Below are 144,179 nucleotides of genomic sequence, written 5' to 3'. Positions count from 1 at the left end.
ATTAGGGAGTCGGCTGTCTAAAATCCAGTCAGAGACTCCTGATGTCCACTCACAGTCCTCCTCCCCAGGTTGCAGGTCTCTGCCATTTAGATCAGCTTCATTACCTACTGTCACCACTAGAGAGAGCCCGGATGGAGAACTCACGACTCCTCTGTCAACACAGCCAGCTCCACCACCCCCACCAAAAGCCAGAGGTAAACCAGAAAATGAGTTCACAACAGGAGATATTGGTTGGAGGGAGCTAGACATCAAGTTGTGGTCCTCACCGACCACAAGAATTTGATTTATCTTGAATCAGCCAAACTCTTGACTCCTAGACAGGCTAGGTGGTCCTTGTTTTTCACGCTTTTTAATTTTGTGGTCTCTTTTCTTCCGAGCACTAAGAATGTTAAAGTGGACCCCCTTTCTAGGAGTTTCTTTGCAGATTCTCTTGATGTGACCGAGCCTACTACCATTCTAAATGAGGGTGTAGTTCTTTCCGCTATTTCACCTGATTTGAGACGTGCCCTGAGGAATTTCAGGAGGACAAACCTGAACGTTGCCCTATGGGAAAATTGTATGTCCCTGACCAGTGGAGGAATAATGTCTGAAATTCATTGCTCCGTGTTGGCTGGTCATCCAGGTATTTTTGGTACCAGAGATTTGATGAGTCGGTCTTTTTGGTGGTCTGCCTTATCTCGTGATGTCAGGAATTTTGTGCAGTCCTGTGGGACTTGTTCTCGATCCAAGCCCTGTTCTCGCTCTAGTGGGTTGTTGATGCCCCTGCCGGTGCCCAGGAGGCCATGGAACCATATCTCAATGGATTTTATTTCCGATCTTCCTGTCTCTCAGAGAATGACTGTTATCTGGGTGATTTGTGACAGATTTTCTAAGATGGTCCATCTTGTACCACTCCCAAAGTTGCCATCTTCTTCTGAGCTGGTGCCCTTGTTTTTACAACAGGTGGTTCAGTTGCACGGGATTCCTGAGAACATTGTGTCGGACAGAGGAGTCCAGTTTGTTTCCAGATTTTGGAGAGCTTTATGTTCCAAACTGGGAATTCAGTTATCTTTCTCCTCTGCATTTCATTCTCAGACCAATGGGCAGACTGAGAGAACAAACCAGACTTTGGAGTCCTATTTGAGATGTTTCATATCTGCTGATCAGGATGATTGGGTCTCATTTTTGCCCTTGGCCGAATTTGCGCTAAACAATAGAGTTAGTTCTGCCACTCTGATGTCGCCCTTTTTCTGTAACTTTGGTTTTCATCCTCGATTTTCTTCAGGGAAAGTGGAATCTCTGGCCTGCCCAAGTGTGGACTCTGTGGTAGAGAAATGCAGCAGATTTGGGACCAAGTGGTGGATAAGTTGTCCCACTCTCAGGAAAAAGCCCAACGGTTTTCCAACCGGCATAGGACCTTTGGTTTAAAGTGGGTGATATGGTTTGGGTGTCTTCACAGAATATTCCTATGAAGGTTGCGTCTCCAAATTTCAAGTCAAGATTCATTGGACCTTATAAGATTTTGAAGATCCTTAATCCCGTTTCTTTCCGATTGGCTCTTACGTTTAAGATCCATAACGGGTTTCATAAATCTTTGTTGAAGAGGTTTGTAGAGCCAGTAGTTCCTATGACGGCGCCTCCTAACCCTGTATTGGTTAAAGGCAATTAGGAGTATGAGGTAGAGAAAATATTGGATTCTCGTTTGGCTAGACGGAGACTCCAGTACTTGGTCAAATGGAAGGGTTATGGCCAGGAGGATAATTCTTGGGTCTCTGCTTCTGACAGTCATGCCGAATGATTGGTTCGTGCTTTTCACTGGGCCCATCCTGATCGGCCTGGTGGCGTGGATGAGGGTTCGATGACCCCTCCTCAAGGGAGGATAGTGTTGTGAATTCACTTTCTGGCCTCCCTCTGTTTATTACTGAAGGTAGTGGAGCTGGTCAGATTGACAGAGGGGTTGCGAGTTCTCTTTCTGGGCTCCCTCTGGTAGTTACTGGAGGTAATGGAGCTGATCTGATTGACAGAGGATTGCCACCTGATAATGATGATGACGATTGGAGATCTGGGGTTTCAGATTGAGATTTAAGACAGCAGACTCCTCTATCCCTGCTGGTGATTTTCTTCCTGTTCCTCCTAAGGTCTGATTTCTCCAGCTCTGTCCCTGCATGTTCAGGGATTTATTTGCTATTCTGTTTGCATTTGATCTGGTTTTGTCTATCTCTTCTTGGTGCGGGTCAGCCAGCTTCCGCTGGGGCTGTGCTGAATCACCACCCATATGTTACTGCTTGTGCCAGTTTGTTTTATCCCCTGTTATATTGGTCTCTTTTTGCTCTGCTTTCAGAATATACCAGAGTACTGATACAGTGGGGGGCGAAGTCGTGTGACTTCAGTGTTTTTTGCATCAGACATGTTGGGCTTTTTGCAGGGTTTTTTGCGTGATTGTGTCTTTCCTTTCCTGTCCTGTCTAGTCAGTGTGGGCCCCATCATTTGCTCAGTCTATTTTCCTGCCTGTGTTTGTGTTTTCATCTTGTCTCACCAACAATATATGTTTGGGGGCTATCTATTCCTTTGGGGTCTGCTCTGGGGCAGTTTAGATTTCCCTTTTCTTGCTTTAGGCTTAGTTAGCTCTCCGGCTGTGCCGAGGCATCTATGATCATCGTAGGTACACTCTATGGCTACTGCTAGTTGTGTGGATAGGATCAGGGGTCTGCAATCCGCTTAGGTACCAACCTCTCTGGTTTTCTGTGGCTTAGCCTGGACCTGCTCCCCTCCTCGGTGACCCATTCATAACAGGCCGATCTTGATGGAGAGAAGAGTTGGAGTCAGACCAGGGTTGCCAACTTGACTCTTTATTTTTTTTGAACAGCTTATCAAAAAATCATGGACAAACAAGTGTTTTTACGGAACCATTAGTAAAAGATAATTAATTATTATGGTTGTAAGTGATACATGTCAACAACTATACTGTAATTCTGATCTATAGACATTAGCTGTATTCACTATATACTGTAAAACGATGATAATTGCAGTCAAAATAATTTGCCTAAGTTTCTTCCTCCTCAAGAAAATCTCACACACCTTACATTTCTTTAAGGAAAAAAGTGCTTTATTTTTATGTACAGTCCTGTAATTTCTGAACGGTTGGGAACTCTACATCACATGCTTCTCATTCATTAAGAACATGCCTTTTAATGAATCAGGAGCATCTGACAAGTGGCGTGCTACTCCATGAGCCTTGCCACTAATTTTACTCCAGTTACGGACAAAAGTTGCAAAATGTTCACGCAACTCAGCGTTGGCAAAAAAATTGTTACGTCTCAAAGCAATTTATTCCAGAATTGTGGCATAATTGTTTTGATGAATGGGGCCTTAGTCTATACATTCAAGATGGGGAGTTATTCACCATAGAACTGCACCAATCCATGCAAAGGGAGGTAATGTAAGCGTGACTGACTGCTTGCCACTGTGATGCCATAAAGGCAATGCCTGGTCTAAGAAAAAAAATGCGGTAATATTTCTTATATACAGTTTATATTCTTTCCTACTGCACACAGGTTTTATATCCTGAAAAATCCAATAACAATTACTTCTATGATATATTGTGTGACGATGAAAAAAATTCTGTTGCTGTGTTTTGACATGTCTACACGAGATTTCCATCAATTTTTTTAGCCTAAGTTCTCTGTTTTCATGGGGGCGTATTTTAGATTTCTCGTAAATCCTTACATTTGGAATCCAACAGTAGAGAATGGGCAATCTGCAATTAAACCAACTATGTGTTCTTATAGTCAAGGTCAGGCCATGTTGTACTTCATATATCTACAGTAGCTGTAAAATCACAGGCTTCGATAATTCTTCCCATGTTTACCTTCTACGGTTTCTAATTTGCTGTTAATTTGCCTATATCCTCAGCAGACAACGGATACATGATTGTTTCCAAACATGAAATCATTTGAAAGGTTTGCTTCGTTTTATGACTCCAATGTAATTAGACAGCAAGTGACTGTACGCCATATGCATTTATTGCTCTTCATAGCATGTGTTACTTTGATGTACTAGGTTAGAAACCAAACTCTTTTCTTGTGTAGCCTTCCTCCTGGGTCTTTATACTGCTTAGCAGCTGAGTCCAGACTTTGAAACACAGCCTAATTTGGAGGCAGATGCTGCAGCTGCTACTGTCATTTCAGCTGAATTTTTCACTTTGATGTTGCCTTGAAATCCTGCAAGCTGCATTAGAGAAGCAACCTGTACTATTGGATAGCTCCAAGCTCGTCATTTTATACATTTAATGATAGGTCCCATTCTGTGTAGTGTAATCATGAAATGAGCTATAATCATGTGATTTACATCTTTTAATACAAATAAAGTCAATAAAAATGAAAAGCTTTGACTTCTACTGTTTCTGATATTGACGGACTAATTAGAGGACCAGACAAGGCAGATAAATAATGCAAAATACATTTTCAATTAAGAACAATGCTTGTCTTTATAGTTGTATTTCATGCACTGCATTTTAAGTCTTCAACGGATTCCCACAGAACATCAATGAGTTTTTAATTTGTATTACATTGTCTTTCCCTCCCTGGTTTCTTCCTTTATGTCAAAATATTTATTTATTTTTTCTTCTGTATCTTTTACTCTCTCCCATTTTTTCTTTCCAAGTGAAAGTTCTGGCAATATTTCACCAAATTCATCTATGCGTATGCCAGATATATTAAATGGAGTTTATTAGCAGAAACTCATACCTTTATTGGCGATCAAGCTTAATTTCTGATGTACAGTAGAAACTGAAGTTAATTTAAAGGTTAAATTAGGTTTCTTGGTGCACTCTTGGCATGGCCAAGAGTCTCGGTGCACCGCTCTGCCCACAGAGTTGGCAAGGCATCTCATAATGATAAATGAGAGCTTGTTTTTAGAGAGGAAAAGGGGGTTAGATATGTTGTCTTTCTTGCTTCCCTTCCTCAGATTGTCCCTCCTATGCTATTGTGTATTTTATCCTAAGTCATAATGTTTATGATTAACATCTGTGGTACTGCTACATAGAAATATGTATTATCGCTAGTCTCTAATGGTATTGCCACATGTATGTGTTACCATTGTGTAGAAAGTTGTAACATATTGACTTGTCTTTTTATATCATTGCATAATATAATGTGCCTGTTGTCATGTACAGTTAGGGTAAGTCAGTGCATCATTTTGGGGACATTAGAGAAGGGCACTTAAGTATATAATTTACATAGTCATGGGTAAGTGTAGTTCTGTCACGGGCCACTAGATTGGGACATACTAGTGGGCTCTATAGGTATAGTTGATAGGATGTTAATAGAGGGTTAAGTGTAAAAGTGGCTGCCGGGTAGTAAGCAGGGACCTCGTAGGAAGTTATCTCAGACGGGGCCTGCGCGCCCTAGAGTCCACATGGGCTATAAGCTCAGACAGCTTGGCAGCCACGCAATGTTCAAGTGCTGCAGCCCACATTATCAACGGCCACTGTGTGTCATGGCAGTTGGCCAGTACAGAAACAGAAGGATGTGACAACTTGTTGCCTGGGCCATTGCTTTTAGGACAGGAGTCGGCTTGACAGATGAAGTTAAAGAAGCTGGGACTTCGATGAGTACAGACGGGTCGGTTGCTTTACCAGATGCAACCGAACCTGGTGCCTGATGACTTCAAGTCTGGGCGAAACAGGCAGAAGGAATTCTCATCATGGCAAGGTTAGGCCAGGAAGGAAGTAGGGAGAAGTCTAGCACAGTTCCATCCGGGCATGTACTGCACATAAGTAACAGCCAGGAATGGAAAGATGAGAAAACAAGCAAATGTCACTATGTACCAGCTGTGGATGTAACGTGTGAGATACTCAGTAAAGAAAGTGTTAAAGTTGACTCAACTGTGTCTCCATTGCTGAGGGTCACCTGGAAGAGGGACTGTTATTGCCTGGGAAGTGCCCAGAGGAAGCTGATCCTGAAGATGAAGGTATGCAGAAGAGAACAGTATATTTTTCTGTAGGGGAAGGACTGGACATGAATATAGCAATTGTTCAGGTTACAACTACAGTCCAGTACCTCCCTTACATTTAGCGTAGTCAGCAGGATACGACTACCTCATAATGCGGAGAACCTGCAGAATGAAGTGATGAAGAAGATGTATGTGCGACTGCTGTGCCTCTTGAAGATGACCAGGAGAAAGAGTCAGAATCTGTTATCATTGAAGAAGAAATTGAACAAGAAACCTTGGATTTGCCAAACACCAATTTTGTGACAACACCGGACTTGACTACTGGATTGAACTTGACTGATTGGAGAAGAATAACCCACACCTCTACTGTGACCAAGATGATGGTGGTAGAAATGGAGGGAGATGGTGAAGAAAACAACAATGAGAACCGTGTACTTCGCTGGTGTGGCTGTCACATTTTGGCGTCAAAACCCTGCTGTCAGTATGCCATGGTCCGCCCTTGGTGGGTGCGGATGAAGAGGAGAAGATCTCGCCCTCTGCCATCAGATAACAAGGGAGGGGAGGAGTCACTGGAGGCAGACCCACTGGGTGAAGGGCGCGGCTCAGAAGAGAATTCCAGAAGCGACTGCGCAGTGCCATCTTGTACCCATGAACCGGCCACGATGCAGCACTCGTGTACACGTAGCTGCCAAGGCTTGGGCTGCATTCAGTGGCAGTGGCAGCAGGAAAGAGCGAGCACCCAGCCTCCAGCAGTCAGCGAAGAGCCAGCGGAGGCCCCCCTGTCCAACTTTAAAGTTGCCTCAATCACGGAGCATCCACCTGGCAAAGATACCATCTTTCCAGAGGCGGGAAACTGGTGGTGCAGAACCTGCGGTGCAGGCTCGGGCCCGAGGATCGGGTTAACGGGAGTCCCCGCTGTTAACTCAGTGAGAGCCGGAGCCAAAAGTTGCTCAGAAGGAACCATGACTGGAAGTTGCACCTGAACCGGTATGCCAATCGACTGTACGTGCGGGCATTCCCACTGAAGGAACTAGTTTCCTGGGGGCCGCGACTGCTTCAGTACCAATGGAATGGGTGAGTGTGCCCTTGCCACCAACCCCGGAAGGAAGGCCCTCCCCACACACATCCGTCCCTGAGGCCATCCTCCACCCCCCTGTATCTATGGGAGAATTAACCCTTTTATCCCAGCCGTCGGAGGTTCAGCCAATTTCCTATTCAGCCACAGCTCTGGGGGCTACCTATTCCTACCTGGCCACAGAGGGCCCATTTCCCATGCCCAGGCAGGCCACCTGAGTAGAGGGGGTGATCCATGACAAAAAACAGAGGGAGCGGTAGGTCTGGATAGAGCTGCGACAGCCTGGCGGGGGTGCCCTGGCGGGACAGCGCACCAGCGGCTGACTGATGTATACTGATACCGAACGGGGCTATGGCTTTTTTCAGGAGGAAGGGACAGACACCAAGGTATATGTAAATGTGACATCTGTCAAATTTGGGAGACTGTTGAATAAGGGAGACTGCGTCTCCTTCTTTAAGGAAGATTGTCCACATGGGTATTATGCAGTAGCAGTTACCCACTATGATGAGGACGATATGGGCCTCTTTCCAGTGTCCATACAGGCCCCATCATCAGCTGATACCCGGAGATCTGACAGTGCTGCTATAGCATCATCCACATCCTCTGCGACTGCAAAGATGACATCTGAGAGAGCAATACGCAGTGCATGCCATTGAAGTTTACGGATCATCATGTGTTATGCCTGTTGCATTTTGTTTCACACGACGGGACTGTTCCGTGTCCCTGTGGGCACTGTGGCCCTAGAAGAAGGTTTTTCCCTGCTAACTGTGAGCGGAAGTATTTCAGTTTTTGGTGGTGCTGAAGATGAGTGTTGCCTGTGGTATATGTTTATGGCCTAGAGGACTGCGAGCTGGCGAGCTGGGCAAAAGATATGGAGCCTATGGACTTTTTTTTGCTTTGTTGCGTATGTTGCGCCCATTCTGCTGGAAACAGGAGAGACAGTCTCCTTGACCAGAGACCTCTGGAAAGACTGTACTCCCCTCAAGAGAAGGGGGAGCATTTCTCTTAAGATGGCTCATCGTTAAAACCTGGAGGACTGGGAGCCAGGACTGTTCCTGTATGTCTTGAACTGTGGTGCGTACTGGATGCGGCTTATGTTAAGCCAAGTGACTTGTGGGTTTTTATAGTTAAAAAAAGAGTTTTGAAATTGTTTATGTATCATGCCTTGGTCGAGGACGACCAAGTTCAAGGAAAGGAGAGTGTAAGGGGGTAAGATATTTTGTCTTTCTTGCTTCCCGTCTTCAGATTGTCCCTCCTATGCTATTGTGTTTATATTGCTAAGTTATAATGTTTATGATTAACGTCTGCGGTACTGCTACATAGATATATGTATTATCGCTAGTCTCTAATGGTATTGCCACATGTATGTGCTACCATTGTGTAGAAAGTTGTAACATATCATCTTGTTTTTTTATATTATTGCATAATATAATGTGCCTGTTGTCATGTACAGTTAGGGTAAGTCAGTGCATCCTTTTGGGGACATTAGAGGAGAGCACTTTAGTATATAGTTTACATAGTCATGGGTAAGTGTAGTTCTGTCGTGAGCCACTAAATGGGGCATACTAGTGGGTTCTATAGGTATAGTTGATAAGATTTTAATAGAGGGTTAAGTGTAGGAAGGGCTGGCGGGTAGTAAGCAGGGACCTCGTAGGAAGTTAGGTCAGACGGGGCCTGGGCGCCCTAGAGTCCACATGGGCTATAGGCCCGGACAGCTCAATGTTCAAGCACTGCAGCTCACGCTACCCATGGCCACTGTGTGTCACGGCAGTGGACCAGTACAGAAACGGAAGGATGTGGTGACTTGTTGCCTGGACCGATGCTTTTAGGGCAGGAGTTAGCTTGACAGATGAAGTGAAGGAATCTGGGACTTCGGTGAGATCGGTACTGAAGGGTCGGATGTTTTACCAGAGGCAATCGAACCTGGTGACTGACGATTTCAAGTCTGGGGAGAAACAGGCAGAAGGAATTGTCATCATGGCAAGGTTAGGTCGGGAAGAAACTGGGGAGCAGTCTAGGACAGGTCGGTCCAGGCTAGTACTGCACAGAAGTAACAGCCAGGAAGGGAAACATGAAGAAACAAGCAAATGTCACTATGTACCAGCTGTGGATGTAACGTTTGAGATACTCAGTAAAGAAAGTGTTAAAGTTGACTCGACTGTGTCTCCATTGTTGGGCATCACCAGGAAGAGGGATCGTTATTGCCTGGGGAGAGCCCAGAGGAAGCTGATCCTGGAGATGCAGGTTGCAGAAGAGAACAGTACATTTTTCTGTAGGGGAAGGACTGGACATGAATATAGCAATTGTTCAGGTCACGACCACAGTCCAGTACCTCCCTTACAAGAGCACTGTCTACAGAGAAAGTACAGGCAAGATGGTCCAGTAAATACCCATTAAGAGAGACAGGGGCATAAAAACCTGTGGTAGAACATTGTGCCATACCTCTTGGCCACACCAATGGTGCTTCTTAATTAACCAATTTGATTAAACACCAATTTCTCCAAAATGGAGGCAGTGATTAGAAGATGGAATGAACTATATTTACAGCTATTATATTCCAAACAAGGCTATGTGGTTAGTTTATACTGTTAGTTTCGGCTGACGATTGCCTTTAAAGTCTTGCCCATGATAATGGCCCAGATGTGCACCACCTCTAAACTGTCCCAATTGTGCACCACTATTACCATTACAGAGCAACAAATATATAAGTGTAAGGAGAGAAATGTCTTTACCATGTATTGACCTTTTCAACTAGACACTAAAGTGTCTTGTCCCCTGCTGACGCCAGACACTCAGGTGTGTTTGTAGCAGTTAAGAGCAATGAAATTGCAGAATGCTAATAGGTTGTAATTCTAAATAAAAGTCATCAGGTCTGACATCTTAATACTCTTAAAAAGCCCAACTTTTACCTTTTCACTATTACCTTTTCATTGTCTCTGTGTCCCCCAGTGATGTTGTAACATTGTTCATGTCACATGATTGCTGCAGCCTATCTGCAGGTACCGATTGGCTGCAGCCTCGGCAGTTCCATCAAGGGGGATATTTGCTCTGACAGAATAGATAAGCCTGCCATTGGCTATAGCCTATCATTGCAGAAACCTAAGACGCCATACTGTAGCCCAATTGGTGGGGGGGCAATATCATCTTCAAAGCATGTGGAAATGTGTATTATGATAAAATGTCGGACTGCAAAAGGCCTATATATTCTTCTTGCACAGGAGACCTCTTCTGTCTATTTCTACCCCTGGTTATAGCAATCAAGGGAAATAAACAAGGTAATGAGTAATGACAAGATCTCTGGAGGTCACAGCACTCAGAGAAAAGGTCCTGAGAAGAAATGTTTTTATCTTATTTTATTCAGCACCTTGGTGAAAATGAAAGCATTTATCTTGTAGTGTCCCTTCAGTTACTGTACAGCAATATATTGTACATGCAAATTAACAATGGTATGTTCAGAATCTTAATGGTTCACATTAATTAGCCAATTTGTGTGCTAGGTTCCCTTATTTCATAAATATATTGTCTATAGCAGCAATGCAGTCCAAATTTCAGATATTCAATGTGCGCATGCATTTTTGTGCTTACAGTGTGCTGCAGTATTCTTTTCTTTGTATATTATGCCATCATAGCAGCTTGTGGGTCGCCCTCCCAGGGCTTTGGGGTACTCGGTACTGGGCCGGTCTCTCAGAGGGGAATGTCACAGCAGCGGTGACCCGGTCCGTAGCCCTGGGCGCCCATGTAAAAGGGATTAAGTGATGGAATAAAGTTTATGAGTGAATGATTCGTGACGCCACCTGTGGAGATGTTAAGCCGACGCTGCAAGCAGATCCTCTGGGACAGATGGTGCAGTGCAGCAATGATGGTGTGGTCCTCCACAGGTAGGGCTGTAGTCCCAGGGCAGAGTAGATGAAGTGACGGCGAGGGGAGAGACGTGGATGGTGCAGTGTTGGGCACAAATATGTAGCAGTGCTGAGTGCAGGAATAAGCGGAGGACACCAGGGCATGTAGTTCCAAAGCTTTACTCACAGTCTGTTGTGCATACAGGTGTCCGCATCCATGCTGTGTCCTCCAGGTTTGGAGCCCAGCCAACTTCCATGCAAGATGAAGTACTCCCTTCCAACACTCCGCCAACATATGTGCCTTTTCTGAACGTCTCCCTTTTGCGCCTATAGTGAAGTACTCTCAGTACTGAATTACACTGGAGTTCCTCCTGTGAGATGTTCCTATCAACTCTACTTGTACGGCAGACAGCTGTAGCCTACTTCGGGGACTCCTTGCTATTAAGTCCCGGCTCACTCTCATTGCTGTTGTGCCCCCAAGTCTGGTGTGGGAATAAAGTGGTGACAACTTCTATTCCTCCGGTGTCTGCTGCAGGACAATTAGTATCCATACAACCTCGGGGACCGGACCCCGGCCTTGCGCTGTGAACTTGGGAAGGGTTCTGCTCTAACCCTAATCCTTAGTCCTCCTCTCCTTACGTTCCGTACTAATCCTTCCTTCTTATGGAGAGAGTCAGGCTTTCCATCAATGTTCCTCTCCTGTGCCAGCGGACGCAGGTCACTGAGGTCGGCTGCATCACTTCCCTCATCCATCCCACTCAGGGGATCTTCACTTTTCTACTGACTCTGTCAGACTGACTAAATCCTAAACTCTTCCCGCTCTTTTGGTGCCAACTAAACTCCACCCGCCTCCCAGCACACTTCGTGTTTCAAGCAGGGAGCCACCAAAGGGTGCTTTGCTACACTACTGGGTTGTGTGGGATGCAGGTGTTGGAGTGTGGTTAGGTATCTCCACCTTACCTGAATGGTGGGGTACCACACCTCAGGAGGAGGTGCAGTACCTCTGTGGCAACTGAACCCTCAGGGGCACCACACTTGCACCGTTTCACACTGTTTTTATTCTGTACAGAGGAGCTGGTCAGTTTTTTGATCACTGCAGAATATCAGTGGCTGCAGCCTTAGCAGTTCTACCAGGGCAGATTTAAACTGCGACAGAACAGTAAAAGCTGCAGTAATCATATGACATAAACAATTTTACTTTACTCATCATCTTGGGGACATTCAAAAGTGGTTGTCTAGAAGTGGACAGCCTCTTCAAATAAAGAAACCACCTGAGCACTAATCAAAGAGGGACATGAGTTTGGGAGGGGTGGAACTTTAACTCCTGCAGCTTTGTTTGAACAGCACTGTAGACTTTAAAGGGAATCTGTCACCTCATTTTTGCACTATGAAATGTGGCCACCACCATCAGGGGCTTATCTACAGCATTCTGTTATGCTGTAGATAAGCACCCGATGTAACCAGAAAGATAAGAAAAAACGAGTTAGATTATACTCACCCGGGCGACCAGTCTGGTCCGATGGGTGTCGCGGTCCGTTCCAGCGCCTTCCATCTTCTAGCGATGATGTCCTCCTTCTTACTTCTGGCGTAGCTCCTGCGCAGGCGTACTATATCTGCCCTGTTGAGGGCAGAGAACTGCAGTGCGCAGGCATCGGGAAAGGTCAGAGAGGTCCGCACCCGCGCACTGCAGTACTTTACTCTGCCCTCAACAGGGCAGATAAAGTACGCTTGTGCAGGAGCCGCGGCAGAAGTAAGAAGGAGGATGTCATCGCTAGAAGATGACTTCTACACCTATCGGACCGGACCAGACGCCCGGGTGAGTATAATCTAACTCGTTTTTCTTATCTTTCAGGTTACATCAGGGGATTATCTACAGCATTGCAGAATGCTGTAGATAAGCCCCTGATGGCGGTGGCCGCATCTCATAGGCCAAAAATGAGGTGACAGATTCCCTTTAAGCAAGAGTGATGCTGTTTTAAGAGGAAGGCGCACAGTATGTCTTGCTTGGTGTGTAACTGTGAGGGCTTATATAGAGGAGGTAACTCTGTCTCTCTCCCTCTTTTTCTCCCCAGATGACAAGGGGAAACAAAATCCATTATTTATTGGATTCTTGGATCAAAATTTGTTTTACAAGTTTTTGGTTTGTTAAAATCACACATAGCACAATGATGGCATCCATGTGTGTTGTGAGTTCATTTTCCCCTTCGTCACTGAGGTCTGGTGAACTCCCTATTCTGGTAAAGGAAGGTAATGAGCCTGATTATCAGGCACCTGAGCCTAATGAGTGTGACTGGCTGAGTGGAGTCACGGACTGGATATAAGGCTGCCGACGCCATTCTGCCCTGCGGGTGATTTCTCTGTGGACTTCTAGGACACCAGTCTGATTCCTGCTCCTCTAAAGCTAAGTTTTCTGCTTTGCCTGTTAGCATTTGTGTTTTGTTTTTGTTTTCCTTGCTTTTCCTGATTCTGCCATTCCCTGCTGGGGTGAGCTGAATCTCCTTTTGCCGGTTGCTCTGTCTTCAGAATATTCCTGAGTACTGACATAGCTTTTTTGAAGCCTAGCGTCTTCAGGGCCTTTTTCACTGTCAGTCTGTTGGCTCTTATTTTCATAGGGTTTTTCACGGATTGCAGACAGCAGCCTTCCTGTCCTTTCCTATCTAGTTAGCTTGGGCCCCGTCTTTGCTCAGTCTATCTTTCTGTCTGTTAGTGTTTTCATCTTGCTTCACCGTCATTATATGTTGGGGGCTGCCTATTGCTTTGGGGTCTGCTCTGGGGCAGTTTAGATTTCCCCTTTCTTTCTTTAGGCCTATTTAATTCTCCGGCTGTGATCGAGGGGTCTAGGGCATCGTAGGAACCCCCCACGGCTACTGTTAGTTGTTGTGGATAGGATCAGGGGTCTGCAATCTGATAGCTGCCAACCTCTCTGGCTTTCTGGACTTAGCTAGCATTTCTGTTTTTGCCTCCTACGGTGACTCAATCATAACAGAATCACCCGCCATACCGCAGATCCTAGGGTACTCAATAGCAGGAAAGAATTGTGTTTAAAAAAAAAAAAAAAAAGTGTGTGTATATTCTTTCCTCTATATCTCTGAGGCCGTAGGGGGAATTTTTTTTTCTCTCAATGGAGATAAAGCAATTGTCTGATCGTGTGGAGCAGCTCGCTGCGGAAGTGCGGGGAATTTCCGCCTACTTTGCTCGTTCGCATACTGTTGAACCAAAGATCCCTACACCTGATGTATTTTTTGGGGATCGATCTAAATTTTTGAGTTTCAAAAATAATTGTAAATTATTTTTTGCCTTGAAGCCTAACTCGTCAGGGAGCTCCGCGCAGCAGGTTAAAATTGTCATCTCTTTGCTGCGTGGCGATCCCCAGGATTGGGCGTTTTCTTTGAAACCAGATGATCCTATTCTGACTAATGTGAATGCATTCTTTCAAGCTTTGGGGTTGTTGTATGACGAACCTAATGCTATTGATCAGGCTGAAAATACCCTGTTGGCATTGAACCAGGGTCGAGATTCTGCAGAGTTGTACAGTCAAAAGTTCTGAAAGTGGGCGGTCCTTACTACCTGGAATGATAATGCCTTGGCTGCTCTCTTTCGGAAGGGTTTGTCAGAAGCCGTAAAAGATACTATGGTGGGATTTCCTGTTCCCTCTGGTCTGGACGATTCTATGTCATTAGCCATTCAGGTTGATCGGCGTTTACGTGAACGCAGGATTGCACGAGAGGTGTTGCCACCGGTTGAACAGACGTCTGAACCTATGCAATGTGATAGAGTTTTGTCTAAGGCGCAACGTCAGGAGTTCAGAAGGCGTAATAAGCTGTGTTTTTTCTGTGGAGATGCCTCGCATATTATTTCTGTTTGTCCTAAACGAGAGAAACGCTTTGCACACATGTTTTCTGTTGGTGGTGTTCAACCTAAGTTTCTTCTGGCAATTACTCTGATCTGCTCCCTGTTCACATTTTCCGCCAAGGCTTTTGTGGATTCGGGAGCAGCGCTAAACCTAATGGACTTGGATTTTGCTAAACGTTGTGGATTTCCGATGACACCTCTGCAGACGCCTATCCCTTTGAGGGGGATTGATGCTACTCCTTTGGCTAAAAATAAACCTCAGTTTTGGACCCAGGTGGTCATGCGGGTCGCCACAGACCATCAAGAAAATTGCAGATTTTTGGTGTTGCATGGTCTGCATGATGCCGTTGTTCTGGGGTTTCCCTGGTTGCAAATTCATAATCCAGCTTTGGATTGGAAATCTGTGTCTGTGGTGAGTTGGGGTTGTCGGTGTTCCTTTAGTGAGGCTCCGGTTTTTTCCACCTCTCCTCAGTCACATGATGTTCCTGACTATTTGGCGGACTTTTATGATGTATTTAGTGAGAATGAGTCTGCGTCCTTGCCTCCTCATAGGAGTTATGACTGTGCAATCGAACTAAGCCCGTGGTGTAAATTTCCCAAGGGTCGGCTCTTCAATTTATCTGTGCCCGAGCACGAGGCTATGCGGTCCTATATTAAGGAGGCATTGGAGAAGGGTCATATTAGACCATCCTCTTCACCCTTAGGTGATGGGTTTTTTTTGTGGCCAAAAAGGATGGTTATTTAAGGCCTTGTATTGATTATCGTGCCCTCAATAAAATTACTATTAAATATCAGTATCCGTTACCCCTGATTTTGGATCTATTCTCTAGAGTTAGAGGTGCTTGCTGGTTTACCAAGCTTGACCTCAGGGGGGCGTATAATCTTATCCGCATTAAGCAGGGGGATGAATGGAAGACGGCGTTTAATACTCCGGAGGGACATATTGAGTACCTGGTGATGCCTTTTGGGCTCACTAATGCCCCTTCTGTCTTCCAGTGCTTCATGAACGATATTTTCCGAGACTTTGTCGATACATTTTTGATTATCTATCTGGATGATATTTTGATCTTCTCCAAGGATTGGGATTCTCATGTGGAACATATTCGGACTGTGTTCCGGATCTTGAGGGAGAATTCCCTGTATGTCAAAGGATCGAAATGCCTTTTTGGAGTACAGAGGATTTCATTTTTGGGATTTATTTTGTCTCCGTCATCTATTGAAATGGACCCAGCCAAGGTACAGGCCATTTATGATTGGGTTCAGCCCACTTCTTTGAAGGCCCTCCAGAAGTTTTTGGGTTTTGCTAATTTTTATCGGAAATTTATAGCAAAATTTTCTAGTATTGCCAAGCCATTGACTGATCTGACTAAGAAGGGTGCTGATGCGTTGAGTTGGTCTCCGGAGGCTGTTGCTTCCTTTCAGGAGCTGAAGCGAAGATTTACCTCCGCCCCGGTTTTGCGGCAACCTGATGTCTCACTCCCGTTCCAGGTAGAGGTTGATGCTTCTGAGATTGGTGCAGGAGCTGTTTTGTCCCAAAAGGATCCTGTAACATCTAAAATGAATCCCTGTGCTTTCTTTTCCCGAAAGTTCTCTCCATCTGAACGTAACTATGATGTGGGGAATCGGGAACTGTTGGCCATGAAATGGGCATTTGAGGAGTGGAGACATTGGTTGGAGGGAGCTAAACATCAAGTTGTGGTCCTCACTGACCACAAGAATTTGATTTACCTAGAGTCGGCTAAACGCTTGAACCCTAGACAGGCTAGGTGGGCCTTGTTTTTTACACGTTTTGATTTTGTGGTCTCTTTTCTTCCTGGAACTAAGAATGTCAAGGCAGACGCCCTCTCTAGGAGTTTCTTTGCTGAGTCTCCTGTGGTGACCAAGCCTGCTACCATCTTAGGCGAAGGGGTAGTTCTTTCTGCCATCTCGCCCGATTTGAGACTTGCTCTGCAAGAGTTCCAGGAGGACAAACCTGAGCGTTGTCCCAGTGGAAAGTTGTATGTTCCTGACCAGCGGAAGAAGAGAGTGATGTCTGAAGTTCATTGCTCTGCATTGGCTGGTCATCCAGGTATTTTTGGTACTAGAGATCTGGTGAGTCACTCTTTTTGGTGGCCCACCTTGTCTCATGATGTCAGGAATTTTGTGCAGTCCTGTGGGACTTGCTCCCGGTCTAAATCTTGTTCTCGCTCTAGTGGGTTGTTGATGCCTTTGCCGGTCCCCAGGAGGCCATGGACCCATATTTCAATGGATTTCATCTCTGATATGCCGGTCTCTCAAAGAATGACTGTTATTTGGGTGATTTGTGATAGGTTCTCTAAGATGGTTCATCTTGTACCACTCCCTAAGTTGCCATCTTCCTCTGAGTTGGTGCCCCTGTTTTTGCAACAGGTGGTTCGCTTACACGGGATTCCTGAGAACATTGTATCTGACAGAGGAGTTCAGTTTGTGTCTAGATTTTGGAGGACTTTCTGTTCCAAGCTGGGAATTCAGTTGTCCTTCTCCTCTGCTTTTCACCCTCAGACCAATGGGCAGACAGAGAGAACAAACCAGACCTTGGAGTCGTATTTGAGATGTTTTATTTCCTCTGATCAGGATGATTGGGTTTCATTTTTGCCCTTGGCCGAATTTGCTTTAAATAATAGAGCTAGTTCTGCCACTTTGATGTCACCTTTTTTTGTAACTTTGGGTTTCATCCTCGATTTTCTTCAGGGCAGGTGGAGCCTTCTGCATGCCAAGGTGTTGACACTGTGGTGGAGAGAATGCACCAGATCTGGGACCAAGTGGTGGATAAGTTATCTCTCTCCCAGGAAAAGGCCCAGTGGCTTTCCAATCAACATAGGACCATTGGTCCCCAGTTTAAGATTGGTGATATGGTGTGGTTATCATCAAAAAATATTGCTATGAAGGTGGCTTCTCCTAAGTTTAAGCCTAGATTTATTGGACCTTACAAGATTTTGGAGATTATTAATCCGGTCTCTTTTCGTTTGGCTCTTCCTGTCACATTTAAAATCCATAATGTGTTCCATAAGTCCTTGTTGTAGAGGTTTGTTGAACCAGTTGTTCCTGGGGTGGCACCTCCAGACCCTGTATTGGTTGAAGGTAACATGGAATATGAGGCAGAGAAAATACTGGATTCCCGTTTGGCTAGACAGAGACTCCAGTATTTGGTTAAGTGGAAGGGTTATGGTCAGTAGGATAATTCCTCGGTCTCTGCCTCTGATATTCATGCCAAAAGATTGGTGCGTGCCTTTCATTGGGCTCACCCTGGTCGCCCTGGTGGGTGGTTGAGGGTTCGGTGACCCCTCCTCAAGGGGGAGGTACTGTTGTGAGTTCATTTTCCCCTTCGTCACTGAGGTCTGGTGAACTCCCTATTCTGGTAAAGGAAGGTAATGAGCCTGATTATCAGGCACCTGAGCCTAATGAGGATGACTGGCTGAGTGGAGTCACGGACTGGATATAAGGCTGCCGACGCCCTTCTGCCCTGCGGGTGATTTCTCTGTGGACTTCTAGGACACCAGTCTGATTCCTGCTCCTCTAAAGCTAAGTTTTCTGCTTTGCCTGTTAGCATTTGTGTTTTGTTTTTGTTTTCCTTGCTTTTCCTGATTCTGCCATTCCCTGCTGGGGTGAGCTGAATCTCTTTTTGCCGGTTGCTCTGTCTTCAGAATATTTCTGAGTACTGACATAGCTTTTTTGAAGCCTAGCGTCTTCAGGGCCTTTTTCACTGTCAGTCTGTTGGCTCTTATTTTCATAGAGTTTTTCACGGATTGCAGACAGCAGCCTTCCTGTCCTTTCCTATCTAGTTAGCTTGGGCCCCGTCTTTGCTCAGTCTATCTTTCTGTCTGTGTTAGTGTTTTCATCTTGCTTCACTGTCATTATATGTTGGGGGCTGCCTATTGCTTTGGGGTCTGCTCTGGGGCAGTTTAGATTTCCCCTTTCTTTCTTTAGGCCTATTTAATTCTCCGGCTGTGATCGAGGGGTCTAGTGCATCGTAGGAACCCCCCACGGCTACTGTTAGTTGTTGTGGATAGGATCAGGGATCTGCAATCCGATAGCTGCCAACCTCTCTGGTTTTCTGGACTTAGCTAGCATTTCTGTTTTTGCCTCCTACGGTGACTCAATCATAACACATGTGTACTTTCTGGGAAAGTTTAGTGAGCATTGCAATGAATCGGAGAAGCTTTGCAATTTTAGTTTTTCATATGTGAAAATCACTGATGAAACACTGATGGTAAAAACTGACACAAGAAGCAAGCACAGATGAAACTTAAATACAAAACAATGGTGACTCCCAGACCATCATAATATCATGGAAATCAAAACGAGCCCTTAGTTATTTTGGCACTCTCCCACTGGCAGTGGTAGGTTACTGCTGCAACCCAGCGATTGTCTACAGAAATCACATGTACCTATGTTGAGATCTCATCATAGCAGCCTAAAATGAAGAACAAGGGATAGTGTCTGAAAGGGACCTATTTGGGATCAATACATTGAATTTTGCTTTACTTTTAGCAACCCATTTTCAGGGTTTTTGGAAAAAATATCTCTCCCACACAATCATTTTAAGGTTAGGGTCTAATTGAATGAACTTTAGTTGCTCTCCTTGAATACATAGGTTAAAAAGTGTAACTATGGTCATATAGTAAATGTAACATATAAGTGAGTGTACTGCAGAGACATACTGACTCAAACTTAGGTCATACATACGTTAACAAGACTAAACTTACTGCATAGATCCAATTAGTGATATAATAATGTAATTTTTCCAGTCTGCACCATTCCAGAGTGACAGCGTAATAGGGAGAGCGTGTGTACACATGGACTGTATGATCAATGGTTCTTTTGGCAAGGTCACTGACTAACCAGATGCTTTGCAGACTGGCAGTCCTGTAATGGCACTGTGGATAGTAATGTGTGGGCTTAATTTAAGTACTATTTGGAAGTACTATGTGGGCACAGTGTGAACTATTACATTGTCATCACCACAATTACTGTATCAGGTTATTATGTTAGCACTATTTTTGGTACCATTGTTCAGAGGCTATTATTACATGATTCTAGTTGCTTTGTGCTCATTACCGTGTTCATAATTGCTCCAAATATGCAGGTATGATTTCTGTGTAACATACTGAACACTTTGCCCACACATTTAGCAACTAAAAGCTAAGTGGTTATAAGTAAACTCATAATGAATAGAGTAACCTATCCAGCAGTAATGTGATGAGCCCTGGTGGTTTGGGAAGAATTTAGGGCCTAAACTGTTCTCCAAACCTTGGCCCCACTCTCGCACCAGTGGTCAATGGCGAAATGAGAAAATGGATATATATCCTTGTCAATATAGCAATTTATCACTTTCCTGGTAAAATATTTTTAATGTGTTAACTGAAATACTGTAATGCCTCTCTAGTTACTTATTTTTAAATAAGTAAATTAAGCATAAGTGTGTTGATTATAAAATAGTTACATTCATTTATAATTTCCCAAAGTCATGGATTATAGCAAATCTGAATTTTTTGGGTACAATTGGCACAAATCCAACAAAATGGAAGCCTGTTGGTTGCGATTTTGTTGGATTGATGTTAGCTAGGAAGGAGTTAAAAACAATGAAATACACTGGCGAGCAAAAGGGTAACAATGCTTTGAACTTTTGACTTTCAGGCTCCATAGCTAACCATCCACTACTGCTTCAAATGTGAGTCTACCATCATTTTATAGACAATCATCTTGGCTATGTCATACATAAATTTGACTTGCAACAATTTAGCATATGATTAGTTATGCAGATTCTTGTCATGTCACTGTTTTATTCCTAAAAATCTAAATTTAAAATTTTATTATTTTGTTAGTATTTTGTAAATCCACCTTTGGCTTTCAATCCTTATGGGCATGTTCTCGATCAGATTCAAGCATATCTTGACAGAAATGTCTGATCCCAGGTCTCACGTTCCCAAAGTTGATACATACTGGTCGACCCACTTGGGTATGTATTCAGCTTTTCCTTCAACTCTACTCATAAGTGTTCAATTTGGTTGAGGTCTGGGGACTGTGGGGGCCAATCGAGCACCTCTACTACATTGTCATTGAACCATTTCTTTGCAAATCTTGACATATGCTTCGGGTCGTTGTTCTGCTGGAATACTATGACATCCTTTTAAACCCAATATTACTCGAGTGCACAAAACAACTCATCTTGTAGGATACTCGCATATAGCTCAACATTGAGACCACTATCGATCCTGGTCAAGTATCCATTGCCTTTGGCTCTGAAATAAGGCCATCAAACTTTCTGGCCGACTTGTTGACTCTGATATTTTGCCTGGACATCCACCTCTTTTGAATGAATGGATGGACTTAATTTCATATTCATCCAAATGTCATGGCACTAACATGATGCAATAGAGGAACAAAGGGGTACTCACTGACTCTTGAGGGTGTTGGTGCTCATAAGAAAATAGCATCAGAAGAAAAATAGAGAACTTCGGCACTCAACTGAAAGTTTATTGTCTTATGTGACTCCAGAGGCAAAAATTAAACATATGGAAAAACAAACAGGGAAAAATGACCCTGGTGATCTCATATTTTTTCAGCAACGTTTCGTCTTAGCTAAACCTTTTTCAAGCACAATCTTAGGGATATGGAATCACTGCCTGATGGGTTCAGCCTGCGCCTGGTGCCTGACGGGTTCAGCCTGCGCCTCACATAATGCAGTTTGGCAATTTTCTTGGCCAAGAGACTGCTATTGATTAGCTGGATGATGTTGCTTCTCTTTACTTGGGAAATCATCTTCATGGCTGCTCCTCGCTACGAATCAGTGACCTTTCACATGGGAATCAACTTAATGACACACTGATCTATTAGGGAATGTGAGAACAGGTTGTATTTTGTAGTATACAGGAAGAAAAAGATTTCTCCACCAGTTGGAGCAAAACCGCAACAATGCTGTGACATGACAAGAATCTGCATAGCTAATCACCTGCTAAATAGTTACAAGTCAAATTTATATATGAGATAGCCAAGATGATTTCCTATAAAATAATGGTAGTCTCATATTTGAAGTAGTGGATGGTGAGATATGGAGACAGAAAGTAAAAAGTTCAAAACATTGTAACCATTTTGCTTGTCTGTGTATCACATTCACTTTGCCTTTTACCTGTCCCTGCAACCGCAGCTCCTTGACATTTGTCTGCTCACTCCCTAAGCTCTGGCTCTGGTCTTCTTTTCAGTCTTTGCCAATGCTTTTTTCACTGACTAGGCCTCAATATAAGTTATAATGACATGGCTTAGGTGAAGGCAGCTATGCTCCTGCTCTCATCTCTTCCTGGTGTAGCCTGTCTCAAGGGACAAGATCCAGATTGTTCCTTCTTTCCAAGTGAGACGGCAATCATGATCCATTCAAGTTAAAACACCATAGAAATGTGTATATATATGAAAAGATATGCAATAAATGTACAAATATGACAATATTGTAAAGAGGTGGCCTGTCCCCTCAGGCACACTCTCTCCTCCTTGCTGTGTGGTTCCCCTAATGCAGGGTTCTCCAACTCCAGTCCTCAAGGCCCACCAACAGGTCAAGTTTTCAGGATTTCCTTTGTATTGCACATGTGATACAATTATCACCTGAGCAATACTAAGGAAATCCTGAAAACATGATCTGTTGAAGGGTCTTGAGGACTGGAGTTGGGGAGCCCTGCCCTAATGCACTGTCTATGTCCCTATGTTATATCCTTGCAATGTATTATATGTGTTTTCTGCGTTGTGATGTAATATAATGCAAATGCTGTATCTGTATTACAATGTGTTATGTAGCTATCTGTCTGCTGTACTAATGTGGTGTGCTCCTTAAATGTTCTAAGAATTAGGGACAGTAATAGTTAACATGGGGCTGGGTCAGCAGCAGCAGCTGTTTCCCTCCAGAACTGCCCGGATCATTGAACAGGGCTGACATATGTGACCAGGGCACTTCCAGGACTCCAGACAGGAGAGAGCTGTTGTCCTGGATTTTGAGGGTCTACAAAATAATGACTGAAGGACTGCACCACGGGTCTCCAGGACTTCTGGAGGGCCCCATGCTGAAGGGGTCTTAGGCGCCCAAATTCCAGCGTGTGGATTTCTGTGATCTCCTACTTCTGCAGCTGTTGTGGGTATGGAGGTAGCCAGTATCAAGGAGAGATCAGGACTCCAGTGATGTATTTTTGTCGCTTTATTCTTTATAACCTGTTACATTAAACAAGTTGTTTTCCTCATTGGACAATGGTTGTCTCTTCTGCCTCTGTTTTGCCCGGACTACTGCGGCTGGAGCAAGGACAAGGAAGGTTGTATTGGTTCCAACTGTCTACGTGCAAGGGACCAGGGGAGTGCTCGCTGACAGTTCGTTCAGTGGACTCTATTCAAGTACTGTGACTTTAAGAACCCGGCTCTGACTACCCTCCCCTGGTCGCTCTTGTTACACTTGGCGTAGTGGCGGCACGATAGACCCACGCAGCCAAAAGACTTATGAATCTGAAATGGGCGATGTGCTGCCTGAATTGGAAGAAATGGAGCTGTCGGCTGACAGTGATACTGAATTTCATGACTGTGAATTTGGGACTTGTGCTTTATTGCCCACCATTGCAGTATTGCAGGCAGATGATAGAGACTTTGAGCAGTGGACATGGCAAAAGTACAGATGGCAGATGTGGCTGATTTACAGATGGTGCTGACCGATATGGAGAAGATGGCGGTGTTTGGCGTGAAAAATGGGGAAGTTGCTGCCTTTGGGGAGCCAAAGCATAGAATTTGGCACCAGGACAAAATAGGCCACACCCCATTCCCGTTTTGAAGGATGCCCACCCTAACTGGGTGCGGGCGATGATAGAGCTCCCGCCCCCACAGTTGAACTTAGAGAAATGAGTGGAGCCACAGGACGTGACCCTACCCATGAATGGGTGGGACCTAGGAAAGACAGACTACTGGACGTTGGAAGAGGTGCCATTAACTGCTGACAGAGAGAGATTCAACATGTCACACAGTGGTGGTATGGCCACAGGACTGGAGACGATCCAAGGTCCGGGTGGAAGTGGGTCTGCAGTACGAGGCCTAGTGGACAGAAGACCTAGAGGAGCGGCCTTCATCTCGACGACCACCTTTGCTACCTGCAGAGGCCGAGGACTATGAGGAGGAAGGACCAGCAGTGACCCGACGGAAGCCTACAGGTGAACTGGAAATGCTGGAGGCAGTCCTGCGAGGCATCGTGTTGGCAGCAATTGCTTGACCCAGTGGCTATGCTAGCTGGCTAATTTTGGGCACAGCGTTGAGTAAAAACTCCCCATCGGACTGTCCTGTTGTCTCGTCTGCCGGTTACCTGCTTCCAGTTGCCCCGCCGTCCTCACCGGAGCTGTCCCATGGGTCTTTGTCATTGGGTTCGGCAGCACAGGTCCCAGCACTTCCTCAGGCTGTGCCTGCTCCAGCTGACACCCGTGGCAAAGGTGTGGAAGAACCCTGTGCAGCTGCAGAGGAGCCCTATGTGCCTATAGAAGCAGAGTGGAACCACAAAATGATCCAGGAGAAAAAGCGGAGGGAACTCTGCATCTGCAAGGAACTACAGCATCTGAGCGGAGGCACAGCAGCAGGCCGGATGACCAATGGCCTTGTCAGGAACCTTGATCTGCGTAGAGGCTACGGCTTCCTGCAGGAGTTTAACACTGGGGCCAAGGTCTGTTTGAATACCAGGTCCCTCATGTTCTGCAGTCTCTCCGGCAGGGGAACTATGCAGATTTCATCAAAGAACAAGGGTCCTGCGGGCCTTACGCTGTGGCCATAAGAATGGACTCTGACTTGGAAACCAGCCTGCCACAGGTGGAACAGCCGGCTGGTGCGGCGGCTGTTGTCCCGGCTGCACAGGAACAAGCGGTGCCTCAGAGCAGTGAGGCGGCCGCAGAGGTGTTTACAGAGCCAGAGGCTCAAACAGCTGCAGGTTCACTACTGGATGGAATGCTGAGCTGGAGGAATAGTGGGGACTCCTCCTCCACCAGTGGGTCCTCATCCAATGTGTACATGGTAGTGCAAGGCCCCCATGCGGCCCACTATGCAACACAGTGGACATGTCTGGACTGATGCGGTCCCTTTAAGGAAGTGATTATAATAGGTGTCGGTTGCACCCCAGCTGTTCTAAGGGACTGTTCTGCATCCCCAAGAGAGCAGTTAGCCCTGCATGGTGCATGAAGGACAATGGCGCCTGATGTGGCCTCTTGTTATTGGCCACAATTGTTTGTTTCTCCCTCCTCCCAGTTTTGTTTGCACCCGTTGGTGCCTCCCTTACTGGATCATGGGACCATGACCCCATGGGGGTTAATGACGGTGGATTCCGGATGTGGCTGTTGAACTGCATGTTCCTGAACTTTGTCTCCAATCTTACCCCTGGACTGGCCCCATGTTTAAACACAGCCCACCAATGTCAAAAAGGGCCCGTGGTCCACCAAAAGGAGGGAGGGGGAGACTGTCCCCAGAAGGACCAGAGTCACATTGACCCCTACACAAAGAAGTACTGTTGGGTCTAAATGATGCCCACTACAAAGACTGTGGCCACCCAAGTTAAAAGGATTACTGGCCATTATAAGACTACATGCATTTTCTGTACTATTTTTCTTATGTATGTGTTCTTCACAAGGTTGCCGTGGCTGAGGACAGCTATGTTTAAGGAAGGGAGGAGTGTAAGGAGGTGGTCGGTCCTCTCAGGTGCACTCTCTCCTCCTTGCTGTGTGGTTCCCCTAATGCACTGTCTATGTCCCTATGTTATATCCTTGCAATGTATTATATGTGCTTTCTGCATTGTGATGTAACATAAAAAATACGCTGTATCTGTATTACAATGTGTTATGTGGCCAATCTGTCTGCTGTAACAATGTGGTGTGCTTCTTAAATGTACTAAGAGTTAGGTACAGTAATAGTTAACAGGGGACTGGGCCAGCAACAGCAGAAGCAGTGAGGCCGCAGGAAACTGCTGTTTCCCTCCAGAACTGTCCGTATCATTGAACAGGGCAGATGTATGTGACCAGGGTACTTACTGTTGCCCTGGATTCTGAGGGACTCCAAAATAAGGACTAAAGGACTGCACCACAGGTCTTCATGACTTCGGGAGGGCACCTTGCTGGAGGGGTCTCAGGTGTCCAGATTCAAGCGTGTGGATTTCTGTGATCTCCAACTTCTGCAGCCATTGTGGATATGGAGGTAGCCAGCATCAGGGAGAGATCAGGACTCCATTGATGTATTTTTTGGCTTTATTTTTTAAAACCTGTTACATTAAAAAGTTGTTTTCCCCGTTGGACAATAGTTACCTCTTCTGCCTCAGTTTTGCCCAGACTACTGCGGCTGGAGCAAGGACAAGGTACATCGTGAGGAAGGTTGTATTGGTTCCAACTGTCTATGTGCAAGGGACCTGAGGAGTGCTCGCTGACAGTCAGTTCAGTGGACTCTATTCAAGTACTGTGACTTTAAGAACCCAGCTCTGACTACCCTCCCCTGGTCACCCTTGTTACAATATCATAACTTGTAGTTTGGCCTATTCATGGCAGGAAGAGAAGAACAAGGGATTAGGGAGTAAGCAAAGGACCAGCAAAGAACTGAGGAATTCTGTATGCTGCATGATGTGCATGTGAGGAGTCAGCAGCTGACAGAGAAGACATTTACTGCATATATAATAAATATAGATAGCCATTAATGGTAGTAAACTTTATTACTAATGCAGGTGAGAAAAGCTACATTCCTGCTCTCCTGTTTTCTTAGAGTAATACTTACAAGCAGCGCAACCACGATATCTCATAACTCCTTTCTAGCAAACCTAATTCATGCTCTGAAAATGTTACATAAAAAACTGTTACAAAAATCACCCCAAAATATATACTCATTGTATCATCTGTCTATGTTTCGATACATGTGCATATTTTTGAGGTGTTTAAACATTTTTCAGAAAACAGATTCTTTTGGCATGTGATGGCAATTACCACTGAGGTGGCCTGTTCAAGTGATACTGCTGCAGCAAGAGTAGGGACATGAGGGAGATGAGATTACAGCTCAAGTCTCCATTTCAGGCTATGTTCGCACGTTGCATTTTTCTGGCGTTTTTTAATGCTTTTTTTAATGCAAATTTTCCTCTGTGTTTTACAGTACCAGCAAAGTCTAAGAGATTTCTGATATTTCATGTACACAGCTTGTTTTTTTTGCCAAATGCAACATGTCACTTTCAGCTTTTTTTCAGCATTTTTCACCCATTAAAGCAATGGTTGGTGCAAAAAATGCTGAAAACCCCCCAGAAAAAATGCAGGTATAAGGTATTACTGCTTTTTTGGTGTCAAAACCTGATGAAGTAGAATCAGATTTTTTCATGCACTAAATGTTGTCAGCAGGTTCAAGAGAGAAATGTACCCTGACTAACGCAGCAAAAAATGCTGCAAAAATACAACAAAAACTAAGCAAAACCTGCTGTTCTGAGGCAAGCTTCGTTCTGCTAAGAGAGCAGGTTTTGCGTTCGGAAATAAAAGGCAGGAAAAATGAGACGTGTGAGCATAGCTTTAAGAAAGCCAATTACTTCATATGTGACAGAGATATGAGGTTAGCCTTAAGAAAATTTTCTTGGATCTTTAGATAGTTGTGGACTGTAAAGATGCTTTTCTGTGTGTACTGGTACTTGGAATCTTCCTGAGCTACAAGAAATATGCCATACTTGCAGAAGAACAGTCATTTTGTTCTGAGTCCTTCATCTTGATCCCATTGTGGCCATAATGTCATTGTGGATTAATGTATATGCCCTCATACTCAGGGACTATGACCATATGCATCTGAACTTATTAAATTCATTTATCCATGCAAACTTTATTCTTCATGTGTGTGTGTTTTGTAACTCTTGGTGTTCTTCTGCTATGCTTTCATCCAATCCCACACCTGCACTTTGGTCTAATTCCGCAAGGCAACATCTTTATGGAGATTGTCTGACATAGTATATATATATATATATATATATATATATATATATATATACACTCACTGGCCACTTTATTAGGTACACCTGTCCAACTGTGTGTTAAGACTTAATTTCTAATCAGCCAATCACATGGCGGCAACTCAGTGCATTTAGGCATGTAGACATGGTCAAGACAATCTCCTGCAGTTCAAACCGAGCATCAGTATGGGGAAGAAAGGTGATTTGAGTGCCTTTGAACGTGGCATGATTGTTGGTGCCAGAAGGGCTGGTCTGAGTATTTCAGAAACTGCTGATCTACTGGGATTTTCACGCACAACCATCTCTAGGGTTTACAGAGAATGGTCCGAAAAAGAAAAAAAATCCAGTGAGCGGCAGTTCTGTGGCCGGAAATGCCTTGTTGATGCCAGAGGTCAGAGGAGAATGGGCAGACTGGTTCGAGCTGATAGAAAGGCAACAGTGACTCAAATTGCCACCCGTTACAACCAAGGTAGGCAGAAGAGCATCTCTGAACGCACAGTGCGTCGAACTTTGAGGCAGATGGGCTACAGCAGCAGAAGACCACACCGGGTACCACTCCTCTCAGCTAAGAACAGGAAACTGAGGCTACAATTTGCACAAGCTCATCGAAATTGGACAGTAGAAGATTGGAAAAACGTTGCCTGGTCTGATGAGTCTCGATTTCTGCTGCGACATTCGGATGGTAGGGTCAGAATTTGGCGTAAACAACATGAAAGCATGGATCCATCCTGCCTTGTATCAACGGTTCAGGCTGGTGGTGGTGGTGTCATGGTGTGGGGAATTTTTTCTTGGCACTCTTTGGGCCCCTTGGTACCAATTGAGCATCGTTGCAACGCCACAGCCTACCTGAGTATTGTTGCTGACCATGTCCATCCCTTTATGACCACAATGTACCCAACATCTGATGGCTACTTTCAGCAGGATAATGCGCCATGTCATAAAGCTCGAATCATCTCAGATTGGTTTCTTGAACATGACAATGAGTTCACTGTACTCAAATGGCCTCCTCAGTCACCAGATCTCAATCCAATAGAGCATCTTTGGGATGTGGTGGAACGGGAGATTCGCATCAGGGATGTGCAGCCGACAAATCTGCGCCAACTGTGTGATGCCATCATGTCAATATGGTCCAAAATCTCTGAGGAATGCTTCCAGCACCTTGTTGAATCTCTGCCACGAAGAATTGAGGCAGTTCTGAAGGCAAAAGGGGGTCCAACCCGTTACTAGCATGGTGTACCTAATAAAGTGGCCAGTGAGTGTATATATATATAGGAATAAGAGAGAATTGGGATCCAGCAAAAAGATGAAAATTCACCAAAATTATAAAATCTTCTTCTTTATTTATCCATTAAATCATATAAAAAATATAATATGTATATATATATATATATATGAGTTTCCTCCATGCGTTCCCACTTTTTCACATTCCAAAAACATATTGACAAATTATTTGGCCACCTATTAGGCCATGTGCACACAATGCAGATTTGCAGCGGTTCCGCAGCGGATTTTACCACGCAGAAACGTTGCATATCCGCATTGTGATGTACAGTAGCCTTAAAATCAATGTAAAAAAAACCTGCTGTGCAGACGCTGCGGATTTTTCCGCGCGGTTTTCCTGCGGTACAAAATCCGCAGCATGTTACTTGTTTTGTGCGGTTTTCCATCTCCCCTGTCACCAAATCCGCAGGAGGAATACCGCAGTGGAAAACCGCACAAAAACCGTAGGAAAACCGCATGAAAAATGGAAGAAATCCGCAGGAAAAATGCAGGTCATTTGACCTGCTGTTTTCTTCCATTCTGCACGGAAAAATCTGGAGGGCCAAAAAGTACGTCTGCACTCAGCCTTATATTACTCCTAGAAAGGGGAAACTGATTGTATAAATAAAGAAAAAAAAATAAATAGGGATTCAAAGGAATTCTATAGCATTCAAAATTATGATGATTACTGTTAGTTTGCAAACATATCTGGGTGCGCAAGCCGCCGAACTCTGGCTCCCAATTCTTCAATCATAAGCAATACTTTTCTGTTGTATTGTTGGCTCTGGCTGACCCTCAATACAAGTTTATAATTGTTGACACTTGGGCCTATGGAAGGATGGGAGACACTCGAGTCTTCAATACTTCCATTATGGGTCGGCGGCTACGCACCAAACAGTTGGATCTACCCCCGACACGCCAGCTACCAGGCTCCACTCAAGAATCAGTCCCTTATGTCCTTTTGGCAGATGAGGCGTTTCAGTTAACGCGCAATGTCATGAGGCCATATCCTCGGCGCAACCTGGACCACGGGCGCAGAATTTTTATCTTGCGCCTATCACGTGCTCGGCAACTGGTGGAGTGTTCCTTTGTCATTCTTTGGGCCAAATGGCGGATCCTCCAGTCTGCCATTCAGCTGAGTGAACAAAATGTAAATGAAGTAATTAAAGCATGTGGAGTTCTTCATAACTTCACCAGGATACATGATTGTTCCTCCTCTGCTGGTGTTGTGCATGGGTCAGACAATGTACGTAGGGCGAGACCACCTATCAACCCTCAACATAGACCCCTCTCTGGGCTCAAAGTGCATGATATTTTCACAAATTACGTTATGTCACCTGAGGGGGAAACTTCTTTTCTGTTTCTAAATCACTGTTTAAGTATATGGCAGCATGTCGTGATGTAAGTGCATCATTGATAAAGACAACAACAATTGAAAGTTAAAACTTTTTATGTATCCTTTTTTTCAAGGCCTTGTGAAACCATATTCAAGCCATATGGTATTTAGCAAAATGGCCATAATTGGCCTTAGAACAAAAAAAAATGTTAAAATGTTACAATACAGCATGAACCCAAAAAACCACACAAACTTATAAATTGTAGTATGTAGGGGGGAGAAAGCGGCAGCTCAGCCTGTGTTGCCTGATGGCTAGTTTGGCCAACTTGACCCTCGGCCTGTGTGGGGGCATACTCTTGCCCATGATGGAGGCAGTGGGCCGGCTCATGGGCTTGAGGTGGATACTGGGCACTATGATATTGGAGACGACTCCCCTGTTGGGGCTGGTAGGGCCGTGAGTCTAAACCACCAAAATGGCCATGTCGTCCCCAACCAGATTGGGACCAGCTTCCAACATTGGCTGGGAACAAGTGGCCATATTGGTTTGCTGGGTTATACTCTGACATTTGGGAATGAAGCTGACAATGTTGGGTAGGGGGGAAGGGGGTCCACGTGTAGGAGGATCCTTAGACCCTGATTGAGCAAGCACTTGGGGGTGTGGGTTAAGATGCATGAGATTCCTGGGTGGCAGCTGCCACCTCTCCAGAAACTCAAACACCTCATAAGGGGTATTGGGGTATGTGCTTGCATTAATTAGGATCTGAATGGATCCTCACACACGTAGCCGCACCTCACGAGGAAGGGAACGAAGATAATGGGCAAGGCTGCGTGAGTACGCCTCCTCCCCATCATCAGTGGCAACTCTGGTAACATAATTTTGGTCCCCTGTATCCACATTGGACCTGGTATCAGTGGCAGGAAAATGGCGCCTTCATCTACCTCGCCGGGATGGCACAGCAGGCTGGGGGGAGCCCTCTAGCCGAACAGTTGGGCTGCTGCTGTTGCCCTGTTCATCCTGGATGTCGGGTGGTGCTGCTGCTGACGGTCCTTGTAGTGGCTCTGTTCATGGTGGGGGTGTTTCTGGTGGTGGGCCAGGTTCTAGAGCAGGCTCAGGTCGAGCAGTAGAAGTCACTTGGGACTGGCTCCTTGGAAGGTCACAAGATGGGCCAGACACCTCAACCCCTCCACCTACAGGATCGAGGATGGCCTCTGAATCAGACCCTGTCTCCCTTTCCTTTCAGTGAGGTTAGACTGAGTTCTGTGATTAAATAGAAAATGTAGAAAAAGGAAAATTTGGATCGGGCCCTATAAAGCATTAGTGTCATGTGGTGTTTTTGGTATACTTACGGTCTGAGATCCATAATTGGAGCGAGAAGCGAGAGGCAGTCGAAATAAACATATTTCTGCTTTGTGGGGGCCGCAGAACCACTTCTTGCCTGCTGCTGGCCCTCACGGCGATACTAGTCACGGATGCTGCAGCAGTGTCTCACCACATCTTCGACTGCAATGTGACATAAAAGAATGAAAAATTACAATTTTCCTAAAACAAGTTTTTGAACTAGTATCAAAGTCATGTGGCCTACTAGGGTGTGAGTTCTACCCAGGGTGGCATATAGCATTGGTGCAACCAGGCCAGATGCACAGGGTCACAGTAGCTCATGTGGCAAGTAGCAACTCTTTAAACTGTTTTTGCTAGGCATTATGAGGAGCTTGGGGACAGGGTAAAATTCTCTCAGGGTCAAACAGTGGGTCCAAAAATAATAACAAGCCACAAGAGCCCAATATCAGACGCACAGGTTGTGGGGGGCCTACTTGTAAAATAATTTTTTGATGGCAGGTAATTTCACATACAAAATTTATGGGTGCTTACTTATGTGCTGCTGCTCCTCACGTGGCCGATCATCAAAATCAGGGAACATTTGGCATTTGACATATGCGCCTCCATGCAGAATCCTTTCTTGCCCGGTCAGCATAATGTGCATCCCGTTGGTCCCATAATTCCAGGCGATCCTGCACAAGAACAACTAGCATCTCCACACTCAGATTCAGGTAGGGTGCCATGATGCTGTACTCCGTGGAGACGTACTTCCTGGATGTCTGGAGCGCTTTTTGAGCTAATTAGCATGTCTAAGCTTCCTGTCACCAGGAGAAGTCCTGCGTATTTCTCGCAAGTTACACGTGTGTAATGCGTATTTTTTGCGCACCCATAGACTTGCATCGGCGTACTACGGTCGTAGTACACTGACAATCGCAGCATGCTGCGATTGGCATGGACCGTATAAAATAAGCGACAAAAATATGGCTGATGGGAGCTACCCCATAGAGAATCATTGGTCCGTGTGCAATGCGTTTTTTTAACGCCTCTCACTCGTCCGTATTCCTCTCTAGTGTGACGCCAGCCTTATAGTCCGACTGCGTTAAATATTTCTGCGGTTTCCAAACATTTTAAGTATATACATAATGGAGATACTAGGTGTCTTAAATTCAAAGGTATCGAGAGGGTGTTCAGACCCAAGAGAGGAGGAGATCATAAAGGAAAAATCCTCAATCGGGAATCTTATTGGATCTTCAAACTAAACACTAGGGTCCCATTGGGTATGAATTCTAGACAAGATCTGATATTGCAATATTAATATATGTTTTTTCAGTGTCCTGTTTTTAATTATTTTTCCTGTTTGTTATACGTATGTTTATATAATTTTTTTCTATTTTTTTTTTACCTGTCTATTTTCCTTCTTTACCAGGAAGGGTTAATTTCTTGATGTGTTACTTCAAATTAACCTTCCACCTGATGCACTCTATGGTAGAGTATATAACTTAGATGACTTCGTGTATGTGTATACCATGATTAAGGCTTAATTGCTGAAACGCTTTGGTCATATTTCTGTCTCTTGTGTTACCCACATTGTTTTTTCATGTTTTTAAAAAGCAAATAAAATATTGTTTTAATACATCAGTGGATTGTTTCATCACTGGAGCAAATCTCTTCTTTTTTTCTACTCCTGGTTCTGATCCCTGGCTGGTTCTTCAAACTTTGGTCACCATTTATCAAGACTGGTTTTAAGAACTCCAGTTTTGATGAAGATGAGGGGGCATGCTGTCACCAACTCCAGCGCCACCAATTTTGATGTAGCTGGGCAAATCTGTGTGAAAACACTAAAGGAGCAACATTTTTTGCATAACCTTGAGTAGCACAAACATTTTTTTGATTTATCAAAGTGTTTTACATCAGATCTTTGGGAAAAATACTTTGATGACTTAGGACCTATGTCTTTTTCTTTTCCCCTTCTCAACATTCTCTTGGTGACTTTTTTTGTGAAGTTGGAAAGTCTCTAACTTAATTCTGCTCACCTGCCACAGATTAATTCTTTTGGAGACCGCAAACTGACTGGGAATGTTCATAAATAGAGATGAGCGAAAATGAGCAAAAATGTTCGCCAATCTCAAATTTGACATGAACGTAACACATTTGGATTCATGTTCGGTTTCACAAGCATTTTTACTCAATGTCGACAAAATTCGGTCAAAGTTTGGTGAATCATTGTGTTTCCACTAATGCTTTTGTTATGACTCTGGCTAGGATAGTTGTGCTGTGTGATGAGCTGAGGGGACAAGGAAATGTGTTTGATGAATGAAGGGAGGTGTTTGTTCTAATAGTGTGCTCCAGAAAGCAGAGGACATTTCAGCATCTAATAAATTTTTGCTCGTATTTTTGCTCCAATAATGAGTCCATATGTGAAAATCCAAATAGTTAGTTCTAATACCGTGCTCCAGAAATCAGGGGACATTTCAGTTTGTAATTATTTTTTGCTCATATTTTTGCTTTGTCCACATTTGATAATCTAAATTGTTTATGCTAATACCTTGGTCCTGAAACAAGGTCACATTTGTGCCGAAAAATATTTTGGGCTGGTAATATTTAGGGGTAGGCAGGAATTCACATTTGTACCAAATATGACATAACCATTGAGGACCATAATCCATAAGGGAAGCTACCAACACAATGGGGACAATGTCAGAGGACAGATAGGAGCATATGTACCCCCCAAAAAGTATAAAACTTACTTCTTAAAAAAATATATACATTTTATTGAACATATTTAAAAATTGTAATAATCACGTAAAGATAACTTGAAAAAGACAGTAACCAGAATCAGGAGAATGGTGAACGCACAAAATATGTGACAATAAAAACAGGCAGTTAGCACTATATGATAGTACAGAAAATGCATATATATTTTTACATGCCACAACAGGCCAATATAAATCAGAATTGATTGCAGAAAGCTAATTCTTGGGGGGGATGAGCTATCAGAAACACTGTAAATTCATCATATGTGCAGTCCAAGGCATCTGAGTATATATTTTGGTGGTAAAAAGTTTAATGTACAATTGTACCTGAATCTAAAAATAGATTCCAAGAAGATTCACATATTTAAGATGAAAGTAGGCACATGAGTCACAGCACCATACCCTGGACAGATGCAGCTAAGGGAACCCATAGTGGCAGTACAATTACATGCATTATTGCTCACCCAAAAAGTGGAATAGTTACCTGTATGCACTGGTGAAAATAGGAATTCTTTTTGCTAATACCATGGTCCTGAAACAAGGCAAAATTTCAGTATACAGTATAAATATTTAGTGCTAATATTTTTTTCTCCAGCCAGGAGTCCACATTTCGGAATCTAAATTGTTTGTACTAATAGCGTGCTACAGAAAGCAGGCTACCTTTTAGTAAAAGAGATTCTTTGTGCTAATTGTGTGGTATAGCCAGCAGGCCACATTTTAGCTTGGGACAGGGCTTGGAAAAGCATTTTTAGCTTAGACATTGATCAGTAACAGTTGGATGAGTCACAGGTGTAGGCCTGGTGATCTGAGAGCCCTACCAAATTGAGGTAAGAATCATGAAGGAGACCAAACTTTGAGTTCAAACATTTCCAAAAATTAGAGGCAAACACCACAAAAGTGGTAGCAATTTATTTTATTTATTTTTACTCACTTATATAGCGCCATTAATTCCACACAGTGCAGTACAGACATTATCAATGTCCCCATAGTAGAAATAGAATAATGGGGCTCTGACATCCCTTCCACAACAGGCAGACAAACGAATGGAGATCCAACTAGCAGTCTCCAGATTTCATAAAATAAGCAACATCAGCAGCAGTAGCAAAAGCAAGCACAGAAGCCACAACAAAGGTGTGACAAACTGCAATAATGCGAGATCAATGCAGCACACTAATAAAAACAACACCATCACCTAGCCTGCCCAATCTGTGACTGAGGTGTAAAAGTTATTGGAGATCCATGACTTTTTGATCTTGATGAAAGTTAGGTGGTCTACACTTGCAGGAGACAGCCATCAGGACACCACCAGCAGTACTGAAGGCAGTTTCTGAGAGGGAGCTGGCTGCTGGGCATGACAAAATCTCCATGACGTGAAAGGCGAGCTCAGGCCACTCCTCCATTTTGAATTTTTGAAGACCAAAATGCAAAAGGGTCCTGTTAGGCGTCTGGTTTCTGCATCTGCTCTGCAGGAAAACAGAGCCTCACATTCTGTGGTCTCCTGCTGCCCATCTACTGCAGAGAAGATTACTTTGCAGCAGACCGCTCCAGAGACTAAGTTCCTCTGTGCTCCTTCTGGGCATGCTCACGAGATGATCTCCCATTGGAGATCGGGAGTCATGTGCCCAGGTCCTGTTCTAGATCTCATTGGTCCATCCCGGAGATCTGGAAGGTCCCGCACGGCTATAAAAAGCGCGCATGGCCGTTCCGCCATGTGCTAGTATAGACTATACTTGCTATGTGTGAATGGTGATGGATGCATGATTCTGGTGACTGACTCATTTGAAACCCCTTCCCTCTGATAATACGCATGTGGATAGGGAATTAGTTTAGGAGTCAGCGCCAGTCAGTGGCAAGCCTTAAGCCACTGTGCTCACCGCACCGCTACGCTAGCGTCCAACATCGCGCTTGCTTTCTGGCTTTGTCGTCGAAAGGCAGTGTCCTGCGCTGCAGTTGCAGCCCTCTTTGGCATCCGCAGAAGCGACGCCGTACACACGGTATGTCTAGAGGGACGCAGCTCCTCTGTCTTGGGTCCTGCTCCTGTGACCAGCTACCATGTGTGCATCTTCCTGAAGCCTGTGTCACTAACAGGTTCAGCGTTTTGTATGTTTTTTGTTGCGGCACCTCTGTGTGTGAACAGAGGCCACTTTGCGCACTCCGGGTGAAGTTTAACCCGTGTGCATCATACCGCCATATTGCTTGTCTGCCACCACCTGGCAGCAGTTATACCACCTACTGCACGGTGGACCCCGAGCGGCGAACGCACTTTATTATTATTTTATTTAGTGCGTTCCGCTGTTCCTAACATTATACTAGCGCCAGGGTCTGGTTAGTGATGGCAAATCAGCAGCAACTCCTTCAGTGCATTCGCCAGCTAGAGGGCCAGTTGGCTACTCTTGAGAGTGTCATCGCAGCGGCAAAGTCTTCGGAGGCTGCTGTACAGGCGATCGCCGAGGCGGTTTACCGTATGTCCACGTCCTCCCACACGCCGACAGTTACCCGCCTCCCGTTGCCTGATAAATTTTCTGGCGATGGCGCCTCCTGTAGGGGTTTCATCAGCCAGTGCTCTATCCAGCTGGAGTTACTGGCTGTGCGATTCCCTACGGAACGGGCCAAGGTGGGGTTTATTGTTTCCCTTCTGTCGGGCAAGGTGTTGGAGTGGGCTACGCCATTATGGGAGCGTGGTTATCCAGAAGTTCGGACCGCTGCTCACTTTCTAACAGCTATTAAGCAGGTCTTCCTGGGACCGCGGGTCACACATGACACCTCTCTGCAGCTACTTGCTTTGACTCAGGGATCCCTCTCGGTTAGTCAGTATGCCGTTCGTTTCCAGACACTGGCTTATGGTAAGGATGCTCTCTCTACCAGAGAGGTTCCTGCAAGTTTGGAAAAGCTGATTGTTATTTCCACCCGCATTGATCTCCGTTTTTCGGAGCGCAGCCTGGAGCGTGCTCGATCCAAACGGAAGGTTACCTCGGCTCCCAACTTTTTTGAGCCTCTGGAGCCACCCCAGCCAGAGACTTCACTCCCAGAGCCCATGGAGGTGTCTCGTGCCGTTCTCGAGGCGCGTCCGGCACAAAACTCCATCTGCGGTTGTCATTGTCAACACTCTGTCCCTCAGGATAACGGGGTCCCGCAATGGCCAAACTCTGCCACCGGGCAAGACCTTTGGCCCCCTCACCTTCGGCCGAAGGCTCTCGCGTGGGCGCACGCGTCCAGGGCGGGTGGTCACTGTGGCTACATGCAGACCACAAAACTCCTGGCAGGGTCGTATTGGTGGCCGCACAGGGCTCGGGACATTAAAAAATATATTCGGGCATGCGCCTCATGTGCTCGGGATAGCCTCCTTAAACAGAGAGTGGAAACATCCGCCGATACACCGCGGCGTTCCACTTCAACCTATGCTCCGGGTGGTTTTGCCGCTCCCGTTGTCTTCCACCTGTCCCTTCTTAAACCTGGTGATCTTGCCACCTCTGATACCTTCCACGTGTCCCGGTTTTCTGTGTCATCTACCGGGACATCAGACTTGCCTTCTGAGATCTATGCCTCTGATGGGCACAGTGTGGTGGATTGGAAGGCTCAGAAGAGAGGGGGCCCTAGGAGGGGGGGTAATGTTAGGCGTCTGGTTTCTGAATCTGCTCTGCAGGAAACCAGAACCTCACATTCTGCGGTCTCCTGCTGCCCATCTACTGCAGAGAAGATTACTTTGCAGCAGACCGCTCCAGAGACTAAGTTCCTCTGTGCTCCTTCTGGGCATGCTCACGAGGTGATCTCCCATTGGAGATCGGGAGTCATGTGCCCAGGTCCTGTTCTAGATCTCATTGGTCCATCCCGGAGATCTGGAAGGTCCTGCATGGCTATAAAAAGCGCGCATGGCCGTTCCGCCATGCACTAGTATAGACTATACTTGCTATGTGTGAAGGGTGACGGATGCATGATTCTGGTGACTCACTCATTTGAAACCCCTTCCCTCTGATAATACTCATGTGGATAGGGAATTAGTTTAGGAGTCAGCGCCAGTCAGTGGCAAGCCTTAAGCCACTGTGCTCACCGCACCGCTACGCTAGCGTCTGACATCGCGCTTGATTTCTGGCTTTGTCGTCGAGCGGCAGTGTCCTGCGCCGCGTTGCAGTTGCAGCCCTCCTTGGCGTCCGCAGAAGCGACGCCACACACATGATAGGTCTAGAGGGATGCAGCTCCTCTGTCTTGGGTCCTGCTCCTGTGACCAGCTACCGTGTGTGCATCTACCTGAAGCCTGTGTCACTAACAGGTTCAGTGTTTTGTATGTTTTTTGTTGCCGCACCTCTGTGTGTGAACAGAGGCCGCTCTGCACACTCCGGGTGAAGTTTAACCCGTGTGCATCATACCGCCATATTGCTTGTCTGCCACCACTTAGCAGCAGTTATACCACCTACTGCACGGTGGACCCCGAGCGGCGAACGCACTTTATTATTATTTTATTTAGTGCGTTCCGCCATTCCTAACAGGTCCAAACCCCTGATGGCATTGACATTGAGCTTGAGATATTCTTGCACCATCTTCTGCAATAGTTCTCTACGTCTCAGACTTGTACTCTATTCTGGTGTTGCACAAAAAATATGTTGGTCGAAAAAATATGTGAAACCACTCACAAAAATGGCTTATGCCACTTACAATGCTGCTGCTAATGTGTTTGTGTTGATGACTCGACGTTCCCAGGATTGGAAGTCTATAACTTTGATGCACACTGTGTGCCTCACTGTGGTCTTGGGGTAAACCACTCTTAAGATAATCTACAAGCATGTTTTGATATTCCACCATGCACATGTCCCTTTCCAGGGGTGGAAGCATCTAGAAAAATTTACTCTTGTGCCGTAGATATAACATGGTGGCAACCCAGTAGTCAGCACTATTTCTAACCCTAAAACTACAGGCAACATGTTGAGGATAGTGCAGCACGATGGCGCTCATGTGATGTGCGCTTCCATTAGGTCAAAGTCTGTGGTGTGTTGGTTACTTTCTCCATTCCCTCCTGCCAAGCACAGACAGAGAGGGGATCATTATACTCTTCATCTACTGACTGTTGTGTGTTCATATAGTCTTTCTCCTCACTCTCCTCGATTTGTTCCTCGGCTCCTGTACTTTCACTATCAGTTTGTCTGGTTCCATGAGCCCCCTTGGTCACTGTAATCCACCCTCCCATTGCACCAGACTATGCGATGACAGTCTGGAGCTTAGAAATATTGATATCCCTTCCACATCCTCCACTGCGTCTTCCTCTTCTTCAAAGTGTGCTCCAGCATATAGATGAGCAGAATATTGATGCTGATTATGACATTATCAGTCCTAACTATCTTAGTAGCCATTTTGAAACTGTGGAGAAGGGTGCAGAGGTCCTTAAACTGTGACCACTTTACAAGCATGACTTGCACCACGTCCATACAGGGTTGGCCCAGGCTATGCAAAAGGACCTACTGCACCAGGGCTCATTGATACTGCAACAGTCACTGTAACATATGTAGAGTGTAAGTCCAATGTGTCGGAAAATCGCAAATCAGAGGGTTAACCGGAAGGCTTAAAAACCCTTGTTGCAATGGAAGTCGATTACCTACTGGGTGCGATCATCAGAGGTGAGCAGCAGCACATCCAGACTGGTATAGTGGTGTAGAAATTGCTGTACCACCAGGTTGAAGGCATGAGCAATGTAATATTGTGTGTGAGGTTGCCCTGGCATGGGGCGGCCACCAGGTTTGCATTGTTATCACACTCAGCCTTCCCTGCCTCCAGGTTCAGTGGAGACAGCCATTGCTCTAACCCAGCTTAAATAGCAGTCCACAACTTTTGAGCTGTGTGACTGAGATCTCCAAGGTATATTAATTTTAATACTGCCTGTTTGTGGTGAGCTGTGGCTGTGCAGTATGGAGTTGGGAGGGATTCTCTCTGCAGTATTTGAATGTGTGTCTGTTTAAGCGAGGGGGAAACAGATGCTAAGTCTAGAGAAAAAAATCAAAAGACACTAGGTACAAAACCCTGTTGATTTCACAGAGAAGTATAGTACATAGGTTGAGCTTGCTCTGTAACTCAACTGTGTTAAGCACACACATGAAGGGAACAGATGCTACGTCAAGTGGACAAAAGACCCTAAAAACCTCTAACTAAAAAGTAGTCAATGGGAGACTACAGCACTGGGTAATGCCTGGGATCTATCTCATGCAGAGGGAGAATCCTGGGGCCTAACAGACACTTTCCTCCTGTTCACTCTATGAGTCTTTGGAGTATACCCCTAAACCATGGAATAGAATGTGCAAACAGCTCTGCAGCCTCATCTGTTTGTGATTCCCCACAGTCAGTTATGCGGTTGTAGAGTTGTGGCGTGGGGGTAAAGAAGGGTAACTTGAGTGTCACCTCTGAAGACTGTACTGTGTGTGATGTTGAGGAAGGGGCGAGAGGCCACTTGATGCAGAGCTTGCCATGCACTGGAGCACATGCTTTTCCTGACCCTCCACTACAAGGTGTACCGCTGTGCGGCTGCCAAAGAAAGGGAGTCGATCAGCCCGTCCAGTAACAGATGTGTTCAAATACTCACTGCAGCAAACAAACTTACTTTTCATCACTCATATCATCTCTGTCTCACAAGCATAAACAGCTATTCAGTACTTTCAATATACTTCTCTGTCCCCTCTCCATTTATCTTAACTTTATCTAATTCTTCAAGCAGAAGATTCACATCATAAGACAAAGCTTTTGTCTTAGCTCCCCATAAATACTGAACTCTCCTCCTCCAAAAACAACTTCTCCACCATCACGGAAGATCACTTTTCCTCTTTAATCTCCAAATCACGTCTCACCTCCTGTAAACTTGACCAAATCCCATCCCACCTCATACCAAATCTTAACACAGTCTTCAAGCATACTTCATATATATAAAGTGCTCTCAGTGAGAAACAAAATAGGAATCTTGTGGGTATGATACCTTTTAATGGCTAACAAATAATAGTAATGATAATGATGTTACAAAGCAAGCTTTGTTACAAAGCAAGTTTAAAGCACATGTTTTGTTATATCAGCCTGATGAAGGGACGTAAGCAGTTTTGTTATATCAGCCTGATGAAGGGACGTAAGCAGTCCCGAAAGCTTGCTTTGTAACATAATTTAATATTATTTGTTAGCCATTAAAAGGTATCATACCTACAAGATTCCTATTCATTTGCTTTAAACTGTATATAAATAAGGTTAGAATCATAGAATCATAGAATCGTAGAGTTGGAAGGGACCTCCTGGGCCATCTGGTCCAACCCCCTGCTCAAAGCAGGATTCGTTAAATCATCCCAGTTAGATGTCTGTCCAGCCTCTGTTTGAAGACTTCCATTGAAGGAGAACTCACCACTTCTCGTGGCAGCCTGTTCCACTCATTGATCACTCTAACTGTCAAAAAGTTTTTTCTAATATCTTCAAATATTTTGTTATATCAGCCTGATGAAGGGACGTAAGCAGTCCCAAAAGCTTGCTTTGTAACATCATTTACTATTAATTGTTAGCCATTAAAAGGTATCATACCCACAAGATTCCTATTTTGCTTCTCTCACTGAGAGCACTTTATATATATTTTTTCTACTGGCTAACACGATACCAAACCACTTTTTTCGTTTAACATACTTCAATCACACCCATCATCAAAAAGCCCTCTGTTGACTCATCCTTTGTGTATAGCTATCGCCCCATATCACTTCTCCCCTGTACCTCCAAAGTACTGGAACAACACGTCCATTTTGAGCTGTCCTCCCACCTCTACTTTTGCCCCCTCTTTAATCGCAATCTATCTTTCGAAAGCACCATTATGCTGAAACTGCCCTGACTAAAGTCACCAACAACCTACTAATCGACAATATTTTGTCTTCCTCCTGGAGGACCTGACATCTGGCTTCGATACATTGGACCATTCCCTCTTACTACAGACTCTCTCATCTCTTGGCATCACAGACTTGGCCCTATCTTGGATCTCCTAATTCGTAACAGGTAATTTGGTGTCTCCCACTCACGCACCACCTCCACATCTTGCTCCCTATATGTTATTGTCCTCCCAAGGTTTAGTTTTGAGACTCTAGCTCTTCTCCATCTGCACCTTCGGCGTGGGACAGCTAATGGAGTCTCACGACTTTCAGTACCACCTCTATGCTGATGACACACAGATCTACCTCTCTGGACCTGATACTACCTCCTTACTAACCAGAATCCCACAATGTCTGTCCGCTATTTCATCTTTTACCTTTGCTAGATTTATTAAATTTACCATGGATAAAAATAATCATTCCGCCATTTGATTTAAACATCCCAACTGACCTATTCATCAAAGTATATGTGTACCCACTTTCCCCAGTCCCTGATGTTTTCTCCTCAAGGGATGGGGGAGTTATTTGATCGAAACTTGTCATGAAGACAGTTCTTTTTGTTTTTATATATTTACTTGTTTTGGCCTGGAGGACTTAAAGCTAGGTATTATATCGGGAGCCTGTGGACTCTTATTGTTTTTGTTGTACCTGTTGCGCCCATTCTGCTGGAAAAGCAGAGACTGTCTTCTCAGCTGGAGACTAACAAAAGAAAGACAGTACTTCCATCAAGGAAAGGGGGAGCTTACCCCCAGGACTGCTGTCCCATGCGTAGGACACGAACTTCGGTGCATAGCGAATGTGACTACCTCATATGATCTCCCTGCGCAGAGTATGCTTGTAACTAATAAAGTTTGAGAAATGATTGGTTGGGGACAAACAAATTTAAGGAAAAGGGTAGTGTAAGAGGGTGGAATGATACTATTTCCTTGCTCTGCCTCCTTTAGTGTTCTTATGTTTTTGAAATAATCCTGTGGTACTGCTACATGTTGTCATGTATTAGCACCCAGAATCAATGGTATTGCCACACTATTATATGTGTTACCATTTGCTGTAAATCTGTTGTGTTTCATTGTATAATGCTATGTTTTAGATAGGGAAAGTGTAGTGCACCCTTTGGACAGTAGAGGGGGGCACTTTAGTATATAGAGCTCTTAGTAGGATAGGGTTAAGTGTAGGAGGGGCTGCCTGGAGTTAATTCTAGGTTAGAAGGAAGTTAGGTCAGACGGGGCCAGGGTGCCTGAAGTGTCCACACGGGCTATAGGCCCAGGATGGATCAGGAGCCACACAACATTAGGTAGTGAAAGTACAAGTTATCCATGGCTATTGGACATCAGTACAGTGAGCCAGAACAGTAGAGAAGATGTGACGGCTCTTAGCCTGAGCGGACGCTCTTAGGGCGGGAGTTGGACAGAGTGAGGAACAGAAGGATGCTGAAGCTTCACAGGCAGCAGTACAGATGGGTCAGATGCTTTTACAGAGGCAATTAAGCCAGGTGGCGGATGATTTCAAGTCTGGGGCAGAACAGGCAGAAGGAATTGACATCTAGGCAAGGTTAGGCCAGGAAGAAGCTGGGAAGCAGTCTAAGACTGTCCGCTCTGGGTACGTGCCGTATAGATGTGTCAGCAAAGTAGGGAAAGCTGAGGAGGCAAGTAAAGACGAATGTGTTATCAATGATGTGCCAAATGTGGATATATTGTGTGAAGTTGTCAGTAAAGAAACCATTCAAGTTACTATGGAATGTGTCTCAGTTACAGGTAGTCGCCTCAGAGAGAGGCCATTCCCGCTTGGGAAGTGCCCAGGGGGACCCGTACCTTAAGACACAGGTATGCCGAACAATGGATTGTATTTTTCTGTGTGGGAAGGCCTGGACACTGATGCTTTAGTGTCTCTGGCCACAACTATAGTCCTGGCTGACCCTTACAATACCGCTGCACAAGCAGCTCTACCCTCATCTATTGCATCCTTACCCATCCCTTTTACACTGTGAGCCCTCACAGGCAGGGCCTCTCTCCTCCAGTACCAGTCAGTGACTTACATTGTTGAAGATTATTGTCTTTGTTTTTGTGATGTACACCCCTTTTCATATGATAATAATACCGCTGTGCGGCTGCCGAAGAAAGGGAGTTAAGTAGACCATAGAGTTACAGACGTTTTAAAAAAAGATGAGGAATTATACTATTTCTTCTCTGGTGAAGTTGAAGAAACTTTAGTGGTGTGTGAGAATAATTTTGGGAAATATTTGTACTCCAAGTTGGGTCTATTTCATGTGTGTTGCCTGAATTTGGCAGGGCTCCCAACACAGCAGGCCTACACCTGTCCTACAACTACCTCTTTATTTCAACCAAATTTAAAAGCTGTAAATGCTTGTCCAAACCTTGATACCTCATGCATGGCCCATGGCTGACTGCTTCTCTGCCATTATAAAATGTTATACTGTTGGTCAATTAATCAGTTAACTACCTGTGTTACTATCCATATATTTTTCTACCAATAGTAATCTATGAAACTGATGTTTGTGCCAACTGACTGTGGCTGTGAAAAAATAATTGAACTGTTGCATGAGGTATCAGGGCTCACAGTGAAGATGGCTTATATCACTCCCTTACCCATTATGTCGTAATTTAAACTTCAATTAAAATGGTGAAATGCTGTCCCAGTTGTTGATACCTCATGCATGGCCCATGGCTGACTGCTTCTGTGTTATTATAAAATGTTCTATTGTGGGTCAAATGATCAGTCAACTACCTGTGTTACTGTGCTTACATTTTTCTACCAATAGTAGTCAATGAAACCGATGTTTGTGAAACCTGAGTGTGGATGAGCAAAAAAGCAGTTTGAGCTATTGCATGAGGTATCAGGGCTCCTAGCATGTTTACATTGGTCCCTCACCCACCTCATCTTAATTTAAACTTTAATTAAAAGCTTGAAATGCTAGCCCAGACCCTGTTACCTCATGCATAGCCATTAGCTGACTGCTGCTGTGCCATTATTAAATTTCCACTGTGGGTCAATTGATGACACTTTTCCTGATGTCTGCCCCTAATTTGAGTTGTTAGGGCAGCTTTTTGCCACCTCCTCCAAAGGTGTTGGTTATGTGTTTATTTTTCCTCCCACTGAATTTAATGGGGTTCAGGTACGTTCATCGAACCGTTTGGCGAACATGTTCGACAAACGGCTAAACATTTGGTTAATCGAACCGAACTTTGAATGGTTCACTCAACTCTATTCATAACTACATACATGGCTAAGGGCAAAAAATAGCGAGATTTCTTTCATTTTGCACCTTTATGTAACCAGTACCAAAGCAAGTAGCTTATAGCTTGGAGGATTCATATGTTAATTGTGGAGAAAGTTACTGTCAGGAATATTATCTTAAATTCAAATATACTGTAGTTTGTGTGGTAGTTCAAAAATATAGATTTATAGATTTCAAGTCTACAGCTAAAGGAGAGTAAAGTAAGGTGAAAGTAATGTTCTTAAAACTTTTATTTTGTAAAGTAAAATATATTTTTTAAATGAGTAATCTACTAATGCACTAATCAGTCAATATAACTAGTATAGTAAGCAATGTCATCCATTATTTTACAAAACAGTTTTCTTGAATTTTCCATATTGAAACATAAATCATAACTTACAGGTAACAACTAAACAGAAAACAGTCACATCAAAGTTGTGGTCCAATGTTCAGGGTTTCTCTATCAGGAGGCATAAAATACACTTTCGCCAGCAATGCTACCAGGCTCGGTCTGGCCTGGCGGGGTACCGGGTAAATGCCCGGTGGGCCCCGAGGGTCGCTGGGGCCCTTTAAAAATGCTGCCCCTTTAAATGCGTGGGCGCCCTTTAAAAGCGCGTCCCATGATTTGCAGGGACGCGCATGCACATACCATAGCGCCAGGGTCACCACGCCCCCCATGCACGGAGCCACCGCATCGCTAGGCTGTGTTCTTCTCTTCTGGCACAGAACCTGTTATGAGGTCACAGGAGGGGAGGAGTCAGTGGTCACATGATCAGAAGCCTCGGGTCTGCAGGTCTCTGCTGTGCAGGTTGTCATGGTGCTGGATGAAGATCGAGGAAGTTTATGTGAGTGTGGGGTCAGGGGGGTTTACGGGGGGTTTACTGGGGGGTTTACGGGGGAGTAATATAGCAGAGCTGTGTGTGTACGGAGCAGAGCTGTGTGTGTATGAGGTATACGGAGCGGAGCCGCATGTGTATGAGGTGGATAGAGAGGAGCCACATGTGTATGGAGCGAAGCCACATGTGTACGAGGTGTATGGAGCGGAGCCGCGTGTGTACGAGTTGTACGGAGTGAAGCCACGTGTGTACGAGGTGTACGGCCGGAGCCGCGTGTGTACGAGGTGTACGGAGCAGAGCTGCGTGTGTGTGTACGAGGTGTACAGAGCGGAGCCATGTGTGTACGAGGTGTATGGAGAGGAGCCGCGTGTGTACAACGAGTAAGGAGTGTGTGTGCAAAGTGGAGCCGTGTGTGTACGAAGTGTACGGAATGGAGCCGTGTGTGTACGAAGTGTATGGAGCGGAGCCGTGTGTGTACGAGGTGCACGGAGCGGAGCTGCGTGTCTACGAGGTGTACGGAGCGGAGTCGCATGTGTACGAGGTGTACGGAGCGGAGCCGCGTGTGTACGAGGTGTATGTAGCGGAGCCGTGTGTGAAGGAGGTGTAGAGAGCGGAGCCGCATGTGTGTGAGGTGGACAGAGAGGAGCCGCGTGTGTACGGAGCGAAGCCATATGTGTACGGAGAGAAGCCGTGTATGTACGAGGTGTACGGAGAGGAGCCGCGTGTGTACGAAGTGTACGGAGCAGAGCGCGTGTGTACGAGGTGTATGGAGACAAGCCATGTGTGTAAGAAGCGTAGGGAGCCGCATGTGTATGAGGTGGACAGAGAGGAGCTTCGTGTGTACGAAGCGAAGCTGCGTGTGTACAACGTGTACGGAGCAGAGCCGCGTGTGTGTTTGAGGTGTACGGAGCAGAGCCACATGTGTACGAGGTGTATGGAGTGGAGCCGCATGTGTATGAGGTGTACAGAGTGGAGCCGCATGTGTATGAGGTGTACGGAACCGCATCTGTATGAGGTGGACAGAGAGGAGCCACGTGTATATGGAGCGGAGCCGTGTGTGTATGAGGTGTATGTAGCAGAGCTGCGCGTGTACTGAGCGAAGTTTCACGTGTACGAGGTGTATGGAGCGGAACTGCATGTGTATAAGGTGTGCGGAGCGGAGATGTGAGTGTATTTTGGCATGGAGGGGCCCCATTTGAAAGTTTGCACGGGGGCCCATAACGTTGTAGTTACACCACTGCATGTGGGGTGGTGCTGTATACCATGGCGTTGTGCTGCATACCATGTGGGGCTGTGCTGTATACCTTGGGCCTATGCTGTATACCAATGGGGGCTGTGCTGTATACCCTGTGGTGCTGTGCTGTATACCATGTGGGGCTGTGCTATATACCATGTGGGGCTGTGCTGTGTACCATGGGCCTGTGCTGTATTCATGTGGGTCTGTGCTGTATACCATGTGGGGCTGTGCTATATACCATGGTGCTGTGCTATATACCATGTGGGGCTGTGCTGTATACCATGGGCCTGTGCTGTATACCATGTGAGGCTGTGCCGTATACCTTGGTGCTATACTGTATACTATGTGATGCTGTGCTAGATACCATGTGGGGCTGTGTTATATACTATGGGGGCTGTGTTATATGCTTTGGGGCTGTGCTATATACTATGTGGCTGTGTTATATACCATGGGGGGTACATTATACATTATTACATTATATTCTACAGTCTGTATGTCTTATAGGAGGCCTAATAGTAGGCCGACAGTCTGTATGTCTTATAGGGGGCCTAATAGTAGGCCGACAGTCTGTATGTCTTATAGGGGGCCTAATAGTAGGCCGACAGTCTGTATGTCTCATAAAGGGCCTAATAGGAGGCCGACAGTATGTATGTCTTATAGGAGGCCTAATAGGAGGACGACAGTCTGTATGTCAAAAAGGAGACTTAATAGGAGGCCGACAGTCTGTATGTCTTATAGGAGGCCTAATAGGAGGCCGAAAGCCTGTATGTCATATAAGAGGTCAGTATGCCGTACATACCGCAATATCGGCATCCTATATACTGTACATACCACACTCTCAACCTCTTATAGAAAGTATCTGTTATAGGAGGCTGTCTGTACAATATATAGGAAGCTGAGAATGCCATCTGTACGATATATAGGAGGCTGAGAGTATGGTCTGTACGATATATAGGAGGCTGAGAGTGCGGTCTGTATGATATATAGGAGGCTGAGAGTGTGGTCTGTACGATATATAGGAGGCTGAAAGTGTGGTCTGGCCGATATATAGGAGGCTGAGAGCGCTGTCTGTATGATACATAGGAGGCTGAGAGCGCGGTCTGTACGATATATAGGAGGCTGAGAGCGCATTCTGTATGATATATAGGAGGCTGAGAGTGCAGTCTGTATGATATATAGGAGGATGAGAGCGCTGTCTGTACGATATATAGGAGGCTGACAGTGCGGTCTGTGAGATATATAGGGGGCTGAGAGTGCGGTCTGTATGATATATAGGAGGCGGAGAGTGCAGTCTGTGGGATATAGGAGGCTGAGAGTGCGGTCTGTATGATATATAGGAGACTGAGAGTGCGGTCTGTACGATATATAGGAGGCTGAGAGTGCGGTCTGTACGATATATAGGAGGCTGAGAGTGTGGTCAGTACGATATATAGGAGGATGAGAGTGCGGTCTGTACGATATATAGGAGGCTGAGAGAGCGGTCTGTGAGATATATAGGAGGCTGAGAGTGCGGTCTGTATGATATATAGGAGGCGGAGCGGTCTGTGAGATATATAGGAGGCTGAGAGTGCGGTCTGTATGATATATAGGAGGCGGAGAGTGCAGTCTGTGGGATATAGGAGGCTGAGAGTGCGGTCTGTATGATATATAGGAGACTGAGAGTGCGGTCTGTACGATATATAGGAGGCTGAGAGTGCGGTCTGTACGATATATAGGAGGCTGAGAGTGTGGTCAGTACGATATATAGGAGGATGAGAGTGCGGTCTGTACGATATATAGGAGGCTGAGAGAGCGGTCTGTGACATATTTAGGAGTCTGAGAGTGCGTTCTGTACGATATATAGGAGGCTGAGAGTGCGGTCTGTATGATATATAGGAGGCTGAGAGTGCTGTCTGTACGATATATAGGAGGCTGAGAGTGCAGTCTGTGAGATATATAGGTGGCTGAGAGCGTGGTCTGTATGATATATAGGAGGCTGAAAGTGCGGTCTGTATGATATGTAGGAGGCTGAGAGTGCGGTCTGTAGGATATATAGGAGGCTGAGAGTGCGCATGCATCGCTTAGTTGCCCTCTGTGCACCTTGGATACCAGCATGCTCGCGCTGGGAGCTGGTATCCAAGGTAAACAGCGAGTAACGAAGCGTGTGCGGTGCTTAGTTACCCGCTGTTTACCTTGGATACCAGCTCCCGGCGCGTGCACGCTGGTATCCAAGGTACACTGCGGGTAACTAAGCGACGTGTGAGCTTAGTTACCCTCTGTTTACCTTGGATACCAGCTCCCAGCATCTGCTTACAGCTGGCCAGCGGGAGACCAACGATCAAAAAATGGCCCAGGACATTAGAGCACGATAAGTGATACCCTGCGGGGGGGCGGGTCGCTGATACGTGTCACACACAGCGAGATCGCTGGCGAGATCGCTGTTACGTCACCAAACTTGTGACTCAGCAGCGATCTCGCTAGCGATCTCGCTTAGTGTGACGAGGGCTTTTGTCAGTGTGTGAGGAAAGCTGTACTAACAAGAGAACGTGGCCAACCTCTAATATAAAAACACATAAAAGGGTAAAAAGAAAACCAGATCAAGTGTCAAATGTTGTGTTGACATGGTAATAACTTCCAAATCAAAATCAAAACTCTTCCCGCTCTTTTGGTGCCAACTAAACTCCACCCGCCTCCCAGCACACTTCGTGTTCCAAGCAGGGAGCCAGCAAAGGGTGCTTTGCTACACTACTATGTTGTGTGGCATGCAGGTGTTGGAGTGGGGTCAGGTGTCTCTACCTTACCTGAATGGTGGGGTACCACACTTCAGGAGGAGGTGCAGTACCTCTGTGGCGACTGAACCCTCAGGGGCACCACAGCGTCACGATTCCCCTTTTCCCCTACAACTATCCTACCATCTTCCCCTTCATATGAACTTCCATCATCTACTTTGGACACCTAGGGCCACGGACCGGGTCGCTGCCGCCGTGACACTTCCTCTTTGAAAGAGTCTGACCGACCCGGTACCGAGTAACCCCTGGCCCTTTGGGGTGTTCCATACACATCTTGGCTGGTGACAAGTTCATGCAGTTATGTGAATATTATATTGATGGCTGGACCTTACAATATAAGCACTTTTTACCATTTACCTTTTGGGTCTCCCCTATTTTCTCATAAATTGTAAGATTGCAGATCAGGGTCTTCACTCCTCTTTGTATCGGTTAGTATCTTGGAATCTGGTATCTGGAGCCTACTCAGTTTTGAAGGGACTTTGGGGATGCTATATATTGGAAAACCCCAAAAAGTCATTCCATTTAAAAAAATGCACCCCTCAACATATTCAAAAGTGCTGTAAGGTAGTTTAACCCTTAAGGTGCTTTTTAAAATATTGTTTAAATAATTATTGGAAAGTAGCATGGCAATAAAAAAACATGTTTATTTTTACACCTAAACGTTGCTAACTTCTACACATGTCATTATAGTTGGCAGTCTCTAAGGCCTTTATTTGGCTGTGAACTGCCATTAAAATTATCAGGACCACACAATCATGATCTCAGAGTGCCGATGGGGTTAAAGAGGGAGCCCTCACACTCTGTTAACCATCTAGATGTCATAGTCACCATTGACAGCAGTACCTAACTGCCATGACTGATCGTGAGTCGTGACTGATGAGTCAAGGTGTCAGCTATACTGTACAGTTCATAGCTGCTGCATTTTCAATGTCAGGGGATGCTACTTAATCATATCTCAGGTTAGTTTTAATTTGCATTGGTGCTCACTAAAGGGTTAAATCTAATTCAGTGGATTTAAACTGGCCATATTATTAATATTGTGTTGAATTGACAGTTGATTGAACCAGGGTACATCTCAAAGTCCAGGTACACATGCATTTAGCGCTTTGAGTCTGCTGGGACTGTGGGGGTGATCTATCCAGTGGTGAAATAGAGATGAGCTTCAACAAGGGAAAGGCTGTAGTTGTGTTCTTTATAGGGTGTTGACAATTGCTTTGGGCTAATAAACTGCTTTGAATTTATGAGCTTTGAACTGCATCATTGCTAAGTATACTATCAAATTAAGGTACTTAGCATACAATTTGTCAAAATTGTGTGAGTCCATCTGACCGAAACAGGTTTGATAGGAATCTACACTAAAAGACTTACTTCTCCTAGGCCTAGACCAACAAATTTAAAGGGCAATTAGGATCCAGTTGTACATATAAATAGTTTGATTGATGGAAGGAGAACTGAACTCAATACGGAGGCAGTAATTTGCCCCACTATCTCATTGCATTATACTAGCATACAAATAGAACAAAAACTATAAGGCTGTGTGCACACGATGCAGATTTGCAGCGGTTCCGCAGCGGATTTTACCAGGCAGAAATGTTGCATATCTGCATTGTGATGAACAGTAGCCTTAAATTCAATGGAAAAAAAAACCCGCGTGCGGACACTGCGGATTTTTCCGCGCAGTTTTCCCGCTGTACAAAATCCGCAGCATGTTACTTCTTTTGTGCGGTTTTCCATCTCCCCTGTCACCAAATCCGCTGGGGGAAAACCGCAATGGAAAACCGCGCAAAAACCGCAAGAAAACCGCATGAAAAATGGAAGAAATCCGCAGGAAAAATGCAGGTCATTTGACCTGCGGATTTCTTCCATTCTGCGCGGAAAAATCCGCAGGGCCAAAAAGTCTGTCTGCACTCAGCCTAAGCGTGCTTAATTACATGCGTACATTAAATATATAAATGTTGAATATCATTACAGTAATATAGAATTTACAAAAGGTACTGTATATAATGCACAATTTGATTAAATTGTGTGAACGTGTCTGCCAGTGACAAGGCAGCCATTTTAGATGGGAACACATATCAACAGACTTACTTCTCCGGGACCTAGAATGCCTGTGTATTTCTATGTTTGTATGAAATGCAGTCACAGCAACCTGCATATTTGTACATATTTTTCTATTTGCTACAAGGCTCTGGTCAGTTTTTGCTTCTTAGTTGACCTATAAGCAGGAGTTACTAGTCCTGGAATGTGCTGTGTTAGAGCTCTTTCTGAGGCATGTGCTAGTGTAAAGCCCCCGTCTCACATAGTGAGATCGCTGAAGCGTCACAGATTTTGTGACGCAACAGCGACATCACCATTGATCTTGCTACATGCGACACGCAGCGGCGACCGGCTGCTGGATATCGCTGATCGTGCTCGAATGTCCTGGGCCATTTTTTCATCGTCGGTGTCCCGCTGGCCAGCGCGCATCGCTGTGTTTGACCTGATGAGCACCCTTGTTGGTGACGCAAAACTCAGGAACGCAGGCTGGAATCGTTGACTTCAATTGAAAATAATTGATTATGTATCACATATTTTAAAATGTGTAAAAATGTTCAGGGCCACCAGACACCTAGTCACAATAGATAAGTAATCTAAATTTAACACACAAAAATATCCATTTACTTGAGGTACAGTGTAGTCCCTAGTTTGAAAACCTAAATCAGACACCGAGACCCAGGGCTGGTTTTACACAAAGTGGGGCCCTAGGCAAAAGTTTAAAGTGGGGCCCCAAATGCTAACATTGTAAAATCACATATTTAGGTTATATTACATGAGCAGGATGCGGATACAGTTGGCAGAGGGGCCTGGAGCCAGTGCTGGCTCTGGCCCCCATTTTCAGGGGCCTTATATCAGCCAATGGGTCTGCCATTATTAGCATTACACAGGAGCGTTGCTAGGGTCAGAAAATATTGTCTTGGGGCTTGGGCCCCCCAAAGAGTTGTCCTCCAACTCCCTCTTAATTTTTTTTTAACACTGCAGATAATACAGCAGGTCTCCCAACTGTCCTGGATCCAGCGGCAGAGTCCCAATTTTGACACTCCCACCCGCTATCCTGGCAGGGATTATAGTTTTCCCGCACTGCGAATCAGCCACCATGCTCACCTGTCCTTTCAGAAGGGGCTGTGTACCGATCGCCATACAATTCCCTCTATGCACAGCACATTCCAGAACAGAAGCCCTCCCTGGCTCACGTGACCAGTCATATGACTGTGACCTCATCCTATGTAACACCAGAGATAGCGGTGATAACTCTCTGAGAACAGGTAATGTAGTAGATGTCAGATGTCACCTGCAGTCCTATGTAACACCACAGATAGTCTTACTCTGAAACGCTATGGCTATGATCAAATGCATTTTTTTCAGTAGCCAAAACCTGTTCTATTGGCAGTAAAAATGTTGCATTCAAAACACCTGTTTTTCAGCTTCTTTTCTGGTGTTCTTTACACCTTTTTTCAGATTTTTTTTAAAGTGAGGATGTTTGCTTTGTCTACAGTATGCTTAAGGCCACGTTCACACGTTGAGTATTTGGTCAGTATTTCACATCAGTATATGCAAGTCAAAACCAGGAAGGTGAGAAATCCAGAGGTGGTGATGTGTTCCTATTATACTTTTCCTCTCATTGTTCCACTGCTGTTTCTGCATTACAAATCCTGATGTGCAATACTCACCAAATACTGAACGTGTAAATGAGACTTAATAGTTTAATTCACCAAAACCACTTAAAAAATTGCAGCAAAAATTGCCATTGCAATATATGCAGCTTTTTTTATTCTTTCATTGCATTCTACAGTTGAAAACACACAGAAAGAAGTGACACCCTGCAGATTTAAAAAGCGCTACAGTTCTACAATTCAGTCAGAAAAAAAAAAGCGCATGAAGGAGATTTCGGAAATCTCATATGTTTTGCTGGCACTTTAAAAAGCAGCTTTTAGCCACGTTCATATGCAGAATTTTTGCAGCTTTTTCTTCTGCAAATAAGAATTTTACAGCATTTTATAGCACAAGCAAAGACTGAGATTTTCAGGAATCTCCTGCACACGTTTTTATTTTCTCCTGACTGAATTTCACAACTGCAGCATGTTTTTAAATCTGCAGCATGTCACTTCTTTCAGCAATTTTTTTCACCCGTAGAAGGCATTGAAAAAGTTTTAGAAAAGCCGCATATGTCACAACGTTGTTTTTCGCTGTATTTTTGGTCAATAAAACTAACTTTATTAAACATGTACTGTAGACAAAAAGCATACTGCAAAAAAAACAAACAGCAAAAGCTCTAAGGGTATGTGTCCACAATCAGTATACTCTGGATGCTGCGCACATCCACAGCGTCCAACCCGCAGCGACCAGATGTTACAGCATAGTGGAGGGGATTTCTAGAAATTCCATGTCCACTATGCGTCTACATACGCCCGCACCTCACCCGCAGAGACGGACATCCAGCATGTCTTTCCAGACCGCAGCATGTCAATTTATCTTGTGTAGAGATATCTCACCCGTACAATGTATTGGACACGGTGATTCCGCATGGTTCAATGAACACATGCGGAATCACCTGCGTTCAAAAGATGGCAGCACTTTAGACGGAGCACATGTCCACTGCGTCCAAAGTCCTGTCATTTCCAGATCGTCTGCACAGACCCTAAAAATGGGCATTTTGACAGCAGTGTTTTTACTGCCAAGAGAGCACACTTTGGCTGCAAAAAAAATGCACCAAAAACGCTGATTCAAATGCACACCTGTGCTGTACTGTATGTGTATGGTTTACCCTTATTATTTCACATGGGAATTCATTTATTTCTATATTATAAATACACTGGTTCAGCAGACAATATCCCTGTCTTGTGTCATCCAGACAGTAGTGACAGGAGGTCGCCCTGTCACATTACAAGCAATGATTAATAATAATAATAATAATCTTTATTTTTATATAGCGCTAACATATTCCGCAGCGCTTTACAGTTTTCACACATTATCATCACTGTCCCCGATGGGGCTCACAATCTAAATTCCCTATCAGTATGTCTTTGGAGTGTGGGAGGAAACCGGAGTACCCGGAGGAAACCCATGCAAACACGGGGAGAACATACAAACTCCTTGCAGATGTTGTCCTTGGTGGGATTTAAACCCAGGATCCCAGCGCTGCAAGCCTAACCACTGAGCCACCGTGCTGCCCATGATTAGTGACTGTGATCAGAGCCCATGCTGATCGCTGCTGTATGTGGCTGTGAAGCCTGATCCTGCAGCGATCAGCACAGACCTCTGGGACCACAGTGAGTAAATCACTGCACTCTGACCTGTTATTGCTGCTCTTACTTACCAGGTTCTGCAGCTTCACTTATGGACTTATGGGTCGCCCTCACACCCAGGGCAGCGGGGTTACTTGGTACTGGGCCGGTGTCAGGGGAATGTGTCACAGCAGCGGTTACCCGGTCCGTGGCCCTGGGTGCCCAATATAAATGGCGCTGATGTTAATGGTATAGTTTATATGGATAGTATAGTTCGTGATGCCACCCGTGGTGTTTGGCAAGGGAGATAGTAAGCCAACGCTGCGTGCAGATCCACTGGGACTGATGGTGTGGTGCAGCAAAGATGGTGTAGCTCCCCACAGGTGGAGCTGTAGTCCCAGGGCAGTGGAGGTGCAATGGATGAGGAGAGGCGCAGAATGGTATAGATGCTGGTACTCAGATGTAGCGGTGCTGAAGGTGTTAGCGGCGAATGAATGGAGGACACCAGGGCTTGCAGTTTCAATGCTTTACTCACAGTTCTTGGTAACCACTGGTGCCCGTGTCCATGCCGTGTTCTCCGTGGCAGAGACTCAATCAACCTCCCGGGCAAGTCAGGCTTCTCCTCTCCAACACTCCGCCAACATGTACCTTTCCTGAACGACTCCTCCAATGCCCCTTTGGGGCGAAGCACTCCAGTACTTAGTTACCCTGGAATGCCTCTCTCTAGGGGTTCCTAGTCTCTACTTCTATGACAGACAGCTGTAGCCTCTATCGGGGACTCCTCTCAGAGTCCTGGCTTGCGAATCGGTTGCTGTTGTGTCCCAAGTCTTGGATGGGAGTAGCGCATTTACAGCCAACTACTCCACCGGTGTCTGCTGTACAACCATAAGTGTCCATACAACCTCGGGGACCGGGCCCCGGCCTTGCGCTGAGAACCCATAGGCAGGGTTCCTCTTCCAACCCAAAACTCCTCTCTGTTCTCCTACTCCTTCATTCCGCACTGTTCCTTCTCTCTCTTATGGAAGCATAGGTTGCAGTTCTACGTCTTTCTCTTTCTGTTCCTTTCCCAGTGCCAGCTGACTCAGATCACAGAGACAGCTGCAGCACTCCTTCTTCTATTCCGTTCCATGGGAGATCTTCCACTAAGACCAGTCCTCAGTCTCTCCTGACTGACTGTCTTCCTCCGCCTCACTCCTGTCAGGCTGACCTGCTGTCAGCCTGCTCTCTCACTGGCCTCTGCCAGACTGACCTTCTTCTCTGGGACTCCCCCCAGACTGACCTGTACTTCTAACCTTTCCCTCTCTTTTATACTAACTCCACCCACCTCCCAGCACATCTCATGTTACGAAGCAGGGTTCCACGAAGGGTGCTCTGCTACCCCCAGCCTGAAGCTGCTATGTGGACCTATTGAACTATCCTGTGTGAGGGATGCAGGTGTTGGAGCGTGGAAAGGAGTTCCCAACTTACCTAGGCAGTGGGGTACTACACCTTATGACAACGTGCAGTACCTCTGTGGCGACTGAGCCTCAGGGACGCCACACTTATGCATATCCATTCTCAGGACAGTGCTAGGAGCAGCCATGATAAGGACTCAGGAAGAGACATACAGAGCTGCAGGCATCTTCCTTTCTGCACTGTCACTGTGCTGTAATCGACCACTCCCCCTCACTCTCAACTTTTAACCTGACTGCAGGGAGAAAGAGACAGGGGGGCTCAAGGGGCTTTGCGAGACAGACGCTCCGGACTACAGAGCAATGCACAGAATTATTCACTGCTGTACACCCTCTGGGCACTTCATAAATGGACTGCAGATGCAGGGGGCCCCCTTTATAGGTGGGGGCCCCAGGCATCTGCCTGATCTGCCTGTCCCAAACGCTGGCCCTGCCAAGACCAATAGCAGCCACATAAATCAATGCCAATTATTATTTTAACAAAAGAACATTAATATTTTCTGGGTTTTTTTTCAAATATGGAATTTATAGAGGGCTTTCCCTCATCAGGACCTTTTTAAGCTTGAGCCACTATAAAAGAAAGTAAGTAGATCTAGAAGGCCTGGTTTGTCCATGCATTACATGGTTGGCTAGTCAAAAAATGTGGCTGGTCCCTGATATAATGTGATGTAATTGGTTAATAAAGTAATATTACAATTTCTCTACTTTCAGTAAAGCTTTTTAATCACTGGTTGCTTCTAAAAAAGGACCTGTTGTAATCAGCAAATCCAATGATGAGTGTAAAATTAAAAATGTAATTTGTTGATAAGATAGTACCTTTGATAGCTCCTACCAATTTGAGTGTTTCAGAGTCACCTCTCAGTACTTACAGTATGTAAGGAGCAAAGCTGTAATAGATGTGGGTATGGAGTTTTGTTAAAACAACCCAATGATTTATGATCACTGAGTAGAATTAAACTATAAGATAATTTGAACACTTCTTCCCATGAGCCTTATGTTTTTCTTTTGAAACAGATGATGAATGTAGCATGTACTTTTACATTTCAATTTAAAAAATTGCTAAATATACAAAAAAAGAAGATTTACAAAGGTAAAGCTAGTGTAATTACTTATTTCGTTTAGATTTACTATTTTTTACTACCATCATTTCCTGAGATGAGTATAGCCTCACCCATGTTGTTTTTTTCTAATTTGTGCCTTAAATCATTATGCATATTTTGTGAAATTCCTCTAGCACAGTTTTAGTCAATGTCATGTATATTTGTTGCTCTCTCCTAGTTCTGTATGTGCATGTTTTCGACTTTTATTAGAAAAGGTCAATTTTTGAGTAATTTGTTAATGGTATAATTAAGCCTAATTACAAACTAATTCATGTAAAGTGCACCATTATGAAAATTATCTTGTTTAATACAGAGTAGAAATTGGGAATACATTTTTTTCAAGTGTAGTAATTTGCTATAACATGCAGACATGAAAAGAATTATGTATTTGAGAGTATGACCTTTAATGGTCAAAGACAAAATTGATATCACCCTTGTAGTTACTGATACAATTTTCTACTAATTTGTCTAAGACAGTTTAGATTGTAATTGGATTAAAGGCCAATGGCATATTTTCAAGTGATGAGTGTTAGGCATCGGGTTCCTGCAACTGCACAGCAGGAATTTCTAGCCTTGCATCCAGTGGTCTCCCATTCTCCACCGACCGCTCAGGAGCCTGCACAGCAACCTTGGCGTCCCAGACACTCTGCTCAGATCAGCTCTGTAGGACTGGTTGTTGCTGCCACCTCTGGGTCAGCAATAGCAATGCAGGCTGTCCTGCAGCAAGCCACTCCAGAGGCTAAGTCCTCTCATCGCGCTACTGGGCATGCTCACGAGACGATCTCTCATTGGAGATCGGAAGTCACGTGCTCAGGTCCTTCTCCGGATCTGATTGGTCCATCTCAGAGATCTGGAAGGTCCCGTAAGCGCACGGCTATAAAAGGCCCGCATGGCTGCTTGGCCATGCGCTAGTATAGACTCTAATTGCTATCTGTGTGAATGATGATGAATGCATGTGCCTGCGAATGACTCATTAAGATCCCCTCCCTCTGATATTACGTGTGGATAGGGACTTAGTCATAGAGTCAGCGCCAGTCAGTGGCGCGCTACAGGCCACAGTTCACATCTTACAGCACTAGCATCTGACAGTGCGCCCCCTCTTGGGCAAAGTCGCGTGGCTGAGTCAGTCACCACGCTGCAGTCAGCAGCACTTATTGGCGTCCGTGGTAGCGACGCCGCACGCACGGTAGGTCTAGACGGACATTGACCCTGAGTCTTGGGCCTAGTCCTGTGACCGTATACGGTGTGTGCACACCGCTGAGACCTGTGAGGTCAACAGGCTCGGCATTTATGTTTTAGGTGTCTCTATGAGGTTAGCAGAGCTCGCCAGCGCACATCGGGTGACGTATAACCCACGTGTGCCATATAGCGCGTTTGCCATTATATAGCAGCAGTTTAACACCTCTGCACGGTGGACCCCGGGCGGCAAACGCACTTGCTGTTATTTAATATTTAGTGCGTTCTGCTGTCCCTAACAATGAGAATGTGGATAGATGTCAAGTTATTCTTTCCTTTTTGTAGAAGGGAAGTACCCCAAAATGTACATGTATACATAGAAATATACATTGCATGTTAGCCTATGTATAAAATCTATCTATCTATCTACTGCTCAAAAAAATAAAGGGAACACAAACAGTCTTTTGCAAATGGAATAGTGCTCCCTTTATTTTTTGGAGCAGTATTTATATATATATATATATATATATATATAAAATCCCCCTCACATGTAATTCACATGAATACAATGTTTGCCATAGTGTGGTTGCTAAGGGGGAAGGAGGGGAGACAATAGAATGTCCAGTCCATGTGCTGGAAAAAGTTAAATAATGGTGGGGGGATGTACCTCACCCAGTTCAAGCTGAAAACTACAATACACTAATGACTTAATTCCACTGCACCACACCTGGGACTGGACATGGCTCTTCTGCCAATGTAAAATTCCCAGACACACATGTGCTGTCTCTCTTATTCCACTGGAAGAATGATGAGCAGATGTGGCTGAGTATCCACTTACCCCCTGATCTACTGAAACCCCTTATTTACTAGGCCATGCATACCCTGTACTCCTGCAATAGCCCTCTCTATTCTTATAAATATATCCCTTTGTGTATATATATATATATATACACAGTTAATAATGTTAGACGGGAGGGCTGATATTAGATGTGTGTGATTAGGTAACAGAGTGGTATATTATTAGGTAATTGTGGTTTTGAATGTGTGATATTGTGGTGATGTTGCTTTATTAGTGTTGTAGTATCAATAATATGTGTATATTTATTGTGAGACAGGCAATATTGTGAATGGCCAGTATGTGTCGCAGAGGCAGAAGTCCTCTGTGCTGTAAGCCTGGAAGGTTTCTCTGGGACCTGGAGTTCCACAAGCCTTATTTAGTTTATGAGGGCTGGGCTTGCAGGTTAGCCGGAGAGATGGGTGGGTCTGGATAACCACACACCTCCCATCGATGGGTATGTCTCATGGGATATAATGAGATTATTGTTTGGTCACATGGTCTCTGTGCTGGAAGGACCTGGAAGAGGACAGGCTTTCCTTGAAAGCACATGGAGGAGGTCATGTACCTGCAGAGTCCAGGGCGGCTATCTGAATTGGGGAAGCTACCGTCCTTCAGACAGTCTGGAACTGACAGATTTGAGTTTGTTGAGCAAGTCATAGTATGGGTCAGTGTTCCCAGTAAGGAAGCTTCCCTGGAAGCCAGGACTGACTAGAAGTCAACGTGTGGAGCAGAGCTCCTGAAAGGTAATCTCTGTTGTAGCTGCTTTTGTTCTGACCAAGCGTCAGCTGTCCAGATCACCAGTGAGTCCGAATCGTGAGGTTTTTCGCCCTTTCTGTTCACAAGCGCTTGGAGACAAAGTGACACACACACTGGTCGTGGCTAAATCACTTTATCTGACGTAATGAAATATAAGACATGTTTTTATACCATTTACAACAATATGTGACTCTGGAGCTCATTTGGCCCCCACCATCACCTCAGGGTCATAAAACCTTGTTTACAATATACCCAGAACACGTTGTTGAGAACAAATATGATAACAAGTATAGTTTCCTTGAAGACAGAGACTACTAGTCTACATAAGAATAATTCTAGCAATAATAAGGCAAAAGGCAATTGAAGTCTTAAAGGCATTTAAAGGGATACAAAAGCAAACCATTAACTCTTCTATATCAATTTCCCCCTTTTGTAAATGGTATAACTTTGCCACAGGGTCAAGTGATGTCCACAAAGGAGCTACTGTCTCATGGGTCTAGTACTCATAAGGGGGCTTCCTACCTGCTTCGCCCATCCACCCTCAGTGTGGACACTCACCTTCCCCATCAGCAATGGCTACCTGGGGTCTATGATACACTACAGAAGGTTCAGCCTTAGATTTTTTTTTTTCCACACATACATTATTCAGTAGCTTAAGTAATACATATATTAGCGCTTTTACGGCTACATAAAACAATAAGCAAAACAACAAAATTTGCATACAAGTCTGCAAAATGCCAAAAATCCATCCTGCTAAGCCATTAAACCAATTTGCTGGATTTAGGAAAGAGCATGTGTTACCTCACCAGGAGTACCTGTTTGCACTGTGTTGCTTTAACCATTGGTCTCTACGTTCACCTATTTTGTCTATACTGGCCCTGATCTGGAGATTGCCAGCAGGGTCGATATAATTACAACAGGTGGGACCAATTATCTGACACATTCCTCCTTCTTTTGCTGTCAGGTAATCTAGTACTCTAGTATGTTGGTTAGTAACTATGATTAATTGTCTCTGTATTGTATTAGTCTCATTTAGAACTTCAAGAATCTGGAAAATCTGATCGTCCAGGTAGTCGGTACCTTCCACTAATTTATCCCACAGTTGTGTTATGAAGGGGTATATTAGCATACTACTGAATATTTTGTTATCACCATCTCTACTAGATGCGGCCTACCATTTGGCTGGGGCTTATTGTCTGCAGCCCTTCTATACAAAGTGTGAATTGGGACTGCTGCCGTGTCTATTTTACTATGATGAACTATGAAAGTGGCTGGTGTCAGTTTAGCAAGAGTGCAGACCCCTCTTATGTCTGGCCTTCCCACCTGTAGGCTCGATGTCCGCAAACCAAGAATACTCCTTCAGGGAGAACACAAACATGACCCGGGGTCTGTATACATTGGTATAAACTCAAAAGTCCAGACCTACTGCAGGCTTATGGGCACACCAAGTATTATTCATTGGTTTTCCCCTTATACCAGATGTACATTTACCCCTTTCTTTCCTTATTATTTTACCCGTAGATGATCTACAGCCTTCAATACCATCCTGGTACATCGTCTTATTAACCTGTGTTTGATCATGAGTGTATATACGGAAGCAATTATTGTCCTCACCACAGGTGTCTGCTCCAGTGTGTTGAAGACTGAACCACCGTCCATCATTGGGAATAGGGTCTGAATGAGGGATTTCAGTCCTCCTCCTGGCGACCATATTTCCGACATCTGAATCATATTCCCGCCACCACATTTGTACCTTTAGGCCGCGTTATATTAAACTGAAACCAGGGATTAGCGGCCCATTCGACTATAGCCAATGAGGCAGATATATCACGGGGCACACCTAGATTGAGTCCAAGTCTCTTTGTATATGCAGTGTGGGGTTAATACCTTCCATGTCTCCAGAGGTAAGGCTAAGAACGGCATAGTCCTCGCAGATACTGGGCTGTGTGTACAGATCCAACAGTCTTTCGGTTTCTGTCCTTCCATGACCTTTATAAGAAGAGCATGATGCCGAATAAGTTTGTTGTCCCAATCAGCATTTAAGAGTTTGTCCTGTGTCTCTGTAGAGTGCAGTAACCCTGTCACTGCCAGCAAGGTGATGAGGAGAACAGTCATTCTGCTGTTGACAGGACCTTCTTGCAGTGACTGGCGTGGATCCAGGTGGACTTTCCCTCAAGTTTTACTGAAGTGGATGTGGTCAGCTGGACTTGGAAGGGGCCGTCAAATTGGGGGTCCCGGATCCTTCTCACATGTCTGCGTATAACCACCCAATCACCTGGATTCAGCTGATGCACATCTGTTCTGGCATTAGGATCTGGAATGTATGAGAACACATGTTTATGCATGTAAAATAATGCTTATCCTGTAAAATTTGGTTTCTTCCATCAAAGAAAGGTTATTACAGAAAAAACAGGTGAATAAGGCCGGTTTCACACTAGCGCATTTTCAGCGCGCGCACGGCCGGGGGTAGCTCCGCCCCCGATCCGGCTCTCTGCCCGGCGTGCCCGCCCCTTCCTTGTAGCGCCGCCTCCTAGCGGACAGCGGCGCCTGCGATCGGCGCACCCTATCTTTAGCATAGGGTGCGCCGATCGTGCGCAGGCCGTGCGCTAGTTGCGCTTTGACCTGCGCTGCGCACTTTTGACGGTGCGCCGTGCGCGCCAAAATCAAACTTTTCGGATTTTGGCGCGCACGGCGCACCGTCAAAAGTGCGCTGCGCAGGTCAAAGCGCAACTAGCGCACGGCCTGCGCACGATCGGCGCACCCTATGCTAAAGATAGAGTGCGCCGATCGCAGGCGCCGCTGTCCGCTAGGAGGCGGCGCTACAAGGAAGGGGCGGGCACGCCGGGCAGAGAGCCGGCTCGGGGGCGGAGCTACCCCCGGCCGTGCGCGCGCTGAAAAAGCGCTAATGTGAAACCGGCCTAAAAATAAGTGAAAGAGAGATTGTCCATTGTTCATAGCAAAGCAACATGTATTCTTCTTCTCTCCGAGATCCTGAATAGCAAAAAGCTGCTGTCTCTCAGTTCGGCTTCTCACATCGCCGTCAAGTAATATACCAGCTGTTATGTCATGTCATGGCCCAACACAGGCGACATCTTTGTGTCTGTCTCTCATGATGGTGAGGGAAGAAGACAGCGACCTCTACAGTTAGCCATGAATTATATACGTCTCTTGAAGCACGTGATCTCGGTATATATGGAGTTTGACATTTACCTCAAGGCTAAACTTAAATATGTAGTGAGCTGACATTTCTACCATGAGCCAAGCTTAAAAATAGCCTATGTCATATAAGCTAAAGCAATCTACAGAACTGGGTGTAATAAGAAATATTTAACGAATTATTAATATTTAACAATTCCCCCTATTGAGGGAGACAGACATTAATTGGAACCCTCAAAATATAATGAGATCTTTTTTCTTCTTTTCTTCTTCTTTGACAAAATAATTTAATATCAATAACAATAATAATATCAGATTACCGTTATAAGTACTCAATGACATAATTGATGTGAATTCATGTTATGGTAAGCCGTGAACAATATTCATATAAAATATGTATAATTATACTTCCCTAAGTCTAAATTGAAGCATCTCAGGTTCAGTCATCATCTGGTGTCATCTGGTCTTCATTTTGATGTCTTCTGTCTTCTTCTTGGTTCTTTTAAAAATACAGTTTTTCTCTAGCATATAGATGTTGTAGAAATCGTGTTGTATATAAAATCAAAGTCTATAGATGAAATGCAGCTTTAATATCTGTGCAGTGTCATCTTAAAAAACCTGGGCTTACATTGGCTCGCCTTGGATATTCTGGAATCCTCCATCGGTACTGGTCTTTGAACAGGTGTGACGTCTTTGGTCAGCAAAGCAAGGGTTAAAATGACTCTTCCTTGCTAAACATAGCACCATAATGCACAGGACATATGTCAGGGTTAATTACCTTCATTGTTCACCAGCCTTCATCAAAGCTTTTCAGGTGATTGAAAACCTCTGGAACTTGATAAGAACGTGATAACACAGTTCATCTCAGCATCATAGGATCATCGTCCTCTGGTTGTCAGGTTAGACACTTTAATCGTGACCGTCAGTGGTGGATACTGCACTTGTGGCTGTCAGTGGTGGATACTGCACTTGTGACTGTCAGTGGTGGATACTGCACTTGTGACTGTCAGTGGTGGATACTGCATTTGTAATTAACACAGTATATTACTCAGTAATCATAGCTTTGTTACCTTCTGGGACTTCTGGATCGCGGCATTCTTCTTCTTGCAACTGATAAGAATCAATGAAGTTTAGAAATGTGAAAAGTCTTTATTAACATAATTTCAGTATCTTGCTTGAAGTCTTCATTCCCTATTCTATACCAAATCTGGTAATTTTCCTATCCTATAATATCACAGCGTACCATAGCAATCAGTAATATCCATATAATTATTATCAGAATTTGTACCTTATATAGATTTCAATATTTGAAATAATAAACCAATAATAAGTGATAATACATTATTATCCATATTTTTTCATGTGATAGAACATTTTTATGTCATAGGTGTAATTACCTTTTTCAACCCATAGGTGTCACTGTGTTTTATGTAACCAGTGTTTTTATCTTTATTAATAAGGAATATATTTATTATACTAATAATATGTAGGAATGTATAGCCATGAACCAAAATAAGAATATATGAGTGAGCGAATGAATGAATAAAAGAATTGTTGCATATAACTCAGAAGTGAAACATTTTCCTTAGTAATAGAACCATATAATTGCTATATTTAATGAAGCAATATTCTCAGTACATATTACTTTACTAAATATTGGTGAAAGAATTAAAAATAATGAAAAATAAGAATAAAAATAAAAATAAGGCCTTTATGTTGATGCAGAGTAGTTATGTCTTCAGTAACATATACCCTTAATATTTCCATGATCTGGATTATTTCATAATTGTCATAAACTTGTGTTACCAAAATATTCAAATTATGCAACTTTGCATGTAATTCCTCTTAGTGTAAAGAAATGACTCTTTATAATACTTGTTATTATACCCAATACTTATACCATTGTACCTTATTAATATTTTTTCCTATTAAAATGTGTGAAGAAGAGGGTATTAATCAAATGTGATGATGTAGTCAGGATCAAAAACATATTTTCCCCCTTAATACCAAAAAATATTGTTCTATGAAATAATTCATTTATCAAAACCAAAATTAAAAATAATTAATGTATAAATTATGTGAATTTATACTTGCTTATACCATTATTTGTCTGAAGATGTGTAACCATTAAAATTAATTTGAATATCATAAAATTATCCTTTGGAAAAATTAATTTAAATAAACCATTTTGATGTGCGATTGCACTTTGCACTTATCCACAATTAACTAAATCAAGAAATAATTACTATAGAAATACAGAAATATATGTTGTATAGATAATATTTCATTATATATCCTAATATTCTAATAATTTAACTGATCTGCATATTTCTCCTAAAGATAAAAGCTTTGGGGTTTTTTTTTTTTTTCTCTCATGCATTCAGGATCCTGAGGCCTCATACAAACGTATCACATCACTCGCTCAGCAGCTGCTCATACACTCAGTCACTGTCACTCAGACTGTGTCACATATTTAAGTTTAAACCAAATACCTCACATACGAAGGTGTGATGAATATACGTATTTTAACCCAAATTATCCTAATTATCAATGCATTGTAAACTATTTCAATTTAGTCTTAATATTTCTTTGAATATTCCCCACATGACATAAATATATGTTGTATAGCTATACTTGACATTTAGGCCTGGAAAAAAAAAATTCCATTGGTTTGGAAAAGTTGAGACCCCCTTAAAAATTCTTTCCCTAAGGAACAGGGACATAGTATACTGGTATACTTGTATTATTAGAACAAGGTTCAAATTTCCCTGCTGTGGTTGTCATTCGAACCATGCAGAAAAGCACACACACAGAACATATTTTAAAATGCAGTTAGTTATTTCCTTTTAAGGGTTAGATATATAAAATCATGCAATTATTGCAACTTCCTGTGTAAATAAAGGCATAAATCCTTGGAAGAGAATTTTTCCCGATTAAGTCCTGCTTTGAAATGAAAATTCTAAGGAAACATAAAAGATAAGGTTAATATCATATTCATATTTCTAAATATTATTACTGATGTAGATTTTAATTTTCATTAAAAAATACAGTTCTACTATTTCTACTTCTACAAACACTCTATATATACTGTATGAATATGTATATATCCACAAACCATAAAACTACAGGATTATACTCTATAAAATAATTACATATAACTCACTAATTGTATAACACTGTTACACAAAATATATATATAATTACTTTTTCTAGCCAATTCCTAAACCCATACTTATTTCTCTGCAAAAAATATCCTGAAAGGTTCTTGCCATTTTAAAGCTGATAGATTCTTGGAGCAGAGTATTCAGTTTACAGGCCATGATGTCACTACCACCTGTTTCTGTCTGTCAAATTCGGCCATCTTGGTTACAGAAAGAAGATCAAAACTCATCATTTTTCTTAATTCAATTTGTGTCTTTTCGGTGTTCTTTTGCATCATTCCATATGGCTTATAACAAACATGTGATTTCCTTTTTCTTTGTTCTTCATATATTTGATTTTGGGGAAAACTCATTTTAGAAGGTTTTGCTAATACAGGCTTCTGATAAGATTTTACTCTGCCTGTCTTTACAAAATTAGCACAATTTACTTTCCTCTCACGATTCTCGTGTTTTCTGGCAAAATCAAGGGATTGCACACATTCAAACAAAGAATCTTTTTGTGACGCAATAACACGAGATGCAGGATTTAAAAACCAAAATTTGCTTACAAAACTCCTTATGAGGGACGGTGTTTTGACATTCTCACTCAGCATTCTATACAAACGTTCATATATGGACATGAACGTAAAAATACATTCCTTCCGACCAATCCTTAATTTTTGAAGAATATCAATATCTGGATGATTTTCATTTGATGAACAAAAAATGAGAATTTTTAATCTGTCTTTATCAGTTAAATTCTCATGTGTTTCACCAGATAACTTTAAAGATAACCTCCTGGAAAAGGTTACAGGGATCCACATTTTGAACAACTGATTCTTCTCCTCGTTAGATAAATCAAATTTATCAACACAACTTTCAAAAACCTCAGAGTTTCTACAAACATGCATTTTGTTGTCATATGCAGGTATTATTTGGCATATCTCTAGCAAACTTTTCCTTACTTTCCTTCGGATTTGGGCCTGTGAGTCGTCTATTTTTAGTGGTACGTCTTTCCCTTGTACGTCCTCTACGTCAGTTCTGAAGTCTCCTCCTACTTCTCCATCTTGTTCCACGTCTGCAAGGTCACCTTCAATAGCTGCTGCTACTTGTAACTGTTTCTCCACATTACAGTAAATCTCGGGAATATCGCTATCCTCTACACAATCATTTTTGGATTTCTCTGACACAGATCTATGAAATATATCTACCATCTGTAGAATATTTTTTAATCTCTCTCTTTCTCTATTGAAGAATTTACAGTCTAACCTCTGATTCTCGAGTTCACACTCGGCATATAAACTTAACCATAGAACTTCTGAATTAGAATTGTCTACAGACTTAAATTTCAATTTACTCTGCTTAGCAAGACAATTAATGACATCCATTTCTCTTACCTTGAAATGTCTCAGCTTGTTCCTTTGATGGACAACGCTGGGCTCTTGTCTTCACACGTCTTGGCTTCAGCACGTCTGGCACTTTGGCACTTGTAGTACTTCTCAATCTATCTGGCAATTCTTACTTCTAGGTTCTGTGTGATTCTTGTAAGTAGTGGAATTCCCGATAACTTGCACATATGATTTGACGTTAGCAAAGTCCAATCCCCCTTTTGGGCAAGTGGAGGGAAATCCACAAAAAAGTACAAAAATGCAGATCTGGCTGGCTCTCCAATGTAAAATAATGCTTATCCTGTAAAATACTCACGACTAGTTACCAGATAAAAATATAGTGGTTTATTTGGTTTCTTCCATCAAAGAAAGGTTATTACAGAAAAAACAGGTGAATAAAAATAAGTGAAAGAGAGATTGTCCATTGTTCATAGCAAAGCAACATGTATTCTTCTTCTCTCCGAGATCCTGAATAGCAAAAAGCTGCTGTCTCTCAGTTCGGCTTCTCACATCGCCGTCAAGTAATATACCAGCTGTTATGTCATGTCATGGCCCAACACAGGCGACATCTTCGTGTCTGTCTCTCATGATGTTGAGGGAAGAAGACAGCGACCTCTACAGTTAGCCATGAATTATATACGTCTCTTGAAGCACGTGATCTCGGTATATATGGAGTTTGACATTTACCTCAAGGCTAAACTTAAATATGTAGTGAGCTGACATTTCTACCATGAGCCAAGCTTAAAAATAGCCTATGTCATATAAGCTAAAGCAATCTACAGAACTGGGTGTAATAAGAAATATTTAACGAATTATTAATATTTAACAATGCACCACATTAAGTCTTTCCTGCTAGGCCTGGACATACAACCGTGTTGCATTTGTAGCATCTGTGGGAAGTACAGACCAGTCTTTGGTGCACTACCAAACAGGACTTCAAAGGGAGACAAGCCTCTCTTTCTATTTGGAGTGTGTCTAACTGAAAAGAGTGCAAGAGGCAAGCACTCTACCCAGCTCTTTCCTGTGTCTGCCATGGCCTTTTGAATTTTCAGTTCAAGTGTCCCATTTAGTCTTTCCACTTTCCCACTACTTTGTGGCCTATATGGTGTATGAAATGTTTGCTGTACACCCAGGGCCTGCATGACTGCCCTCATTATTTCTCCCGTGAAGTGTGTACCCCTATCTGTTTCTGTGGCTTCTGGGACACCATACCTGCAGATCAGTTCTTTCATCAGTTTGTCTGTAGTCATTTTAGCATTTGCACATTTTACCGGATAGGCTTCCGGCCAACCAGAGATGAGATCTACACATACTAGGATATTTGCATACACTCCTACCTTGATAGCTGTATGTCGTCAATCTGCAGTCTCTGAAACGGGTAGAGAGGCCTAGATGTCGCTTTCTTAGGGACTTTTACTATGTTTACCTGGGTTGTGCTGTGCACAGATGAGGCATGATTGTACAAGTTTCGCTGCGTAACTGAAACCAGGAGCGATCCAGAAGGCATCTACCATGGCACACATGTGACTTTTTGAGGTGTGAGTGGGGCCATGAGCTGCTTGCGCCATGATTGGGAACAGGGACTTTGGTGGGCACAATTTATCCTTATTCTCCCATACTCCATTTGAGTTCAGCTCAGCTCCCAGTCTCCCCCGGTGTACCTTCTCTGTTTGGGCAGCCTTTTGCCGGAGGGATTTCAGGACATCTAGACCCAATGTGGCTGGAATACGCTGACTCCCCGCCACCGTCCACTGCTCTCTCTAGGCCGCCTTGTGCTATTTTAGCAGCCTCGTTCGCCCTTCTATTGCCCTCTACCTCCACGGAGTCACCTTTGTGTGTGCTTTTACCTTGACAATGCCAACCTGGACTGGTAACATCAATGCCTCCATCAATTGTTTCACCAGCTCTGCATTTTTAATGGGCTTCGAATCTGTAAAAAATATTAGCGACTTTACCTGCAGCGGCTCTACACGCCTCAGTGAGTGCCTTCAACTCTGCCTCCTGCGCCGACATGTGAGGAGAGAGTGGTTCCGCTCGGATTACCTCATGTGAGGATACTACTGCATATCCAGTGTAGAATCGTCCATCCTGGTGGTATCTGGGGCCATCTGCAAAAAAGAAACTCAAAGTCTGCATTAGGAACAGGTTTTTCATGAACGTGTGCAAACCCAACTGTCTCCTGACTCATCAGTTCTATGCAGACATGTTCATGTGTCATGTCAAAGTATCCTTCCTCACTCACTAATACGGTCACCAATTCCCCCTTTTTCTGAATCCACAGGCAGGAGGGTGGCTGGATTCAGAACGTTACATCTTTTGAGGGTGACATACTCAGGAATTAGTAGAGCACACTCAAGTCGGAGCTGTCTGGCCATAGACAGATGTTTTGGTTGAACTTGTACGAGTATGGCATGGATGTCATGTGGGGAATAGATTGTCAAAAGAAACGTCAGTGTGATCTCACATGCCTTTCCTAGAATCATAGAATCATAGAATCGTAGAGTTGGAAGGGACCTCCTGGGCCATCTGGTCCAACCCCCTGCTCAAAGCAGGATTCGCTAAATCATCCCAGTCAGATGTCTGTCCAGCCTCTGTTTGAAGACTTCCATTGAAGGAGAACTCACCACTTCTCGTGGCAGCCTGTTCCACTCATTGATCACTCTAACTGTCAAAAAGTTTTTTCTAATATCTAATCTGTGTCTCCTCCCATTCAGTTTCATCCCATTGCTTCTAGTCTTTCCTTGTGCAAATGAGAATAAAGTTGATCCTTTTACAATGTGACAGCCCTTTAGATATTTGTAGACAGCTATTAAGTCTCCTCTCAGTCTTCTCTTTTGCAAACTAAACATTCCCAAATCCTGCAACCTTTCCTCATAAGACAGGGTTTGCAGACCGGTCACCATTCTGGTCGCTCTTTTCTGAACTTGCTCCAGTTTGTTGATGTCTTTTTTAAAATGTGGTGCCCAAAACTGGACACAATTTTCCAGATGAGGTCTGACCAAAGAGGAGTAGAGGGAAATAATGACTTCACGTGATCTAGACTGTATGCTTCTGTTAATACATCCTAGAATTGCATTTGCCTTTTTTGCTGCTGCATCACACTGTTGACTCATATTCAGTCTGTGATCTATTAGTATACCCAAGTCTTTTTCACATGTGCTGTCACTTAGCCCTATTCCTCCCATTCTATATATGCTTTTTTCATTTTTATTGCCCAGATGTAGTACTTTGCATTTCTCCCTGTTAAAAACCATTCTGTTAGTTGCTGCCCACTTCTCCAGTTTATTTAAATCTTTTTGAATCCTCTCTCTCTCTTCTCTAGTATTAGCTATCCCTCCTAGCTTTGTGTCATCAGCAAATTTAATCAGTTTACCCTCAATTCCTTTATCTAAATCATTGATAAAGATGTTGAACAATACAGGGCCCAGGACAGAGCCCTGTGGTACCCCAATTGAGACATTCTTCCAACTGGATGTGCAGCCATTTACGACCACTCTTTGGGTCCGATCACTAAGCCAGTTATGAATCCACCTAACAGTTGCCTTGTCCATTCCATACTTAGTCATTTTTTCAATAAGGATTGTATGAGAGACTTTGTCAAATGCTTTGCTGAAGTCAAGATATACTATATCTACAGCATTTCCTTGATCCACCCAATCAGTGATACCGTCATAGAAGGAAATTAAGTTAGTCTGACATGACTTATTAGTTACAAACCCATGCTGACTCTGTTTAATCACTTCATTCTTATCCAGGTATTGACATACATGTTGTTTAATAATTTGTTCAAAGATCTTTCCTGGTATAGAAGTCAGACTCACCGGCCTATAGTTGCCTGGGTCCACCTTCTTCCCCTTTTTGAAGATAGGAACAACATTTGCTCTTCTCCAGTCTTCTGGCACTTCTCCTGTTCTCCAAGAATTTTCAAAGATTATGGAGAGGGGTTCAAAAATTTCTTCTGCTATCTCCTTCAGTACTCTGGGGTGTAATTCATCTGGACCTGGAGACTTGAATTCATTTAGGTTAGCTAAGTGTTTCCTCACTATCTTTCTGTTTATAGATATCCTGGATTCTTCTATTCCCTTAATAGGACAGTGAAGAACAGTTGATGTTACATTTCCTTTCTGAGAGAAAACAGATGCAAAATAGGAATTTAAAAGTTCAGCCTTCTCAACATCCTGTCTTACCATTTCATTATTTTCATCCTGTAAAAATCCTATAGCATCTTTGACTTTTCATTTACTTTTGACATATCCCCAAAATCCTTTATTATTGCTTTTGACATCTCTTGTAAGCCTCAATTCATTTTCAGCTTTAGGTAATCTGATTTGTGCCCTGCAGGTTCTGCAGACAGCATTATATTCTTCTTTAGATATGCCTCCCTCTTTCCATTTTATAAACATTTTTTTCTTCCTTTTTAGCATGTGCTTAAGTTCTGTGTTCATCCATCCTGGTTTCCTTAAATGCTTCCTATTCTTCCCTCTTTTCGGAATTGTTAACAACTGTGCTTTGAGAATTTCATTTTTCAAGATTTCCCATCCTTCCTGGACATTTTTGTCTTTAAGGATATCCAGCCATTGGATCCCACCAATTCTCTTTCCTAATCCCTTAAAATCTGCCTTTCTGAAATCTAACCTTGACGTCTGAGTCTTCACAGGTCTTCCGCCTCTAGTTATCCAAAATTCTAAAATAGCATGGTCGCAACTCCTAGGGTCCCAGCCACTTTTACATCCTCAACCATTTCCTCCCTGTTTATAAGGATTAGATCCAAGGTAGCAGTTCCCCTTGTTTTCTCCCTTACCTTTTGGAAGATAAAGTTGTCAGCAAGAGAGGATAAGAATTTCCTAGACCTGTTAGTTTTGCCTGAGAGAGATTCCCAACAAATGTCTGGATAGTTGAAATCTCCCATGACAACTATTTCATATTTCTTGGAGAACTTGGTCATTTGATGCATAAAGAGTTCATCCATATCTTCAGCTTGCACAGGCGGCCTGTAGTAAATGCCTACAATGGTGTCCTTTCCATTGTTCTGTCCTTGTATTCTTACCCAAACAGTTTCCACAGAACTCCCAGTCTCTGAAGCTTCAATCTCTGTGCAGATATACGCGTTTCTAACATACAATGCGACACCCCCTCCTCGTTTATCAAGTCTGTTTCTTGCAAATAAGTTGTATCCTTCTAGTCTTGTATTCCAATCATGTGTATTGTCCCACCAAGTTTCAGTGATTCCAATGACATCATATTTCTTTTCCTGTGTTAGTAGTTCCAATTCTCCTTGTTTGTTGCCCATGCTTTGTGCATTAGTATAGAAACACTTTAGTTTGTGATTGGTTTCTCTTTCTCCAATATTTTTATTAATTAGATTCTTTCGTCTTTGTTCTTCCTTTCCACTTCTAATAGCAGAGTTCTCAATAGCATTTGTCAGGTGTATGGCTTTTTCTGGTCTTTTACTTCCCTTCCCATGTTGTTCTAGTTTAAAGCTCTCCTTACAAGTGTAGCAAGGCGACTTCCAAATACATGCTTTCCAGTCTTCGTAAGGTGCACCCCATCTCTAGCAAGTAGTCCATTGTATAAGTAGTTCACTCCGTGATCCAGAAATCCAAATCGTTGCTGACGGCACCATCGATGTAGCCAGTTGTTCACCTGCAGAATCTTATTCCACCTCCTTGTTCCATGGCCATCCACTGGGAGGATGGAAGAGAAGACCACCTGCACTCCCAGTTCTTTCACTTTCTTGCCTAAGTCTTCAAAGTCTCTGCAGATGGTTTCCAGGTCATTTCTTGCGGTGTCATTTGTCCCCACATGTAGTAGCAGGAATGGGTGGTCATCTGTAGGTCTGAAGAGTCCTGATATCCTGTCAGACACATCTTTAATTTTTGCACCTGGAAGACAGAACATTTCTCTTGAAGTTATATCCGGTCTGCAGATAGCGGCCTCTGTTCCTCTCAACAGGGAATCCCCCATGACCACCACTCTCCGTTTCTTCTTCACAACATTTTTCTTTCTCCATCCAGGAGGACTCTGAAGGCGTGCAAGGTTGCTGTTTGTTGGCAAAGTCTTATCCTGATGTATTTCTTCATCGTTTTCCTGCGTGAGAGCCTGGTATTGGTTTCTGAGCAGTATGGGTGCTGACTGCCTCCTGATCCTCCTGCTTCTCTGGATCACATGTCTCCATTCCACTGTTTCTTCAGGTGCACTTCGAATTTCTTCTCTTTCTGTAACATGAAGAGATAATTCTGCTCTGTCCAAGAACTTCCTTAATGATCTTCAACGTAGCTAACCTCTCTTCGAGATTTTGCAACTTTTCCTCCAACAGGGACACAAGCTTGCATTTGTGGCATGTGAAGTTTGGCTTTTCCACTGGTAAATCTGTGAACATGTAGCAAGAAATGCAGCTCACCAAATGGCTCCTGGCCACTTGCATCTTGAGATTTCTTAAAAACGATGAAAGATGAGCCAAAATTCGGCGCGTGGTTTTTCCGATTTCCTCTTTTCAGCTGCAACGGCCAAAACCCAGTGATCGTTGAGCTCGCGGAGACTCTTCACTTATCCCAGAAGGCACTGGGAATATACAAATGATCTCCTCAAGACTCTTCCCCTGGTTTTCCGATTTCCTCTTTTCAGCTGCAACGGCCAAAACCCAGTGATTGTTGAGCTCGCGGAGACTCTTCACTTATCCCAGAAGGCACTGGGAATATGCAAATGATCTCCTCAAGACTCTTCCTAGTAGTAGTGCAGCTGCTCCTACCGCACAGACACAATCAATTGTATTTTGTGTGAGGTCCCGGGTCTGATGACAAGCAGTCATAAAGTGGTTGGAATATTTGTGAAGCGGACCTTATCCAAGGCCTACTGTAGGTCACTAAACCTAGGAAAGTGCATAGATGCTGATGTTTCCTGGGTAGAGGGAGATCTTGAATTGCCTGTTTCCTGTCCTGTGTCTGGTACCTTCGGCAATATAATGTCCCAACAAATGTCACCTTTTGTTTGTAATACTGTAATTTGTCACGTGAGACCTTGCAACCCTTAGGGTCATCCATGTACTGTAATAGTACAATCAGCGGATGAGGTGATTGCCACTACTCAAGGATCCCTGCGAGAGGTCCCTGATTGCTGCTGAATAGATGGCAGGGGATTTCTTTCCCCCTTTGTGGGAGGACTGTCCAACAATATTGTTCACCTCTATGAGTAAAGGAGAAAAACACTGACAGTCTGGGTGCAGAGGTACAGAGAAGAATGCACCTGCTAAATCAATGACTGTGAAACATTCTGACATTACTGGGATCTGTGACAGTATTGTGTGTGTGTGTTAGGGACGATTGAGGTCACACTCACTGTATCATCATTAATAGCCCTTAAGTCATGAACCCTTCTGTAAGTGTCAGCAAACCCTTGAGTCCTTTTTTTTTTTCTTTCCTAATGGGATACAAAGTGGTGTCGCAGGGGGAAGATCTTTGCAGTCCAGGGGGGGGTTTCTTTGCACCAGAACCCCTGCCTTAACATCCTCTCTAATATCTCTGCTCGGGGCAATTGATTTGGCTAGGCTCAAGGGGTATTACTTTTAAACAAGGAATGTTTCCTTCTTTCATTTTAATCATGACAGGGGGAATGGGCAGCCGACCCACATCAGTTTTCCCCCCCTTGCCCAAACAGTGTCTGGCACCTGTCCCATTTCCTCATCCTCAGGCATTTTGGTGTCAGGTGTTAGTTTCACCGCTTTTGTCATATACACCATTGCCGCAATCTTACACAAATGTTTATCTGAGAGGGGACTTGTGACTGTAATACCCTCAGGAGAGTACTGTATGGTGGCCGGGATCGCACTCAGCACATCTGCTCCCAGTAAATTCATAGGGGTATTGTCACTAACAATAAGTTTTGTAAGTACCACAATTCCAGCACCTCACTGTTTCTAGGTCCCTTGGTCCCCTATTACATCTCCACTTTTTTCCTTGTGCTCCAGCATACATGACAGGTCGTCTTATTGTCCTTGTTTGCTCAACTCCTTTAGCTACCTTAAGGAGGTCTTTCGGATCTACATGTCTCCATTCAGGTCTGGCTGTCTGTACTGCGTCTCGTAAGTCTTTGTTCATACCGTCAATGAATGCATTCACCAGTATTCTAACATCAAGTGGGTTTATGCAAATGTACCCCATGTCTGCCCATTTCAGCTGTAACCGTCCAAAGTACATCTCTACACTCTCTCCTCTTTGCTGTGTCACATTAGTCAGGAGTACGGACTGCTCTGATTGTTCCACTGTAGCTCATTGTCTTAGTGACTCACAGTACGTCTCCCCAGACCGTGCAGATTTATCATCCATGCCCCAAGCCTGATTCTTTGTCACATCTGTATGTGTCTTAATTATATGATCTAGTGCGTCACCTGCCTTTAAACTCACCAACCTCTCTAGGTCTGCCCAGGTACACTTATATGTCTGCTGTACTTCCTTTATGTGTCTGTAAAACGGGAATGGTTGGTCTTCAGGGTCAGGCAGCTGCTTCAGCAAATCTAGCTGGTCAGAGGGGCTCCAGGGATAATACACCTGCATCTTTCTTATTCTAGTCGCACTTCTAGGTCCTGATGGGGTTGGTCGTCTGATGTCTACTGTCAGCTTACTCCTCAAGGGCCAATGTCCCCACTACCCACTATCCACACTATTATGTCAGCTTCTTATGATCTTGTCTGGACAGGATTTAGCGCAATTCGCTTAGGTCAGTAGCACAGGTCACACAAGTAGCTATTCAGTCTGGGTTTGTCTGAGTCTGATCACAGTGTTTACAAGTCCATCTGTTTTGTCTGGGTCTCTGGTTACACTTTGTCAATCAAACATTCATAATACACCTTTCATACTGCTGCACATTCTCAAGCATCATTTATTCACCTGCTATTTTCTTCCCTTGTCTGTGCCTTTTTGTACATCCAAACATTCACACTCTGGAATTTTTGCCTTTTTCAATATTTGTCCAACCTACCTGTTTCACTGCTTCTTTTCTGCTCTGTCTTTTACAATTTGCATAGCTGTCTTGGATCTCATTGGGGGCACCGACTGTACACAGAAAAAGTTGCCATGGCTTCAACCTTTTTCTGCCGACAGCTCACCTTTCTTCTGAAATGCCCTCCCAGTGTGCCTGGACCTCTGTCTTACAGGCCACACTTAGCAAGTCAGAGAGAGCCTGCCAAGGTGTAGCAGGAAGGCTCCTTGCCTCTCACCCGGTAGACCTACAGGATGTAACGGGAAGGCTCTCTGCCTCTCACCCGTTAGATCAGCTGGCTAGAATAGGATCAGGCCTGAATCCTTCCAGCCCAGCTCCATGGATTGTTGTGGGAAGGCTATTTCAACTTTAGACAGCTCACCTTTCTTCTGAAATGCCCTTCTGTGTGTCTGGACCTCTGTCTTACAGCCCACACATAGCAAGTCAGAGTGAGCCTGCCAAGGTATATCCAGAGGGCTCCTCGCCCTCGCCTCTCACCCACAACAAAAAACCTGCTGACTAAAGTAAGAAGGACCAGGTGTGATAGGCCTCTGACCTACTTTATCAGCCATACAGTCAGCTACCTCCTCTGTTGATACACAATTTGCTATACAAATCAATCACACAACTAGAAGCAGGTTCAAACACATTAATGACCAAACAATCACTTACAATTACCAATCACTTACAATTTCCTTCTAAATTAGGCACTATATTTTACTCTTAACTTCCAACTTCAATTAAGTACTGTTGCTTTAAAATGCACAAATCTTTCAGCGTGTACCTTACGGATAGAATTACAGAGAATTTTGAGCACAGCTCACACTCAGCAGATATAAGAGCGAAGGGAGACGAAAAACTGCGCAGCGCCATCCTTCCCCCCTCCCATCAGAATGCAGCATCGTCCTTCACAGAATTCTGTAGTTCTTTAGACTTATCAAAATCAATTTCTACAAAGAAACTCAAAATCACGGGATTTCACTGTAAGAGCAGATAACTGTATAATGAGATTAACTGAGTCTTGCCCTTTTTCTGGCCAAATGCTTTCAGGAAACTTTACAATGTAATGCCACATACAACACGAGCTATATCATTACTCAATTCATTCAGTCTCAGATGTTGATTTGAAATATCTATAACGCATCTGTCCGGGATTCCACCACAACTAGAAAGGTAACAAATCTCTTCACACAAAAATGATGTGTGATGATTCATTCATACATGCTCATTCACGTATTTTTTTATACTCAATTACTCATCTCTCATCTATTTCAGAGGTTCTCATAGACATATAGACAAGGATTCACACAGCCTGACTATCTTGCACTTTGGATTTGATTGACACTTTAACCTACAGCAGTGTCCACTGACACTCCGAGAACACCAAAGCCAACTTCTTACACAAGAAACATTGAAAACCAGAGCAACCAAAAACCACAGCCTTATACAAATTTACTGGCAATCCAAAATAACCACTGCACAGAGTCTATCCCACGCTTTGTGCAACACAGTACACCAGTACACAACCAGTTAGTATATTAGTATATTGCCAGAACAGTTTAACAGATAATACAGATGACAATTATTATCTTATCTTATTACTCTATTATTCAACTCTCATACGGACATACTCACCACTCACTGGTGATGTGGGTTCTTTTGAACCGTGCTGTTACAGTCTTACCCAGAGATATGTAGACATCCTTAGAAAGGTTGCAGATGCAGAATCAATGTAAGAATAAATGTTCTCACCTGCTGCAGCCTGGATTCTGCATTTTCAACCTCCCAGGAAGCTCCCACATACAGATTCCGAATAGACTGGTTTCCACGGTCCCTGTCGGGCGCCAAAACTGTTGTAGCTGCTTTTGTTCTCACCAAGCGTCAGCTGTCCAGATCACCAGTGAGTCCGAATCGTGAAGTTTTTCGCCCTTTCTGTTCACAAGCGCTTGGAGACAAAGTGACACACACACTGGTCGTGGCTAAATCACTTTATCTGACGTAATGAAATATAAGACATGTTTTTATACCATTTACAACAATATGTGACTCTGGAGCTCATTTGGCCCCCACCATCACCTCAGGGTCGTACGTACCTTGTTTACAATATACCCAGAACACATTGTTGAGAACAAATATGATAACAAGTATAGTTTCCTTGAAGACAGAGACTACTAGTCTACATAAGAATAATTCTAGCAATAATAAGGCAAAAGGCAATTGAAGTCTTAAAGGCATTTAAAGGGATATAAAAGCAAACCATTAACTCTTCTATATCACCTCGGACAAGGGGGTTGTAGGAAAGGCAGACAGGTATATCTGCTATTAGAGCAGACTGGTGGTCATAACATGCTTTTGTTGATGTAATGAAATGGCCTGTACTTTTTGTGGGTTTATGCTGTGTCTAAATAAACGGCATGGACTGTTTAAGTGGAAAATCGGTCCTATGTGACTTAATCCTGCTGCCAAGTGAGTGTTCCCCAACACATTTAGTGAGCGCTATCTCACAATATATATTTATTTTGGCCAGCTTGGATATAAATATAAATGTACAGTTAGGTCCATATATATTTGGACAGAGACAACATTTTTCTAATTTTGGTTCTAGGCATTACCACAATGAATTTTAAACAAAACAATTCAGATGCAGTTGAAGTTCAGACTTTCAGATTTCATTTGAGGGTATCCACATTAAAATTGGATGAAGGGTTTAGGAGTTTCAGCTCCTTAACATGTGCCACCCTGTTTTCAAAGGGACCAAAAGTAAATGGACAATTGACTCCAAGGCTATTTCATGGACAGGTGTAGGCAATCCCTTCGTTATGTCATTCTCAATTAAGCAGATAAAAGACCTGGAGTTGATTTGAGGTGTGGTGCTTGCATTTGGAAGGTTTTGCTGTGAAGGAAACATGCGGTCAAAGGAGCTCTCCATGCAGGTGAAACAAGCCATCCTTAAGCTGTAAAAACAGAAAAAAACCATCCGAGAAATTGCTACAACATTAGGAGTGGCAAAATCTACAGTTTGGTACATCCTGAGAAAGAAAGAACGCACTGGTGAACTCATCAATGCAAAAAGACCTGGGCGCCCACGGAAGACAACAGTGGTGGATGATCGCAGAATAATCTCCATGATGAAGAGAAACCCCTTCACAGCAGCCAACCAAGTGAACAACACTCTCCAGGAGGTAGGCGTATCAATATCCAAATCTACCATAAAGAGAAGACTGCATGAAAGTAAATACAGAGGGTTCACTGCATGGTGCAAGCCACTCATAAGCATCAAGAATAAAAAGGCTAGACTGGACTTTGCTAAAAAGACATCTAAAAAAGCCAGCACAGTTCTGGAAGACCATTCTTTGGACAGATGAAACCAAGATCAACCTCTACCAGAATGATGGAAAGAGAAAATTATGGCGAAGGCGTGGTACAGCTAATGATCCAAAGCATACCACACCATTTGTAAAACACGGCGGAGGCAGTGTGATGGCTTGGGCATGCATGGCTGCCAGTGGCACTGGGTCACTAGTGTTTATTGATGATGTGACACAGGACAGAAGCAGCCGAATAAATTCTGAGGTATTCAGAGGCATACTGTGTGCTCAGATCCAACCAAATGCAGCCAAACTGATTGGTCATCATTTCATACTACAGATGGACAATGACCCTAAACATAAAGCCAAAGCAACCCAAGAGTTTATTAAAGCAAAGAAGTGGAATATTCTTGAATGGCCAAGTCAGTCACCTGATCTCAACCCAATTGAGCATGCATTTCACTTGTTAAAGACTAAACTTCAGACAGAAAGGCCCACAAACAAACAGCAACTGAAAACCACCGCAATGAAGGCCTGGCAGAGCATCAAAAAGGAGGAAACACAGCGTCTGGTGATGTCCATGAGTTCAAGACTTCAGGCACTCATTGCCAGCAAAGGGTTTTCAACCAAGTACTAGAAATGAACATTTTATTTACAATTACCATATATACTCGTGTATAAGCCGAGATTTTCAGCCCATTTTTTTGGGCTGAAAGTCCCCCTCTCGGCTTATACACGAGTCATATACCGGGAGGGATCGGCTGGGAGGGGGAGCGGGGGTGTCAGATCATACTCACCCTTCTCTGCAGCTCCCCTGCTTGTTCCATGTTGTCGGCGCTGCTCTCTTCCTGCTTCAGCTGTCAAATGGTACCCGCTCATTAAATATGCGCATATTTAATGAGTGGGTACCACGTGACCGCTGAACCAGGAAGAGAGCAGCGCCGACAACATGAAACAAGCTGGGGAGCTGCAGAGACAAGCGCCAGGACCCGGTGAGTATGAACAGGGGGGTTGGGGGGCATATTCACCTGTCCCTGCGCTCTGCTGTCTTGCGTCCTCTGCAGTGACATTCAGGTCAGAGAGCGCTATCGCTCTCTGCCTGCACAGTCACTGCAGAGCGAAACGTTGATGAGCAGGGGGCAGCGACGGAGGTGAATATACAGGTTTTTTTTTTTTTTTTTTAAAGGGAGGCAGCGGCAGCAGCAACTTAATGGGGCCACTCACTGTGCATGATAACTGGGACCACGCACTGTGCATGATAACTGGGGCCACTCACTGTGCATGATAACTGGGGCCACTCACTGTGCATGATAACTGGGGCCATGCACTGTGCATGATAACTGGGGCCACTCACTGTGCATGATAACTGAGGCCACTCACTGTGCATGATAACTGAGGCCACTCACTGTGCAGATAACTGAGGCCACTCACTGTGCATGATAACTGGGGCCACTCACTGTGCATGATAACTGGGGCCACTCACTGTGCATGATAACTGAGGCCACTCACTGTGCATGATAACTGGGGCCACTCACTGTGCATCATAACTGTGGCCACACACTGCAGATAACTGAGGCCACTCACTGTGCACCCTCGGCTTATACACGAGTCACTAAGTTTTCCCAGTTTTTTGTGGCAAAATTAGGGGGGGGTTGGCTTATACTCGAGTCGGCTTATACTCGAGTATATACAGTATTAAATCTGTCCAATCACTTTTGGTCCCTTTAAAAACAGGGTGGCACATGTTAACGAGCTGAAACTCCTAAACCATTCATCCAATTTTAATGTGGAAATGAAATCTGAAAGCTGAAAGTCTGAACTTCAACTGCATCTGAATTGTTTTGTTTAAAATTCATTGTGGTAATGTCTAGAACCAAAATTAGAAAAATGTTGTCTTTGTCCAAATATATATGGACCTAACTGTATGTGATAGACTGTAGACTTATGTGTGTGTAATAAATACTCTTTATTGATAAACTTTTGTCTCCGTTAGTATATAGTATAAGGAACAGATAACGCTAAGGCATCACTAATATTTGTATAATGATTATTAATAGTCAAGTTCAATGCTAATAATTAATATCTGACCTCAATAGAGTTGGAGAAAGTCCCCTTTAATAATAAGTATGTTTTAGTGGAAAATTTTTCTGCCTTTTACATAACGGAAAACCAGGCCCACTGTTGAGATTTAGTTTATCATGTTTTGATCTGTAAATATCTGTGGTCAACATCTGAGAACTGATCAGGCCAGGGTGACATGGACAGAAAAGCATTGATACATGGTCTGGTGTTGTGTTATTCTGTGCGTTCCGAGTGCTCTTAGTTCAGGCGGTTGACGCAGCTTTTCAGCAAGACCTATACAAGTGAAAAAATATATACCGGAGAACCTATTAATTTTTTTTACTTTTATGTTTATTTTGGATTGGATTGGATAAATAGTGTTGTTGCGTGAGACAGGCAGAGAAGTATGGACAGATAACGGACATACATGGTGGAGTGTTGTGCTATACTGTGTGCTAGGACCTTTCACTTTGGATGGATAACACAGTTTTGTTTAAAACTTGATGCAGGATACAACTACAGTAAAAGCAATGAACCTTAGTTTGAAGTTTATTTTTTTTTTTATAAATGTTTAATGTTTTTCTGTATGCCTTGTAAGACACTAATCTTTAGGCATTTGGGGCTATCTGCAGTGGGTACGGAAAGTATTCAGACCCCTTTAAATTTTTCACTCTTTGTTTCATTGTAGCTATTTGGTAAATTCAAAATTCATTTTTTTCTCAATGTATATTCTGCACCCCATCTTGACTGAAATAAAACAGAAATGTAGAAATTTTTGCAAAGTTATTAAAAAAGGCAAACTGAAATTTCAATTGGTCATAAGTATTCAGACCCTTTGCTCAGTATTTTTCTAGCATAATCTATCATGGTAGGTGCCATGAAGGATAAAAAGTGAAGTGAAAGCGTGATAGATTAAAAAATATAGATTTTTATTAAATACCAAGTAAAAACAATAAATGACAATAAAAAGACAGGGCAAAATGGCTTCCAAATGAAAAGGAGGGAGGGAATAACCAGCAACAATTGGTAAGCAATTTTGCCCTGTCTTTTTGTTGTCATTCATTGTTTTAATTTGGTATTTAATAAAAATATATTTTTTTAATCTATCACGCTTTCACCTCACTTTTTATCCTTCATGGCACCTATGATAGATTATGCTTGAAATACGCTTATTGAAGTGACCGTAGCCTTTTATTAACAGGATTATAGGAATAATTACCTTTGCTCAGTATTGACTAGAAGCACTGTTTTGAGCTCGTACAGCTATGAGTCTTCTTGGGATTGATGCAACAAGTTTTTCATGCCTGGATTTGGGGATCCTCTGCCATTCTTCCTTGCAGATCCTCTCCAGTTCTGTCAGGCTGGAGGGTGAACGATGGTGGACAGCCATTTTGAGGTCTCTTCAGAGGAACTCAGTTGAGTTTAGGTCAAGGCTCTGGCTGGGCCAGTCAAGAATAGTCACACAGTTGTTCTGAAGCTACTCCTTTGGTATTTTATCTGTGTGCTTAGGGTTATTGTCTTATTGGAAGGTGAACCTTTGGCCAAATCTGAGGTCCAGAGAACTCTGGAAGAGGTTTTCATCCAGAATATATCTGTACTTGGCCGCATTCATGTTTCCTTCAATTGCAACCAGTCATCCTGTCCCTGAAGCTGAAAAACACCCTCGTAGCATGATGCTGCCACCACCATGTTTCACTATTGGGATTGTATTGAGCAGGTGATGAGCAGTGCCTGGTATTCTCCACACATACCGCTTAGAATTATCACCAAAAAGTTCTATCTTCATTTCATCAGACCTGAGAATCTTATTTCTCATAGTCTGGGAGTTTTTCATGTGTTTTTTTAGCAAACTCTATGAGGGCTTTCATATGTCTTGCATTGAGGAGAGGCTTCCGTCGGGTCACTCTGGTGGAGGACTGCAGTGATAGTTGACTTTGTGGAACTTTCTCCCATCTCCCTACTGCATAAGTGGAGCTCAGCCACGGTGATCTTGGGGTTCTTCTTTACCTCTCTCACCAAGGCTCTTCTCCCACGATTTCTCAGTTTGGCTGGACGTCCAGGTCTAGGAAGACTTCTGGTGGTTCCAAACTTCTTCCATTTAAGGATTAGGGAACCTTGAGTACAGCAGAAATTCTTTTGTAACCTTGGCCAGATCTGTGCCTTGCCACAATTCTGTCTTTGAGATCCTTGGCCTGTTCCTTTGACCTCATGATTGTCATTAGGTCTGACATGCACTGTGAGCTGTGAGGTCTTATATAGACAGGTGTGTGCCTTTACAAATCAAATCCTATCAGTTTAATTAAATACAGCTGGACTCCAATGAAGGAGTAGAACCATCTCAAGGAGGTTCACAAGGAAATGGACAGCATGTGACTTAAACATGAGTGTATGAGCAAAGGGTCTGAATACTTACGACTCTGTGATATTTCAGTTTTTCTTTTTTAATAAATTTGAAAAAATGTCTACATTTCTGTTTTTTTCAGTCAAGATGGGGTGCAGAGAGTACATTAATGAGAAAAAAATGAACTTTTTTGGAATTTACCAAATGGCTGCAATGAAACAAAGTTAAAAATGTAAAGGGGTCTGAATACTTTCCGTACTTTTGTATACAAAGAGGCATAGTTTTTCTCCAGGGAAAGTCCAGTTGGTCAGCAAAAGGCATTCCTGAAGTAAAATGACCTTTTTCAAGCAGCACAGAACGGACAAGGAGGATAACACTGACCAAAATGGCTCCAAGAAGAGTGAATATGCATTTATTTACCCTGAAATGCTTAGCAAAACACAGTACATTTAACCCAATACCCTACACTGCACCCAAATCTACAGAATTGCTGAGGTCTGCTCTATAATAGTTTGTGCATAGACAGATGGTCGGCCTTGAATAAATCAGCTAAACGACTGCAAATACTAGCTAAACTAATTTGTATTTTTGAGTAATCACTGTGTAAGACAGATTCCCAAAATTTCCACTGCCAGTGTTAAGTCACTAATTTGCAGAGAATGTGGGCCTTATAGACACAACTGGCAGAGAATGGTCAATGTACAGTGTAATGTTGATAGAGATAAGCAGATCTGCATGCTTGAATCGTAACTGCTGGAGATGAAAAATCATTGTCTTGATATTGATGCACAGCTGACTTAGTCTAGTGCTAAGAGCAAAGCTTTTAAGTACAAAGCAGCAGCTAGTGATGTCGTAATTAATCAGCTGAGTGTGAAACTTGATTCTAGGTCCCAAATGATTACAAGAATAAATGTGCACCGAGCCTTACTGTGATCTTTGGTAGTCAGAATGAACAAATCAGTAGTGGATCAAGAATTTTTTTATTTATTTTTTACGCCATACTTCACATGATATAAGTGATTAGACAACTTTATTTTTCAGGTCGGTGCGATTACAGCGATGCCAGATTTATAATTTTTTATGTTTGGCTGCTGTCACACACTAAAAATTGCTTTTTATTGCAAAAACTCATTGCCATATTTTTTTTTTGTGGGACGAGTTGATATTTTTATTGATACAATTTCTGGTCACATTATGCTTTTTGATTGCTTTCTATTACAATTTTTGGAGGCAGAATGAATAGAAATCAGCAATTCTAAGGAATTAATTTTTTTTATGCTGGTCTGCATGTGGTAAAATTGATAAGGCAGCTTTATTATTCAGCTTAGTATGATTACAGCGATACCTCATTTATATTGTTATTTTATGTTTTTGCATTTTTTACACAATAAAAACTATTTCATAGAAAAAATATTTATTTTTGGATCGTCATTCTGAGAGCTAGAATTTTTTAGTTTTTTCACTGGTTGAGATTAGAGTTAAGCGAAACAGGTCGGTCAGATTCAAAAATCGCCGACTTTCGCCAAAGTCGGGTTTCGCCGATCGCAACCCGACCCTAGCGTGAGGTCGGCCATGAGGCCGCCGATCAGCATGCCAAAGTCGCGTTTCAAATGATGCTTTCAGCGCCTTTTCTCACCCAATGATGGAGGACGCTCAGTGTGGGCAACGCGATGACATGCGCAGCGGCCAGCACCATCTTAGAGAAGGGCATTGAAGTGACTGGCTGGCTTTGTGTGGCGTCACAGTGGGTATAAAAGGCTGTGAAAGCCGACCGCCAACTTACTTCTGCCAATCTTACAATAGGGAGAGGTGCTGCTGCTGATTCTGAACAGGGAGAGCATTAGGCAGGGAAGAAGAAAAAAAAATTGCTTCTGCTGATAGCGCTTTTCACTGTACAGTTAGTGTGCAGTGAAAGGGGAGGATTTTTGTTGTGTGCTGTAGCGCTGGTGGTGATTAGGCTGCCTTTTAAGGCTACCTGCTAGCTGCATTACTGTGTGCACACTAGGGTGACCGGATCTCATATGGGGGGGGAAAAATGTCAGAATCTTGTTCGTCTGGACCCCACAAAACGATTCCCCTTTCCAGATATTGAGAGAGCCAAAATTTGAGCTCGATCAAACGACGTTAACCCGTGCCGCTCGTCGCTCAAAGTTTGAAAAAATCCAAATTGAGGTATTTTAAGATTTAGGTATTTTGCATAGTCTGTTTTTGAAACGTCAGAATATAATGCTCGGCATTTGCTTACAACTTGCAGGACATATTGCTTTTGTTCTTCATCTTTTGTCAGAAGGTCGTTAAAGTCGGTTACTTCCTACCTCTTTTAATTTTTCTTTCCTAACTTTTGGATTTACAACCCTAGCGTGCTCTGATGGTTCATCTGTGCTACTGAGCAATTTATTAGCCATTAACAACTTTTCATTGTCTGTAATGGTGGGATCAAAAAACGATAATCCCACCAACTCTGCATTCAAATACCACAAATGGTTCGAAAATTTGGTCAGGGCTATTTCTGCAATGTTGTTGTCACATTCTTTATAGTCTAACAGACTATGCAAAATACCTAAATCTTAAAATACCTCAATTTGGATTTTTTCAAACTTTGAGCGACAAGCCGCACGGGTTAACGTCGTTTGATCGAGCTCAAATTTTGGCTATCTCAATATCTGGAAAGGGGAATCGTTTTGTGGGGTCCAGACGGACAAAATTCCGACATTGATTTTTTGCGGTCACCCTAGTGCACACTGCTGTTCAAACTGCTTTTTTCAAAGCACTCCAAATTTTATTATTTTGTCCTGGTAAGTTACTGAGCATTCATTTTTTCACACACGTTTAGCGGTGTACGCTCCTCACACACTACCGTGTACCGGCTGGTATCACGGACAAATAGAAGCTATCTGGGTGTGACTCTGGAAGAAATAGCCGAGGAGTTTGTCCGTTTTTCCAGACCTACACCTTAGAGTCGTGTCCATTTTTCAAACAGTTTCGTATATCTGCTGTTTGATTACGGTCTAAACTAGACAAAGACGGCGTGTGTCAGTCCATATGCAAATACACGGAGCTTGACAATTTTACTTACACACACCGTACAGCGGTGTACGCTCCTCACACACTACTGTGTACCGCCTTCTAGCACGGACAAATAGAAGCTACCTGTGTGTGACTCTGGAAAAAAATACAGAGGAGTTTTTCTGTTTTTCCAGACCTACACCTTAGAGTCGTGTCCGTTTTTCAAACAGTTTTGTATATCTGCTGTTTGATAACGGTCTAAACTATGCAGAGACAGTGTGTGTCAGTCCGTATAAAAATACACAGAGCTTGACAATTTTACATACACACACCGTACAGCGGTGTACGCTCCTCACACACTACCGTGTACCACCTTCTAGCACGGACAAATAGAAGCTACCTGTGTGTGACTCTGGAAAAAAAAAACGAGGAGTTTTTCCAGACCTACACCTTAGAGTCGTGGCCGTTTTTCAAACAGTTTCGAATATCTGCTGGTTGATTACGGTCTAAACTAGACAGAGACAGCGTGTGTCTGTCCATATACAATTACACGGAGCTTGACAATTTTCCTTACACACATCACATAGAGCTGTCCAATTCTCCAACAGTATCGCATTACAGTCACTTTTATACCTAGTCAGCGTGTGTGTGTGACACTCCGTAAATACATATACGGAGATTGTTAGTTGCACAAAAATCGTATATAACTGCACACTTCTGATACAGTTCCGTACATAAGCTTGTTGGTGTTAGGCGTCGGATTTCTGGCTCTGCACAGCAAGAATCCAGAGCCGTACATTCAGCAGTCTCCCATTCCGCTCCGACAGCTTGGTGCCCTGCTCAGCAATCACGGCGAGCCAGGTGTGCTACTCAGACTTGTTCTGTGAGCCTGGATGTTGCTGCCACCTCTGGTGCAGCAATGGTAGCGCAACCTGCTTCGCAGGGAACCACTCCAGAGGCTAAGTCCTCGTGCCGTGCTACTGGGCATGCCCGCAACTTGACCTCTAACTGGAGAGCAGGGGTCACGTGCTCAGGTCCTGCGTCGGATCTGATTGGTCTCTTCCAGGGTACTGGAAGGTTCAGGAAGCACATGGCTATAAAAAGCCTGCATGGCGGCTCGGCCATGCGCTAGTGTAGCATATTATGCTGAGTGTGAATGGCTGCACGGTTTCCTACAGAGCGGGCTAAGGTGCGCTTTATTGTGTCACTCTGGTCTGGCCGGGCATTACAGTGGGCTACACCGTTGTGGGAACGTGATGATCCTGTGGTCCAGGGTGCTGTTCAGTTCCTCACGGCCCTGAAGCTGGTCTTTTTGGGGCCACGGATCACGCACGACACCTCCCTGCAATTGCTATCCCTAACCCAGGGCTCACTCTCGGTCAGCCATTATGCCGTCCGGTTCCGGACACTGGCTTCGGAGTTAGAGTGGCGGAACAAAGCTTTAGTCCCAGTGTTTTGGAGAGGGTTAGCTGAGCATGTTAAAGACGCTCTAGCTACCAGAGAGGTTCCGCAAGTCTGGAGGAATTGATTGCCGTCTCCACCCGCATTGACCTCCGGTTTCCAGAGCACGGGTTGGTACAGGCACAATCCAGACGTAAGGTTCACTTGGCTCCCACATTCACCGAGCCGCTAACATACCCCACACATGAGCTTTTAACCTCCAAACCTATGGAGGTGTCTCGCACCGGTTCAAAGTCACGACCGATGCGAAGCTCTGTGCGTTTCTATCAGTGCCGACAGTTTGGTCATCCGGCTAGCACGTGTCCTCTGCGGGCGAAAAAACGTCCACGTCCAGTGGCCGTAGGTGGTGGGCAGTCCAATATGAAACCCTTCTCACCCAAACTGGTATTCCGGGGCATCTTAGACAGTGGGTCCTCCACCTGGTAGGCAGAGGTTACCGTGGACTCCGGGGCTGAGGGGAACTTTATGTCTTCTACCTTCGCTCAGAAACACGCCATTCCCCTGGTACTATTACCACAGCCTCTGACCATCAGGGTGGTTAACGGAGCACCGTTACCCTCTCAGGTGACCCATCAGACAGCTCCACTTGGGCTCTTTATCTCACCCTCTCATCGTGAGACTCTGTCCCTGCTCATTTTGCCCGAGGGCATCGATCAGGTGCTTCTCGGGGTTCCCTGGCTCCGTTGCCACTCTCCTCATATCGAGTGGGCAACAGGGAAGATACTCGCCTGGAGCAAGGACTGTGAGGGAAGGTGTCTGAGGGGTAGTCTTCAGGTGTCTTCCACTGAAGTGCCTGTGGATCTCTCCATGCTACCTAAACCCTACCACCAGTACGTGGACGTCTTCCCAAAAAATCGGCGGAGACGCTCCCGCCGCACCGTCCATACGATTGCCCGATAGACCTCATGAAAGGCTCAGAACCTCCTAGAGGCTGTGTGTATCCACTATCACTCCCCGAGACTGAAGCTATGTCACAATATATCCGGGAGAAACTGGCTACAGGTTTTATTAGAAAGTCGGTGTCGCCGGCAGGTGCAGGGTTCTTCTTTGTTCAGAAGAAGAACGGAGAGTTACGTCTCTGCATTGACTACAGAGGTCTCAATGCCATAACTGTAAAAAATAAATACCCTCTTCCGCTGATCTCTGAACTGTTTGACAGGTTGCGAGGGGCCCGGATCTTTATGAAACTAGATCTACGGGGGGCATACAACCTGATCTGCATTCGCGAAGGAGACGAGTGGAAGACAGCCTTTAATACCAGGGATGGCGACTATGAATATCTGGTCATGCCCTTCGGCCTTTGTAATGCGCCTGCTGTCTTCCAGGATTTCGTCAACGACATCTTCCGCGACATGCTCTCTACCTCGGTGGTGGTCCATCTGGATGACATTCTCATCTTTTCGCCAGATTTGGCCACTCACCGAAGAGATGTCTGCAGGGTCTTCGACCGTCTATGGGCGAACTCCCTTTTTGCCAAGCTGGAAAAGTGCCAGTTTGAGCAGGAGTCCTTGCCATTCCTGGGCTACATCATTTTGGCCCAGGGGTTGGCTATGGATCCTGCCAAACTGCAATTGGTAATGGATTGGCCGTAATCTCATTCACTTAAAGCGGTGCAGCACTTTTTAGGGTTCGTCAATTATTATCGCCAGTTTATACCTCACTTTTCAACATTGGTTGCTCCTTTGGTTGCTCTCACGAAGAAAGGAGCTAACCCTAATGCTTGGACTGAACAGATCTCCAAGGCCTTCTCGGCTATAAAATCTAATTTTGCTGGCGCTCCCATTTTACATCATCCCAATGTGAACAAACCATTTATACTGGAGGTAGATGCCTCTTCTGTCGGTGCAGGAGCAGTCCTTTTCCAAAAGGATGCTCAAGGTTGGAATCATCCCTGCTTCTTCTTCTCAAAGACCTTTGCACCGGCAGAAAAGAATTACTCCATCGGGGACAGGGAGCTGCTAACCATGAAGTTGGCCTTTTCAGAGTGGAGACATCTTCTGGAGGGCACTCGATTCCCCTTCCAGGTCTATACGGACCATAAAAACCTGGTCTACTTACAGACGGCCGAACGCCTGAACTCTCGTCAGGCCAGGTGGTCGCTCTTCTTCTCCCGCTTCTGCTTCACCTTGCATTACCTATCAGGAGAGAAGAATGTCCGTGCGGATGCTCTCTCACGCTCGGTGGTTTCGGCGGAGGAAGGGGAGGCTGAGCCTCGGTTAATCCTCCCGCCGGAGAGTTTTACGACCATGGCTCCAGTGGCTCTCGAGTCAGTGCCACCAGGCAAGACCTTGGTGCCTCCTCAGCTACGGCCTGAGGTCCTCGTCTAGGCACATGCCTCCAGGGTGGGGGGTCATTTTGGAAATAAACGGACCACTGAACTCCTGGAAAGGTCATATTGGTGGCCACATATGGCTCGAGATGTTAAGGAATATGTGCAAGCATGCATCTCGAGTGCTCGGAACCGACCCTCTAGACAGAGGCCGGCGGGGCTGCTGTATCCCCTGCCAGTGGCGGATAGACCTTGGGAGATGGTTGGCATGGATTTTGTGGTTGGACTGCCCAAGTCTGGTGGCAGTACGGTCATCTGGGTGGTCACCGATCATTTTTCCAAAATGGTGCATTTGGTGCCGTTCGCACGGTTGCCTTCCGCTCGTGGTCTTGCCACTTTGTTCATCAAGCACGTATTCCGCCTACATGGCATGCCGGACAAAATCGTTAGTGATCGAGGTCCCCAGTTTGCGTCTCAGTTTTGGAGGGAGCTGTGCAGCTTACTCAGCATCGAGCTAAATCTGTCCTCTGCTTACCATCCCGAGACGAACGGATTGGTCGAGAGAGTCAATCAGACCTTGGTCACCTACTTACGGCATTTTGTTTCTGCCAGGCAGGATGACTGGGCATCCTTGCTACCATGGGCTGAATTTGCCCTAAACAATGCGGTGGCTGATTCCACTGGTCAGACACCCTTTCTCCTAAACTACGGCCAACATCCACGCGTCCCTGTCCCGATGCCAGTGTCCTCCACCGACTCCAGGGTGGCAGACTGGGCAGTGGAGGCCCGGGACATTTGGGATCGCACTCATGATGCTATCCATGCTTCTAAGGAAAGGATGAGGGCGTCTGCCGACATGCATCAGCGACCCGCTCCAAGCTTCTCCCCTGGCGACATGGTGTGGCTCTCCACCCGAAATATCAAACTGCGGGTCGAGTCCCCCAAGTTTGTGCCGCGTTACATTGGACCATTCAAGGTCCTCGAGCGAATTAGCTCGGTGGTCTATCGCCTGGCCCTTACTCCACATTTGGCCATTTTGGATGTATTTCATGTGTCCCTCCTCAAACCAGTTCACATGGTCCGGTTTTCTGAGTCATCGGCCGGGTCTTCAGACTTATCGTCGGACGAGTTTGAGGCTAATGCCATCGTACGGCGTAGGTTTGTCCGTGGCAAAAAATTTTATTTAGTGGATTGGAAGGGTCATGGGCCCAAGGCTCAAACCTGGGAGCTGGTGGAAGACATCCACGCACCGCTCCTGATCGCGGCCTTTGAGTGCAGTGAGGTGCAGAGGGGGGCAATGTTAGGCGTCTAATTTCTGGCTCTGCACAGCAGGAATCCAGAGCCGTACATTCAGCAGTCTCCCATTCCACTCCGACTGCTCGGGGCCCTGCTCAGCAATCACGGCGACCCAGGCATGCTGCTCAGACTTGTTCTGTGAGCCTGGATGTTGCTGCCACCTCTGGTGCAGCAATGGTAGTGCAACCTGCTTCGCAGGGAACCGCACCAGAGGCTAAGTCCTCATGCTGTGCTACTGGGCATGCCCGCAACTTGACCTCTAACTGGAGAGCAGGGGTCACGTGCTCAGGTCCTGCGTCGGATCTGATTTGTCTCTTCGAGGGTAGTGGAAGGTCCCGGAAGCGCATGGCTATAAAAAGCCCGCATGGCGGCTCGGCCATGCGCTAGTGTAGCATATTATGCTGAGTGTGAATGGTGATGGATGCATGTTCTGGTGACTGACTTATTAAGAAACCCCTTCCCTCTGATAATACGAATGGTGACAGAGTGTTGGTGATAGTCAGCTCCCACTACTGGTGAACCAAGCGCCACTGTGCTTCCTGCACTGCACACTAGCGTCCGACGGTGACCGGCCTTCCGACGCCGTCGTCTAGCGGCTGTAGTTATTGCCGCGCTGTGGTAGCAGCGTCCTTCGGCGGTTGCGCTTGCAACGCCCCCCGCTGGTTATCCTGTGAGGCTAACAGGGCCAGCGCCCTTGTATTGTTTTCCTGTAAGGTGTCTGAACAGAGCCGCTCTTAGCGTTCAGGTGATGTTAACCCGAGCGCATTACTTCACCTTGTGCAGTATCTGCCATTGTCCAGCAGCGGTCTTATCATCTACCACACGGTGGACCCTGGGCGGCAAACGCACCTCCTATTATTTATATCTGGTGCGTTCCGCCGACCCTAACAGTTGGATTACGGTCCAATACATACTGTGAGAGCATCTGTGACTAACATAAAATATACGTTGATTTAATTTGTTTAATACACCTTACACAGCTGGACGCTCCTCATACAGTACCAACCAACATTGGCCCACATGTGCGATTATGCCTTGCGGATCCTAAAAAGGGACCCCCGCTTTGCCAAAATGATGAGGGATGGCGACTACTGGCTGGCCAGCATCCTCGATCCACACTACAAATGCAAATTACACAACATCATGCCACAGGAGAACCTAGAGATAATATTGGCAAACAAACAAGCAACTCTGGTAAACGGTTTGTTTGAGGCTTTCCCAGCACACAGCAGCGGTGCTGGTTCTCCCATGAGCCGTAGTGGGCACAATGGAAGAGGCGTTGGAGACAAGGGTTTAATGACCATGTTGTGGAATGATTTCTCAAGTACTGCTCACATGACTGCTAATACTGCATCGATTGAAAGTGACAGGAGGCAGCAGTTGTCAACTATGGTTACAAACTACTTTTCCTCCCATATCGATGTTCTCCCTCACAGGTCATTCCCCTTTGACTATTGGCCCTCTAAACTGGACGCCTGGCCTGAATTGGCACAATATGCCTTACAGGAGCTCGCTTGCCCTGCTGCTAGTGTGTTATCTGAAAGAGTCTTCAGTGCTGCTGGATCAATCCTGACAGAAAAAAGGACCCATCTGTCTACCCAAAGTGTTGATGATCTAACCTTTATTAAAATGAACCATGCATGGGTTTCAAAGGATTTTTTCCCACCTTTCCCTGATGACACATAGGTTACCAGAAAAGTGCCTCGGTTTTTCCCTCCTCTTCCTCGGACTTGCCCAATTACGCCCTTTGCAACAGCTGAATGTCCAGCCATCACATCTACATATGCCAATTTTTAAACCTCCCTAACTGGGCTGCCCACCCCTCCCCCAATGGCTGGGATCAAGACCTGGCGCCAGGGGTGGATTAAGGGTAGCCAGGGCCCGGGGCAGTTCAGACTCTGTGGGCCCCCCTCGTCACGTGACGGGGGTCACGAATCGTAGAGCCACACTCTACATAGAGAATAATGGGGCCTCCAGCACCGACCTCCACCCGCAGAGCCACACTCTACATAGAGAATAATGGGGCCTCCAGCACCGACCTCCACCCGCAGAGCCGCACTCCACATAGAGAATAATGGAGCCTCCAGCACCGACCTCCACCCGCAGAGCCGCACTCCACATAGAGAATAATGGAGCCTCCAGCACCGACCTCCACCCACAGAGCCGCACTCCACATAGAGAATAATGGGGCCTCCAGCACCGACCTCCACCCGCAGAGCCGCACTCCACATACATGGCTGCTCTCAGTGCTCTGTGCTGTGCGCACAGGACCTGTGATGAGGTCACAGGAGGGGAGGAGACAGGGGTCACATGATCGGGGGCCCTGACACCTTACCTCCTGTGATCTCATCACAAGCCTTTGCACGCTACTTGTAGATGCTGCTGGTAGCAGAGCACATAATGCCGCCCCCACGGTCACTCACTTTTAGGTGGGGAGAAGATGGAGTGCCATTGCAGCAGCCAGCAGGAATGTGGTGGGGGCCCCCTTAGAAGCTCTTGTGGTGGGGGCCCCGGGGCTGAAGCCCCGCCTGCCCTGCCTATAATCCGGCCCTGCGCAGTGGCGGATTATAATGGGGCAATTTACTGGCCTGGGCTGTGGGCCCCTTAACCCCACTGGGCCCGGGGCAACTGCCCAAATTGACCTCATTATAATCCGCCACTGCCTGGCGCACCCGGGCAAGTGCCCTTGCTCTGAACAGGTGGATGGGCCTACTGATGGCCGACAGCAATGGCACAGGGCCCCTCATAGTACAATACAGTGTCTCAGATGGTGGAAGGGCCCACTCGCCGTCAGACATACCAGCATACTATGAGGGGCCCTGTGCCTGTACCGTCGACCACGATTGTGCCCCCCCCCTGCTTGGTCCTGGCCACAGCACTTGCAAGTTGCAATACTTACCTCTCCCTTCTCCACCACTGTGTAGTCTGTGCCATTAAATCCTTCACAGGGACGGCCACTAGAAATTTGGTGTATTGATCAATGATGGTTAAGATGTAGCTACGGCCTGTCCTGCTGGCCTCTACCTTCAGATGATCAATGGCTACCATTTGAAATGGACGTCAACTTACAAGCGGATGCAGTGGTGGTTTATGATCACCTTTCACAGTTGTGATAGTCACAGACGTGTGACATTCCTGCCACCATTTTTCAATGTCTCCTTTCATGCCAATCCAATAGAATTGCCTACGGCCTGTGGCTTCTGTCTTTTGCACTCCAAAATGACCAGACACATCATGATAGGCAGTGAGGACCATGGGTACATCTCCCCCTGTGATCACAATTTGATGGAGACGAGTATCGGTGATGTGATCCACGCTACTGCGATAAAGCAATCCTTTCTTCACAAAGAACCTTTTTCGCTTTCTCCACAGACACAGTAATTGAGGGTCTGCATCGCCTCTGCAACATCTACCGGGAGGTTTTCCCGCGATGAGTAATTCCAAAATTTCTGCTAACACTCGACTTTACTTGTTGTTGCTTACTGAGATTGAAATATATACGAAGATTTAAAAGTACCAGAGCACTGTATACTGGTGTATGCTATGAATACCTTTCCCTTTTTCTACTTTTGTAATTCTGGTGTAATACATAGTGAGCCTGTGAGTGTCTGTGTCTGACTCCGGAAGTATAGATGGAGAGTTAACCATAGACTGGACACACCTGGTATGTGCTGATACAGTACCTTGTTTCAAAAATTTGTATTAAGGTATCATCTGTAGGATAACCAACTGTGGGGGGGACCCTCTTCTTGCTGCAGACAAACAAGAGACTGAGACAGAGTTTGTATTGAACAGGTCCATTTTTAGTGCCCATCCTTCTGTCGACAACAGCAATTCACCACAGCCGTTTCACATTTCTCTGTACACAGGCCCCGGTACCTTCACTTCCTTTGTAACTATAATCCCGGTGTCCTCTGTGTCTGGCCTAGGCCCAACCACCACAGTGCTGCACCAGTCTGAGCACACTGTCCTTATGATAGCCCCAGTCTGTCTTCGTCTGCGGCAATCATCCTCTGAGCCATCCCCCCGTGACTGCCTCAACTGTCAGTCCTCTCTGGAGCCTTTCCACTATCTCTATTTCCTCAGCAGAACTTCCTCTTTACTGTGCTCCCTTCGCTGACTGACTCTTCCAGAACCTTCCCTCAGCCTTTTATACTTCCAGTTCTGGTAACTCCGCCCACCATCACCTAACAGTTTCTCTGACCAATGGCAGTTATTCAGTCCCACTCCGACACTCTCCACTGCCCTCCAATGGGCAAGCTAAAACACTGCACCTTTTCTCTTTATCTTAGCGGTTTCACACCTACACTGCGCTACACCTCTGCTTCTCACTATAGGCTGGTTTGTCTGTCAGTCCACCTTCCCTACATCATTCATAGTGAGTAAGCGTGTGTGGGTTACGCCTTCTATATATACGGTGAAGCGGAGAAACAAATTGATACAGCTTGTATCTTGTTATACAGTACCTTTGTTCGACATTTAGCATTACGGTCAAATCCATACTGTGTAAGCATCTGAGAGTGACTACGGGACTATTTATACGGAGATTTCAATTGTACCTTAAAAAATATATACTTGCTATCTTGTTATCCAGGACCTTTTTTACAACATTTTTTATTATTGTCAAAACCAAACTGAGGGTAACTACGGAAATATATATACCGATATTTTCAATTTGGCCAACACTGTATACAGCAGAACGCTTCTGATATAGTAACCTTTTTAGCTATTTAAATTCTGGTGTAATCCATAATGAGCCTATAAACGTCTGTCTGTTACTCCAGCAATATATTTGTAACTTTAAGATTACCCCAACACTGTATACAGCTGTACGCTTGTGTTATATAACCCATCTAAAGCTTTTCATATTCTTGTATAATCCATACTGGGCCTGAGAGCGTTTGTGTCTGCCTCTTGAAATGTATACGGAGAATCAGAATGTTTACACTATACTATATATACCTTGTATCTGGTAATACTGTACCCTTTTTCAACTTGTTATTTTATTGGGTAATCCGTACTGAGCCTGTGAGCATCTGTGTATGCCTCATGATATATATATACGGAGATTTACTGTTATCCATAGACTGTATAGAGCTGTACGCTTCTGATACAGTACCATATATCTGCTGGTATTTTGGGTCCATTTTCAAAAAACATGAGGAAGTATGGTGTAAGAGGACATGGATGTGGGCATGGAGGGCCACCTGGTACTGATGGTGGTGATGCATCTGCTGGTAGTGCCAAAAGCACAATAGCAGCTAAAGCAGGAAGTGTTGAGCCAGCGTCATGGTGTAGCTCTGGAAGGCCTGTAAGGCTCCCTTTTCTGGGAGTAGGTAGACTGCTTTTAAAGCCGGAGTATCAGGAACTGTTTGTGGCTTATATTGCTGAAACAGCCTCCAGCTCTATCGCCTCCTCTTCTGAAGTTGTAAAATATGCATGCACTGAGTCGTAACTGCAGGCTTCTGGTCAGGAGCAACCCATTTCCTTGTGTCCTTTACCCACACCAAAAGTGAAGGATGTGGAAGCACACACCTCAGATTACTCCAGGGAGCTCTTTTCACATACCATGCCTGGGTTAATTAAAAATAGGGCCCATCATGTACTGGAGCAATTTAAATGGGGCAGATCAGACACTGAAGCAGCATCTAAGGTGCACATTATACACTGGAGCATTAGAAATGGGGCCCATTATATATGGAGCATTATTGGAGACCATCATACACTGGAGCATCATCCATGAGGCCCATCATGTACTGGAGCATTGTAAATGGGGCTGATCAGACACTGGAGCAACATCTAAGGGGCACATTATACACTGGAGCTTTACAAATGGGGCCCATTATATATGGAGCATTATGTGGAGCTTATCAGATACTGTATGGAACATTATATGTGACTAATTATTTGGTATGGAGAAATATATGGGGCTCATTATTCTGTAGGCACACAATGTGGTGGCCATAACACTGTATGGAGTAATATACTGTCCTGTTTTTGAGCTATTGTACAATTTAAAACAGATCAGTAATGTCATGTAAGCAGTGAAGTATGTGTCATTGTACTATACCTATATTTCTGTGGCGTATCAGAGCATCATGAGTTGTGGTATGTGTTAAAGGGGCGCACTGACACTCTTTGGCCCAGGGCCCATGAAAGCCTGAAGCCAGCCCAACCTCCCCCACAACTTTAGCCAAATAACCCCCAGTTTTCAATGCGTAACTGTGACGGACTCAGCTTCTGCTGAGCCGATTTTATGACTGGACCCTCTGGGTCGTGGCACCCACCCACCGAGGGCAAGCTGACCTTGTGAGGAACCACCCCCTATACAGGGAGTGTTAGGGGCAAGACCAAGGGGGTGAGCCACCACGACTGCTGGGACCAGACGGCCGGCTTAGGCCTCTTTCACACTTCCGTTTTTTACAATCAGTCACAATCCGCCATGTTTTGAAAAAAAACGGATCCTCAATTTTTTTTGAGGATCCGTTTTTTTCCCATTGACTTGCATTAATGGCGGATTGTGACGGATTGCTGTCCGTTGCATCCGTTTTTTGTGAGGATCCGGCAAAAGTTGCTGTCCGTCACCATCCTCAAAGATTTCAAAACGGAGCTTGTAACGTTTTTTTCTCTGGCGGATCCTGCAGACACTGATTTAACCCGAATTTCTTTCTGGGTGCCGGACAAAACAAGAAAAAAATTCTCTCTCTCTCTCTCTCTCTCTCCACTAAGACAACTTCAGAATAACATTCAGTGCAAAAACGTGAGAACAAGCAAACACGGCAAGGTGCGTGCGTGGGCACACCAAGGTCCATAGCATGGTACGTGCCAGATGGCACGCCTGGGCACAGGCAAAGGCACAATGGCATCGGACTCCGGACAGCTGGCAACGATCAACATGATCAGGGCATCAGGCTGCTGATATCAGCTCTGGACATCAGGCCGCAGTCATCAGGCTTATGATCTCTGGCAGCGATCGGCAGGTTCCGGGCATCCGGCAGGCAATCCAGGGTTCAGGCAAGGAGGCACGACAGAACTCCAGACATGGTGCATGTTAGGGAACATGCCGAGGTCCAAGGCAGGATTCCAGGCAGGGTGCATGCTAGGAGCCACGCCAGGGTTCAAGGCAGGGTGCATGCTAGGAGCCACGCCAGGGTTCGAGGCAGGAGACACACCTCACTGGCCAGTGCACACGGCTGAGACACAAACACGTGGCACGACTAAGGCACAGGAGGCGGGCAAGGGGCAATCTGTCATGTATGCCTGTCCTGTGTGACACGACCAACAGGTTGGTACTGAAACAACAAGATGACATGTGACACTGTAATGTGTGACGTGACCAACAGGTCGGTACTGAAACAAGAAGACGAGGAGAAGGGAAAACCAGACAGGGAAGGGAGAGGACAAAGCAAGGAGCGGAACCTAGGCAGAAGCACAGAGCGGGGTCAGAGCGAGAGAAGGGCTAGCAGTGGAGCGTAGGCAGAAGCCCAGAGCCAGGTCAAGGGAGAACCTTGAGACTATTGTGGAAATGTGCAAGAGAGCACCATAGGACAGAGTACAGAAAACCAGGCAGAGACAAGAAACATGAGAAATACTACAAGGCTCAGAATAGCAAAGACCAGACATGGCGAAACAGGCTAAGGCAGAGAACAGCGGAAGTACTACAAGGCAAAGCAAGGCAAGGACAAACATGGCACGAGAGACAACACAAGACATGGCACGAGACAAGAGGCAGAGTACAAGCACAGAGCGTGTGCAGAGACGCACGACAGGTCAGAGTGCAGGGACACAGAATACAGGGAGCGACCGAGCAGACCAAACAGCCATGCAGGGAAGCAACACAATAATCAGGCCCTGACCATAGGGAGGGGCGGTCTGATATAGCACCATAGCACCAGTACTTCCGGGTCAGGACCAGGGAGGGACTTTGAGTCCAGATCCTCCAGGATCACAGAGAGCATTGCTAAAACAGCCTGGGTAGAACCATAGAGAAGGTCACATGATCAGGGAGTTCCAGGAATACAGCGGATTGCAGAACCAGAGAAGGGCTGGAACATAGGAAGGGTCACATGATCAGGGGTTTTCAGGAATACAGCGGATTGCAGAGTCAGACAGAGATCGATGATTACCCAGCACCAGCGTGCAGCCATGAGGTAAGGCGCGCATGCACACTGCTCCAGGCATCTTGAGGCATGACAGACATGGCGGACATGACAGATATGGCGGACATGACAGTAACTATTATTAGGAAGTAAATTAAGGTTGACAAGCTTCAGTTATACGAATTGATGTTTTTGGCATTGAAATGGGCACTGTAGGTGTGTTTACTGTCTTCCACTCCCTGCCGACTTTGCTTCCCCTTTGACTTGCATTGGGTTTCGTGCTTCAGTCGGCCTCTAACTTTTCCCTATAGTCGGCCGATTTCGTTCGACTCGACTTTTGCGAAAGTTGGGTTTCATGAAACCCGACTCGACCCGAAAAAAGGCAAAGTCACTCATCTCTAGTTGAGATGTATTGTGGCTTGTTTTTTGTGGAACAAGATGACGTTTTCAGCAATACCATTTATTGCTCATTCGTCTTTTTGCTCATGCTTCATTCCACTTTTTGCTCAGAGGTTTGATTAAAATGCATTGTTTATTGCCCAGTTTTTTAATTTTTCTATGGTGTTCACTGAAGGGGTTAACTAGCGTGACAGTTTTATGCGGCAGGTCATTCCGGACAATGCAAAACCAAATGTGTTATTTTTTTGGTTTGTTTTTATTTTTTTACATAAAAATTCAATTTTATTGGTTCAATATATGTATATTTTTATTTTGTAATTTTTAAAAAAATATTTGTACAATTTATTTTTTTACTATTTTTTACATTATGGGACTTTAACTTTCAGAAGTTTGATGGCTGTTATAATGCATTACAATGCACGAGCATTGCAATGCATTGGTACTGTCAGTTCTGCTCTAACACAAGCTTGCTAGAGCCTGGTGACCCAAATGTCGTCATGACCAAATCAAGTCATCATGGCAGCAATCGAGTCCCCGCGATGACGTAATGGCTGCCACAAACGGAGGGCAAAGGGGGCCCGCGTTCTCCCTGCCTTCTAAATGCTGCAATCAATATTAATTACAACATTTAGAAGGCTTAACTGCCGGGAGTGGTGCAGACAGCTGTGAAATTAGCTGAAAGGCCTACGATGATCATGCTTCTGTGCTTGCAAAATCGCCAGGATGTATCCAGTATGTCAAAAGTCGGGAAGCACTTTTCAACCATGACATACTGGATACATTTAAGGTCCTGAAGGGGTTAAGCATTGTCCTCATCTAGCGAAAATGAGTTTACTTTTTCATCCTTTGCATTTTCAAAATGCAACTGTAACAAACGAAACAAGTGGCAGCATGATCATATCAGCCGTTATTTCTAACTTGACAAAGACTTGACGAATTTTACTTTCATGTATCTAGTCCATTGTGACTAGAAATTTTACTTTGGCATTTTGAACATGAATTGCTTCTGCTTCTTTGATCTAATACTTAATATGCATAAAAACTTCACACTCTACTTTCAAATCTGCATGTTACCTGCTTTGTGAACAAATTGCAAAGAAGTTCACCAAAATAAAAATGGTCAAACAATTGAAAAAATTTCAAGTGATTTTTATCTTCTTCCAGAAAGTGAAGATAACTTTATTAATAAATTAAATTCATTGAAATACCCTTTCTTCAATTTTTATTTTCCTTGACAAAACTGAATAGAGAATCAGAATTAACTTACATCTTTCCACCAACCATGGATAAAAAGGTAATAATCTTTTTGGTTATAGTACTCTAAGGTATTTTGTTCATGTGTAGGAACTCCCATGGGCATGGCAAGGATATATTTTTGAATGTTGAAGACATAAGCTGATGGTAAAAACTGAAGTGTCAGTACTTTGCATTGTGTGATTGCGGTATGGAGCAGCTAATAATCTAATAGCATGAGTATAACAAATAGGCTGCTTGATGCACGCCACAAAGTCATGCAACTGAAATCTTAGAAAAAAATTATTGATTCTGCAGTTGCAACCAGTTGCAGATGATCATTTCAAGCTTACATTTAATCCTGTGTATCTCAGATTAATTAATTTAGCTTAGTGTCCTCAGCAGTATAATTTTATCTCATTTTCAGTGATTTATAGCTATAGCGTGTTATGCAAATTTTTCTGCTTATTAGAACTTTGGTCCTGATTCTTTAAATTGAATACACCAAAACAATGACTTGTAAAGTTGCTAAATTTTTGTTACTTTTGATGTTCTCACACCAGTTTTGGCTAGCCCCACCAAAATGGACAGAGTAAGGGAGTACGAGGGTATGGCCATAGCATGATGCCACAGGTCATCTATTTCATTGCAAGCTATGGAATTCCTTATACCAGAAATTTTACTACAGCCCTCCACAGGAGTAAGATTAATGGCTAGGGACATGGAGATTCGCGCCTCTTGTCAGAGACTACTGATTCATTAAGAAACGTATGCCTCTTAATAAATTAGGAGCATCTGACTCCATCACGCCCTCTCATGGTGGTTAATGCCAGTCTTGAATTGGGGAATTTGATTTTCAGATGTTGAAATAAACACAGAAGGCAATGTTAAGAAAAAGTGAGGTAAGCTTCATTAAAGTATATCCTCATTTTGTGAAATGAACAGGTTACCATTGATAATTGGCCAATATTTTGTCAGGTCTTTGGCCATTTAAATGTGTACTGCTCTTCTTTGAATGAAGTCTTCTTAGTGATGAGCTGTTCTTCATGGATCCAGCTTCTCAAGTTAATTACAAGCAACTGATGTCACTTGGGAACGCTGAATGTGGACTCCCAAGGGAAAGTATAATATTGCACGATGCCAATTCAAGTGGGCAACCTTGTAAGACATGGTCTTGCTGAGTCTTCAAAAGTCGGGATCACTTTATGATGTGTATGTGAAATAATAGAAGATAGTGATCTTTATGAAAAAATAATTATTCACTTTAGTACAATTGTTAAAATAGTACTGAAAAGAGATAAAGTTGTCAAGCTTGACTAATTTTTTTCAAAAATTACATTTGCAGCAAATCAATTTGCAGTGTATCCCAATATTACAAAGCCTCTAATTGTCCACAGTTTTTTTATGACTGTATTGAATCCCTTTGTAGTTCTTTAAAGCAAACACATAGGTCAATAGCAAAATGGATGTTAACAGGAAGTAATCGACTATCTGTGTAATAACTCACTGCACTGACAGAATTGTAAAATTTAATAAATGGTAAAAATAGTCCAAAAATTATTCCTTTTTTGGGCTGATGCCTGCCTAGCTGTTTTTTAATACACAGGCAGGGAAATGGAAAAAGCAGTGGCTTTTTCACAACGGGTGGTTGAAAAATGATCACTAATGGAGGAACATAAAAATCTTTGTTTTTTGCTAAATAAATGATATCTAGCTTTTTAAGACCAGAAACAACAGACCTAGCAGCAGCAGTACATTATAGATGACATAATGGAAAGGGTTGTAGATGCCTGGATGGGTGCGGGCCATCAGCACTAGGAGCAGTAGAATTGGAATCAACAGTTGACAGGCCCCCTGACAAAGCTTGGATGAAATGCACATTGTGGCTTGGGTATCACACTATACACTACACTATTTGGGTGCATCCCTTGATGTAAGTATTATGCCTGCTATGTGATTTTTTTTTTTTGCTATTAGTACATACTATTTTATTTGCTAAAAATTAAGAGTACTGGCTGACATGTCGCTGTCTGTGTACTCTGTGCATTTTTTACATATTTATATATAGTTGTGACACACATTTTGGATACTCTACATTTACTTGAATCTTTATTTACCTTGTGTTGTTTTAATATTTTCAATAAATTGAATATTTTATGAGATTAGCTAGCACTTTATTGTGTTCTGTGGGTATTGTTTATATTTTCCATCACGTCCAATATACTGCAGTTTCTTCTGCTTCTGCCGCTGTTGGCTAAAGTGCAGGCAAAGGCAGGGGAGTATTGGCAAAACAGGGAGAAGAGAGAAGTCTCAGTATAAGCCATGCATTCAGCAGATGTCCACCCTTCAAAAGTTTCACCTAGCTGGGAACAACAGTTTATCTTGGTAATACACTAATTTGAACTCAGGTTCAGAAGTCATCAAAAATTCTACTATAATAATTTTATAGGGGGGATCTTACTGCAAGGCTATTAAAAAGTTATTCTTTTGCTTGACTGTGCCAACTCAATGTCCACCTCCATATCAACCTGCTGCTGCTCCTATTACTCCTCCTTCAACTGCCCCTCCTCCACATACTGCTGCATGTAACATTGATGTTGAAGGTTTCCAACAAGCACAGGGTGACCATCAACATGCATGAGTAGCTGTTCTTCCACTATTTCTTCTTGCTTTCTGGTGTCTTTTTCTAGGATAAATATGAGGGGCATGACATCGTTGATGCCATAGTTATTATTACTGTAAATTTTGTAAGCCTCTTCAAAAGGCTTCAGTAGGCATTCTTACATATGCAGAATTGAATTAAAATAGTTTGCAGTTGTATGGCAGTGACTGTACCCCCAGCAATTTGACCAGGCTGGAGCTGACTTGGCATACAAGAGAATGACTGGGAGTGTATGACCATTTCCTTAACACACTATCAGTTATAGATATCTGGAAGTGCGATGAACAAGGAAGATGAGATGTCATAAAGTAGTATGACAAATAAACTTTTTCAAGTTTCCGTACCTGGGCCATCACAGATAGCAGTTCCCAGTAGAACAAGTATGTACGAAAGAGTCGTTTTCCATTTCTACAGTCACAAGGTAAGTTTCTCTCTTCTCTAGTCTCTAAGCTCTTATGATAAGCAGAGTCATCTATCTGTAGAGTGTAAGCAAATGAGTTGGGTCCTCTCTCTGTAGATTGTAATCTGTTGTGGTTAGCATGGTTCTCTGTCCTACGCTCCCTCCCACCAATATTTTGAAAGCAATTGCACGCTTTACAGTATTGAGATTTGCAAACATTTATTTGCAGCAAATCAAATTTTGGAGAAAACATTCAGTGAAGCCAGCGAATTGAATTTCAAAAGATCCACTCATTTCTATAAAAACAGTTACAAAAGACAATAACCATTTTCTTTTGCTTTCCCATTTTTTTTGCTTAAATTCTCCTCGCTATTACAAAAATTACATAACTCTAAAAAGCTAGGTTGCTCGGTAGGTAATCGCCAATAAAAAAACATGCCACAGCAGATAGCAGTATTGTTTAGCATGTTTGTAAAAGAAGGAAAAAGATGCGGCACTCACCCAGGTTTGCAGTGCAGTGTTTCTTTATTCAACCATTAAATGTCACACAATAAAGGACGGGCAGATAACATGAGGCATACGGGGAAAAAGACGGACAACAGCCATTTCGCGTACACAGACACTTCAACAGGTCCAGCTGGACCTGTTGAAGCGTCTGTGTACGCGAAACGGCTGTCGTCCGTTTTTTTCCCCACATGCCTCATCTGGGCCATCATCTGGGCCATTCTGCAGAGCTGTTCACACATTCTGTTCCATGGGCATCAGAGATCTGCTACAAAGATTCACAGAATCCAGAAGGGGAAAGCATCTGCACCGATACCCAAAATTTTTTCTGGTTGGATCTGGGGCTGGATGATGTAGGGTGCGACCATAATCCAGATCCTTGTCACCAGACATTAACCACCAAGGGTGGAGGTGATCCTGATGAAACTCAGATGCCAGAGGTGCATGTGGTCTGTACTGTAATGTCAGGGTTGGTAGAGGAGGAGGGTGCATCTCAGGGTGAGGAGAGGGAGAGCAGAGAGGATGATGATGAGGTTGTAGATCCCACTTTTTGTAAACCCACAGGCATGCAGCTGGGTAGCTCAGCAGAGAATGTTGAGGAGGAGGTTACGTTCCGACTTGCCACACAGACATGGAGTGATGTAACTGTGACAAGCACTGTATCCTCAGCCACAACACCGGCTGTGGCAAGCAGCAGTCACAAGTCTGCAGTTCACATGGGCAGCAAGGGTTGCATACCTTGAGCCTTTTCTGAGATAAAATGGAAGACCCAACTCATGTTTTCTGCCAACTTTATAAAAAAGGACTCAGTAGAGGCAAACATTCCAATAATTTGACTACTACATTCATGTCCGGCACATGCGAGATCAACATGTGTTAGTCTGGAAATCTCAATGCACTAAAATGCTGCCTAGCGGGCCTCACCAACCATTGCACACCCCATCCGCTGCATCTGCTGCTTCTTCCTCTGCCATCACCCTGGCAAGTGTTCTTACACAGGTCTCCGGCCGCATAACCTCCACTTGTTTACCCAATACAGTGATCGACCGTTAGCTGTTAGCTGTTACAGAAGTGGACGTCTGTCGTTTTTGACTAATCTCAGACACCAAGCATATTACATTTTTCTCAACACACCATAACATCGCCGACTGCACCCCATTCACAGTCCAGCAGTTTGTCATGTTTACAATACTCCATCCTCTCTCAACACCGCAGCCAGCCCTCGGTCCCGCAGTTGTAGTCATGTAAAAGAATCTTTCCTCCTACACATGCCAAAGCTAAGAGATTGAACTTCCCCATTCCAATCTGTTCACCACTTGAAATGTTACTTTTCTGCCTGGTGTATATAGATGCTTTCCGAAAGCTGATGTCCTTGACAGTTCCAAAGTACCAGTAAGACGTGCCTGTGTTACAACAGCATGTCACAGACATCACTAGTGATAAATCGAGTATACTCGTTACTCGAGATTTCCTGAGCATGCTCGGGTGATCTCCATATATTTGGATGTGCTAAGAGATTTAGTTTCTGTCGCAGAAACTGCATGCTTTGTGGCTGTTAGCCAGCTTGAATACATGTGGGGATTGCCTGTTTGTTAGGAAATTCCCACATGTATTCATGCTGTCTAGCAGCTGCAAATCATGTAGCTACGGCGACAGAATCTAAATCTCCGAGCACATCCAAATACTCGGAGATCATCCGAGCATGCTAGGGAGATCTCGAGTAACGAGTATACTCGCTCATCACTAAACATCACTTGTTCCTTGAAAAAATTTATGCCTGACAGGGTGCATTTCACCACTGACACGTGGATGATCAAGCATGGCCAGAAGTGTTATATCTCGATGACTGGTCAATGGGTGACTCTGGTGGCTGTGGTGGCAAGTGAGGAAGGGTCTGCTCCACAAGTCTTGGAATCTCCAAGGCTTGCAGGGTGCTTGGGGATGAAGAACTAAACCACTACACACCAGAGGATGGAGAACTATACTACTAGAGAACAGGGGTTGGAGAACCAAACTTCTAAACACTTAGCGATGAATAACTAAAAAACTACACACCAGAAGATGGAGAACTAAATTTTAACCCACTGTAATTTTACACAAAGCATGTTAAACTTTATCAATGACTAATTGAATCCATAAAAAATTGTGGAACTTTTTTGGAGTTTTATATACCATCGTAATGTAACAAGAGGTGTGTTATGCTGTGTAGATGAATAATAGAATCCATGAAAAATGTAAGAATTTGTTTTTGAGTTTTATATACGACCATATGTTAGAAGAACCATGTTAAACTGTATGGATGACTAATTGAATTCATAAAAATTTTTGGAACTTTGTTAGTTTAATATACCACTGTAATGAAACAATAACAGTGCTAAATTGCATAGATAAATAATTGAATCCATAAAAAAAAAGATTTTTTGTAGTTTTAAATATCATCGTAAAGTAACAAAAATCACATCATATTCTATGGATGACAAATTCAATCAAGAAAATGTTTTAAATGTAAATATTTTGAAAGTGTAGTGGATGTGCAAAGTGGAAAGTGGAAGTGCAAAGTCAGGAGGAAATTTTAAGGAGGATAATACAGTAATCCTCTTTGGGTGTTCCCTTCTACTTCTCCTTCCTCAGAGGGCTGGGGGGACTGCCTCCACCTGCTTCCTGGAGCCCAATTCCCAGGTACCTCAGCCATAAGTGACCCTGCTTCTGGCAGAGCTGTAGCCCTCGACATGTAAAAATGAAAGACAGCCCCCTGTGTCACCTGCACGATCACCTGCTCCCACATAGGTAGGAAACCCTAAGAACAGTCTGATCTCTCAGGGGTGGTAGCCCTGTCTCGAGCTGCCTCGAGGAGTCTCTCCCAGGCATGTTCATTTCTCAAGAAGGGTTCATCCTGCTCCCTTCTTTCTCGGCTCACGCCCACTGCATATCAGTGATGTTGCTCCTCCATTTTGAGGAATGTGACCCTGGTTCCAGCTGTCAGCTCTTTTAGCCTTCAAGGTAAGTGTTCTGTCTCTATCTCCCACTGGTTGAATGATATGTGAATGATATGTGATGATGGGCACCAGACTCTTCTCTGGACCCCCATCTCCACTGCTGGTTACATGTAATGACCTCCCCATGGGATGCCAACTGTTGGTACCTTTTGGCTAACGAGTGCGATAGCATGCCTCTAGCCTTGGTCCTGGCTCACCTCCTTCTCTCTTCCAACAATCCTTGGCCCTGGCTACTGCTCACTGATTGCTGGATCTTGGCTCTCTCATCCACAGTCCACAAGCACCCCAGTTGTGAAGGCTGCTGCCTAGGTTCCAGCCTTGGTAGTTCAGGCAAAGTGGCCAGTTCCAGACCACAGACCCCTGCCACTTCTACTATTGAGCCAGCTTGGTCTGGCTCCATTATTCCTCCAGTTGCTCCCTCAGTAGTCTCACGGAAATCTGCCATCTTTCCTAACCACTAAGCACGTTACACATTATGGATGGGTGATTGCATCCAGAAAAAAATGTAAACTTTTTTATAGTGTTATATACAACCAAAATTTACCATAAAGCATGTATTACTCTATGGATGACAAATTGAATCAAAATATTTTTTTCAATATTTCAAGGCTTTTTTGGAATGTTATATATTACCAAATGTAACAGAAAGCACATATACTCTGTGGATGACTAATTGAATCCAGACAAATTTGTGAAAGCTTTTTTGATATGAAGTGTTATGTGCTAGTGATGAGCGAGCGTGCTCATCCCTACTCATTAATTGCTCGAGCATCAGTGTGCTTGTGATGCTCATTAGTTGGCGAGTATGTTTTTAATGCTCGAGCCAGGAGCTCGAGTCCGCGCCATGTATGTTTGGCACTTTGTAGTCAGCCAATAAACATGTGGAGATTGGCTGCCAGTCACGGTAACGCTGTAGCCATCTTGGTTGTGGAATTACTGTATTTGGCTGCCTGCATAGCATCATCAGGTCTAGAGTTGAGCGACTTTTGGTTTTTTAGGGTCGCGTTTCGTTTCGTGAAACCCGACTTTTCCAAAAGTCGGGTCGAGCAAGATCGTCCGATTATAGGGAAAAGTCGGGGTCGTCCCGAAACACGAAACCCAATGTAAGTCAATGGGGAATAAAAGTCGGCAGTGAGAGGAGGACAGGAAACACACCTACAGTGCCCATTTGAATGCCAAAAGCATCAATTCTTCTTTCTTAAGCTTGTCAACCTTAATTAACTTCATATTACAAGTTACGCACTGAAAAATGGGGGTTATTTGGCTACAAACTGTGGGGGGGGAGGGCTGGCTCCAGGTTTTCATGTGCCCTGGGCGAAAGAGCGCCCCTTTAACACATACCACAACTCATCATGCTCCGATACGGCAGAGAAATAGCGGTATAGTACAATGAAAAATACCTCACTTTTTACATCTCATGACGAGGCCCATCTATTTCTCCATACAGAATCATTGGTCCCATATAATGTTTGAAACAGTATATGATGAGCTCCACATAATGCTACAGTATATGTTGGTCCCCATGGATGAAGCTCCACTGTCTTATGGGCCCAAATAATGCTCCAAACATAATGGGCCCCATTTCTAATGCTCTAGTGTATAATGGGCCCTGTAAATGCTGCTCCAGTGTCTGATGTCCACCTTTGGAATGTTCCAGTGTATGGTGGGCCCCATCTATCATTCTCCAGAGTATAGTGCTCCCCAAAAATTGCTGTCCCAACATTGAAAACAATCAAATAAGTCTCCTCGCTAGGGAATCCCTGTACTTGTCTGGACAGGTGCTGTAGCTTGCTTAACAGCTCGCCAGCCGTTCTCACGCCCAGTATGGATTGCACGTGATTGCACAAAGGTTAGAAAGGGTACCGTATCCCTGGATAACATGTATGGATAGCATACACATTCAAAATATATGTCTATACAGCATGAGGCAGGCTCAGACGGTGTTAGGCCCAGTATGGATTGCACGTCATTGCACAAAGGTTAGAAAGGGTACCGTATCCCTGGATAACATGTATGGATAGCGTACACATTCAAAATATATGTCTATACAGCATGAGGCAGGCTCAGACGGTGTTAGGCCCAGTATGAATTGCACGTCATTGCACAAAGGTTAGAAAGGGTACCATATCCCCGGATAACATGTATGGATAGCGTACACATTCAAAATATATGTCTCAGGAGGCAGGCTCAGACGGTGTCAGGCACAGTATGGATTTGACGGCCCAGATTACACAGAGGAGGAGCAGGGAGAGGTAAAGATTGCAAATGCTGGGGCCCTGCCCAAGCAAGGGGGGCCCACTCGTGGGCGTCGGTACTGGCACTGGGCCCCTCATAGTACAGCGGTGTGTCTGACGGCGGGTGTGCACCACCGCCGTCAGAGACACTTGATTGCACTATGAGGGACCCTGTGCCAGTGCCCGCGCCCAAGAGTCGGCCTACCCACCTGTCCAGGGCAACGGCACTCGCACGGTGTCGTGCGGTAGGTGGTGACCCCGGCCATGGGGGGGGAGGCAGCACAGTTAGGGAGTTTTAGAAAGTGGCATAAAATAATGGAAGCTACAGAGAATATCCTCATAAAGCAAATAGATGAAGCAGCGACTCAAGGAGAAGTCATTATTATGGGGGACTTCAACTACCCTGAAATACATTGGGGAACCGAAACCTGCAGTTCCAGCAAAGGTAATAGGTTTTTGACTACTATGAGAGACCATTACCTTTCACAACTGGTTCAGGACCCAACAAGAGGGGGGGCACTGCTAGACCTAATATTATCCAACAGGCCAGACCGCATATCAAATGTAAGGGTTGGGGGTCACTTGGGTAATAGTGATCACAAATTAATAAGTTTTCATGTATCCTTTAATAAGATGTGTAGTAGAGGGGTTACAAGGACACTAAACTTCAGGAAGGCAAATTTCCAACGGATGAGAGATGATCTTGGTGCAATTAACTGGGACGATATCCTGAGACATAAAAATACACAAAGAAAATGGGAGACGTTTATTAGCATCCTGAATAGGATCTGTGCACAATATATACCGTATGGGAATAAACATGCGAGAAATAGGAGGAAACCACTATGGCTAAATAGAGCTGTAAGGGGTGCAATAAGAGATAAAAATAAAGCATTTAGAGAATTAAAGCAAGTAGGTAGTGATGAGGCATTAAATAAATACAGAAGATTAAATAAATTCTGTAAAAAGCAAATCAAGACAGCAAAGATTGAGACAGAGAGACTCATTGCCAGAGAAAGTAAAAATAATCCCAAAATATTCTTTAACTACATAAATAGTAAGAAGCTAAAAAATGATAGTGTTGGTCCCCTTAAAAATAGTCTGGGTGAAATGGTGGATGAGGATGAGAAAAAGCCAATATGCTAAATGACTTTTTTTCGACAGTATTTACACAAGAAAATCCCATGATGGATAACATGATCAGGGATAAAAATTCTCCATTAAATGTCACCTGCTTAACCCAGCAGGAAGTACGGCGGCGTCTACAAATCACTAAAATTGACAAATCCCCGGGCCCGGATGGGATACACCCCCGAGTACTGCAGGAATTAAGCACAGTCATTGATAGACCACTATTTTTAATCTTTAAAGATTCCATAATAACAGGGTCTGTACCACAGGACTGGCGTATAGCAAATGTGGTGCCAATATTCAAAAAGGGGACAAAAACTGAACTTGGAAATTATAGGCCTGTAAGTTTAACCTCAACTGTGGGTAAAATCCTGGAGGGTTTTCTAAGAGATACTATACTGGAGTATCTGGAGAAGAATAACCTTATGACCCAATATCAACATGGGTTTACAAGAGACCGTTCCTGTCAGACTAATCTGATAAGCTTTTATGAAGAGGTAAGTTCCGGACTGGACCAAGGGAATGCAGTGGACGTGGTGTACATGGACTTTTCAAAAGCTTTTGATACGGTGCCACACAAAAGGTTGATACATAAAATGAGAACAATGGGGATAGGGGAAAATATGTGTAGGTGGGTTAAGAGCTGGCTCAGGGATAGGAAACAAAGGGTGGTTATTAATGGAGCACACTCGGACTGGGTCACGGTTAGCAGTGGGGTACCACAGGGGTCAGTTTTGGGCCCGCTTCTTTTTAACATATTTATTAATGACCTTGTAGGGGGCATAGAGAGTAGAATTTCAATATTTGCAGATGACACTAAACTCTGCAGGTTAATTAATACAGAGGAGGACAATTTTATATTACAGGAGGATTTATGTAAACTAGAAGCTTGGGCTGATAAATGGCAAATGAGCTTTAATGGGGATAAATGTAAGGTCATGCACTTGGGTAGAACGAACAAGTTGTATAATTATGTGTTTAATTGTAAAACACTGGGCAAAACAGTCACTGAAAAAGACCTGGGTGTATGGGTGGACGACAAACTCACATTTAGTGGCCAGAGTCAAGCAGCTGCTGCAAAGGCAAATAAAATAATGGGATGCATTAAAAGAGGCATAGATGCTCATGAGGAGAACATAATTTTACCTCTATATAAGTCACTAGTGCGACCACACTTAGAATACTGTGTACAGTTCTGGTCTCCAGTGTATAAGAAAGACATAGCTGAAGGAGCGGGTGCAGAGAAGAGCGACCAAGGTTATTAGGGAACTAGGGGGTCTGCAATACCAAGACAGGTTATTACACCTGGGGTTATTTAGTTTGGAGAATCGAAGGCTTAGGGGTGATCTTATTACAATGTATAAATATATGTGGGGACAATACAAAGACCTTTCTAATGATCTTTTTACTCTTAGACCTGTGACGGGGACAAGGGGGCATCCTCTACGTCTGGAGGAAAGAAGGTTTAAGCATACTCACAGACGCGGATTCTTTACTGTAAGAGCAGTGAGACTATGGAACTCTCTGCCATATGATGTTGTAATGAGTGATTCACTACTAAAATTTAAGAAGGGACTGGATGCCTTTCTTGAAAAGTATAATATTACAGGGTATATACACTAGTCTCCTTAATATTGCGTTGATCCAGGGAGCTAGTCTGATTGCCGTATGTGGAGTCGGGAAGGAATTTTTTTCCCCAATGTGAAGCTTACTGTTGCCACATGGGGTTTTTTGCCTTCCTCTGGATCAACATGTTAGGGCAAGTTAGGATAGGATATGGGTTGAACTAGATGGACTTAAAGTCTCCCTTCAACCTTAATTACTATGTTACTATGTTACTATGTTACCCACCTGTCCAGGGCAATGGCACTCGCGCGGTGTCGTGCGGTAGGTGGTGACCCCGGCCATGGGGGGGGAGGCAGCACAGTTAGGGAGTTTTAGAAAGTGGCATATGTTGATGTTGGACATTCAGCTGATGCAAAAGGCGAAATAGGTGAAGTACCAGGAAGAGGTGGACCAAAGCAAGCCATTTTTCTGTCACACTATGTGTCATCAGGGGAAGGTGGGACAAAATCCTTGGAAACCCATGCGTGGTTCATTTTAATGAAGGGTAGATCATCCACATTTTGGGTTGACAGACGGGTCCTTTTTTCTGTAAGGATTGATCCAGCTGCACTGAAGACTCTTTCCGATAGCACACTTGCAGCTGGGCAAGCGAGCTCCTGTAAGGCATATTGGGCCAATTCAGGCCAGGTGTCCAGTTTAGCGGCCCAATAGTCAAAGGGGAATGACCTGTGTGGGAGAACATCGATATGGGAGGAAAAGTAGTTTGTAACCATAGTTGACAACTGCTGTCTCCTGTCACTTTCCATCGATGCAGTATTACCAGTTGTGTGAGCGGTATTTGAAAAATCAGTCCACAACATTGTCATGAAAACCCTGTCTCCAATGCCACTTCTGCTGTGTGCACCACGAACACCTATGCCAAGCTGCCCCCGGCCCGTACGAGAACCATCACCGCTGCTGTGTGCTGGGAATGCCTCAAGCAACCGATTTACCAGAGTTGCTTGTTTATTAGCCAATATTAGGTCAAGGTTCTCCTGTGGCATGATGTTTTGTAATTTGCCTTTATAGCGTGGATCCAGGATGCTGGCCAACCAGTAGTCGTCATCGTTCATCATTTTGGCAATGCGGGGGTCCCTTTTTAGGATCCGCAAGGCATAATCTGACATGTGGGCCAATGTTCCCGGTGTCAATGATGCACTGCGAGTGCTGGGTGGAGGAGCACTTTCTGGCAAATCCACATCCCTCCAGTCACGCACAAACCCTGTACCAGACCTTGCCACTCCAACATTTTCACTTGCCCCACGAGATGCATCCTCCTCCCCTAAGTAATCATCCCCATCATCCTCCTCCTCCTCCTCTTCTTCCTCCACTTCGTCCAGGAGAGGTCCCTGAGCAGACAATGGCTGAATGTCATCAAGGATTCCCTCCTCCTCTTCCTCCTCATCAACATTGGCTGCAGACGCCTGCTCCTTAAGGTGCGTCAAAGTTTGCATGAGCAGACGCATAAGTGGGATGCTCATGCTTAGGATGGCGTCGTCTGCGCTTACCAGCCGTGTGCATTCCTCAAAACACTGAAGGACTTTACAAAGGTCTTTCAGCTTCGACCACTGCACGCCTGTCAACTCCATGTCTGCTCTCAAAGTGCCTGGCCGTGTATCCTCCCACAAATGCATTATGGCCTGCCTCTGCTCACACAGCCGCTCCACCATGTGCAGGGTGGAGTTCCACCTTGTTGCAATGTCGATAATGAGGCGGTGGTTGGGAAGGTGGAGCAATCGCTGCAGCTTCTGCATACGAACGGAGTGTACAGGCGACCGGCGGATGTGCGCGCACAGTCTTCGCACCTTCTGGAGCAGGGCTGTTAACTCCGGATAATTTTTGAGGAAGCACTGCACCACCAGGTTCAATGTGTGAGCCAAGCAAGGTATGTGGATGAGTTTTGAAAGGGCTATGGCTGCCACAAAATTACGGCCGTTATCACTAACTACCTTGCCTGCCTCAAGATGTACACTGCCCAGCCATGACTCAGTTTGTCGCTTCAAGTACTCGGCCAGCACCTCGGCGGTGTGTCTGTCGCCCAAACACATCATCTGCAACACAGCCTGCTGACGCTTTCCACTAGCTGCTCGATAGGGGGACACATCGTGTGCAACAGTGGCAGCTGCAGATGGAGTGCTCGTACGACTGCGCTCTGTGGACGAGCTTTCGCTTCTGGAGGAGGAGGAGGAGGAGGAGGAGGAAGGTCGAACGCCTACAGCCAACTGTTTCCTATACCGTGGGCTAGGCAGCACTGTCCCACCACCGCTGTCCCCTGTGGACCCTGCATCCACCACATTAATCCAGTGCGCAGTGATGGACACATAACGGCCCTGGCCATGCCGACTGGACCATGCATCAGTTGTGAGGTGCACCTTTCCGCTCACTGACTGCTTGAGTGCATGGACAATGCGGTCTTTCACATGATGGTGGAGGGCTGGGATGGCTTTGCGAGAGAAGAAGTGGCGACTGGGTAGGTCATAGCGTGGTACTGCATAGGCCATGAGTGCGCGGAAAGCTGTGCTTTCCACCAACCGAAAGGGCATCATCTCAAACGAGATTAGTTTGGCAATGTGGGCGTTCAAACCCAGTGTACGCGGATGAGAGACTGAGTACTTTCTTGACCTACTCATAGTGTCTGGGAGGGTGAGCTGGACTTGAGAGCTGCATATGGTGGAAGTAGCGGTGGACAGGGCGGACTGAGAGAGGGTTGATGATGGTGATGGAGTTGGTGTTCTTTCTGATGGCCTAGAATCAGTCTTTTGTTGATATAACAGTGGGATTCCCTGACTGCTGTGGCCTTGCAACGACACCTCAACATTTGCTGCTGTGCTAACCGGTGGGCTTACAGTGGGGGAAACAATGTAGCGTTGCTGACTACCTTCGTTGTGATCAGTTGCACATGTGGCACCTGAGGTTTGGTGTTGTGTCCACGCTTGCAAGTGCATGCTGGTTAAATGTCTAAGCATGCAACTGGTATTCAAATTTTTCAGATTTTTCCCTCGGCTAAAGGTCTTTGCGCACTTCTTACAGATAACCTTGGCCTGATCATGAGGATTTTGTTCAAAAAAGTGCCACACTGCACTCTTCCTACTTTGGCAGACATTTTGCGGCCTAGCACGCTGTGATCTTTTGACCCTCTGGACAAGCTGTCCAGCAACTCTTTTGATGTTTGGAACCTGTCTTTGGAGTGCTCCGGGCCTGCCAGATAACAGCTGTTGCGATGTCGATGTCTGCTGTGGATGCTCCTCATCTGAGCTATTGGAAGCAGCACCCTCTTCCCCCAATGGATGCCAGTCTTGGTCAACAACTGGGTCATCCATCACCTCCTCTTCTATGTCATGTGCACCTTTCTCTGTGTCACCGTGTATGGTGGTATAGTGTGCGGGAAGGGGCACCTGAGTCTCATCAGGGTCAAAATCTGGCTCTGTACACTGCGAGGACAATGTAGTGCTCTGAGTGAATGTACCAGCAGAATCATCCATCAGCGGCTGTGCATCAGTGCACTCCATGTCAGATTCATCTTGGCCTGGGTAATTCACCATTTGACTTGATAATCCAGGCATGGTATGTGAAAACAGCTCCATGGAGAAATCAGTAGTATGGCCTGCGTCATCCTTCAATCTTGGTTGGGGTGAAGGACACAAGGAAAGGTGTGGTTCATGAACATGAGCCTCCAATGACGACTCAGTGCTTTTACTTTTTACAACTGAAGAAGAGGAGGCGATAGAGCTGGAGGCTGAGTCAGCAATGTAAGACAAAACTTTTTCCTGATGCTCTGGCTTTAAAAGCGGTTTGCCAACTCCTAGAAAACTAAGCGTTCGAGGCCTTATGTAGCCAGACGATGACGCAGGGTCAGCACCTCCTGCATTCGGTCCTATTTTGCTCTTGCCACTACCATCAGATCCACCATCAACACCATCATTACCAGCTGCCAACCCCCGCCCAATTCCACGGCCTCTTCCACCAGCCTTCCTCATTTTTGGTAGAAATGTAGACAAAATCCAACAAACTATATAGTAATGTAAAACAAGGTAAAAAATGTCTATAGGACAGGGGAGATTTAGAATTTCTGCACACACTTGTGGACAGTGGACACTTTTGGATTGTGTGAGGCCCACTGATATCTGAGCGCTATGTGACACGCTCGATGGCACAGCTGCCTGTGACCAAAGTGACGAGAGGATAATGGAGATTTTGAATCTCTGCGTACACTTTTGGACACTGGACACTTGTGGATTGTGTGAGGCCCACTGATATCTGAGCGCTATGTGACACGCTCGATGGCACAGATGCCTGTGACCAAAGTGACGAGAGGATAATGGAGATTTTGAATCTCTGCGTACACTTTTGGACACTGGACACTTGTGGATTGTGTGAGGCCCACTGATATCTGAGCGCTATGTGACACGCTCGATGGCACAGCTGCCTGTGACCAAAGTGACGAGAGGATAATGGAGATTTTGAATCTCTGCGTACACTTTTGGACACTGGACACTTGTGGATTGTGTGAGGCCCACTGATATCTGAGCGCTATGTGACACGCTCGATGGCACAGCTGCCTGTGACCAAAGTGACGAGAGGATAATGGAGATTTCGATACTCTGCGTACACTTTTGGACACTGGACACTTGTAGATTGTGTGAGGCCCACTGATATCTGAGCGCTATGTGACACGCTCGATGGCACAGCTGCCTGTGACCAAAGTGACGAGAGGATAATGGAGATTTTGAATCTCTGCGTACACTTTTGGACACTGGACACTTGTAGATTGTGTGAGGCCCACTGATATCTGAGCGCTATGTGACACGCTCTATGGCACAGCTGCCTGTGACCAAAGTGACGAGAGGATAATGGAGATTTTGAATCTCTGCGTACACTTTTGGACACTGGACACTTGTAGATTGTGTGAGGCCCACTGATATCTGAGCGCTATGTGACACGCTCGATGGCACAGCTGCCTGTGACCAAAGTGACGAGAGGATAATGGAGATTTTGAATCTCTGCGTACACTTTTGGACACTGGACACTTGTAGATTGTGTGAGGCCCACTGATATCTGAGCGCTATGTGACACGCTCGATGGCACAGCTGCCTGTGACCAAAGTGACGAGAGGATAATGGAGATTTTGAATCTCTGCGTACACTTTTGTACACTGGACACTTGTAGATTGTGTGAGGCCCACTGATATCTGAGCGCTATGTGACACGCTCGATGGCACAGCTGCCTGTGACCAAAGTGACGAGAGGATAATGGAGATTTTGAATCTCTGCGTACACTTTTGGACACTGGACACTTGTGGATTGTGTGAGGCCCACTGATATCTGAGCGCTATGTGACACGCTCGATGGCACAGCTGCCTGTGACCAAAGTGACGAGAGGATAATGGAGATTTTGAATCTCTGCGTACACTTTTGGACACTGGACACTTGTAGATTGTGTGAGGCCCACTGATATCTGAGCGCTATGTGACACGCTCGATGGCACAGCTGCCTGTGACCAAAGTGACGAGAGGATAATGGAGATTTTGAATCTCTGCGTACACTTTTGGACACTGGACACTTGTGGATTGTGTGAGGCCCACTGATATCTGAGCGCTATGTGACACGCTCGATGGCACAGCTGCCTGTGCCCAAAGTGACGAGAGGATAATGGAGATTTTGAATCTCTGCGTACACTTTTGGACACTGGACACTTGTGGATTGTGTGAGGCCCACTGATATCTGAGCGCTATGTGACACGCTCGATGGCACAGCTGCCTGTGACCAAAGTGACGAGAGGATAATGGAGATTTTGAATCTCTGCGTACACTTTTGGACACTGGACACTTGTGGATTGTGTGAGGCCCACTGATATCTGAGCGCTATGTGACACGCTCGATGGCACAGCTGCCTGTGACCAAAGTGACGAGAGGATAATGGAGATTTTGAATCTCTGCGTACACTTTTGGACACTGGACACTTGTGGATTGTGTGAGGCCCACTGATATCTGAGCGCTATGTGACACGCTCGATGGCACAGCTGCCTGTGACCAAAGTGACGAGAGGATAATGGAGATTTTGAATCTCTGCGTACACTTTTGGACACTGGACACTTGTAGATTGTGTGAGGCCCACTGATATCTGAGCGCTATGTGACACGCTCGATGGCACAGCTGCCTGTGACCAAAGTGACGAGAGGATAATGGAGATTTTGAATCTCTGCGTACACTTTTGGACACTGGACACTTGTGGATTGTGTGAGGCCCACTGATATTTGAGCACTATGTGACACGCTCGATGGCACAGCTGCCTGTGACCAAAATGACGAGAGGATAAAGGAGATTTTGAATCTCTGTGTACACTTTTGGACACTGGACACTTGTGGATTGTGTGAGGCCCACTGATATCTGAGTGCTATGTGACACGCTCGATGGCACAGCTGCCTCTGACCAAAGTGACGAGAGGATAATGGAGATTTTGATTCTCTGCGTACACTTTTGGACACTGGACACTTGTAGATTGTGTGAGGCCCACTGATATCTGAGCGCTATGTGACACGCTCGATGGCATAGCTGCCTGTGACCAAAGTGACGAGAGGATAATGGAGATTTTGAATCTCTGCGTACACTTTTGGACACTGGACACTTGTAGATTGTGTGAGGCCCACTGATATCTGAGCGCTATGTGACACGCTCGATGGCACAGCTGCCTGTGACCAAAGTGACGAGAGGATAATGGAGATTTTGAATCTCTGCGTACACTTTTGGACACTGGACACTTGTGGATTGTGTGAGGCCCACTGATATCTGAGCGCTATGTGACACGCTCGATGGCACAGCTGCCTGTGACCAAAGTGACGAGAGGATAATGGAGATTTTGAATCTCTGCGTACACTTTTGGACACTGGACACTTGTAGATTGTGTGAGGCCCACTGATATCTGAGCACTATGTGACACGCTCGATGGCACAGCTGCCTGTGACCAAAGTGACGAGAGGATAATGGAGATTTTGAATCTCTGCGTACACTTTTGGACACTGGACACTTGTGGATTGTGTGAGGCCCACTGATATCTGAGCGCTATGTGACACGCTCGATGGCACAGCTGCCTGTGCCCAAAGTGACGAGAGGATAATGGAGATTTTGAATCTCTGCGTACACTTTTGGACACTGGACACTTGTAGATTGTGTGAGGCCCACTGATATCTGAGCGCTATGTTACACGCTCGATGGCACAGCTGCCTGTGACCAAAGTGACGAGAGGATAATGGAGATTTTGAATCTCTGCGTACACTTTTGGACACTGGACACTTGTAGATTGTGTGAGGCCCCCTGATATCTGAGCGCTATGTGACACGCTCGATGGCACAGCTGCCTGTGACCAAACTGATGAGAGGATAATGGAGATTTTGAATCTCTGCGTACACTTTTGGACACTGGACACTTGTAGATTGTGTGAGGCCCACTGATATCTGAGCGCTATGTGACACGCTCGATGGCACAGCTGCCTGTGACCAAAGTGACGAGAGGATAATGGAGATTTTGAATCTCTGCGTACACTTTTGGACACTGGACACTTGTGGATTGTGTGAGGCCCACTGATATCTGAGCGCTATGTGACACGCTCGATGGCACAGCTGCCTGTGACCAAAGTGACGAGAGGATAATGGAGATTTTGAATCTCTGCGTACACTTTTGGACACTGGACACTTGTGGATTGTGTGAGGCCCACTGATATCTGAGCACTATGTGACACGCTCGATGGCACAGCTGCCTGTGACCAAAGTGACGAGAGGATAATGGAGATTTTGAATCTCTGCGTACACTTTTGGACACTGGACACTTGTGGATTGTGTGAGGCCCACTGATATCTGAGCGCTTTGTGACACGCTCGATGGCACATCTGCCTGTGACCAAAGTGACGAGAGGATAATGGAGATTTTGAATCTCTGCGTACACTTTTGGACACTGGACATTTGTGGATTGTGTGAGGCCCACTGATATCTGAGCGCTATGTGACACGCTCGATGGCACAGCTGCCTGTGACCAAAGTGACGAGAGGATAATGGAGATTTTGAATCTCTGCGTACACTTTTGGACACTGGACACTTGTAGATTGTGTGAGGCCCACTGATATCTGAGCGCTATGTGACACGCTCGATGGCACAGCTGCCTGTGACCAAAGTGACGAGAGGATAATGGAGATTTTGAATCTCTGCGTACACTTTTGGACACTGGACACTTGTGGATTGTGTGAGGCCCACTGATATCTGAGCGCTATGTGACACGCTCGATGGCACAGCTGCCTGTGACCAAAGTGACGAGAGGATAATGGAGATTTTGAATCTCTGGGTACACTTTTGGACACTGGACACTTGTGGATTGTGTGAGGCCCACTGATATCTGAGCACTATGTGACACGCTCGATGGCACAGCTGCCTGTGACCAAAGTGACGAGAGGATAATGGAGATTTTGAATCTCTGCGTACACTTTTCGACACTGGACACTTGTGGATTGTGTGAGGCCCACTGATATCTGAGCGCTATGTGACACGCTCGATGGCACAGCTGCCTGTGACCAAAGTGACGAGAGGATAATGGAGATTTTGAATCTCTGCGTACACTTTTGGACACTGGACACTTGTAGATTGTTTGAGGCCCACTGATATCTGAGCGCTATGTGACACGCTCGATGGCACAGCTGCCTGTGACCAAAGTGACGAGAGGATAATGGAGATTTTGAATCTCTGCGTACACTTTTGGACACTGGACACTTGTAGATTGTGTGAGGCCCACTGATATCTGAGCGCTATGTGACACGCTCGATGGCACAGCTGCCTGTGACCAAACTGATGAGAGGATAATGGAGATTTTGAATCTCTGCGTACACTTTTGGACACTGGACACTTGTAGATTGTGTGAGGCCCACTGATATCTGAGTGCTATGTGACACGCTCGATGGCACAGCTGCCTGTGACCAAAGTGACGAGAGGATAATGGAGATTTTGAATCTCTGCGTACACTTTTGGACACTGGACACTTGTGGATTGTGTGAGGCCCACTGATATCTGAGCGCTATGTGACACGCTCGATGGCACAGCTGCCTGTGACCAAAGTGACGAGAGGATAATGGAGATTTTGAATCTCTGCGTACACTTTTGGACACTGGACACTTGTGGATTGTGTGAGGCCCACTGATATCTGAGCACTATGTGACACGTTCGATGGCACAGCTGCCTGTGACCAAAGTGACGAGAGGATAATGGAGATTTTGAATCTCTGCGTACACTTTTGGACACTGGACACTTGTAGATTGTGTGAGGCCCACTGATATCTGAGCGCTATGTCACACGCTCGATGGCACAGCTGCCTGTGACCAAACTGATGAAAGGATAATGGAGATTTTGAATCTCTGCGTACACTTTTGGACACTGGACACTTGTAGATTGTGTGAGGCCCACTGATATCTGAGCGCTATGTGACACGCTCGATGGCACAGCTGCCTGTGACCAAAGTGACGAGAGGATAATGGAGATTTTGAATCTCTGCGTACACTTTTGGACACTGGACACTTGTGGATTGTGTGAGGCCCACTGATATCTGAGCGCTATGTGACACGCTCGATGGCACAGCTGCCTGTGACCAAAGTGACGAGAGGATAATGGAGATTTTGAATCTCTGCGTACACTTTTGGACACTGGACACTTGTGGATTGTGTGAGGCCCACTGATATCTGAGCACTATGTGACACGCTCGATGGCACAGCTGCCTGTGACCAAAGTGACGAGAGGATAATGGAGATTTTGAATCTCTGCGTACACTTTTGGACACTGGACACTTGTGGATTGTGTGAGGCCCACTGATATCTGAGCGCTATGTGACACGCTCGATGGCACAGCTGCCTGTGACCAAAGTGACGAGAGGATAATGGAGATTTTGAATCTCTGCGTACACTTTTGGACACTGGACATTTGTGGATTGTGTGAGGCCCACTGATATCTGAGCGCTATGTGACACGCTCGATGGCACAGCTGCCTGTGACCAAAGTGACGAGAGGATAATGGAGATTTTGAATCTCTGCGTACACTTTTGGACACTGGACACTTGTAGATTGTGTGAGGCCCACTGATATCTGAGCGCTATGTGACACGCTCGATGGCACAGCTGCCTGTGACCAAAGTGACGAGAGGATAATGGAGATTTTGAATCTCTGCGTACACTTTTGGACACTGGACACTTGTGGATTGTGTGAGGCCCACTGATATCTGAGCGCTATGTGACACGCTCGATGGCACAGCTGCCTGTGACCAAAGTGACGAGAGGATAATGGAGATTTTGAATCTCTGCGTACACTTTTGGACACTGGACACTTGTGGATTGTGTGAGGCCCACTGATATCTGAGCACTATGCGACACGCTCGATGGCACAGCTGCCTGTGACCAAAGTGACGAGAGGATAATGGAGATTTTGAATCTCTGCGTACACTTTTTGACACTGGACACTTGTGGATTGTGTGAGGCCCACTGATATCTGAGTGCTATGTGACACGCTCGATGGCACAGCTGCCTCTGACCAAAGTGACAAGAGGATAATGGAGATTTTGATTCTCTGCGTACACTTTTGGACACTGGACACTTGTAGATTGTGTGAGGCCCACTGATATCTGAGCGCTATGTGACACGCTCGATGGCACAGCTGCCTGTGACCAAAGTGACGAGAGGATAATGGAGATTTTGAATCTCTGCGTACACTTTTGGACACTGGACACTTGTGGATTGTGTGAGGCCCACTGATATCTGAGCGCTATGTGACACGCTCGATGGCACAGCTGCCTGTGACCAAAGTGACGAGAGGATAATGGAGATTTTGAATCTCTGCGTACACTTTTGGACACTGGACACTTGTGGATTGTGTGAGGCCCACTGATATCTGAGCACTATGTGACACGCTCGATGGCACAGCTGCCTGTGACCAAAGTGTCGAGAGGATAATGGAGATTTTGAATCTCTGCGTACACTTTTGGACACAGGACACTTGTGGATTGTGTGAGGCCCACTGATATCTGAGCGCTATGTGACACGCTCGATGGCACAGCTGCCTGTGACCAAAGTGACGAGAGGATAATGGAGATTTTGAATCTCTGCGTACACTTTTGGACCCTGGACACTTGTAGATTGTGTGAGGCCCACTGATATCTGAGCGCTATGTGACACGCTCGATGGCACAGCTGCCTGTGACCAAAGTGACGAGAGGATAATGGAGATTTTGAATCTCTGCGTACACTTTTGGACACTGGACACTTGTAGATTGTGTGAGGCCCACTGATATCTGAGCGCTATGTGACACGCTCGATGGCACAGCTGCCTGTGACCAAACTGATGAGAGGATAATGGAGATTTTGAATCTCTGCGTACACTTTTGGACACTGGACACTTGTAGATTGTGTGAGGCCCACTGATATCTGAGCGCTATGTGACACGCTCGATGGCACAGCTGCCTGTGACCAAAGTGACGAGAGGATAATGGAGATTTTGAATCTCTGCGTACACTTTTGGACACTGGACACTTGTGGATTGTGTGAGGCCCACTGATATCTGAGCCCTATGTGACACGCTCGATGGCACAGCTGCCTGTGACCAAAGTGACGAGAGGATAATGGAGATTTTGAATCTCTGCGTACACTTTTGGACACTGGACACTTGTGGATTGTGTGAGGCCCACTGATATCTGAGCACTATGTGACACGCTCGATGGCACAGCTGCCTGTGACCAAAGTGACGAGAGGATAATGGAGATTTTGAATCTCTGCGTACACTTTTGGACACTGGACACTTGTGGATTGTGTGAGGCACACTGATATCTGAGCGCTATGTGACACGCTCGATGGCACAGCTGCCTGTGACCAAAGTGACGAGAGGATAATGGAGATTTTGAATCTCTGCGTACACTTTTGGACAATGGACATTTGAGGATTGTGTGAGGCCCACTGATATCTGAGCGCTATGTGACACGCTCGATGGCACAGCTGCCTGTGACCAAAGTGACGAGAGGATAATGGAGATTTTGAATCTCTGCGTACACTTTTGGACACTGGACACTTGTAGATTGTGTGAGGCCCACTGATATCTGAGCGCTATGTGACACGCTCGATGGCACAGCTGCCTGTGACCAAAGTGACGAGAGGATAATGGAGATTTTGAATCTCTGCGTACACTTTTGGACACTGGACACTTGTGGATTGTGTGAGGCCCACTGATATCTGAGCGCTATGTGACACGCTCGATGGCACAGCTGCCTGTGACCAAAGTGACGAGAGGATAATGGAGATTTTGAATCTCTGCGTACACATTTGGACACTGGACACTTGTGGATTGTGTGAGGCCCACTGATATCTGAGCGCTATGTGACACGCTCGATGGCACAGCTGCCTGTGACCAAAGTGACGAGAGGATAATGGAGATTTTGATTCTCTGCGTACACTTTTGGACACTGGACACTTGTAGATTGTGTGAGGCCCACTGATATCTGAGCGCTATGTGACACGCTCGATGGCACAGCTGCCTGTGACCAAAGTGACGAGAGGATAATGGAGATTTTGAATCTCTGCATACACTTTTGGACACTGGACACTTGTAGATTGTGTGAGGCCCACTGATATCTGAGCGCTATGTGACACGCTCGATGGCACAGCTGCCTGTGACCAAAGTGATGAGAGGATAATGGAGATTTTGAATCTCTGCGTACACTTTTGGACACTGGACACTTGTAGATTGTGTGAGGCCCACTGATATCTGAGCGCTATGTGACACGCTCGATGGCACAGCTGCCTGTGACCAAAGTGATGAGAGGATAATGGAGATTTTGAATCTCTGCGTACACTTTTGGACACTGGACACTTGTAGATTGTGTGAGGCCCACTGATATCTGAGCGCTATGTGACACGCTCGATGGCACAGCTGCCTGTGACCAAAGTGACGAGAGGATAATGGAGATTTTGAATCTCTGCGTACACTTTTGGACACTGGACACTTGTGGATTGTGTGAGGCCCACTGATATCTGAGCGCTATGTGACACGCTCGATGGCACAGCTGCCTGTGACCAAAGTGACAAGAGGATAATGGAGATTTTGATTCTCTGCGTACACTTTTGGACACTGGACACTTGTAGATTGTGTGAGGCCCACTGATATCTGAGCGCTATGTGACACGCTTGATGGCACAGCTGCCTGTGACCAAAGTGACGAGAGGATAATGGAGATTTTGAATCTCTGCGTACACTTTTGGACACTGGACACTTGTGGATTGTGTGAGGCCCACTGATATCTGAGCGCTATGTGACACGCTCGATGGCACAGCTGCCTGTGACCAAAGTGACGAGAGGATAATGGAGATTTTGAATCTCTGCGTACACTTTTGGACACTGGACACTTGTAGATTGTGTGAGGCCCACTGATATCTGAGCGCTATGTGACACGCTCGATGGCACAGCTGCCTGTGACCAAAGTGACGAGAGGATAATGGAGATTTTGAATCTCTGCGTACACTTTTGGACACTGGACACTTGTGGATTGTGTGAGGCCCACTGATATCTGAGCGCTATGTGACACGCTCAATGGCACAGCTGCCTGTGACCAAAGTGACGAGAGGATAATGGAGATTTTGAATCTCTGCGTACACTTTTGGACACTGGACACTTGTGGATTGTGTGAGGCCCACTGATATCTGAGCGCTATGTGACACGCTCGATGGCACAGCTGCCTGTGACCAAAGTGACGAGAGGATAATGGAGATTTTGAATCTCTGCGTACACTTTTGGACACTGGACACTTGTGGATTGTGTGAGGCCCACTGATATCTGAGCGCTATGTGACACGCTCGATGGCACAGCTGCCTCTGACCAAAGTGACGAGAGGATAATGGAGATTTTGATTCTCTGCGTACACTTTTGGACACTGGACACTTGTAGATTGTGTGAGGCCCACTGATATCTGAGCGCTATGTGACACGCTCGATGGCACAGCTGCCTGTGACCAAAGTGACGAGAGGATAATGGAGATTTTGAATCTCTGCATACACTTTTGGACACTGGACACTTGTAGATTGTGTGAGGCCCACTGATATCTGAGCGCTATGTGACACGCTCGATGGCACAGCTGCCTGTGACCAAAGTGACGAGAGGATAATGGAGATTTTGAATCTCTGCGTACACTTTTGGACACTGGACACTTGTAGATTGTGTGAGGCCCACTGATATCTGAGCGCTATGTGACACGCTCAATGGCACAGCTGCCTGTGACCAAAGTGACGAGAGGATAATGGAGATTTTGAATCTCTGCGTACACTTTTGGACACTGGACACTTGTGGATTGTGTGAGGCCCACTGATATCTGAGCGCTATGTGACACGCTCGATGGCACAGCTGCCTGTGACCAAAGTGACGAGAGGATAATGGAGATTTTGAATCTCTGCGTACACTTTTGGACACTGGACACTTGTGGATTGTGTGAGGCCCACTGATATCTGAGCACTATGTGACACGCTCGATGGCACAGCTGCCGGTGACCAAAGTGTCGAGAGGATAATGGAGATTTTGAATCTCTGCGTACACTTTTGGACACTGGACACTTGTGGATTGTGTGAGGCCCACTGATATCTGAGCGCTATGTGACACGCTCGATGGCACAGCTGCCTGTGACCAAAGTGACGAGAGGATAATGGAGATTTTGAATCTCTGCGTACACTTTTGGACACTGGACACTTGTAGATTGTGTGAGGCCCACTGATATCTGAGCGCTATGTGACACACTCGATGGCACAGCTGCCTGTGACCAAAGTGACGAGAGGATAATGGAGATTTTGAATCTCTGCGTACACTTTTGTACACTGGACACTTGTAGATTGTGTGAGGCCCACTGATATCTGAGCGCTATGTGACACGCTCGATGGCACAGCTGCCTGTGACCAAAGTGATGAGAGGATAATGGAGATTTTGAATCTCTGCGTACACTTTTGGACACTGGACACTTGTAGATTGTGTGAGGCCCACTGATATCTGAGCGCTATGTGACACGCTCGATGGCACAGCTGCCTGTGACCAAAGTGACGAGAGGATAATGAAGATTTTGAATCTCTGCGTACACTTTTGGACACTGGACACTTGTGGATTGTGTGAGGCCCACTGATATCTGAGCGCTATGTGACACGCTCGATGGCACAGCTGCCTGTGACCAAAGTGACGAGAGGATAATGGAGATTTTGAATCTCTGCGTACACTTTTGGACACTGGACACTTGTGGATTGTGTGAGGCCCACTGATATCTGAGCACTATGTGACACGCTCGATGGCACAGCTGCCTGTGACCAAAGTGACGAGAGGATAATGGAGATTTTGAATCTCTGCATACACTTTTGGACACTGGACACTTGTGGATTGTGTGAGGCCCACTGATATCTGAGCGCTATGTGACACGCTCGATGGCACAGCTGCCTGTGACCAAAGTGACGAGAGGATAATGGAGATTTTGAATCTCTGCGTACACTTTTGGACACTGGACACTTGTGGATTGTGTGAGGCCCACTGATATCTGAGCGCTATGTGACACGCTCGATGGCACAGCTGCCTGTGACCAAAGTGACGAGAGGATAATGGAGATTTTGAATCTCTGCGTACACTTTTGGACACTGGACACTTGTAGATTGTGTGAGGCCCACTGATATCTGAGCGCTATGTGACACGCTCGATGGCACAGCTGCCTGTGACCAAAGTGACGAGAGGATAATGGAGATTTTGAATCTCTGCGTACACTTTTGGACACTGGACACTTGTAGATTGTGTGAGGCCCACTGATATCTGAGCTCTATGTGACACGCTCGATGGCACAGCTGCCTGTGATCAAAGTGACGAGAGGATAATGGAGATTTTGAATCTCTGCGTACACTTTTGGACACTGGACACTTGTGGATTGTGTGAGGCCCACTGATATCTGAGCGCTATGTGACACGCTCGATGGCACAGCTGCCTGTGACCAAAGTGACAAGAGGATAATGGAGATTTTGATTCTCTGCGTACACTTTTGGACACTGGACACTTGTAGATTGTGTGAGGCCCACTGATATCTGAGCGCTATGTGACACGCTCGATGGCACAGCTGCCTGTGACCAAAGTGACGAGAGGATAATGGAGATTTTGAATCTCTGCATACACTTTTGGACACTGGACACTTGTAGATTGTGTGAGGCCCACTGATATCTGAGCGCTATGTGACACGCTCGATGGCACAGCTGCCTGTGACCAAAGTGACGAGAGGATAATGGAGATTTTGAATCTCTGCGTACACTTTTGGACACTGGACACTTGTAGATTGTGTGAGGCCCACTGATATCTGAGCGCTATGTGACACGCTCGATGGCACAGCTGCCTGTGACCAAAGTGACGAGAGGATAATGGAGATTTTGAATCTCTGCGTACACTTTTGGACACTGGACACTTGTGGATTGTGTGAGGCCCACTGATATCTGAGCCCTATGTGACACGCTCGATGGCACAGCTGCCTGTGACCAAAGTGACGAGAGGATAATGGAGATTTTGAATCTCTGCGTACACTTTTGGACACTGGACACTTGTGGATTGTGTGAGGCCCACTGATATCTGAGCACTATGTGACACGCTCGATGGCACAGCTGCCTGTGACCAAAGTGACGAGAGGATAATGGAGATTTTGAATCTCTGCGTACACTTTTGGACACTGGACACTTGTGGATTGTGTGAGGCACACTGATATCTGAGCGCTATGTGACACGCTCGATGGCACAGCTGCCTGTGACCAAAGTGACGAGAGGATAATGGAGATTTTGAATCTCTGCGTACACTTTTGGACAATGGACATTTGAGGATTGTGTGAGGCCCACTGATATCTGAGCGCTATGTGACACGCTCGATGGCACAGCTGCCTGTGACCAAAGTGACGAGAGGATAATGGAGATTTTGAATCTCTGCGTACACTTTTGGACACTGGACACTTGTAGATTGTGTGAGGCCCACTGATATCTGAGCGCTATGTGACACGCTCGATGGCACAGCTGCCTGTGACCAAAGTGACGAGAGGATAATGGAGATTTTGAATCTCTGCGTACACTTTTGGACACTGGACACTTGTGGATTGTGTGAGGCCCACTGATATCTGAGCGCTATGTGACACGCTCGATGGCACAGCTGCCTGTGACCAAAGTGACGAGAGGATAATGGAGATTTTGAATCTCTGCGTACACATTTGGACACTGGACACTTGTGGATTGTGTGAGGCCCACTGATATCTGAGCGCTATGTGACACGCTCGATGGCACAGCTGCCTGTGACCAAAGTGACGAGAGGATAATGGAGATTTTGATTCTCTGCGTACACTTTTGGACACTGGACACTTGTAGATTGTGTGAGGCCCACTGATATCTGAGCGCTATGTGACACGCTCGATGGCACAGCTGCCTGTGACCAAAGTGACGAGAGGATAATGGAGATTTTGAATCTCTGCATACACTTTTGGACACTGGACACTTGTAGATTGTGTGAGGCCCACTGATATCTGAGCGCTATGTGACACGCTCGATGGCACAGCTGCCTGTGACCAAAGTGATGAGAGGATAATGGAGATTTTGAATCTCTGCGTACACTTTTGGACACTGGACACTTGTAGATTGTGTGAGGCCCACTGATATCTGAGCGCTATGTGACACGCTCGATGGCACAGCTGCCAGTGACCAAAGTGATGAGAGGATAATGGAGATTTTGAATCTCTGCGTACACTTTTGGACACTGGACACTTGTAGATTGTGTGAGGCCCACTGATATCTGAGCGCTATGTGACACGCTCGATGGCACAGCTGCCTGTGACCAAAGTGACGAGAGGATAATGGAGATTTTGAATCTCTGCGTACACTTTTGGACACTGGACACTTGTGGATTGTGTGAGGCCCACTGATATCTGAGCGCTATGTGACACGCTCGATGGCACAGCTGCCTGTGACCAAAGTGACAAGAGGATAATGGAGATTTTGATTCTCTGCGTACACTTTTGGACACTGGACACTTGTAGATTGTGTGAGGCCCACTGATATCTGAGCGCTATGTGACACGCTTGATGGCACAGCTGCCTGTGACCAAAGTGACGAGAGGATAATGGAGATTTTGCATCTCTGCGTACACTTTTGGACACTGGACACTTGTGGATTGTGTGAGGCCCACTGATATCTGAGCGCTATGTGACACGCTCGATGGCACAGCTGCCTGTGACCAAAGTGACGAGAGGATAATGGAGATTTTGAATCTCTGCGTACACTTTTGGACACTGGACACTTGTAGATTGTGTGAGGCCCACTGATATCTGAGCGCTATGTGACACGCTCGATGGCACAGCTGCCTGTGACCAAAGTGACGAGAGGATAATGGAGATTTTGAATCTCTGCGTACACTTTTGGACACTGGACACTTGTGGATTGTGTGAGGCCCACTGATATCTGAGCGCTATGTGACACGCTCGATGGCACAGCTGCCTGTGACCAAAGTGACGAGAGGATAATGGAGATTTTGAATCTCTGCGTACACTTTTGGACACTGGACACTTGTGGATTGTGTGAGGCCCACTGATATCTGAGCGCTATGTGACACGTTCGATGGCACAGCTGCCTGTGACCAAAGTGACGAGAGGATAATGAAGATTTTGAATCTCTGCGTACACTTTTGGACACTGGACACTTGTGGATTGTGTGAGGCCCACTGATATCTGAGCGCTATGTGACACGCTCGATGGCACAGCTGCCTCTGACCAAAGTGACGAGAGGATAATGGAGATTTTGATTCTCTGCGTACACTTTTGGACACTGGACACTTGTAGATTGTGTGAGGCCCACTGATATCTGAGCGCTATGTGACACGCTCGATGGCACAGCTGCCTGTGACCAAAGTGACGAGAGGATAATGGAGATTTTGAATCTCTGCATACACTTTTGGACACTGGACACTTGTAGATTGTGTGAGGCCCACTGATATCTGAGCGCTATGTGACACGCTCGATGGCACAGCTGCCTGTGACCAAAGTGACGAGAGGATAATGGAGATTTTGAATCTCTGCGTACACTTTTGGACACTGGACACTTGTGGATTGTGTGAGGCCCACTGATATCTGAGCACTATGTGACACGCTCGATGGCACAGCTGCCTGTGACCAAAGTGACGAGAGGATAATGGAGATTTTGAATCTCTGCGTACACTTTTGGACACTGGACACTTGTGGATTGTGTGAGGCACACTGATATCTGAGCGCTATGTGACACGCTCGATGGCACAGCTGCCTGTGACCAAAGTGACGAGAGGATAATGGAGATTTTGAATCTCTGCGTACACTTTTGGACAATGGACATTTGAGGATTGTGTGAGGCCCACTGATATCTGAGCGCTATGTGACACGCTCGATGGCACAGCTGCCTGTGACCAAAGTGACGAGAGGATAATGGAGATTTTGAATCTCTGCGTACACTTTTGGACACTGGACACTTGTAGATTGTGTGAGGCCCACTGATATCTGAGCGCTATGTGACACGCTCGATGGCACAGCTGCCTGTGACCAAAGTGACGAGAGGATAATGGAGATTTTGAATCTCTGCGTACACTTTTGGACACTGGACACTTGTGGATTGTGTGAGGCCCACTGATATCTGAGCGCTATGTGACACGCTCGATGGCACAGCTGCCTGTGACCAAAGTGACGAGAGGATAATGGAGATTTTGAATCTCTGCGTACACATTTGGACACTGGACACTTGTGGATTGTGTGAGGCCCACTGATATCTGAGCGCTATGTGACACGCTCGATGGCACAGCTGCCTGTGACCAAAGTGACGAGAGGATAATGGAGATTTTGATTCTCTGCGTACACTTTTGGACACTGGACACTTGTAGATTGTGTGAGGCCCACTGATATCTGAGCGCTATGTGACACGCTCGATGGCACAGCTGCCTGTGACCAAAGTGACGAGAGGATAATGGAGATTTTGAATCTCTGCATACACTTTTGGACACTGGACACTTGTAGATTGTGTGAGGCCCACTGATATCTGAGCGCTATGTGACACGCTCGATGGCACAGCTGCCTGTGACCAAAGTGATGAGAGGATAATGGAGATTTTGAATCTCTGCGTACACTTTTGGACACTGGACACTTGTAGATTGTGTGAGGCCCACTGATATCTGAGCGCTATGTGACACGCTCGATGGCACAGCTGCCTGTGACCAAAGTGATGAGAGGATAATGGAGATTTTGAATCTCTGCGTACACTTTTGGACACTGGACACTTGTAGATTGTGTGAGGCCCACTGATATCTGAGCGCTATGTGACACGCTCGATGGCACAGCTGCCTGTGACCAAAGTGACGAGAGGATAATGGAGATTTTGAATCTCTGCGTACACTTTTGGACACTGGACACTTGTGGATTGTGTGAGGCCCACTGATATCTGAGCGCTATGTGACACGCTCGATGGCACAGCTGCCTGTGACCAAAGTGACAAGAGGATAATGGAGATTTTGATTCTCTGCGTACACTTTTGGACACTGGACACTTGTAGATTGTGTGAGGCCCACTGATATCTGAGCGCTATGTGACACGCTCGATGGCACAGCTGCCTGTGACCAAAGTGACGAGAGGATAATGGAGATTTTGAATCTCTGCGTACACTTTTGGACACTGGACACTTGTAGATTGTGTGAGGCCCACTGATATCTGAGCTCTATGTGACACGCTCGATGGCACAGCTGCCTGTGATCAAAGTGACGAGAGGATAATGGAGATTTTGAATCTCTGCGTACACTTTTGGACACTGGACACTTGTGGATTGTGTGAGGCCCACTGATATCTGAGCGCTATGTGACACGCTCGATGGCACAGCTGCCTGTGACCAAAGTGACGAGAGGATAATGGAGATTTTGAATCTCTGCGTACACTTTTGGACACTGGACACTTGTGGATTGTGTGAGGCCCACTGATATCTGAGCGCTATGTGACACGCTCGATGGCACAGCTGCCTGTGACCAAAGTGACGAGAGGATAATGGAGATTTTGAATCTCTGCGTACACATTTGGACACTGGACACTTGTGGATTGTGTGAGGCCCACTGATATCTGAGCGCTATGTGACACGCTCGATGGCACAGCTGCCTGTGACCAAAGTGACGAGAGGATAATGGAGATTTTGATTCTCTGCGTACACTTTTGGACACTGGACACTTGTAGATTGTGTGAGGCCCACTGATATCTGAGCGCTATGTGACACGCTCGATGGCACAGCTGCCTGTGACCAAAGTGACGAGAGGATAATGGAGATTTTGAATCTCTGCATACACTTTTGGACACTGGACACTTGTAGATTGTGTGAGGCCCACTGATATCTGAGCGCTATGTGACACGCTCGATGGCACAGCTGCCTGTGACCAAAGTGATGAGAGGATAATGGAGATTTTGAATCTCTGCGTACACTTTTGGACACTGGACACTTGTAGATTGTGTGAGGCCCACTGATATCTGAGCGCTATGTGACACGCTCGATGGCACAGCTGCCTGTGACCAAAGTGATGAGAGGATAATGGAGATTTTGAATCTCTGCGTACACTTTTGGACACTGGACACTTGTAGATTGTGTGAGGCCCACTGATATCTGAGCGCTATGTGACACGCTCGATGGCACAGCTGCCTGTGACCAAAGTGACGAGAGGATAATGGAGATTTTGAATCTCTGCGTACACTTTTGGACACTGGACACTTGTGGATTGTGTGAGGCCCACTGATATCTGAGCGCTATGTGACACGCTCGATGGCACAGCTGCCTGTGACCAAAGTGACAAGAGGATAATGGAGATTTTGATTCTCTGCGTACACTTTTGGACACTGGACACTTGTAGATTGTGTGAGGCCCACTGATATCTGAGCGCTATGTGACACGCTTGATGGCACAGCTGCCTGTGACCAAAGTGACGAGAGGATAATGGAGATTTTGCATCTCTGCGTACACTTTTGGACACTGGACACTTGTGGATTGTGTGAGGCCCACTGATATCTGAGCGCTATGTGACACGCTCGATGGCACAGCTGCCTGTGACCAAAGTGACGAGAGGATAATGGAGATTTTGAATCTCTGCGTACACTTTTGGACACTGGACACTTGTAGATTGTGTGAGGCCCACTGATATCTGAGCGCTATGTGACACGCTCGATGGCACAGCTGCCTGTGACCAAAGTGACGAGAGGATAATGGAGATTTTGAATCTCTGCGTACACTTTTGGACACTGGACACTTGTGGATTGTGTGAGGCCCACTGATATCTGAGCGCTATGTGACACGCTCGATGGCACAGCTGCCTGTGACCAAAGTGACGAGAGGATAATGGAGATTTTGAATCTCTGCGTACACTTTTGGACACTGGACACTTGTGGATTGTGTGAGGCCCACTGATATCTGAGCGCTATGTGACACGTTCGATGGCACAGCTGCCTGTGACCAAAGTGACGAGAGGATAATGGAGATTTTGAATCTCTGCGTACACTTTTGGACACTGGACACTTGTGGATTGTGTGAGGCCCACTGATATCTGAGCGCTATGTGACACGCTCGATGGCACAGCTGCCTCTGACCAAAGTGACGAGAGGATAATGGAGATTTTGATTCTCTGCGTACACTTTTGGACACTGGACACTTGTAGATTGTGTGAGGCCCACTGATATCTGAGCGCTATGTGACACGCTCGATGGCACAGCTGCCTGTGACCAAAGTGACGAGAGGATAATGGAGATTTTGAATCTCTGCATACACTTTTGGACACTGGACACTTGTAGATTGTGTGAGGCCCACTGATATCTGAGCGCTATGTGACACGCTCGATGGCACAGCTGCCTGTGACCAAAGTGACGAGAGGATAATGGAGATTTTGAATCTCTGCGTACACTTTTGGACACTGGACACTTGTAGATTGTGTGAGGCCCACTGATATCTGAGCGCTATGTGACACGCTCGATGGCACAGCTGCCTGTGACCAAAGTGACGAGAGGATAATGGAGATTTTGAATCTCTGTGTACACTTTTGGACACTGGACACTTGTGGATTGTGTGAGGCCCACTGATATCTGAGCGCTATGTGACACGCTCGATGGCACAGCTGCCTGTGACCAAAGTGACGAGAGGATAATGGAGATTTTGAATCTCTGCGTACACTTTTGGACACTGGACACTTGTGGATTGTGTGAGGCCCACTGATATCTGAGCACTATGTGACACGCTCGATGGCACAGCTGCCTGTGACCAAAGTGACGAGAGGATAATGGAGATTTTGAATCTCTGCGTACACTTTTGGACACTGGACACTTGTGGATTGTGTGAGGCACACTGATATCTGAGCGCTATGTGACACGCTCGATGGCACAGCTGCCTGTGACCAAAGTGACGAGAGGATAATGGAGATTTTGAATCTCTGCGTACACTTTTGGACAATGGACATTTGAGGATTGTGTGAGGCCCACTGATATCTGAGCGCTATGTGACACGCTCGATGGCACAGCTGCCTGTGACCAAAGTGACGAGAGGATAATGGAGATTTTGAATCTCTGCGTACACTTTTGGACACTGGACACTTGTAGATTGTGTGAGGCCCACTGATATCTGAGCGCTATGTGACACGCTCGATGGCACAGCTGCCTGTGACCAAAGTGACGAGAGGATAATGGAGATTTTGAATCTCTGCGTACACTTTTGGACACTGGACACTTGTGGATTGTGTGAGGCCCACTGATATCTGAGCGCTATGTGACACGCTCGATGGCACAGCTGCCTGTGACCAAAGTGACGAGAGGATAATGGAGATTTTGAATCTCTGCGTACACATTTGGACACTGGACACTTGTGGATTGTGTGAGGCCCACTGATATCTGAGCGCTATGTGACACGCTCGATGGCACAGCTGCCTGTGACCAAAGTGACGAGAGGATAATGGAGATTTTGATTCTCTGCGTACACTTTTGGACACTGGACACTTGTAGATTGTGTGAGGCCCACTGATATCTGAGCGCTATGTGACACGCTCGATGGCACAGCTGCCTGTGACCAAAGTGACGAGAGGATAATGGAGATTTTGAATCTCTGCATACACTTTTGGACACTGGACACTTGTAGATTGTGTGAGGCCCACTGATATCTGAGCGCTATGTGACACGCTCGATGGCACAGCTGCCTGTGACCAAAGTGATGAGAGGATAATGGAGATTTTGAATCTCTGCGTACACTTTTGGACACTGGACACTTGTAGATTGTGTGAGGCCCACTGATATCTGAGCGCTATGTGACACGCTCGATGGCACAGCTGCCTGTGACCAAAGTGATGAGAGGATAATGGAGATTTTGAATCTCTGCGTACACTTTTGGACACTGGACACTTGTAGATTGTGTGAGGCCCACTGATATCTGAGCGCTATGTGACACGCTCGATGGCACAGCTGCCTGTGACCAAAGTGACGAGAGGATAATGGAGATTTTGAATCTCTGCGTACACTTTTGGACACTGGACACTTGTGGATTGTGTGAGGCCCACTGATATCTGAGCGCTATGTGACACGCTCGATGGCACAGCTGCCTGTGACCAAAGTGACAAGAGGATAATGGAGATTTTGATTCTCTGCGTACACTTTTGGACACTGGACACTTGTAGATTGTGTGAGGCCCACTGATATCTGAGCGCTATGTGACACGCTTGATGGCACAGCTGCCTGTGACCAAAGTGACGAGAGGATAATGGAGATTTTGAATCTCTGCGTACACTTTTGGACACTGGACACTTGTGGATTGTGTGAGGCCCACTGATATCTGAGCGCTATGTGACACGCTCGATGGCACAGCTGCCTGTGACCAAAGTGACGAGAGGATAATGGAGATTTTGAATCTCTGCGTACACTTTTGGACACTGGACACTTGTAGATTGTGTGAGGCCCACTGATATCTGAGCGCTATGTGACACGCTCGATGGCACAGCTGCCTGTGACCAAAGTGACGAGAGGATAATGGAGATTTTGAATCTCTGCGTACACTTTTGGACACTGGACACTTGTGGATTGTGTGAGGCCCACTGATATCTGAGCGCTATGTGACACGCTCGATGGCACAGCTGCCTGTGACCAAAGTGACGAGAGGATAATGGAGATTTTGAATCTCTGCGTACACTTTTGGACACTGGACACTTGTGGATTGTGTGAGGCCCACTGATATCTGAGCGCTATGTGACACGTTCGATGGCACAGCTGCCTGTGACCAAAGTGACGAGAGGATAATGGAGATTTTGAATCTCTGCGTACACTTTTGGACACTGGACACTTGTGGATTGTGTGAGGCCCACTGATATCTGAGCGCTATGTGACACGCTCGATGGCACAGCTGCCTCTGACCAAAGTGACGAGAGGATAATGGAGATTTTGATTCTCTGCGTACACTTTTGGACACTGGACACTTGTAGATTGTGTGAGGCCCACTGATATCTGAGCGCTATGTGACACGCTCGATGGCACAGCTGCCTGTGACCAAAGTGACGAGAGGATAATGGAGATTTTGAATCTCTGCATACACTTTTGGACACTGGACACTTGTAGATTGTGTGAGGCCCACTGATATCTGAGCGCTATGTGACACGCTCGATGGCACAGCTGCCTGTGACCAAAGTGACGAGAGGATAATGGAGATTTTGAATCTCTGCGTACACTTTTGGACACTGGACACTTGTAGATTGTGTGAGGCCCACTGATATCTGAGCGCTATGTGACACGCTCGATGGCACAGCTGCCTGTGACCAAAGTGACGAGAGGATAATGGAGATTTTGAATCTCTGTGTACACTTTTGGACACTGGACACTTGTGGATTGTGTGAGGCCCACTGATATCTGAGCGCTATGTGACACGCTCGATGGCACAGCTGCCTGTGACCAAAGTGACGAGAGGATAATGGAGATTTTGAATCTCTGCGTACACTTTTGGACACTGGACACTTGTGGATTGTGTGAGGCCCACTGATATCTGAGCACTATGTGACACGCTCGATGGCACAGCTGCCGGTGACCAAAGTGTCGAGAGGATAATGGAGATTTTGAATCTCTGCGTACACTTTTGGACACTGGACACTTGTGGATTGTGTGAGGCCCACTGATATCTGAGCGCTATGTGACACGCTCGATGGCACAGCTGCCTGTGACCAAAGAGACGAGAGGATAATGGAGATTTTGAATCTCTGCGTACACTTTTGGACACTGGACACTTGTAGATTGTGTGAGGCCCACTGATATCTGAGCGCTATGTGACACACTCGATGGCACAGCTGCCTGTGACCAAAGTGACGAGAGGATAATGGAGATTTTGAATCTCTGCATACACTTTTGTACACTGGACACTTGTAGATTGTGTGAGGCCCACTGATATCTGAGCGCTATGTGACACGCTCGATGGCACAGCTGCCTGTGACCAAAGTGATGAGAGGATAATGGAGATTTTGAATCTCTGCGTACACTTTTGGACACTGGACACTTGTAGATTGTGTGAGGCCCACTGATATCTGAGCGCTATGTGACACGCTCGATGGCACAGCTGCCTGTGACCAAAGTGACGAGAGGATAATGGAGATTTTGAATCTCTGCGTACACTTTTGGACACTGGACACTTGTGGATTGTGTGAGGCCCACTGATATCTGAGCGCTATGTGACACGCTCGATGGCACAGCTGCCTGTGACCAAAGTGACGAGAGGATAATGGAGATTTTGAATCTCTGCGTACACTTTTGGACACTGGACACTTGTGGATTGTGTGAGGCCCACTGATATCTGAGCACTATGTGACACGCTCGATGGCACAGCTGCCTGTGACCAAAGTGACGAGAGGATAATGGAGATTTTGAATCTCTGCGTACACTTTTGGACACTGGACACTTGTGGATTGTGTGAGGCCCACTGATATCTGAGCGCTATGTGACACGCTCGATGGCACAGCTGCCTGTGACCAAAGTGACGAGAGGATAATGGAGATTTTGAATCTCTGCGTACACTTTTGGACACTGGACACTTGTGGATTGTGTGAGGCCCACTGATATCTGAGCGCTATGTGACACGCTCGATGGCACAGCTGCCTGTGACCAAAGTGACGAGAGGATAATGGAGATTTTGAATCTCTGCGTACACTTTTGGACACTGGACACTTGTAGATTGTGTGAGGCCCACTGATATCTGAGCGCTATGTGACACGCTCGATGGCACAGCTGCCTGTGACCAAAGTGACGAGAGGATAATGGAGATTTTGAATCTCTGCGTACACTTTTGGACACTGGACACTTGTAGATTGTGTGAGGCCCACTGATATCTGAGCTCTATGTGACACGCTCGATGGCACAGCTGCCTGTGATCAAAGTGACGAGAGGATAATGGAGATTTTGAATCTCTGCGTACACTTTTGGACACTGGACACTTGTGGATTGTGTGAGGCCCACTGATATCTGAGCGCTATGTGACACGCTCGATGGCACAGCTGCCTGTGACCAAAGTGACGAGAGGATAATGGAGATTTTGATTCTCTGCGTACACTTTTGGACACTGGACACTTGTAGATTGTGTGAGGCCCACTGATATCTGAGCGCTATGTGACACGCTCGATGGCACAGCTGCCTGTGACCAAAGTGACGAGAGGATAATGGAGATTTTGAATCTCTGCATACACTTTTGGACACTGGACACTTGTAGATTGTGTGAGGCCCACTGATATCTGAGCGCTATGTGACACGCTCGATGGCACAGCTGCCTGTGACCAAAGTGATGAGAGGATAATGGAGATTTTGAATCTCTGCGTACACTTTTGGACACTGGACACTTGTAGATTGTGTGAGGCCCACTGATATCTGAGCGCTATGTGACACGCTCGATGGCACAGCTGCCTGTGACCAAAGTGACGAGAGGATAATGGAGATTTTGAATCTCTGCGTACACTTTTGGACACTGGACACTTGTAGATTGTGTGAGGCCCACTGATATCTGAGCGCTATGTGACACGCTCGATGGCACAGCTGCCTGTGACCAAAGTGACGAGACGATAATGGAGATTTTGAATCTCTGCGTACACTTTTGGACACTGGACACTTGTGGATTTTGTGAGGCCCACTGATATCTGAGCGCTATGTGACACGCTCGATGGCACAGCTGCCTGTGACCAAAGTGACGAGAGGATAATGGAGATTTTGAATCTCTGCGTACACTTTTGGACACTGGACACTTGTGGATTGTGTGAGGCCCACTGATATCTGAGCGCTATGTGACACGCTCGATGGCACAGCTGCCTGTGACCAAAGTGACGAGAGGATAATGGAGATTTTGATTCTCTGCGTACACTTTTGGACACTGGACACTTGTAGATTGTGTGAGGCCCACTGATATCTGAGCGCTATGTGACACGCTCGATGGCACAGCTGCCTGTGACCAAAGTGACGAGAGGATAATGGAGATTTTGAATCTCTGCGTACACTTTTGGACACTGGACACTTGTAGATTGTGTGAGGCCCACTGATATCTGAGCGCTATGTGACACGCTCGATGGCACAGCTGCCTGTGACCAAAATGACGAGAGGATAATGGAGATTTTGAATCTCTGCGTACACTTTTGGACACTGGACACTTGTAGATTGTGTGAGGCCCACTGATATCTGAGCGCTATGTGACACGCTCGATGGCACAGCTGCCTGTGACCAAAGTGACGAGAGGATAATGGAGATTTTGAATCTCTGCTTACACTTTTGGACACTGGACACTTGTGGATTGTGTGAGGCCCACTGATATCTGAGCGCTATGTGACACGCTCGATGGCACAGCTGTGACCAAAATGACTAGAGGATAAGGGAGATTGGATTGCTTTTAAAAAAGCAGTTTGCGGAGCAGTGGGTAAACAGCAATGCCAGCGTGTCAGGAAGCCTTAGAAGGCAGCCCAACAACCAACACCACTGATACACCACAATATAGCCTCCCCTTGCACTGCACACACAGTGACTTGTGTGTTGTGCAGGCCAAATCGCTAGCAGCAGAAGCAGTTCTTTTGTCTTCTTCCCTGCCTAACGCTCTCCCTACAGAATCAGCAGCAACCTCTCCCTATACTAAGATCGGCGGAAGTAAGATGGCGGTCGGCGTGCACGCCCTTTTATACCCCCTGTGACGCCCACCAAAGCAAGCCAATCACTTGCATGCCCTTCTGAAAGATGGTGGTGACCCGTGCCTAGGTCATCACGTTGCCCACAGTGTCCGTGGATCCTGATTGGCTGAAAAAGAGCGCAAAACAAACTTTTGAAACACGACTTTGGCGAGTAAGTCGCCGACCTCGTGGCCGACCTCATCCTAGGGTCGGGTTTCGTTTCATGAAACCCGACTTTGCCAAAAGTCGGCGACTTTTGAATTTTTTCGACCCGTTTCGCTCAACTCTAATCAGGTCTATGTCAGACCTGTGACGCTATGCTCGTCACACTATAACCAGAAACAGACAGAGAAGGGAGAGGTGCTGGTGAAAGATCGATAGAATTGTAGCTGCATATTAGCCAGGGATTCAAACACATATACATTTATTTCAAGTACAACAGCCCTTCTTAG

Source organism: Dendrobates tinctorius, unplaced genomic scaffold, assembly GCF_039654945.1.
Source record: "Dendrobates tinctorius isolate UK_male_01 unplaced genomic scaffold, ASM3965494v1 ptg000060l, whole genome shotgun sequence".
Lineage (NCBI taxonomy): Eukaryota > Metazoa > Chordata > Amphibia > Anura > Dendrobatidae > Dendrobates > Dendrobates tinctorius.
The sequence above is the reverse complement of the archived record's forward strand: the minus strand, read 5'-3'. Positions refer to the sequence as shown.